Raw genomic sequence first — 143,660 nt, forward strand, 5'->3', positions numbered from 1 at the left:
TATCCGTACCCTTCCAGGAAGCCCCACCAAACCATGGGCACATCCACAAACCTATTGCCCTTTCACCACACCCCCAAATGTATATGATTGCTTGGAAATCCTGTCAACACTGCAAAAACAATACAAATTTAAATTACTAGATGAGGCAAGCAATGATATGTAAAAATTTCAAGTGCTATCAGTTCTCATGCAAATTACTGCACCTTGTGGTGGCTTTTGGAGGAGTCTTTTAAAACGCAAGAAAACTTCTACAATACAAGTTTGAAATGCCTGGCCTGTAGAGAAAAGAACAGATCAAAACTAGTGTGGAGAAAAATGTTGCAGTAGCAGCTCCAAAACTCATCTCACTGAAACAAATGTAGATGCTTCAGGCAGCAACGATGCAAAACAGTTGTGAGAACGTTAGGGAATTTAAAAGGTGAATTTCCAATGCGGTGATAGAAAGTCGCAAACTGCCAGTGTAAAAACACCCATCAACATTTTGTGTGGTTTTTTAAAAAGGCAGCCACAATATCAATATAAGCATGCGCAAAATATAAAAAAGAAGGGGGTTGCTGTGGTGCCACGGATGATGACGGTTCACAGCACCCTCCCTTGAAAATCCTCATTACTTAAGGCATATGTGGAAGGAAATAAACTGACTCCACAACTATAAAAATGGACAGGGAGGGCAAATGTGTGAAACAACTGTTGTCAAACCAGTTCCAGTGCTTGTAGATCGACTCCAAAGAAAACCAGAAGCTGAGTGAGACAGAAATACCCTCACTTCTTTTGAAATTTATCCACCTCCTTTGGATTGCTTTTCTTTAGGCCCCTTTCATTTTATCTCATCTGGAGAAACAGAAACCTAAAACAGAATGAAAATAAAAATTACATGTGGATAGAGGAGGCCCAGGAATTCTTATTTGCCACAGTGATGTTAATGACAATGGCATGTTTGTGTCTGTGAGTGTTTCATTTTGCAGATCATACAGGTTGTTTTAGAAGACAAAGTTTCTGAAAGGTCTGTCAGGGTGAATCTTGCCATTGGGCAGGAAGTGCTTGTTACTCTGGACGATGGACAGAAATTTATCATCCACACTTCTGATCCTCCGCATAACTGCAGCAGTGTTTAAGGAAATGGGGCACATTTGGAAGACTGCTTGACAAGTATTGGCAGGAAATGTATATAGTTAATGTGATTTAGCACTATGTATATACTTTGGAATTAAGTAGTTTGGGATGCAAATTTTTAAATTCTTTTTTTTTTTAAGAAATGATATATTTCAGCTCTATAGCTGGCATACTTAGTGTTTATTTTTCTCTTAAGCTTTCTTATAGTTTGAAATTAGAAATGAAGCCAAAGCAGTAAAGAAGTTTGATTGGAGCTTTGGGGATGCTTAGTGGTGTTCCTGTGTGTGAATGGTTTAGCTGGCATTTCCACTTCCTTTCTAATAATAAAGAGTATTATTCCAGAGATCGTTAAGTCCCATAACCCAACCTTTCTATTTTATTTTGGTGCTGCGCGAACTCCACTGGCTACCCCTGGAGTACCAGATCCTTTTAAGATGTTGGTCCTTACCTTTAAGGCCTGGGGCCTGCATATCTTCGGGACCACCTCTCCACATATGAGCCTCTCCCCGGGCTCTGAGGTCAGCTGCACAACATCTTTTTGTGATCCCTGGTCCTAAGGACGCTCAACTGGCTTCAACAAGGTCCAGGGCCTTTTTGGGCTGGGCCCCCACATGGTAGAATGAGCTCCCGCTGGAGATACAGGCCCTGCAGGACTTATCCAAGTTTCACAGGGCCTGCAAGACAGAGCTCTTCCGCCAGGCTTTTAATAGATCCAGCGGGTGTCCCCTGAAGTCATTGCTTCCCCCAGCACCTTATTAGCACCTTACCATCTAGGTGCTTAAGTTATGTTGAATACTACTTTGATAATTCTGTAATCATGATATTGTCTAGTCTGGATGTGGTTTGTTTAATGTTTCTGTAAGGTTTTAATGTTGTAAGCTGCCCAGAGCCCGCTTGCGGGATAGGGCAGGGTATAGATCGAAAAATTAAATTAAATTAAATTTGGTGAAAGAAAGACCACCTTCAACACACTATAAAGTATAAGCAAAAAGAGACAGCAGCTACAGTGAGACAGCCAGGGTGAGATAGTGGTTACAGTGTTAGCCTATGATCTCGGAGATCCAGGTGCGAGTCTCCACTCTACAGTGGAAGCTTGCTGGGTGACCTTGAGTCAGTCACTCTCTCAGCCCAACCTATCTCACAAGGTTTTTGTGAGGTTAATATGGAAGAGAGGCCAAGAATGAGGTCATAAGATGTTTTAACTCACTGGGTCAAGCAGCAGGGCAAACATCTAAATATGAACATGTTTGGCCAAGGTCAAACTGGTCTTCCTCTTACCATGGTGTTTCTCCTATTTCTCCTCATTCTTCTGCCTAGTGACAGAAGCCAGAGTGTTCTTTGCTTTCCCCAATCCCAAGGCAAATGGCACGTAAACTGGTGCCCACCCATCTGTGCAATCCTAAGAACACTTCCCTGGGAGTAAGACTCATCGAGAAGACTTGAATAGGATTCTGAGCAGATCTGCTTAGGTTGATGCTGCATATGATTGCACGTGTTGGTGCCACAATTTGTGCCTATGCAATAGCTCTTTTTGAGCCCCTTTTCAATTGTTAAGGGTTTGCAATAATAAGACAAACAAACAAGAAGCCTAGTGCTGATCCTAACTCTGACCCCTGTGGTTAACTTCATACTGATCTACCAAAGTACGCTGCCCTCTTTTTTTGTTTCCTGTTTGGACTTTTCTGCCTTTACCAATGGTACACAAGGAAGACATTCAACAGACCTCTCTGTGCAAAAAGCAGCTGAACCCAATGAATTTTGGCCTGCTATGCAGCTGTTGATGACATAGGCACCATACCCTGTACAGGTGGCAACCTCATTAAGCACTCAGCTGCTGTACAGAGAAGTCACCCTGTCCAAATGCTCTGGTTCATATATAAGTCAAAAGAATGCCCTGAAACTATCTATAGCCTAGGTTTAAAAATTATTATTTATTTATATTCCACCCATTCCTTCCTTTGGGGTACAATCTAAATTGTACTGTGGTTAGACAACTGTATATGCCTTGGACAACGAATGTCTTTGTTCTGCTTTTGCTAAGGATACATATAGTCTTACTTGGACACCCAAGACATTACACATTGCATTCTAAATATTTAACATGCATTGTTTCAATAATTGTTACTAGAGTTCTTTAAGGATGGCCAGAATCTCATAGAAAACAGACAGACAAATTAGGACTATCTTTTATACATAATTCCATATGGGGTAGTTCTGTGGGGTTGCAGCCTCCAGGTGACAACCTCCAGGTAAAATACATGATACAGGTGTATGTATTTTAGTAATTTTGGTCACAGTAATCTTTGGGTTTATGTTGTTGGTTAGCCTCCAGGTGATGGCTGGAGATCTCCTGGGATTACAACTGATCTCCAGGTGACAGGAATCTGTTCATCTGGAGAAAATGGCTGATTTGGAAGATGGACTCTGTTATTATATCCTGTTGGAGTCCCTCCCCTTCCCAAACCCCTAACCCTCCTCAGGCTCCACCCCCAAAATCTCCATGTATTTCCCAACTCAGAGCTGGCAACCCTAGTAGTTGTGTGAGTCCCTATGCTTGACTAGATCACACTTCAATATTAAAATTGAAAACAGCACCATGGTACAAATTAATTAAACTGGACCACTCAAGATCTCCATACTTAGTTAACAGTTCTAATCATGTTCTTAGAGCAGGGGTGGCCAACGGTAGCTCGCCAGATGTTTTTTGCCTACAACTCCCATCAGCCCCAGCCATTGGCCATGCTGGCTGGGGCTGATGGGAGTTGTAGGCAAAAACATCTGGAGAGCTACTGTTGGCCGCCCCTGTCTTAGAGCAAACTTTACCTCCTTTTGATTGCAGTCAATGCCAACAGCAGTCGTGGAAGGTCATTTTAATCAAACTCCAGTGGCCCAACATTTATGCATTTGCAGTTCTCATGAAATTGAGGACTTACTTCACTATTTACTTTTTCGTCCGCTTTATTCTAGTCCAAGGGCCAAATGCTTAGATGGAATTGTCAGGCCTAAGTACTTATTCAGAGGAACAAATAGTATTTCTTTTATCTGACATTGATGCCTACATCTCCCAGAAAGTTTCAATCTTTGCCCTTGCAGCAAAGAAAATACGTGGCAAGGTGGCAATGTGAAGGGATGATTTGTAATGTGTATATCTCTATTGCTATCGTATTGCATTTGTTGTTATACGCTTTGGTTTACATGATACTTTGTATGTTCATTAACTTCTAGTTCACTTTGCTTTTCCTTGAGATTCTTGCAGACTTGTAACAGCCAATGGCTAATTACAATAAACGAACTGAACTGAGTCCCTAACAGCAAAATAAAGCCATTCTGGAATTTATTCCAGCATAATATCTCGTAAATCAGAGCTCACTTCATCAGATCTAAGAACCTAAAAACATAAGAGAAGCCATGTTGGATCAAACCAATGGCCTATGCAGTCCAACACTCTCTCACACAGTGGCCAAAAAAACCAGGTGCCATCAGGAGGTCCACTAGTGGGACCAGGACACTAGAAGCCCTCCCACTGTTGCCCCCCCCCCCCCCAAACACCAAGAATACAGTGCATCATTGGCCCAGACCGAGAGTTCCATCTAAACTTTGTGGCTAATATCCACTGATGGATCTCTGTTCCTTATGTTTATTCAATCTGCACTCCAGTGCATTTGACAAGTGAGCTCTGAGTCACAAGAGCTTGCACTGTAATAGATTTTGATTATCTTAAAGGTACCGCGAGGCTACTCCCACAGCCCCCCCCCCTTTACTGTTTGTTGGGCGTGTGGAGATCAGATGCGCGCCATGTGCACGCGTGCCACTTTTCGCCACAGGAGGGCGCCGCTCTCTCAGCAAACCTTCCGGCTTGTTTGTGTTCAGTTGTCCGGCTCAGTGTGGCTGGCGGCGTCGGAGGCTTGGCTCCAAAATGCCCGGGCGCTGCTGTCAAGCTCAGGTGAGGCAAACCGTGGGCTGCGTCCCCTGGCTTTCCTGGGCCCTTTGGTGCAGTCTGGTCCTGGCTCCGGCGTGGGGCTACGTGATCGTGAATTCGGTGTCGTGGTCCGTCACCAATGAGGTGGAAGAAGAGATGGACAGTTCCTCCAACGAGGAGGTTCTCCCTGCGCTTCTGGAAGACACGACGAGCATCTGGAAGCAAAGCTACCCGGCCTCGGTTTACAAAGAAGAGGAGGAACTGAGGTCCAGGCCGGGCCCGGGGAAATCCAAGCAGATCTCTTCTCCTTCCCGGATGTTTTCCTACAGGCGAGAGAGCGCCAAGGAAACAGACAGCTTAGCGCCTCAAGAGCAAGCGGCCAGGACTGCCCGCTTCCTCGTCCATTATAACAACTGGGGCTTCTTGGCGACAAAATCTACCCAAGAAAAGGTAGCGTGTGAGCAGCAGCAGCAACATCTCTGCCAGGAACAGAGGAGCTGTTTGCGTTTTTCCTTCTTTTGAATGTATATGACCTTGCTTGTTCTCAAGATCTATAGCATTTCACAGATTTATTTCCTCTGCAGTTTTGCTCTTTGTAAAAGCTGAAGGTGGAAAATAATACAGTAGTGATTCATCCTGTTTGGGACAAGCCGTTACCACCCCCGAAGCAGCATTTGGGTATTGCTGTAGAAGGTTATTCTTATATATAGATAAATCAACTAGTTACTGAGCCCCACCCCCCAATTGCCAATGTGTTGTGTAAATGGTGCAGCTGAATTAACATTATTCCCCTAGCCTAGAGGATAGTGGGTTCATACCTCCGATAGCGTTTATATTTTGACTTCCTTAATAAGTGGCTTTAAAAAACAGTTTACATGTTAGAGATTTGCCTAAAGAAGTTTGGTTTCATGGCTCTAAAGTCACTACAGTTGTGAGGGATATATCTCTTTTGCTCACGGTACTGTATGCTTTTTAATGAAAGGAGGGAGTGTATGAAAAACTGAAATCAAATTCCTGAAAGATGTAGGACTGCTATGCTGACACCCAACTAATTTGATTGAGTTGGTATTTCTGTTTGTTTCATTATCAGATGTCCCAGATTTTTCCACCCACAGAAGATAGAAGTGACATTTCCTGTAATATGGCAATTTAATTCTGGTTACTCTAAATAAGAATGCATCAAGCTGATGCTTGTTTATCAAATTTGGCAGTAAAACAGGTGAAGTGTTGGGACTGTTTGCCTCACAATACTATAATAAGTGACTTCCAGTGCCCCAATCAAGCATTCTTGTATAAAACAGGCATTCTCAAGGCTTGAGGAAGAGTGTTCCAGGTAGATAACAAACATCTACTGACAGCCAAATATGACTGGGGACAAAAGCAGTTCTGAAAGACAAGCTCTCCAGTGTTGATCACATAGTATTCTTGTTTCTCATATCCAACTTCTTCTATAACAATCACTCCAATTTTGGAAAAAAAAATAAAGCCAGTACAGTTTCAAAGTAAAGCCAGTACTGATCAGTCTGATAAGAACCACTAAGAAAGCAGCTGAAGTGGTACCATCTTCTCCTTCCAGGCCATGGAGAAAGAGGTACCGGTAAAAAATATAAATTACTTTAATCTCTGATTAAAGACATGATACATGTGAATGTCATAGAGTTCTTCCCTATCCTTCCAGATAGGGTAGGCTTTAAGATAGCCAAATCCATGCAGTGAGTTTCTTGAGTGACTAAGAATTTTAATCCATTGAACAGACACACACACCAATTTGGACTGCTTTTTTCACCACAAAGCACTTCTTCATAGTTTTATGTTACATTGTCCACAAAATCCACTCTGGAGCCTCCTGGGGTACCCATATCCATCTGACAGGGGCATGGGTTTTCTGTTATTTATTGTCACCATCTGTTGTTTTATAGATTTTATATTATAACCTGCGCTGAGCCCATTTGTGGGATAGGATGGGTGTATAAATTAAATAAATAGATACTCATGGTAACCCACCAAGCATCCTTTGGGGGGGGTGTCCTGATGTTGATCAACATCATTATCATAATCACCACTACTTATTATTTATAAAAAGGACCTAAAATATGCAAGCCCCTGTACAGAAATAAAATTAAACAAGTCCTTATTCACTGACTCACAATTTAAAACATAATTTGAGTAGGAAGTCATTTGGGTAGCTACTTGTTAGATTAGCACTTTACATTTTGTATAGCACTTTCAATGCCTCCCCCCTACATTATCTTGGTGTAACCCTTACAACAGCTTTGGAAGGAAGTGTAATTATTCCCATATCACTGATGGTGGCTTTGAGGTTAAAAGGCAGCGGTTTGACTAGGGTTACCAAACTGAATTCAAAATAGAGGTAAAATTTGAACCAGGGACTTGAGAGCTGTAGCTCAGTCTTTTAGTCCCTATGCTATACTGGCTAGTCTTCATTAGTTTAAATTTGATCATTAGTTTAAGTAGGCAAATAGCATGAATGTAGGGGTTCCATATTCAGAACTGATAACTTGGAATATCTGAATATCTTAGCTACCTACATTTATTTCAACTGTCTTGGCATAGTAGCATGGTACCAAAAAAAGCAGATTGTCATCAATATGGTGTTTAGCATTTGTAAATTCCATTGATTACAGTGGCAGTTCTTACAGAGTACAGGAGTTTAATGCTGCAGTTCTGTGAACTAAGGGGGGGAAGCGAGGAGTGGACCTCAGCAGGTGATAGAAAATTATTAGATTAATTGAGCTTAGCATTTTCCAGGTCAATACATGGATAAATGTACTGCCAATAATAATTGTCCCTAGTTAAAATTTAACAGTGCTATCTGAAATAGAGTTACAGGCTGTTAATATTAATTAGCCTAGAAGGGTATAACACTATTTAGGATGGTACTGTTAACCCTTAATTAGAGACATACATACATTAATTATTTAATTATAGCACTTTAATTGTAATGGTTTTAATTAATTTATTATTAATGTATTTTAATGTATTTTACTATATAATGTATTAACTGTAATCATGGCACTTTCCATGTCTGTGAGCCACCCTGAGCCTGCCTCAGCGGGGAGGGCGGGATATAAATAAAAATTATTATTATTATTATTAATTGGTATCAATATTGAAATATGTACAAAGATTACAACAGACTACCATAGTTTATCTCTGAGGAAGGAAATAAATTTACATAGATTATTTGTGACATTTTCGCCAATTTTTATAGCCAAAGTGCATTGGGATCACTCTTGTTTCTTATTAATTTTTGAGGGCCCCTCTTTATATTTCCCCTTCTTTCTGTTTATTTAAGCACTGCTGAATTCCATTGAGTATGGTAGAGAGAAGCGATTAAGTTTCCAATAGAAATCAGTGGGATGTATGATAGTTTTGGAGGGTTGCCATGTTGGTATGTAGTAGAAGAGCTAGATTCAAGCCCAGTAATACCTTCGAGACCAACAGGATTTTCAGGATACAAGCTTTCAAGAGTCAAAGCAAAAGTTGCCAGGCCCCCGCTGAGGGGCAGGGGATTTCCCACACTGGGGACCCTCCCCCCAGTGCCAATTGGCTGGCCAGCAGGAGATTTAGAGGCAAGAAAACTAGGAATAGGCCTGCATTGCTGACAGTGTGGCAATGCCATTTCCATTGTGCACCAGAAGTGACAGCAACGCAGGGACGCTCCAATATTTGGGCCAAAACTCTATAATGAAAATGATTTCTGCCATAGGGATTTTACCCAAATAGAAGAGTTTCCCCAAGTGATGTTATTTCCTGTGCATGCCTGAAGAGATGTTGCTACATGGCCAGCAACACAGGTCTAGGCCAAGTTTTCCTGCTGATAAGTGTCCCCATTTCCACCCCTCGTCAGTTCCCAGGATTATCTGACAACCCTGGTCAAAGCTTGGTTTGTAGAATGTGTAAGTAGTTTATGTTTTGAAAATGTTTGAAGAGCTCTAGAAAAACACTGTTAAAGGCAAGCACTCCTTTGCATCTGTCAGATCCAAAGGGTTACTGGTTGATAACAAGTCATTAATAAAATATCCCCTGCTGTACAGTAGAAGTCTGTAATTCCACCTCAGGTTTTTAGTAACATGAAGGAAGATTCATTGTATGTGTTTTTGCAAGATCCTTTGATAAAAATGCTACCTGATGGATTATCAGCAGTTTGTCTGTAATTACAATATGTAGGCCTAATTCTAAATGATTGCACAAGTTTGTAATACCCACTGGAGCTTTGTGTTTATCAGAATAGTTGTTCCCCTTACTTCCTAACTATAATGAGGTTCGGCCATGGCCTAGTGGTAGAACATTTGCTTTGCACACGGAAGGTTTCAGGTTCAGTTGCTGACATCTCCAGTTTAAAGGATCAGGTAGTAGGCTACATGGTAGTAATTTACTGTGAATAGGCAAAGGCTGTTATAGTTAGTACCTGATATGAAAGCTCTCTATCTCACACCCGGAGGTTGGATCCAGACTAAACATTTCCACGGGCACATTTCTGCCCATGGGGTATGATTCCCCACCTCTCATAGCAGCCCAAGTATCCACTAAAGTTCTGTACTTGGGGGTCCCCTCACCCTCAAGATGTTTATGTTTAATTTGATTTATACCTCGCCCTCCCCGCCAAGGCGGGCTCAGGGTGGCTTACATCAAAGTCATAGTGTACTATGATCATAGTCATAAAACAATAAAACCACTTAAATATATAAGTTAAAACACATAGATTAAAACAATATACAGCTTGGTGCTAACATATTAGATGTTTCTCAGAGTTCCAGGATGGCGGTTATTCCAGAATTCTCCTATGGTAGATTGAAGGCCTGCCAGAAGAGAACGGTCTTACAGGCCTTGCGGAACTGGGCAAGGTCCCGCAAGGCCCTAACCTCTTCCGGCAGTTGATTTCACCAGGACAGGGCTGCCACTGAAAAGGCCCAATCCCTGGTGGTCACTAATCTTGCCTCCCTCAGCCCGGAAATCATTAGGAGATGTTGGGATCCAGATCTTAGTACCCTCTGGGGAACGTGTGGGGACAGACAGATAAGGATTTCAGGGGGCATTTTGTGATGCTGTGGGAGGAGGGGAAAGGAAAGCAGGAAAATGGTGCTTTGTAGACAGAAATCCTTGCATTCGTGGAGAAGTGCTAGTCAGAGCAGAAAAACTTAACTTGATTGACAAGTAGGCCACTTCATGTGATCCTCTTTTGAAACCAAGGAAAGTTTCCAAACAATTCAATTTGTGGCATAGGATTCTGTTGATCAAAGAATAATAAGTTATATTTTCAACTGTGCATGCTTAAGTAGTTTTTTGGAACATGTATATACATAATACAAAAATATGATTTGTCATCACATTTTCAAGTTGTTGATTAGTGTATTTACTGTGAATGGCAAAGTTATTGTTTTAATGGACAATTTAAGATTTTTTTTTTTTTTAAATCAAAGGTATGCTGGTTAGCTATTAAATCTGCCGCTGATTGTTATAGCTTTGCAAATTTCCCAATTTATTTGAGTTCAAACTGAGCTCAGATTGAGGTTTTTACTGCTAGCGCAACACTAACCGTTAATGAACATTTCATCATCTTTGCTTCCATAGAAAATAGTCACAATATGTAAGAAAAGGCTTATTGGTGTTTTTCTTAAATATACTTTGGTACATCCTGTGGTGAAAAAAACAAAAGTGGTCTTTTATTTACACTTATGCTGTGAATTGCAGAAAGGCATATATTTAGGAAATCATGGTTTTTTTGACAAGTTTTTGATTATTTGCATTTTTTTCAGATGCAAGGAACCCCATTTGGAAATTGTTTATCTCTCAGTGACGGCCCTACAGACAATAGCACTGGAACCCCTTTCTTTTATGTGACTCCAAAGGATAACACTGTAGCAGATCTGATGAGAAACTCCATTGCTTCACTGACACTGCCAGAGGCAGAAGGGGATTTCTGCAGGTATTATCAATGAAACAACATTCATTTGGGTTACATATGCAGCAGTTCTTCCTGCCAGTTCATTTCCTTTCCTCAAGTGGCTGTTGTTGTTTTGCTGTGGGACCATAGCTTGGATACCAAGCCTTGTTTCTCCTTGTGCTGAAGCCTTTTCTGTGACAGAAGTGGCCCTCCACTATGGAACAGATTCCTCCAGCGCTTAGAGTTCCATTCATGCATGTCCAGCATCTTCCAGTGCCCATGGTAACTTTGCAGGGCCTTTTTTGTAGATAAAACCCAGCATGAACTCATTTGCATATTAGGCCACACACCCCGGCACCAAGCCAGCCGGAACTGTGTTCCTATGAGTTCCTGCTCAAAAAAAGCTCTGCATGTAACATGTTATGTTTGCATGCCATAGTTCTAAACTCAGATAGACACATGGTCACCAATGTTACCTCTAAGGTGTAGAGTCTGTGAGCAGCAATTCTACTTTGTGAGCTACTAGCATTAAAGTTTGAACTACTGCATAAATCAGTTTGCTCTGGGGCCATTTTTTTGTGAGCTAAAACAAAAAATGTGTGAGCCAGAGGCTAAAAAACTGAGCTAGCTCACACTAACTCAGCTTAGAGGGAACACTGATGGTCACTGTGGGTGATTTTTGATAGCACTGCACAGAATAGAATCCAGATTCCATTCCCACCCCTGTGGGCAATGGGGGATTAACGTTGTCAAATAACTACAAGTTTGAAGGGTCTGCATGACCATATCCTGGCATGTAACAATCAACATTGTGTCTTCTAGAGCCATGATATAAAATACTCAGAGAACTTCAGATGAGGCAAGTAACTTTTGAATATGAGCAAAAATGTCAAGGCTGTTGTCACCCAAACAGGCTATTGGGCAATGCACTACACTAGGGCATTCAGCCAAATTCAGCAATCACAATTTTTTGGAGGGGAGGAAGCTATTGATATTTTAACTCGAAGCTCTGAACTAGAAAAGTGAGAGAGAACTCTTTATGTCAGAAGCAGCAGCAAGGAGGTCAACAACACCCTGCAGCCTAAAGCCAAAGAGTAAGAGGAGCTTTTCAGATTATGAATTCTCCTTTCCACTGAGATTTCCTTTGACGTACCATGCAGATTAGTAATGCTAATACAAGCTTACTAGCTCATTCCTTGAGGGGTAGATTAGAAACCAGAGATGATACGCAGGAGACATATAACTTTTTTTTTTTTCAAAATACAGAATGAAAATGATGTGAATTCCAAATCATGATCTTGATGACAAACATTGCTTTCTATGCTATTTGGGGGAGGGGGGGCAGAAAACCTAGTGGATCATGAATAAAACCAGTTTCCCATCTTTGAAAACCGAGAGCAGTGCTTGCTATTGTTTGTTTGTATGTGTTATCTCATTTGCAGTGGTCATTGTTTTGTGAAGCTGAACCAAGATAGTAGTAAACAGGAGCAAAAGAAGTGGTAGAATGGTTTAGCCCACAGTCAATCACCCATTCCTCTATCAAATGTTATAGACCAGAATATGGATTTCCTCAGTTTGCCAGTTTGGTGTAGTGGTTAAGTGCGCGTGGACTCTTATCCGGGAGAACCGGGTTTGATTCCTCACTCCTCCACTTGCAGCTGCTAGAATGGCCTTGGGTCAGCCATAGCTCTCACAGAGCTGTCCTGTTAAAGTTTCAAAGCAGTTTATGTCTTGGCATGCATGGCTGCAAAGAGGCAGGAAGCACGGCATCTTTGCTCTCTATACGGCAGATCCTTTCAAAAAGGGAGAAAAACACAGCCTTCCCAGAATGGCTCTGCTACTGTGGGCTGAAGACCACTGGCTTAAGAGGAGTAAAAGATAACTACAGGAAGTTAATGAACAACGTTTGAATCCAGTGGTACCTTTAAGACCAAACAAGTGTTATTCTCAGTATAAGGTTTTGTGTGCATGCACATTTCTTCAGATAAGTTATTGCTAACTTAAAGCATTTGTTATAAATAGGTAAAACATCTGAACTTTAAAATAATATTTTTGATTTAATTTATATGTTTCTGAAATTGTATTAACCATTCGTAGACTTTAAATGCACACCGACAGTCAGGCTAAGAGACATAGTTACAGAAGTGAGTCATGAAGCAAACCTGGTAGCCTCCCTCAGCTACAGATTTCTCAGGTGGGAAGGAAGTAGCAGAGTTTTCTATCCAATGATGATATTGGATTGGCCCTCAACATAAGCTAACTAACTAGATTCTGGACTAATATGTGAGTGGACCGAGATCAAACAGCTTCACAGGCCCTTCTCCAATAGCATCTGTAGGGGCAAAGAAGCATTTAGCAAAGAAGCCTGTAGCATTTGATGTCCTTTTCAAGACTGAGGGGCAGGAGTCATGTGGTGGGAGGCAGCAGCAACAGAGCTTAGATGTTGTTCCAGCAAAGTCTGAGGGTGAACTGAGGCCTTCAGTACTCCTTCAAGGTGCTAGTTCTTTAAAAGTGCCATACCTGTTTACAGCATAATAAAGTTATAACAATCCATCCGTCGGGGAGGGACGGTGGCTCAGTGGTAGAGCATCTGCTTGGGAAGCAGAAGGTCCCAGGTTCAATCCCTGGCATCTCCAAAAAAGGGTCCAGGCAAATAGGTGTGAAAAACCTCAGCTTGAGACCCTGGAGAGCCGCTGCCAGTCTGAGAAGACAATACTGACTTTGATGGACCAAGGGTCTGATTCAGTATAAGGCAGCTTCATATGTTCATATGTTCATCCATCAGGTTCACTTTCATTTTTAAAAAATAGTTAGTCCCATTCCTCACTAACAGTTGATCTGCCTCTGGGCTTCTGCTTTCCCCAGCTCAAGCGATCAATTCCTCACCAGTTGCTGCACAGGCACATTTCCCCGACGGCTTCTTGGTCTGGTTTTTTTAGAGATCCGGAAGCTGTGAGAGAAATTGGAGGTAGCTGTGGGGCAAAATACGCCTGCGCAACAAGTGGTGGGGAATCGTTTGCTTGAGCCAGGGAAAGCCCGGGGGTGAAACAACTGCTAGTGAGGAAATGGTCTTAGTATCTAATCCAACATTATAACGTCAAAACAATATGTCAATTGACAATTGTTAAAAAGCTCTCTGGTGAAAGAGAGGAAATGGCTTCCATGGAGAATCAGGGCAAGGAAAAATGGCACCAATGGTGGGGTTGATAGGAAAGATCTGGACTTTCCTATCCACGTGGATGCCACTTTGGCTTTGCTGCGATCTTTCCCAAAACATCACATCAAAGCAGATGGGGGAAACTCAGGAGATGCATGAAAGCAACGCAAGTCTGTAAGGAAGCAGGTGGAAAAGCCCACTTCCCAGAAGCATTCAGGCAGGGTCAAACAACCCATGCAGAAGTGACAGCAGTTGTAAAAAGTTGCAATCCCTGGTCCTTGCATAAAATTACAGTTCCCAGAGTTCTTCGGTTGGAAGACATAACAATTGAACTAACTTGAAATTTGTCATGAGCACACATAGTCTATGGCAGGGGTGGCCAACGGTAGCTCTCCAGAAGTTTTTTTTGCCTACAACTCCCATCAGCCCCAGCCATTGGCCATGCTGGCTGGGGCTGATGGGAGTTGTAGGCAAAAAAACATCTGGAGAGCTATCGTTGGCCACGCCTGGTCTATGGTTCTAGCTCACATGTGCAAAAGAAAGAGGTGATAAATTGCTGCAGTTGTAGAATGGGCTGCAGCAGTTCAGACCGTAGGTGGGAGATTCCATCTATCTGCCTAGCAGAAAACCAACAAGAAACAAGTACAGCAAGAAGGAATGCTCCTCCTCTTTGCTTAGGGTGCTGGATTTCTATTGAATTTGTAATATACAGAGGAGCTTTCTAAAACGTGATCCTCCATGATCCTCTCCACCTGCAGCCTCACTCTCTGGCGCATGTAAACCAGGTCTTAGTGGAGAAGAAGAGATTCAGAGGCTGAGAACAGACGGGCACTTAAAGCTGCCCGGGGCCGGGAGGCAGGCGGACCAAAAAAATGCTTCCATACACGCACATCTGCATCCCGCCCCTGTCCCGCCCCCGGCTTGCTGGGAGCTGGCTCGAAAAGGGACCACTTTGAAAGTGGTGCCTTTTTGCTGGGGCACCTCCGAGGCGCCTCCTCAGCCATCTGGAAGGCCGGGAAGCACCGGGAGTGCCCAGGGAGCCACGGATGGGACGCATGAGCATTCCAGATGCTCCCTGGGCATCCACAGCCCATCCCTTTTCCAAGAGCCATCTGGAAGCTCCGGGGTGCTCTATTTCAGGTTGGCTCTCTTTGGGGCAGCTTCAAGGCACCCCAAACCAGCCATCTGCTATCAGTCACAGAGCACTTAAACAGGTCTATTCCCATACGGAAGTACATTATTCTACATGATCTTAAATTGCTCACTGGCAGCTATGACTGATCCAGTAGACACCAGATAAAATGTTCAATGAAACCCCAGTAGGCAACTGTAGATATAATACTGCGTCATCCTTGTGGAGGCACATGCTTTAATAAGCAGGTTGCCAGTCTCTTGTTTTGAGTCATTCCAGGAAATTCATGGTTGTGAAAGAGGAAAAGAATGGAGTAGGTGGGGAAGATGTAGTAGGCTGATCAGTATGAGCTTCTCCTAGAATTGCCCCATGGGATATGTGGGTTTATTTTATTTTTTTTTGTAATATACTGTGTACATATTTTAAAGTGTGTGTGTGCTTAATGTACATAGATACATACATAATATTTGTAAATTTTTAATCAATGCTTACAGTTGTGGAGAGTTTCTGGTATGCACTGCTTACAATAAAGAAGGCAGCTCTGTAATGTTAGCATCAACTAGGGCCTCCTTGGACTCTCCCCTTCTGCTACAATAGAAACCAGAGAGGGTGTAGCAAAGAACCTCCAACCCAGGACTTTTTTTGTAGCAGGAACTCCTTTGCATATTAGGCCACACACCCCTGATGTAGCTAATCCTCCAAGAGCTTACAGAACTTTTAGTACAGGGCCTACTGTAAGCTCCAGGAGGATTGGCTATATCAGGGGGTGTGGCCTAATATGCAAAGGAGTTCCTGCTACAAAAAAAGCTGTGCTCCAACCAATGCATATGTTGCTCCTATGGCCAGTCGATGATGATCCTACCAGTGACTGCGCTAAGTGCTGCTCCATATCAAAGCTGCTGCATGGTGCAGATTCTTGTTGGAATACAAGCTATGTACATTCCAGCCATTATATAGTTAACTGTTTGTTTACATGATAGAGGAAGTGATGTATTGTGACCTAAACTCAATTGTGGGATGGTTCTTACTTTGCCTGAGAAAGATGTAAACACAACATTGGTCAGAGAGGATGTTAGGTGTGAAATGCTTTGATCTTGTATGTAAGTTTTATTGCTCTTCTTCCTGGTGAAATACGTTTTGGGGAGAAGAACAGTTGAGACATAGAACGTAGCCATGTAGTAAAACATAGATAAGACTAGCTGGTAAGCTAGATTGTTTTTCTGTTTTATCCCAAGTACCCTATCCTGATGTTTTCTAGTAAACTTGATTTCTTTTGCTAAGCTTAAGCCTCATCTCCAATTACTGCCACTCCAAACCTCTGAATTTAACATGTATTTCCTAACATTTTGGTAGCAGATGGTGAATGGTTCCAACAATTCTACTTGAGGATAATTGTTCGTGGGAGCATTACCTGTTCCATATGTCTTTTTCAGGGTCTGATTCAAGGACTCACAGTTAGAACTCAGTTCCCAAGCAACACACAGCCCAGTCACAGTTTGGGACTGTGGCATATGCAGAGAAGGGCCTTTGGCCATTTTCCTGACTCAGCACAGCCCTGGGAAGGAGAAGCTGTGGGCCTGTTGGGAAAACCTGAGTTGTAGGAGCTGTTAGGTCAGGAATTGATTTCTCAGAGGGGGGGGACTTGTAGCTGATGTTTTACTGAGAGTCCTTGGGGCAGGCCCAGGGAAGACATGTGGAAAAGGTAAGTATAGTTTGTCTGGCCACAACCTTCCAGTGGGCATGCCAAATCTACTTGTCAGACACCTAGAAAAAACGTTAGTGACATTGGACTGAATCTTTTTGTTTTTGTGCAGCTTTTTGTTGCTGTGTCCCTTTCTGTAGTTATTCAGCCGTTGACATCACATTTTAGGGGCCATGTAATGAAAACAAGAGATCAAAATTAAAAAATGCAAAAAAAAATATCTATAAGCTCTCCCCTTATAGTGAATTAGCCTTTTCTGGCAGGATGCAATGTTTTGTTAAGTTTATATCAAGCAGGTTATTTGGTATGCAAAATGCCACTGATTCCCTCTGCATCTGTTTAATTGACGGTATTGGCTCAATGGCCTTTGATAGCTACACTAATTCCTCTGGAATTTGTGCAACACCCAAATTGTTGGGGGCAGGTCTGGAAAGCAGTAGTTTTGAAGTCCAGACTTAGAGAAAGAAGCTTGAGTTTTGCATCTAATTGTCATATGAAGAAACAGTACTTGAAGTTGAATGTTATTGCATTTTGAGGACTGCTGCTATTTTGCATACATTTTCTTCCTCTCCCTTATCTTCCTTATTTATACCCAATAGTGAAGTGGTCTTCAGCCCATGGGTCAGGAGTTCTAGGGATGCCAGCCTCCAGGTGGGACCTGAGAATCCCCCCGAATCATACTGTCCTCATCTCAGACTACAGAAATCAGTTCCTATGCAGAAAATGAATGCTTTGGAAGGTGGAATCTATGGCATTGTACCCCATTGAGGTCTCCCTGAGGTCCTCCCCAGGCTCCACCCCAAATCTCCAAGAATTTCCCAACCTGGAGTTGGCAACCCTCCCCCCACTGGTGGCCAGGGGGACCTGGTACCCTTAATCAGGACCTTCAGGTGTATCATGGAGCCTCCTTCTGCAGTCATGAGATTCTAGAGAGCTATCTCTCTCTTTCTTATTTGTGTGTGTATGTGCATCTGGAAGTCATGTTGACCTCTGGTGACTGACCCCTACTGGGGGCCTGGAGAATGTTCACTGAGGTGGCTGAACAAGCCTGCCCCTGCCTCTTGACTGGGTATTTCAAGGACAGTCTCCCATTCAAGTACTAACCACAGTCAACCCTGCTTATCATCTGAGATATGACAAGATTGGGCTTGTTTGAGCTATCCAGGTCAGGGTGAGAGCTATCTTTTATTTTTATTTCATTTTTTGTTGTACAGAAAACAAGGGTGCCATACCTCCTGCCTCTCTTTGCTTGCTTGCAAGCTTCAAAGAGCGGTGGGGTGGCGGCATTCACTGGTGTAGAAAATTAATCAATGGCTCCAGCCTCTGGCTTGTTCCTCATGATGGTGCACCTACTGATGCTTGGCTTGTGTTCCCTATCTTTTTTGGTCTCTTGCCCATTGTCTTTGACATTAGTGATGTAATAACTCTGGCTCCTCCTCTTTCTGTCATCTGACTCTGCTGTCAAGTGACTCCCAGTCAATGTCTGCAGTTTAATCTTATGCAAAGCAGATCCTGGATCTCAAAAAAACTGAAAGACACTGGCCTACTTTTTGTCCTTATAGAACATGTTCTGGAATCTACCTTCTGGTGGGGGGAAAAAGAGCACAAAGAAACTTCTGAAATTTCTTAGGGAACCAGCATAGTACTAAGTCTTTGCACCAAGCCATAACTGAATTTTTTTAGAAATAGTTAAGAAGACATAGCTTGAGGCTGTACTATCTTTATGGGGACACAGTGTTATAATAACTAACTGTAATGTGGACATTAGTTTGTGTATGGTTTTGTAGATATCAGTGATTTCTAAAATTACTTTTAGGAAAAACAGTAATGTTTAGCCTACTGTCTAAAGATCTGAGACAAAATGTAGATCCCTTGCCTCTGACACCCCTATCTTACTGTCGCCCAAACATCTAAAACACTTAACCTGACACAGGACTTTTTTTCTGGAAAAGAGGTGCCAGAACTCTCAAGAGGGAGATGAAGGAGAAAAATACGGGTGCCCCTCATGAACTTTTAAACATTATTTGAGAATTTTGTTTTCACCAAGAGGTTCCAGAACTCCATCTCACCATGTTCCCCCAGAAAAAAAAGCCAACCTGACATCTAATAACACATAACCTTCTCCTGATCAACGTTCTGAGAACTGTTGGTGTGTTTACTTACGTCTCAAATAAACAAGAGCCAGAACTGCCATTATCAGGATCCTCCTAATCATATTTAAGTTAGTTTATAAATTAATTTGCAGCTCTAGGAAGCTATTTTGAATATTAGGAAGGGTAATTGGAAAACAGGAATATTTAACCCCTTCCTTCCATGTCCCTTCAATGATTTAAATAGCATCTCTGAAGTTGTTGTAACTAGTTCTTGGGGGGGGGGGGAGGTTTAATACAATTACAAGCACTTGAATTGTCTTTTTCCATCCACAGAACTAACTGTAGCTTCAGAGTATGTGTTTAAAAGTTCTGTTCTAAGAAGAGCTACACCCCTCTAAGATTTGCACTGCAAATTGTAAATGGGGGCTCACAAGCTTAATAAGGTGCTATATTCCCTATAAAACCATCTCCGTCAGCAAGATCCCTCTATATGTCTTTGGAAATAAATTCAGCACAGGTTCTGTTTCTCTCTGCACTTTCCCTAATTGCTTCCTGTTTTCTTGGGGCTTGCTGGTTTCCTTGTTAATAAGAGTTTGTTTAGCAGCTCTTGGGGAGAGGGGGCTTATGTACTTACCGTACTTTACTTTGTAACTAGCAAAGGCCACTGCTTATTTTTGTTGTTTTGGTTAAAACACTATTACAAAATGACAGTTGTTTAAAATTAGAGGCAGGGAAAGATTTATGCTTCTAAATAAGACTTAGACAAGCTCCCACAGAGACCTTTCCATAATATCGAAACTGCTGCCTGGGGCTGCTAATTAGCTTTTAAAACACCATAGAAGATCCTAATTATGGGCTGTTTGTGTCTCATAGTGAATACGTGTAGTTCTGATGCAGAAATCAACAGTAACATGAAACAAACCTTTGTTTTTGCTTGCAGGAAAACTGTTGTCGATCCTGATGATCCACGATGTGCCAGGCTCATTTTGACAGGACAGATGGTTACAGTACCACTGGAAGAAATAGAATTTGCCAAACAAGCATTGTTTTCTAGGTCTGTATGAATCTGTTCTAAGGGGGTGAGGTGGGAATTTAAAAAACCAAGTTGTTGTAACTGAGAATGGAAGAAATACGCTTACAACAAGTCAGACTTTTGGTTCCTTTTGTTCAGCAATGCCAGCTGTAATAGGAAAAAGCTCTCTGGGGACTCAGGCAGGGACACGCTGACATAATACCTGAGATCCTTTTGATTCAAGATGCCAGGGACTGGACCCAAGATATCGGTGTGCAAAGCACACTTGATTGTAGTGTTTAAGTGTTGTTTGTCCTTGTGACACATGTTGGGTTTGGAATGTATTTGGAAGAGCAGAATGAGGTTGGGGATGGTGCCACAATCAATAGGGTGGTGCTGGGAAATACAGTAGTGGGAGAACATGCCAGGAAAGGGAAAGAGACAATGGAATTTTGCAGGCTGTTGCCTTGTCTGGTTCGTCTTCCAGCCAGGGTGATGCTGGTGGCCATATCAGTGTCTTGCTGCATTATCATATTTTGCTTTCAATTCTAAATCAATTACAGGCAAAATGGCAGCCATTCAGAATTTAATTCTGGATGAGAGGACTCACCTGGTATGCTTCAGTGAGATCTGGTTGGAGGAGGGGGGAGAAGTTAATCTTTACCGATTATGTTCTCCAGGGTACTCAGTGATTCATCATCGTGGGCCTGATGGGTGGGGAAATGATATTGCTGTGGTCTATTGAGATGCTGTCTCCCAAGTTAGATGCTCCATCCAGGACTGACAGTTTGGAGAGTGTATTTCCAGTGCTGAGGGCATAAGACTGGATTGGGATCTTGTTGGTGTAGCACCCTACCCTCCTGCCCAACCATATCTGTAACTTAAGCTGGTGGAATTGATCTGGGAGGTAACTTGAAAAATCCTAGAACGATTGTCCTGAGGTACTTCAACATTTATTTATTTATTTAATTTGTTTCCTACCCTCCCCACAAGTGGGCTCAGGGCGGCTTACAACCAATGTTCCCTCTAAGCTGCAGAGTCTTGTGAGCAAAAATTCTACTTTGTGAGCTACCGGCATTTAAGTTGTGAGTTACTGGCATTAAAGTTGTGAGCTACTGCATAAATTAGCATGCTCTGGGGTCATCCTTCCTAAGCTAAGAAGCTGGAAGCTAAAAAGTGGTGAGCTAGCTCATGCCAACTCAGCTTAGAGGTAACACTGCTAACAACATAGATGTTTGTAACAGATAGCCAGTTTTAAAATCAAAAACAGCACTTTTAAAACCACAGTTTACAATATTAAGATAGCTTTCTGAAAAAGTATAATGTCCTGGCTCTGTTTTGATTTTAAAAGAGGCCTGATCCATGGGTTCCCAGGCCATACAGACCCTTGCCAACAACAGTCCCACAGGACAGTTTGGCAGGCAATTTGAGCAGGCTTAACATGCTTGCTAAAGCTACCTTGTAGGAAGCAGCTCAGGATTTCATGGTCTCCATGACAACCATGGGCCTTTCTCAGGAAATAACAGATCCTCCACACTGTGGAAGTCACGCTCTTGATCTGGTGTTCTGTTCTGGGCAGGAAGGTGACCTGAAGATTGGGAGGGACTGAACATGGTCCCCTTGTAAAGAACGGGTTACTACTTGCTGAGGTTTAGATTTACAGGGATACCAGGAATGCAGGAATGAGGGATCAGGATCACCCACCCCTGTTTATCCATGGTTCTCAGATGAGATTATGGGTTTTTTTTTCCTGCTCATATCATCAGTGCTTCTATAGATGCCCTCTGGAATGAGGAAATGACCTGAACAACTGCCATGATTGATCCTAAGTGTCCTCTCTCAGGCCTAAGAACTCAGGCAGCCCCATCTTTTACTGAGGAGCTGAGGATGATGAAAAGACAAGGGAGGCATTGAGAGTGACAGTGGAGAGAGACTGGGAATGAAATTGAAAAGGCACAGGCTTGAGTTCATTTTAAAGCATACTCCATGGCACTGTTGGTAGCACAGAAAGAATATTTCTTGGCTGCCTTTGCATCTGTACATTGTGGACCTGTGAAACTCAGGTTTTTGTAGAAAAGCCCAGCAGAAACTCCTTTGCATATTAGGCCACACTGCCTGACATCACCATTGTTCCACTCAGGGCTTTCTTGTAGAAAAAGCCCAGCAGGAATTCATTTGCATATTTGGCCACACACCCTGACACCAAGCCAGCCGGAACTGCTTTCCTGTGCGTTCCTGCTCAAAAAAGAAAAAAAAACCCTGATGAAACTGTTCTGGGTGGGCAGGGGCCTGTTGGGTTCTGGCCTTCAGAAGGAAGTGGTCTGCTCTGCATTCTGCTGTGATCATTTTGTTCAATACTTTGCAGATAAAAACTCTCACATCCACTTGTCCTTGGACTCTACTTCAGCAGGGATAGGATCAGATGGTCCCAGGGTGCTGATTTGTCTAGTTGTATGGGATACCTTTCAGCTTGTGCAGTCTGAAGATGTGGACAGGATTCTTGGAAGTTTGAGACCTACAACTTGTTTGTACAACACTTGCCCTTCCTGGCTCCTTAAAACTGTTGAAGGAGACTGGTATACTGAGTTTGGGAGACAGTAAATGAGAGAGGAAGTGGTTGTTCCTTCTTTGAAGCAGGCAGTGGTTCATTTACTCCTAAAGAAACCTACTCTGAACCCAGAAAAGATTAATAACCGTTGTCCATTCTCCATGTATCATCCTTAAGTAAGGTGATTGAACAAATAGTGAGCAACTCTGAGAACTCCTGAATGAAGCACATTTTTCAGATCCAATCCAGTCTGATTTCAGTTTCCTCATGGGACTGAAATGGCCTTGGTCCCCCTGGTGGATTACCTGTATCAAGAGATGGATGGGGGAGTACAGCCCTGGATTTAACTGGATGTCTTAGCAGCTTTTGATCTAATTGATCGTGGTATCCTTCTGGACCAACTTTTGGAATTTGGACTGAGAGCCACTATACTGAGATGGTTTCAGTCGTACTTTGAGATTAGGTTTCAGAATGTGGTGGTGGGGGATACTGTTTCACCTCTTGTCCTCTGGCAGTTTCCCACAAGATTCCATCTTGTCCCTCATGCTTTTTGAGATCTATGCAAAGCCGCTGGGAGCAGTCATTCAGAGATTTGGGGTGAGCTGTCACCAATATGTAGATGACACTCAGCTCTTACTCAGGCTTTTAAGAGATCCCTGGGAGGCTGTGGAAACTGAAAACTGGTGCCTGAAGGCAGCTGGACATGGAGAGGGCTAACAAACTGAAACTTAATCCCAGTGAAATGGAGGTGCTACTGGTGGAGGAAAGTTTTGATGTAGGAATATCACCTGTTCTGGATGGGGCTGTACTCTCCTTAAAGGAGAAGATTTGTAGCTTGGGGGTGTTGCTGGACCTGCTTGATAAACACATGGCAGCAGTGGCCAGGGATGCCTTTCACTACCTTTGGTTGGTGAGCCAGCTGTGGCCCTTCCTGCATGGGGAAGATCTTGTCACTGTAGTGCATGGCCAGGTAACATCTAGATTAGTTTACTGCAGTGCACTGTATGCAGGGCTGCCCTTGAAGACTGTCCAGAAGCTACAGTTGGTACAGAGTGCAGCAGCCAAAACGTTAACTGGAGTTGGTCATAGGAACTAAGTCATTCCAATTTTGTTCTGTTTATGCTGGCTCCCAATTTGCTTCTGATCTCAATTCAAGGTGCTAGTATTGAGCTTTGAAGCCATACATGGCTTGGGGCCAGCATACCTTAAGGACTGCCTTCCGCCATATGAACCTGCCTGTTCAGTCTTCTTTGGAGGCCCTGCTTCAGTTGTTCCTGCCATCTGTGGCTTGACAGATGGGAACCCAAGAAAAGGCCTTCTTGGTCATGGTGTCAGTGCTTTGCAACCCTTCTCTCAAGAGATTCATCTGTCTCCCTCTGTTGTGGTCTTTTGCCAGTGGCTGAAGCCTTTGTTGTTTTATTTGTTGTGCTCCCAGTAATTGTTATTGGCCCCCCTCCCTGGTTGTGCTGCCGTTTGTGTTTGTATTTGTATATATTTTACTGCATTATTTAAGTATTTTATATATATATGTGTGTGTGTGTGTGTGTGTGTGTGTATGTATATATATACACACATTATTTTAAATACTGGTTTAATAAAATGTTTTAATTTTGAAATGTTTTCATGTTTGTTATTCTTTGCATTGGTGACCCTATTTTGGTAGAAAGGCAGCACAGAACTGTTGCAAATAAAATAAAATAAATAATAGTTGGCTTCACTATGGGGATATAAAGGCATTCTCTCTCTGGAATAGTCTGCTTATAAGAGTTAATCATTAATTGAAAAATTGAAAAATAGTTGTTCAGCCAATAAGACCATTTTAAAATCCCTCTAGTCAGTGACTGAAAATGGTAGGATTTAAACCTGCTTTTAAAATGGCACGTAGCACACAGCTAGAAGAGCCCCATGGCACAGAGTGGTAAAGCTGCAGTACTGCGGTCCTAAGCTCTGCTCACAACCTGAGTTCAATTCCAGCGGAACCTGGGTTCAGGTAGCTGGCTTGAGGTTGACTCAGCCTTCCATCCTTCTGAGGTCGGTAAAATGAGTACTCACCTTGCTGGGGAGAAAGTGTAGATGACTGGGGAAGGCAGTGGCAAACCACCCCATAAAAAGTTTGCTGTGAAAACGTTGTGAAAGCAATGTCACCCCAGAGTCGGAAACGACTGGTGCTTGCACTGGGGACTACCTTTACCTTTTTAAAGACTGAATATTTGAGTATGATTGTACCAAACCTTCTGTGTTGCAGTCTTTTTTGGAATTCCCAATTATTCCAGAACTAGTCTTTATATTATTTATTTTCATTCTTGTATGACTAGGATAGTTTTGGAGGTTTCCCCCCCCTCTTTTCTTCTCAGAACTAAAAATACCTGACCTGACCTGAATTAAAAATATGGACAAGCAGTTGCACACATACTCAGTCTTAAAATTTGTTTTTGTAAGTGGAGAGACTTGCTTTCCAGTAGTTGCCACATGTACTGGAGAATAATCAGCAGTCATCCTGGAAAATACCTGGAGATTTTGGGGGTAGAGCCTGAGGAAGGCAAGGTTTGGAGAGGGCAGGACTTCAACAAGGTATAATGCCATAGAGTCCACCTTCCAAAGCAGCTGTTTTCTCCAGGGGAACTTATCTCTATGGCCTGGAAATCAGTTGTAATCCCAGGAGATCTCCAGCCACCTCCTGGAAGTTGGCAACCCGCTTGTTGCTGCGCATCCTCAAACTATAAGCTGGAAGAAACCTTGTGTAGATTGACATTATTGTAAATCTTTTTGGTTATCTTGTCTCTGTTCTTTCAGGCACCCTGTCATGAGAAAATGGCCTCGCAGTTATGAATGGTTCTTTATGAAAATGAACATAGATCACATCTGGCTTCAGAATTGGTATGGAGGAATTAATGCCATTGCACCAGAGGAATATTTCAAAGTAGTTCAAAGTAAAGCTTGATTGAACTTCCAAATACAACAATTCAGTGTTTTCGCAGTTACTTCAGAAACAAACTATTTTATATAAAATGTCACTAAGTGTGTGTTGAACAAAATGTTGTTTGGGATTTGTTTTTGCACAGTATTCAAAATGGCTCCATCTTTCTTGATTGGAACAGGATATTTTTAATTGAATATGAACACCAACCTCTTGCCATTTAAGGCTGAAAATGGATTGTACTAAATATGTCTTTAGGTGTTTGAACTCTTTTATACTCATGTTCCCACATGATAATCACAATATAAGCTAATTACAATTTTTAAAACTGGAAAAAATGCATTGTAAGATGAAATGGCTGGAATGTATATTCTGGATGTATTACTGCATGGAGGTGGTGCTTTTGAAACAACAATCTGAAACTTAAAAGGAATGTTTTAAATATATACAATATTTTAATTGTTAACATTATAGACTCCATCTTTTCCTAAGCATATGTTTTTTTTCAGTTAGCTCACAGTATGTTTGGTTGCATAGGGCTTTTGCTGTGATTTAAAATACGGTAATCTCTATGCCCTAACAAGATTCTTTGGAAGAACAGGAAAAGTCACGTGTTTACTGTGCTTTAACCACTCAGATAGTGGGAACAAAAGCCAAAGCTCCTCTAATATAAATTATCTTGTGATTGCTGTCTAGAACTGACCTTTTAGAAAGTCAAGGGATAATCAGTATTATTTCCAGTCCAGTGAGTAAATAAATGTACTTAAATTCATTTTTAACCAGGTATTGGAATAAAGAGACAGTGATTTTGGCACTTTTAAGGAATAGACTACTGTTAGGTATATCTGGTTGTTTTCCTTCCTACAAAAGTATTACAATATAGATGAGTGTTAAAGTGCTCCATCACATTACATCAAAGTTGAGAGGTCAATTAATGTTGTCACTGGTGGAAAAAACAAGTCCAAATCAGAAGGGTGTGTGTGTGCTGCTTAAGGTTCCCAAGATAGTTTCAACAAAAACACTGGACACATTTGATAAAAAAATTTCAACCATGCAGGCACCAAGCAGGATGGAGAGAAAGAGGCAGGCCCCAAACTGCTCCTGTTGATGCTATGTGCCCTTCATGCCATGCCAGTGCTGGCCTGGCAGTTCAGTGATTCTGGGACTCTAGGCAAAAGTCAAGAATGGGGCCGGACACTTAATTTATTCTGACCTAAATCACTGATTTCAACCTATCTCAGAGTTATTGTGAAGATTAAATGGATGTGGGGTGACTGTTATATGCTGCTTTGGATCCCCATTAGGGAGAAAACTGAATATAAATGAAGTAAAAAAACATATACACTATCAAAAAAAACTAAACTTAAAGCACCTCCACCCCATCCCATCCTCATTGCCTTTGGAGTCAGGGTGGCAGAGGCTTCAGGGAAAAGTTACTGAAGCTGATCATCAAGGGAGAGAGGGAGGAAGAAGAGGAAAGATAGAAACAAGACAACTCCAGTGTGGAAATTCCCTTGGAAGTGATTTTGGGAACTTCTGCACTGATTTTGGAACAGTGACTATTTCTCCCACCCACCCACCCACCTCCAATCAACTAGGAATGTCACCTTGGTTGTGATTATGGTTATAAGGCAAGATGGGGATTTAAGTTCTTTATCATGCCTGCTCTCAGAATTTGCTTGGACTCTGCCCTCCTGCTGCTGCTGCTGTATGTGTGAGAGTGTTTTACAGCTGCCTTACACCAAGACAGAGAAAGAAAAATCAAGATGGGTAGCCACATAAGTCTGTCTGTAGCAGTAGAAAAGAGCAAGAGTCCAGTAGCACCTTAAAAACTAACAAAAATGTGTGGTAGGGTAGGAGTTTTTGTGAATCACTGTCTGCTTCTTCAGCTGCAGCTAGAATGTGAGTCCATCTGTCCTTATAATTGGAGAATAGAATGATTTCAGATGCCAAATGACAATAGAAAGTGAATGACAATAGCAGGCGTGATTGGATTAGGTGTGATATGCAGAGTGGTAGTAAGTATGGACAAATCTGTGTTCACACAGAACCAAAAAAGTTGTGCAAGCCATATGGCAAAGAAAAAGTGGGAAATTTCATTCATATTTATGTAGAACAATCTATTCTGATTACCTTATTTTTTCAACAATTCATAGCGATGTCCATATAGGTTTGTGGCGATGAGTCCTTGGCTATCACATACTAACTAAGGACTGTAACAGATTGTACAGTGCTTTCTTTATGGTATTACATCTTCTTTGTTTGCTGTCATGTCACAGCTGACTTATGGTGACTGTAGGGTTTTCAAGGTAAGAGCCATTCAGAGGTGGTTTGCCATTGCCTGACTGTGCATCATGACCCTGGTATTCCTTGGAGGAATCCCATCTAGATACTAAGCAGGACTGACCCTGCTTAGTTTCCAAGAGCTGATGAGATCAGGCTAGGCTGGGCTATCCAGGTCAGGGCTATTACATCTTACTTCGTGTAAATAAGGCCCATAATAGAATATTTCAATTTAAAAAAAAAAAAAAAACAGCATCAAGATTCCTTTAAAGAAGTTGGGAGAGGGGTTAGAGATCAAAGAAGTTAATGCTAAAATTATTCTAAAACTTCTGGCATGTCCACAAGAAAGACAGATCCTAAATGGTAAGTGTAACATGGCTTTTGATGACAAAGGAATGCTGGGTTTATTGTAGGCTATGGTGAGTTTATCATTGGTTGTGCAAATTGTAAAAATGTTTATAATAGACTACAAACAACAAAAGTTTTTTTTTCTGAAAATGGAATCTTATCATTTGGCACAGGAGGGAAACCTCTTCAGTCAGGCCTGACGCAGCCCTTCACAATCTGCTTTCACCTTTGCAGCTCTGTTTCTGGAATGAAGTCAGTCAGAGACTGGTGCTATCAGACCAAATGCAGCAGATGCTGCTTTACAGTATGGTGGGTGCCTTTATGGCTGCAAATATGGAGCATGCCTCAAAGGCTTCTGTACTGATGCAGAAGCATTTAAGTGTTCTCCGATAATGCACCAAGAAAAGGGCACTTGCCAAGTTATTCAGCCACAAGAGCTTGATCTTCCTGTTTCAGTTTGCAGTATTTATTTCACAAGCAGCTAAATCGGTGAGAGATTATCTCTAGGGATGGGCATGAACTGGGAAAATGTGGTTTGGTTCATGGCTCTTGGCATGCCTGGTTCACGAACTATAACCCATCATGAAATTTTAGGGGCAAACAAACTGCTTTGGTTCATGAGGGTTGTGACCAGTAGAAACCCTCCTTGGCATGCTAGTGTCACCAAACTTGCAGAGGGCCTCTGACTGACTCTCTTCTACATGACTTCCATATTTGATGAGGATTGGATTTATGGGGTCTGAGTTATTGCCCCCCAAAGAAGGTGCCCTAGGAAAGGGGGGGGGGGGAAATGACCACCTGAACTGCCTGTGCCTGTCAAAATGACTGCCTGGTCAGGAGTGTATAGAATGGATCCTGTGCAAGCTAAGGACAACAAAGTCACAGGGGACCTCTCCTGGATGCTCCTTTACATGCCCCACAAGTTCTGCCCCTTGTTGCTTTGAAGTTATGTAAACGTTTAGATTGAATGGAGACAGTCTGCCTGGGAATGTATTCATTCATAGACCAGCATTAACCTAAGCAAACAGCTTGAAAGTTTGTAGGTACTTCATGCCTGTTGACCTGCCACAAACTTCACTTCATGAACCACAAACTAGTCAAAACTCATCACGAGCTTTAGTTTATGAGCCGGTTTGTGCCCATCCCTAACCATCTCCTACTGCCCAACCTGAATAAGTTTGCCATCACTGCAGTATAGAACTAGGCATCCACTGAAATAAATTGGCTAAAGCAGGGATGTCGAACTCATTTGTTATGAGGGCTGGATCTGACATAAATGAGACTTTGTTGGGCCGAGCCATGTTGGGTTGGGCCAGACCATGTGTGTGCCTATTTAAGATTAGGTAGCAGAGATATAACCTTTATAAAGGACACAAACACAATTATTATTTTTTAAAAACTTAAAACATGCTTAAAACATTAGCACTCACTCTTAAAAGTACTTTCTTTGTATTTCTCCTATGGGATTCAGGGAACTGGGCAAAGGAAGTTCTGGCTCTTTCCTTCCTTCCCCAGGGGACCAGGAGGGGGAAGAACCTCAGCCAACAAAAGGGAGAGAGGCTTAGCTCAGTAGCTTTGCTGTGAGATTGAGCCTGGAAAAACAAGCCCTGCCAATGGAGAAAATAGAGGTTTTGCTCTGTAGCTCCTGTGCAATTGAGCAAGCCTTGCAAAGTAAGGAAGCAAAAGAGAAGGAAAAGGAAGCAGATGACAGCCAGTTGCTCAGGAGCCTGATAGGAGACCTCCAGGGACCTGATTTGGCCCCCAGGCCCAAGCCCAGGCCCAGATCTTCATGTTTTTTGATGGGGGGGGGCAACATTAAAAAAAATGGTGCCCCCTTATGGGCCATTCTATCTTATGGTCCCATAGAATATAATGAATTCCATACCCAATTTGGCACCTCCCTCCGTTGGCACCCAGGACAAGCACCCCACTCTGCCCCCCCCCCCTAGATCTGGCCCTGTCCAGGCCACATGTTTGATACCCCTGGGCTAAAGCGTGCCTAATTCTGCAGTAAACTGTAGTCAGATGCTCTGCATCTGTAACATTATAAGAAGAAACCAAGACTTGCTTTTGAAAATTTTAAAAAAAGAAAACCAACATGTAGAACTTTACCTGGCATGGAGATTCCATGATGGTGAAAACTCTGTTTATTTTTGGCTGCCAGGCAGCTCCTAAAAACAAAGCTTCTGCCCATACAGCTACTGAACCCCTAATCGAGATTTTAATCTTTGCATCTTGATGTATAATATTTTAATACCATGGGATACTTGTAAGGTACACGTTTGTTAAGGACTTTTTTTAGCCATAAAAAGCTACCTTTGTAATAATTATGGGGAAATTTTCCACATTCCAGTATATTTGCTAAGAAAATTGGTTATTTAAAGCTGTGAATTTGCATGAACAGCGATATGTTTTGTTAAATTGCATAATATAATGCTTGTATAACAACTAAGCACAGCTGGCTTTAACAGCTGCTGTTATTTAACCAAAGAAATAACAGTTTATAAAATTACTTTTTTCTCATTATATAAAAATTATTTATCCCATCCCCACTATGCATTTTAATTTGTAGTGTATATTGACTAATGACAGAAATGAATGTTGTAAGAAAGTTGTTTATCAAAAATTACATGTAAATAAAATGAAATATGGGACATCGCAGCTGGGATGTTTTGGTGAATGATGTTTAAGTAAGAACAGCAAAATAAATTAGATCACGGCACTTTCAAAATTTAAATCTAAAAAAATGAATTGATAAGTGAGGTTCAAGACTAATATAAAGACAAAAAGGGAAAAGTAAACTAAGTAAAGCTGCATACTAGATCTTAAGAAACTAACAATGCCATTTTCAACAGAGCTACACTCCAAGTCCATTGAGGTCAACAAACTTAGAAGAGTACAACTCTGTCTAGGGGGGCACTGTAATACAGTAGTGTCAATGGTTTCTAAACCAGTTCTTTTAATATTATAAATTGTTTATAGGTTTCCTAAATATAGAACCATAGAATCAGAGTTGGATGGGATCTCCAGAGTCATCTAGTCCAACCCTCTGCACAGTGTTGGAAATTCACAAATATCTTCCCCATAGTGACTCCTGCTCCATGCCTAGAAGATGGCAAAAAATCTCCAGGGTCCCTGGCCAAGCTGTCATGGAGAAAATTGCTTCCTGGCCCTAAACTGACAATCAGTATTTCCATGGGCATGTAAAAAGAAAACAGCCATCATGTAAGGAACTTTGTCACCATGTGGGGAAGACCAGCCAGTATCTTGCCCCTTTTCCTTTTGCTGCCACCATCCTGGGTAAAAATTTAGCCCCTCTCTCTCATGGGTTGCCCAAGGCTGACACCACAAGGGTATATACTGAGAGACCAAGGCACATGGGTAAGGAAGTGTGCAGACTCTGCTTATCTCTGCTTTTTTAAAAAAAAGCTTATTTATACAACGAACAAACTCAGGGTACGGAAGACAGGTCTAGGTACACTAAGCAAAACAAACAAAAGGAAAGTTATTAACTAGGTACTTACAATCCATGGAATGTCTTTTTGCTTTCATTATGCCCCCCTAGGTACATGATGCCACCCAGGTGCACCAAATATCTTTAGCATCACTCCCCTCTGTAGTCCTTCATGGCACACCAACAACTTCAAACAAAGAATCAGCTCTCCTTTTCAGACTGCTCCCCTAATTGTACTCCTGGGCCATAACCAATCTGGATGCCAGGTCCTGGGGTTCAAGCCCACCTGAACATGGACCATTTAATCAAGAGGTGTTAATACATGAAACAGCTGGCATGTTTTCTCTGTCAGTTGTAAAATATGCTAACTGGAGAACACCTTTCCCATATTTTCCCAGTCACAGAGATGCCAGTGTACCCTTCCATTGCTGTAACTGTCACAGATTCCCAACCCAGAGCTGGTAACCCTAATTGAAGGGCCAGCAAGGTTGCTTCATCCAGTGCCTCTTGTGCCAGCCAGATAAAACTTAAAATGTCCTTTAAACTCCCTCTTCCTCAGTGTATATCATGGCTAAGGTTGGGCTAAAGGAGGGTAGCCAGGTCTGTGTTGGAAAATATTTGCAGACTGTGGGGGTGGATCTGGGAGAAAGTGGGGTTTGTGGAAGGGAGGGGCCTCAGCAGGGTAGAATGCCATAGAGTCCACCCTTCAAAGCAGCCATTTTCTCCAGCGGAGGTGATCTCTGCCAACTGGAGATCAGTTGTAAAAGCGGGAGATTTCCAGGCCCTGCCTGGAAGCTGTGTAATCACTTATCTCAGCATTCTTGGTTTAAGACCTGTAGAAGAAAGAGGTACTACAATACTGTAGGAGAACCAAACATACCTCAGACTAGAAACACTGGCTTTATTTACATACAAAAACTCCACACAAAGAAAACCACAGAGCAAGAAGACAGCTTTACCCTCTTTTTAGCTTGCTGTGGTGGTTTCTAGTTGCAGAGAGCCTTTTTAAATAATGGCGCATACCAAAATGCAATCTTCTGTGATACTACACTTGTAGTCTGATTCTGCCTGATCACCTTATTTCCATTTAATTGTACTCTGTGCTCTCCGACCAGTGGTGAATTAAACCCTGTGGAGGCCCTTAGGCAGTCAAAATCTTGGGGCCCACTCACAAATTATCTCAAAGTTGGAGTGCCCGCCCAGCCACCCACAGCCCCCGCTGCAGCCTGCAGGTACCTTCTCAAAAGCTGCTTTGACAAAGCTGCAGGGAAGAGGCAGAGAGAGGCAAACTTGGCAACAACGCCAGCAGCAGCTGCACCAGGCACATAGGGCAAAGAACAGCTCAGTTGTTGGTTGCATGTGCAGGCTAGGAGGGCTGTAAACAGGGAGGAAAACGGGTAGGGGAGCTGGCCCGGGGCCCCTAAATGCATGGGGGCCCATGGGCCAGTGCCTACTTGGCCTAATTGTTAATCCGGCCCTGTCTCCTACTATGCCATACTGAGCCTCCAACTGATTTAGGCTTTGGGAAGATGAAGATATTGGATTTATATCCCACCTTATACTCTGAATCTCAGCGGTCACAATTTCCTTTACCTTCCCACCCCCCCCACAACAGACACCCTTGAGGTAGGTGGGCCTGAGAGAGCTCTTACAGCAGCTGTCCTTTCATGGACAACTACGAAAGCTATGGCTGACCCAAGGCCATTCCAACAGCTGCAAGTGGAGGAGTGGAGAATCAAACCGGGTTCTTCCAGATAAGACTCCACACACTTAACCGCCACACCAAAATGGCTTCTCCTTTGCTGCTTGGTTTGGAACAACCCTTCCCATTTCTACGTTGTTTGAAATCAAAATATTTTAAACATGATGTTGTGAAACACAATACGAATTTCTGCAAAAATGGCTGCGGTTTTGGGTTGTTGTTTTTTTTAAACAATTGCTCAAAAAACTGCCTACACGAACTAAGAAAGGTTTCCATATCAGAGTACTTCAGTTTAATATTTCGCTCAGTCCAGCTTTCAGAGGTTTGGCTTGCTTCCCAAAGTCGGTAGCTGAAATGGAAAAAGGAAAAGCTCTCTATCAACAGCTCTCCTAGCAAATCTCAGGAGGACGGGGGATGATTAAGAAGTCTTTTGAGTGGTTGCAGAAAATGGCTGAGATGCACACAACAGAGGGTGTCGATTAGGGTTGTCCAGGAACCGGGTCTATGTCAGAAACTCCCCAGACTAACAGTTTGTCCACTCCATTGTAAAACTGATATTTCTCTTCCTGTGGAAAAAACCGCGGGGGCGTGGGCGGGGGGAGGAGACACTACACGTGCGCGCCAATTCCTTTGGGGGAGGGGGGCGGCCTATACTTTCCGGTCTTGGGCGGGACGAAGGAAGCCGGCTTTGGGCGGTTGAGGGAGGAGCAAAAGGCGCGCCACAGCAGCTTCTGCCTTCTCCCCTCCCATTTCTAGTCAGTCAGTTCGGGGGAAAGGGGGCGGGAGACCGATGCTGATTATCTGAGCCGCTGAAGCGGCATCTTTCCCTGTGTCAGCAGCAGCGCTGGAGTGAGCCGGCGGGCGGGCCACGTCGTGTGGCCGGGAGACCATGTTACTGGTGCGGCGCGTGGCGCTGCCGTTGCTGCTGCTGTTGCTGGCGGCCGCGGGGTGCCCGCGAGTGGCCTGGTCGCTGGTGTGGTACTCGGCTTGGGTGACCACGGTGTACACCGAGCCCGGCACCAACCGCACGGTACGGGGGAGCGCCGAGAGCGGCCGCTACGGGGACACCTCGCCCAAGGAGGGCGCGCAGGGCCTGGTGGGCATCCCCCGAGGCGTGGGTAGCCGCCACATGGAAGGCTGTGCCCCAGACGTCGAGTATGAGGTGCCCATGCCTCCCGGCGCCAACCGTGGGTCTCCTCCTCCTCCCGCCTGGATCGCTCTGGTGTCCCATGGCGGATGCAGACTGAAGGACAAAATCGCCAACGCAGCGAGGAAGAGGGCGGCCGCCGTGGTGGTCTATAACGAGCCCCATTTCGGCAACTCTACCCTGACCATGCCGCACCTCGGTGAGTGAAAGAGGGTTTTTAGGGGCGGGGAGGGCGCTAGAGACCCCTGTGAAGGAAAAGCAGAACTGGTTGTGGTGCAGGACCCCAAGAGAAGGCTTGAAACGGTAGGCTCCTGCAAAAGTATTTTCCTTCCAGAGGGTGTGATAAAGATCATCTCCCTTCTCCCACAGTCATTGTTTTCTTAGAATTTGGAAGGATGAAGAGAGAGATATGTATTCATCCCCAAAAGGGTGGTCAAAAATAGATGACAGGATCTGTGCAAAATTTGCACATGCTGATTTAAATGCATCGATGAAGAATTGAAGTAAAGGAAAATTCTCCTCTTGATCATCTGCCCAAGCTAGTCTAAAAGAAAAATCTCCTAAATAAATAATAAGAGCCCTGCTAGATCCAGCATCCTGTGTTCTACAGTGGCCAAAAAAGTACCTCCTGGAAGGCCACAAACAGGTCACCGAATTAGCAGCCTTTCCTCTGTTGCTACTCATCTCCATGCTCCAGCAATTGGTTTTTAGAAGTGTCTTTGAACATGAAACATAGAATTACTGATAGACCCCCAATTTTTTTTATTTTTTTTTAAAGTAATCTGAACTAGAGAAAGCCATCACATCCTGTAAATTATTGTGTGAACATGTTCTTTCTTGAAATGGTAGGCAAGGACTTTTGCAAAAATGGTAGGTATGTGTGAAAGGATGTATGTACTTAGCAGTGGATGCTCAGAAATCAGGAGTTGAAGAATGAGCTAGGAAGTAAACCACAGTGGGCAGTGGTGTCTGTGAAATCTGCTGGGCAGGGGCAGCTGTTGCCCCCCCCCCCTTATGAAAGGATGATGCTGTGAGTTGTTTAAGAAAACAAGTGGGTGAGTTGGTTGCTTAAAGGTGCTTCTGTATGAACCACAGCAGAATTAACCTAACAACCTGTTTAAATTGCGTAGACGAGCATGCAATTATCTGTCTTACAAGCATTTCTGTAATACCTGTTGGCTTGGCTTGGCAGTTTGTCATAAATGTGCAGTAATCATATCTGTTCAAGGGGAGGGAGTAGGCAGCAGTTAAAAAATAATATGCATACTTCAGTGGGAGAGCAGCAGTACAAAGAAAATGCTATATCCTTTGACTGGCTTGTGTAAAGAGTTCCTAAATTATTTTGACATAGACTTAACACTTCCCTACAAGTGTACATGCACATGAAATGTTATACCCAGAATAAAGCTTATACGCAGAATAAAACTTTGTTGGTCTTAAAGGTACCACTTGACTTAAAGTTTGTTCTTCCCTACAATGTTTAGTATAGCAACAGATGTGAAAGAGGTGGCCAAGAGATGGGTGCTTCTAGAAGTTCTAGAAGAATGTGGAAATCATGGGTATGACAAATTGTGATGAGCTGGAGAATATTTCAGTAGCCAAGACTTCATGTTAAAGTATAAACCTGGCTGAAAGTACATGGATGAGACAGACAATAACAAGACTGCATCCTAATTGAGTGGAGTGCATGTTATAAGAGGACGGAAAATAGCAACATAATGGGTGCATTGAGTGTACATTGCCTTTGAGAGAAGATGTTTGAAAATAAGATTGAGAACCCCTGATAGAGGCATCATGTGAACTGCTGCCAGCTTCCTAAAGCATCTGAAAAGGCGTTTTAATTGATGAACATTTCCAAAGGCTCTAATGCCTTTCAAATTCACATGGTACACCTACCAATTTTCTGCAGCAGCAGGTGTTTCTATATTAAAAGCTCTGTCTTGCTTTGTGGACCAAAAATTAGGAACTTCCTAATTTGTGTCAAATTAAACGTGGCATTGGTTATATTTTTATGGTGGCTTTTATTCTCTGTTCTGTCTCAGACTATGGGTATTCCAAATGTATTTGTAACGTACAAGACCATATAACTGGAAATTTCTGGGCCACCGGACTGTCATGCAGTTTTTGAGATGCTGATGTATGTCTTGCCCTGACCTGGGTGGCCCTGGCTAGCCTGATCTCTTCAGTCTCAGAAGCTAAGCAGGATTGGTCAGCTCTGGTTAGTTGTTTGGAAGAGAGACCAGCAAGGTAAACTACGGTCACTGTGCAGAGGCAGGTAATAGCAAACTACATCTGCACATGTCTTGCATTGAAAATCCTATGGGGTCGCCATAAGTCAACTGCAGCTTGACAGCACTTTCCACCACAAATGAATGTCTTAGACCTCTGGGGTATCTTGGAGTATCAGCTGCCATCTGTACCACCTCTGTGTGTAGCAGGGCCTTTTTGATGGTGGTTCTGCAGATGTGCAATATCTGTGAGATTTGTTTTGTCTCCTCCTTTAGCGATTTCCAAAGACCGGGGAAAAATGTTTTGTTCAGAATGTGGTGTCATTCTGTTTGTTAATGTGGCAGAATGGCACTTATTTGGTAAATGAGGAGTGATCTTCCTTGTATCCTCACTTTCACTGCAAATTCCCACTTTGCCCTCTAGGTTGTTTCTAAAGGTCTCTGGGGCCCCTGTGATCAGAATTTGAGGAGGTTCTGCCGGCTGAGGCAAGAGTGAGAAGTCTCATTCTTCCATCTTTATTTCATTGGTGGTACTTTGGATTCAGCCTGCTATCTCTTTAGTAATGATTTTCAGTCATTTTTGTGACTGGTGTTGTAGTTTTTTATGGTTTGTATTTGAATGCCATTTGAAGTAGTTGAAAACAAATAAAATTCAACTGTGGGTTTTAAGTAGTCACTTAAATAAGTTTGGAGCCATATAAGTGCCTGTTGTAATGACGGGAATTTCGAACAGGACAAATACGCATTTTGCTTTTTCCTTTCGGTCTTCAAATAATCATCCTGCTCCTTTAGTTATCTTTTTGTTTTTCAGATTTGGGAATTTAAAGCAGGTTGTAAAGTATTGTGTTGAGTCTCAAGTCAGAGTTGCTTCATAAATGAAGCCTAATCTAATGTTGCGATTTAGTGACCAAGGTTATATGAATTGGTTTGCTTTTTAGAACTGCTGCTAACTCACTAGATGGCTTTAAGCAAGCCACTCTCAGCTCCCATCTACAATATGAAAGTGATAATACTTGCCATCTACAATATGAAAGTGATAATACTTGCTTACAGGATTGCTATAGGGACTAAAACAAGATAAAATAAAGTGCTTTTAATAATGAAAGTGCAATATAAATTCTAAAGAATGTTATGATATGAGAACAGAACTAATCCAATGACTGAGTAAGGAACTGTTGGGGAAATCCATGGGTTCTTCATTGGCTGTTTCCTCTTCACTTATACAGATGCATTCAGCATCTCTGGGTGGAAACTCCATTGAAGTGCAGTCCTTTCAACAACTATGATGATCATCAGAGCATGCAGATAAGTACGACAACAAAACATAAAACCATACCTTCTAAGCAGGTCAGAGGAACTTTGATTTTTGAATTTCTTGATATTTTCATAATTTATATTCTTTGCACGCTTAAAGGCACACCCATTTCACAAGAATAAAGTATAGTTATTTGATTTCTAGTTCCTGCATTTGTGCAGGCTGTCATAAAATGAATCAATGTAAACTTGAAATCTAGAACCTTTAAGCTGTTCACACAGAAGAATGGCTTTTTTGTTTATCTTTTGTAAGATCACATTCTTCACCTTTTTAAGACAACGTTTGATTCACTCAAAATATATACCTTGAAGATTTTTATGGAATATAATCGATTGCATAAGAGAATGAGAATTCCTCGGTACACTGTAGACATAAAACATTTTCAAGAATATGTTTATTGTTTAAACATTACTGATTTTGTCCACAGTCAGTATTCTGTTTGATTATGTGTGTGATTATGATACACCATTGAAGAATTCAGTGTTAGAAGTTTAACTCAATGTCAACATATGCCTATTGTGCATATACAAGACTTTTTCTGTCCAAATAATACATTGAATTGATGAGAGAGGAGGTCCTACAACTGATGGGTAAATTAAAAACTGACAAACACCAGGCTCAGATTGCATACATCCAAGAGTTCTAAAAGAACTCAAATGTGAACTTGTGGATCTCCTGAAAACAATATGCAATCTATCACTAAAATCTGCCTCCATTCCTGAGGATTGGAAAGTAGCTAATGTAACCCCCATCTTTTTAAAAAGTTCCAGAGGAGATCCAAGAAATTACTGGCCAGTTAGTCTAACATTGATAATGGGTAAGTTGGGTGGAATCTGTTATTAAAGATAGAAATAGTAGGCACAGATCTTACATAAATGGGATTTTGTGGGGCCTGAATTTCTTGACATTTTCATAATTTATATTCTTTGCAAGCTTAAAGGCACACCCATTTCACAAGAATAAAGTATAGTTATTTGATTTCTAGTTCCTGCATTTGTGCAGGCTGTCATAAAAAGAATCAATTTAATCTTGAGATCTAGAACCTTTAAGCTGTTCACACAGAAGAATGGCTTTTATTTTATATGCATATAAAGTGTAATGCCAGTAGTGGAGATATAAACTTTTTAAGAGATACAGAGAAACACAATTAAAGATATTATTTTTTACTTAAAATGCAAACACGCTTAAAAGTCTTGCAATGTTTTGTTTAAAATGAAACGGTGAGGGAATAGTGGGATTTGGCAATGCAATTTTAAAAATAAAGCATCAAAAAAAATCCACAAGGATCACAGCAGAAACTAAAAATATAAACCAGAAATATAAAATGCTCTGGGTTTAGGAAAACATGAAATGGCTGAGCATTGCAAGCTTCTGCCCCTGCCCCCATGTCTGCTCAGATTGGCAATGGCTCTTCAATTTGGCTGTAGGTTCCTAGGCTAGAATACTCACTAGGCACCAGTTCTAAGGTCCATTCAGCAGACGTGCTTGTTAAAGCATCCACCCTTTATTTGCAAGGTCACACAACTCTAGCAAGGAACAGCTTCTAACTGGCCATATAAACGCTGAAAAGTGAAACTGAGCTCCACTCCATTAAAGTACAGACAACGCTGCAAGGAAAACAAGGAACGGACGTTCCACTAACGTCTCTGTGCCCAGATAGTCTGTCTGGGCACAGAGGCCTTAATGGAAAGTCCATTATGTTTTTTTCTTTGCAAGCCCAAAATTACTTCCTGCTTCAGCCTGCAAAGACAAGGAAGAAGGAGCTGGGAACTTTGGCTAGTTCAGTACTTCAAAGGGGGGATGGGAGGGGGGAGAAAAGAGCCCCACAAGCCTGATTAAAACTCTGGGCAGGCTGGTTCTGGCCCACGGGATGGACATTTGACATCCCTGCAGTAGATATTGTTTACCTAAACTTCCAGAAAGCTTTTGATAAAGTTCCCCATCAAAGTAAACTCAGCAGTCATGGGATAAGAGAACAAGTTCTCTTGTGGATTAAAAACTGGTTGATTTACAGGAAACAGAGAGTGAGTATAAATGGGCAGTTTTTACAGTGGAAGGTGGTAAGCAGTGGGTATCATAGGGCTTGGTACATGGTACTAAGTTTGCGAATGACACTAAGTTTTTCAGAGCAGTGATAACCAGAGATGACTGTGAAGCACTCCAGAGGGATCTGTCAAGGCTGGCCAAGTGGGTGTCAGTGTGGCAAATAAGATTCAACCTGGGCAAGTGCAAAGTAATGCATATTGGAGCCAAAAATCCTAGCTATAAATATATACTGATATTTTTAGATGATGCAGTCCAAACTGGCAGTAACTGACCAGGGGAAAAATCTTGGAGTCATGGTAGATAACTCACTGAAGATGTCGACTTAGTGTGCAACTGCAATAAAAAAAGACAAATGTTATGCTGGGATTTAATAGAAAGGGGATTAAAAACAAATCAACCAGTATTGTAATGTCCTGTATAAATCTATGATGTGACCTCATTTGAAATACTGTATATAGTTCTGGTCACTGCACCTCAAAAAAGATATTATACCATTGGAAAAGGTACAGGAAAAGGCAACTAAAATGATTAAGGGGGTGAAACACCTAGATTAACCCTGCAAAAATCTATCCAAGAGTTGGAAGCTTTACATAAACGTACTTGTGCCAAGAAGGCCTACAAAAAATTATTACTTGAACGCAAAAAATTGGAGCTATTAGAATCCAGCACTATTAAGAAAAACCTCCTGTTCACCAAACAAAAATATTGGTTCAGCCACCCCAGATCCTTAAAGATCCTCTCATGGAAACTCAGAACAGAACTAGCAGATCGACAAATCCACCTAATTAGAGATGCAACAGGGAAAACCCACTCTTCCCCTCCCAAAATCAGACAAATTTTCCAGGAATTTTTTCAAAAACTATATACCTCTAAAAACCCAGACCCAGGTCTTATAAAAAACTTTCTCAATAAACCCGAAATCCTCCAAAAATTGGACTCAGATCATCAAAGCTGCATGGACTCTCCAATTACACCATTGGAAGTCCAATCAGCAATTAAAAACGCCAAAATCAACAAGACTCCAGGGAGGGATGGCTTCCAGTCTGAGTTCTATAAGAAATTCTCTCAAAATATTCTCAAACCTTACACAGAAATCTGCAACCATGTCCTGGACTCCGGAACAATCCCCGAAAGCTGGAAACTAGCAAAAATAATTTTAATACCTAAAAAGGAAAGGGATCTACTAGACCCAAAAGCGTTCCGCCCAATTTCTCTCCTCAACACCGACTATAAATTTCTAACTTCTATTCTAACCGCCCGTCTAAACTCCTTCATTGGCCAATACATTCATGAGGACCAGACAGGCTTTATCCCAAAACGTCAAATCACAGATAACATTCGCCAAACCATTAACATCATCCAATATGGCAAATTCCAACCCTACGAGTCGTGTATTCTGGCTTTGGATATTGAGAAAGCCTTTGATAGTGTGGAACCCACATACTTACTCTTAGTTTTGAAAACAATGGGGTTCGGTCCTAAATTTCTATCAACTATAGAGTCTCTTTACTCTTCCCCGAAAGCCCTGCTGAATATCAATGGGGTTTCAACCCCAGACTTTTCCCTCTCTAGGGGGACCCGCCAAGGGTGCCCTCTTTCCCCACTGTTGTTCGCTATAGCAATTGAACCACTAGCAAACTACATAAGGCAATCCTCCTCCATCCACAGCATCAGCATTAACAACGCTAACTATAAAATTAGCTTATTTGCAGACGACATGGCCCTTTACCTAAAAAACCCTTTGGAATCTTTGGCGATACTGTCTCCCTTCCTCCTGGAGTTTGGAAGGTACTCAGGGTTATCTACTAACTTATCTAAATCCCTTATTTTCCCAATAAATATCTCCTCAGATACCCAATCATCAATTAAAGCCTTGTACCCTTACCAATGGGTTAACTCATCCTGGTCATATTTAGGAGTAAAGATCCCGGTCGACCTTAAAGACCTTCTCAAATTAAACTACTCAGCAGTATACCAACAAACAACAACAGCTCTACAATCATGGAACCCCTTAGCTCTGTCGTGGATAGAACGGATTAACACAATTAAGTCATTTATTTTTCCAAAATACCTCTACTTATTTCGAGCCCTCCCCATTAACATTCCAGCAACACTATTTAAGAAATGGCAGGCCCTACTGACAAACTTTATATGGGGTGATAAACCTCCCAGAACCCGCTTTACCACAATCAGAAGGCCCAAAAATAAAGGAGGAATAGCTTTCCCTGATCTGTACCTTTACTATAAAGCCTCTGTAGTATCTTCCATGGTCAACATACTATACATAAGACCGGGCCCAGCATGGGTCTACATAGAAGAGACCCACATATCCCCCTACAAATACCATGAATTTCTATGGCTAAAGAAAAAAGACCGCCCTTCTTGGACTATACTCAATACTTTAAGTCAGGCTTTAATCACAATTTGGGACCAGGTCCGGAAGGACCTGGCCCCGGATCTATCTATTCTCTCCTCATTTCTAAAACAGCCCTGGTTCCCCCCAGCTCTCCAGTTTCCCTCATTCTGCTCTTGGGAAACTGCTTCAACGGTCTTTCTATTCCAACTCTTCAGCAAAAACAGAATTAAAACGAAGGCTCAGTTAGAGGAATCCACAACCGTTAAGATCCCCTGGTTTGAATACTTACAAATCTGCCACTTCCTTAACAGCTCTTTCTCAAAATTGGCTACCACTAGGCCCAAAACGGACTTTGAATATCTGATTTCTCAACCCTCTTTAAACACCAAGGGCCTCATCTCTAAAATCTATCGCATTCTACTACAGCAGGCCTGTAGCAGTCTACCATCCTACTGCGAAAAATGGCACAAAGAATGCAAACTCACACTTACCAACACACAATGGGAAGCCATATGGGAATCAGAAGTCTGCAAGACCAAATCAATAGCAATTTTTCAACAGAACTACAAAATTATGTCAAGATGGTTCCGCACTCCCTTGCACTTCGCCAGTATCGACAATAACTATTCCCCACTTTGTTGGCGTAATTGTGGCATGCAAGCCTCATCACTACACTGTTGGTGGGACTGTCCGATTGTCAACTCTTTTTGGCAAAAGGTTATTACCCAGGTAGAAAACATTTCCGGAACTACAATCCCAAGACAAGTTGAGACCATCATTCTAAATGATTGGCACTCTGTAAAGGCTACAAGTTCTAAACTATCCCTTATTATCTCGCTTATAACTGCAGCCAAAAACATAATAGCCCTGAACTGGAAATCTAAGCTCAATCTGTCCATAGATAATTGGATCCTCAAAATTTGGGACTTCATCACGATGGAAAAAATCACAGCCGGCATAGACACCATAGATCCGATAAAGGCAGCTAACGATTTCTATGCAAAGTGGTATCCAATTCTGGATAGGATAGAGGTTGACACCACTCTTTCTTCTTCACTTAACCAACGGGTTACCCACAAGAGTATTCTTTTCTCGTGATCACTCTATAGCTGTATAACTTTATTTTATATAACGGTATGTATGTGGAATGAAAATCAAGGCATTACTGTAACAATGTTATTCTCTGTTTACAAACATTATATTCAAAATAAAAATTGTTTGAAAAAAAAAAGGGGGGGGTGAAACACCTTCACGATGAAGAAGAGTTAAAGAGGTTAGGGCTCTTTAGCTTGGAGGAACAATGATTGAGTGACATGATAGAAGTTTAAAAAATTGTGCATGGAAAAGGAATGCAGAGAAAGGTGCTTTTCTCCTTTCTCACAATACAAGAACTCATGGGCACTCAATGGAATTAGTGAGCTTAGAACAGATAAAAGGAAGTACTTCTTCACCCAAATGATGATTAACACGTGGAATTCACTGCCACAGGAGGTGGCAGTGGCTACAAGCATTGATAGCTTCAAGATGGGATTGGATAATCATATGGAGCAGAGGTCCATCAGTGGCTATTAGCCACAATGTATAGATGGTACACCATGGCTGGGTAGTGATGCTCTGTATTCTTGGTGCTTGGGAGGCAGCATTGAGAGGGCTTCTGGAGTTCTGGCTCTGCTGGTGGACCTTCTGATGGCACTTGGTTTTGTGGCCGCTGTGTGACACAAAGTGTTGGACTCAGAGAGCTGGTGCATGGGAGTCAGCGACGGCAAGGGGTGCCAGCTCCCACAGGGGTGCGTGCCGGGGGGGGGTAGGCTCTGAATTTACTTGATCAATTCTGGACCACATGGCATACAAAAAAACACTGAATGCTATAGGTATGCTCTTGATTAAGACATAAGGCTATAGAACAAGAGGCCTCAAGAATATCTCTAAGCCTTTGTCACTTCACTGTAAGTAATTAATTCTAAATATTATCCTTAAATAGCACGAAAAAATATTTTTACAAATTTATAATTTTTCTCTTTTATATTACAGAAATTTCCTTGTGGTCCAGCATTGTTCTATTGTTTTATTCTGTTCGGTATTATGAGCCAATATGTGTACTTACCTTTCTGACCTCTGAAGAAGACCAATTTAGGTTGAAACGCGTTAGGTCAAGTTGAGTGGGTTCCCATTGAGGTTTTATGATTTTGCATAGGATAAAGGCTTATGATGGGCCCTTAAATAGTTGTAGCTTTCAACAATAAATACATGTATGTTGATTGATTTTTTTACACCTTATTTTATCTAGCACAAAATATTATGTTTTCCTGTTCCTCAAATGGGAAAAATACTTATCGTATATATGCTAACGTGGCATAGGTTGCAGCGAATGGTCCCTCTAAGCTGAAGCATCTTGTGAGCAGAAATTATACTTTGTGAGCTACTGGCATTAAAGTTGTAAGCAAGTGATTTGGCTGCTGGATAAATAAGTTTGCTGTGGGGCCATTTTTCCTGAGCTAAGACAAAAATGTGTGAGCTGGAGACTAAAAAACTGAGCTAGCTCACACTGACTCAGCTTAGAGGGAGCTCTGGTTGCAGAAGTTTTCAGCTCCTTTTCTCTCTAGAATAAGGCATATTTGTAATTTTACTTGTAAACAAGACCTTTTGTAAATATGCTAAGTAGTTCAGTTGCATATGCTAAGCTGTCAATAATGCATTTTTTCTTGTTAATGCAATAAAATAAGTTTAGGGTTCATAAGTAGTTATTGCATATGTTTTCTGCAAAAATGCTCCCTGATGGCTTCGTATTTTCCAGAACTTCTACACCTCTTGTTTCAAGTTCCAATACTCTTAAATTATAATATTTTTCTCACTCTGATTTTTGTTTCGCTTGCATGAGCCAAAGTGATAGTTCTAGGTATAAGCTTGAATCCTTAGTAGGTGTTTCAAAGGGTACAAGGATTTCCACCCATGGAATGTGATTTCATCCCCTCCAGCAGTGCTCTCTCTCTCTCCCAGGAACAGAATTTCAGGGGCATTTCAGGTTGACACTAGAGACAGGAAAATTGGATTCCATTGAAGGAATCCCTGCACCCATGGAGGCACAGTCTAGATCCATCCCATGCTGTCCTTGTTTTTCTCTCTCTAAGATCTTTTAGGCCCAGCATGTGACTAGGAAAGAATTCAGGAGGAGACAATTGTGATGCTGGCTTTGAGTGATCTGCAGAGACATCAGGTTGTGGGGAAAAGCAGCAAGCTAGTTGGAGTCTGGTGAGATGGCAGGAAGGAAAAAGCCATGATTACTTTGGGAACTCAGTCAGAGGCCACGGCTTTTGGTCAGATGACCACTTTTGCATTTGTTTCCAAGGCTGAGGGATTTTGGTTACCCTACTGGTTTGTGGTTATGGATGTTGAATGAGAATTTATTGCTACCTAATTTAGCAATTAATTATGACAAAGTAGTTCCATCTGATTATCTAATGGGCCTAGATTTCATTCAATTGATAAAAAGTGATAAGAAAGTACACTTGATTCCTATTTTTCTTTCCCCTCAACAGGTACTGGCAATACAGTGGTAATTATGGTTGGGTATCCAAAAGGAATGGAGATCTTGGAGCCAGTGCGAAGAGGGATTCCTGTGAAAATGACTATTGATGTTGGAAATCGGCACATACAAGAATATATCAGCGGACAATCAGTTGTTTTTGTAGCTATTGCGTTCATCACCATGATGATTATCTCTTTAGCATGGCTTATATTTTTTTATATACAGCGTTTCCTCTATACTGGAACACATTTTGGAAACCAGGTAATTATTAGTGGTGATGGTGACTTATTCTTTGCTGCCTCTTTTAAAAAGCTTTTGCCTAATGATAGGCAAGTGTTGAAAACTTACTTGAAAGGATGTGTGGTAACTTCTTAACTTCCTACTTCATCTATGAATGCTGCTTAACTTGAACAAGTTTCTTCATACCAGTTTCTATATTGCCTGTTAATGTTTGTTGCGGCAACTTATTTTTTAGAGTTGGACATACTTGCACTGTATCTGGCACTCAACAAACTGATTTTTAAAATTGTTATTGTAACTGGACAACAGATCTTTCGTTCTTCCACTTTTTCATAACTGGTGATCAATGAAACTGCCATAAACATCTGGCAGGGAACTTGCTTCTCTGAGTTTTTTGAGATAAACTGAGGAATAACTAACAGTTGAGTGGTCAGATCAAATGAATTAAACAATTAGTGGGACTTAATTGCTTTAAATAAGAAAGCAGGGCTTTTTGTAGCAAAAACTCCTTTGCATATTAGGCTACACCTGCCTGATGTAGCCAGTCTTCCAAGAGCTTACAGTAGGCCCTGTAAGAAGAGTCTTGTAAGCTGTTGAAATTGGCTACATCGAGGGGGGCTAGCCTAATATACAAAGGAGTTTTTGCTACAAAAAAAAGCCCTGAATAGCTGAGAAAGGTATATATTGTGTCCAGAATTAAATCCTTGTCCTTAAGACAACCTTCTATTTTGAGGAGTCAAGTACTGAAGTTTCTGCTAAGGTTTTGTAGTTCCTTTGAGGGCAATATTGTATCTCACTTGAAACTCCCTGTTTGCATTAAAATTTTTGTAGCAAAAACTCCTTTGTATATTAGGCTAGCGCCCCCCCCTCGATGTAGCCAATCTGTGTGAATAACAACTAGAAAAGTATCAGATTGTTCTTTATATATACCAGCACAACAGAACTGATCATGATCAAATTATTTTCTTAAACTTGAGGGCTGCTTAATGGGCTGCAAATAAACTGGGGGGCATATTTCCTAACTGCCTTGCTGAAGTATGTTATAGAAACTAAGGTGGCTTACCATTGCTAACTTTGTTTCAGGAAGAAAATTAATGAGCGTTGAACTATTCTTTACAAGTAGAAATGATCTGAATAATTCTTCCAGATAGCTACTTAAAGTGACGTTTCTTCTTGTAGCTGCTGTACTTACAATAGTATAGAGAGGAGTATCAATCAGACATTTTGATAGGCACCTACAGTTTGACAACGTCATATATGGATAGTCCCTTTCAGATGTTATATTCGTACAGAATTGTGGTTCTCGTTAGAAAGTGAACTTAAAATATTTACCCGGTGGTGGCGATAGATAAAAAACTCATAAAACTTCTGATAAAACCTTTGGCTGCAGAATACATAATCCTTTATAAGATGATGCCACTGGAATTTGGTTATTAACTTGAATTATTTTTAAGGGGCACAGAAAAGAGATCAAGAAAGTAATTGGCCAGCTGCAGCTCCATATTGTGAAGCATGAGGATAAGGTAATTTTGATCACACTAATGTATAATGAAAGCTTTCTTTGATTATAGTTTCATTAAAATTATATTGATGGGACTCCTGTATGTAGAACTAGTTGGATGATTGGTTTTAACTAGAACTTTATAAAATTAACAGCACTGTTCAAAGATACTTTGGGCTTTTGTTTTGTGATAAGTGATAATACGGTATTTACTCACAGGTATGCCGTCAAAAAAAGAGGGGGTTATCTTATGGTGTATGTATAGCAATTTTAAGGGGTAATTTAGTGTGATCTTCCATTTATTAATATCATCTTCCTTTCAAATAAATATGTTACAATTGAGCTCTCTATCTGGATACTTTCTGTTTTCTCATGTTCAGAACCAGCCAAATGTTGATTTGCTAATTGTTCAGAGCTCAGGACAGGGTTTAGAAATGGAATGAGAGCCTTTACTCTTATTACTTTTCTAGAGTGTTAAAGAACTATTAAAAAAAGTTCATCATCAAAGCATATTCATTATGTTGTAGACCTTGGCTAAGAAAGAGATTTTATAAAATTATTTGCTTTTGGCTATATATGCCATTAAATACATATGCTACTAGGTGACCGATTTTTTTCCAGTGATACACTCTTGCACAGTGGAAGCTGGCATTTGGCCTGATACCCCTTCCTGGTTGCAGCCCCTTTGTTGCTTGGCATATAAATATAATTGAAGTTATCAGTCTTAACAGCTGACAGTTTCAGCTTCTCATTGTTTTCATAGGCCTCAACAGTTATTAGAATATTTGTTGAAGTCTCTTTCATTGTGTAGGAAAAAAGTACATCTTAGCCACTAGCTTTAATTAAAAACCATGGATTTTAATTATAATTTGCTTTGAGAACAAACTCAGTTGAACAGCCAGTTATAAAAACATTAAATAATATAAAATTAGCACTAAAGCTAGCTAAGCTTGCAGTTTTCCAAGTCAAGCTAGTTTTCTTTTTCCTTTTGAAGACTGACACAAATTTATTCTATCTACAGTATTCTAAGACTTCCGATAATTCAGTAGTTCTTTTATGAACAAACAAAACTTTAATTGAAATAGTTAAGCTATCTAAAAGTTGCAAAATGCTTAAACCACTCTCTTTCTCCATCTGTTTTGTTTTTTTTTTCTTCCAGGGGCTGGATGTTGATGCTGAAAATTGTGCTGTGTGCATAGAAAACTATAAACCAAAAGACACAGTTCGAATTTTGCCTTGCAAGTAAGCTTGTTAATTTCAATAAGCTTGCTGAAGAGGTGCTGTTTTTTAGAAATATTTTGATTAACCTATACAAATAAATAGAGATTGTCATGAACCTAATTTTGTGACAAACATTGCTTGCTTTGTGGTTCATGCTGGAGGGTTGTGTGATCACATTCACAACAAACTGCCAATGAACCTTCATTTTTTTGTGTGCCAGCAGTTCATGTGCAAGTGAAGTCCATCAATGAGTTCACACACTTTCAGGTGAACTCTCTGCTTGGACTTCAGTTGTGCACAGCGCAGCTTACACGAGTCATTTAAAGGGAATGTGCTGGACTTTGGCAAGCTGCATGCCAATGAAGTCCAAGCAGAGAGTTCACTTGCTTCAGAGTGAACTCGCTGCTTGGACTTCACTCATGCACTGCGTGTCTTGCAAAAGCCATTTAAAGCAGGGGTCCCCAACCACCAGGCTGTGGACTGGTACCGGTCCATGGTCTGCTAGCAACTGGGCCATGGTGCGGGGCAGAGGCGCCACACCACCCCCACCTGCCCAGGACCCTGGCAGACAAAAGAGGCAGCATGGCCTTGCTCCAAGGCAGGGAGGCAGCCTCAGAGCGAGGCAGAGCAGCCCCACAGCCCCTTCTGCCTGCCCAGGACTCGATCAGCTGACTGGTGGGGGTCTTTAAATAAGAGGGGGAGACAGATTGGCCTTCTGCCTCCTGGCCCCACCTAGCAGGAGAAATAGCCCCAGTCTTCCCCCCATTTAAAGACCCTCATGGGGGGGCAGGGATGGAGTGTGAGCAGGGGGCAGCCTTGGGTAGCAAAAACCCCAGTCCGCCCTCCCCGCCAGTCCATGGAAAAATTGTATTCCATTAAACTGGTCCCTGGTGCCAAAAACGTTGGGAGCCACTGATTTAAAGGGAATGTCCCCTTTAAATGACTTTTGCAAGGTCTCTCTCCCCTCCCCCTCCTTTCTGCTGTTCTTGGGGAACCGCCTCAGCAGATGGGGAAATTTCAGATCTCCCCCCCTACTGCATCACAAAATGAACAGGTTCAGTAAGTGGGAGGCTTGTGATGGTTATTGTGACCCTCACAAACCACAACAAACCTCCATTTTCCCAATTCATGCACATCTGTATAAATAAAAGCTTTCTGTGGTATGCTGAATGGTGAAGATACATATAGCTGCTAATGCTGGGCATAGTAAAAAAAAATTAAAAAATCTGACATGAGTTTCTGTGTTTTGTGTTCTTGTTGGGAAACTGCTTTATGCATGAGAATACTCTGAATTAAAAGGCAGAAATGATGGGACAATATGGGTCTTTTATAGCTTTTCTGTTATTAAAAGCACAGTTTGGTTGTCTGTAGGTATTTTATAGCAGTTATTATGTTTACTAAATCTTCCATTTTTAAAAGTTCCATCAGGAGTGTTCTTATATTAGTTTTAAAGATGCTGCCCTCTGTTTTTCAGACATGTATTTCATAAAACATGCATTGATCCTTGGCTGTTGGACCACAGAACATGTCCAATGTGCAAACTAGATGTTATCAAAGCTCTAGGATGTTGGGTATGTATATAGAATCTTTGAGGTGGCACTGACTACAAGATTGTCTTATATATGGCTCAGCAGTGTGTGTTTCTCCCTTTTCTTCATGTCACGACTTCTGTTAGAGCAGATAGGTTGTATGCAGTAGGTTCCATATTTAGTCCGCAACATCTCAAAAGTACAAGGATTTTGGTATGATTAGCTCTGCCTGAGATTTTAGACAGCCACTGCCAGTGACAGTAGATAGCATTGGGCTGAATGGTCCAGTTGTCATACAAGGGATAAGGCAGCTTCTTGTATTCATGTATGTGCTTTTCCTCTGCCTTCCCATTCACAAAACCTGACTATTGCTGCTTTACTTCTTTATTTTAACCCTTCCTGCTCTGTTTACTGCAATCTCTATCACTAGTCACTTCCTCAAGCTGAGGAAAGGAAATAAAGTATGCATGGAATTAGCATGATTGTTCCATCAGAAGAGCCCCGTGGCATCGAGGGTTAAGGCTGCAGCACTGCAGTCTTAAATTCTGCTCACAACCTGAGTTCAATCCCCGGTGAAAGCTGGGTTTTCAGGTAGCCGGCTCAAGGTTGACTCATCCTTCCGAGGTCGGTAAAATGAGTACCCAGCTTGCTGTGGGGAAAGCGTAGATGACTGGGGAAGGCAATGGCAAACCATCCCATAAAAATTCTGCCGTGAAAACGTGAAAGCAACGTCACCCCAGAGTCAGAAACGACTGGTGCTTGCACAGGGGACCTTTCCTTCCTTTCCTCAATCCATACAATTGCCAAATCAGTATTTATATTGTTACTTCTATGTAGCCTCTATGTTAAGGATGTATCCGATTTAGATATTTTATACTGGGCATACATGGGTTTGATACTGAGGATACACTTGATAGTCTTAAAGAAAACTCACTTCCTGATAACATCTGACTTGAACACTAGAAGCAGTCAATCACACTTTATAGATTATGTGTAATATATTGCGTACACATGGAAACCATAACACATGAAGCTGTCCTTAGAACAGTAAGCACACATTCAGTAAAATCACATGGTTTACCATGTCATAATAGATGACTAAAAGAAGTAGGAGAGCCCCATGGGCAGCATGGATTTGTGAGACATACTGTGCAGCGGCGTTCCCTCTGAGTTAGAGTGAGCTAGTTCACAGATTTTTAGCCTACAGCTCACACATTTTTTGTCTTTGCGCAGGAAAAATGGCCCCAAAGCACAGTAATTTATGCAGTAGCTCACAACTTTAATGCCAGTAGCTCACAAAGTAGAGTTTTTGCTCACAAGACTCTGCACCTTAGAGGGAACACTGCTGTGCAGCCCTGCCTCCATGAAAGTTTGGGCCCTCAATGCTGGGAGGCAGGTTTCTGTTTCGTGGAGAGATCAGGTTTTCCTCCTCCTGAAAAGTTTTACTCATTGCAACCCAACAAAATTTCCTTTTAGGAATTTAGTGGGAGCCATTCAAAACCAAGCCTTCTATTCTGTGTATAATCAGCACCACTCTTACATTTTTGAAGACAGTATTAACAGAAGTTAGAGACACTGGCTTAGAGAATTGATAGGATTGCATTTTAGTTCTATTTAAATAAACATTTCTCCCCCACTCTTGTACTCTTTTTGCTGATCAGTATAATTTTTTATTTAAATTTAAAGGGAGAACCTAAAGATTTACTTGAACTTGCAGTACCTGAATCAATAAGTGGTAGTATATCAGCTGAAAGCTGGAGTATTACTGTACAAGAAGACAGAAATGACCTAAGTGAGATATCAGCATCCTCTACTCATGAATCTACATTAAACTGTAGCAGATTAAAAGAAGATGTAGGTGAAACAACAGCATTACTTGGTAGGTAACAACTATGCTGTATGTTTAAATCTTTCACATTCTAAAAAGGGAAAATTTTGCCCACAAAATTCCAAACATACTCATCTGTTCTGAAAATGAACTTTAGTGTAGGTAGTAGATCCACTTAACAAACACAGAATCATCCCATTCTTCTTAAATAGATCATATGAGTTTCTGTGTTGTCCTTAACAGTGTTGTTTACTGAACCCAAACCTGAAGCAATAACTTGTTTTACTCACTTTGTCTGTATCTGCTCCTGTAGAATGAAAAATTCACCCATCTTTAATTATACAAACAGTACTTAATAGGGTATATTATCCTTATAGAGAATGGGGGCTTAAACACAACTGAGGAGGAGTGAAAGGATGGAGAGGGTCTATGTGGAACTAAGAACATTAAGAAAATTCTCCTTGTAATATTGAACAGCTTTTCCCTATTCCATTACCTGCTAGAGACTTTTGAAATAAATCATTTATCTTAAATAGGTTTCCTGTGTTATCTTGACTAGGAATGGGCATGAACCAGGAAGATAGAGGTTTGTTTCCGTTTATGAGGTTACCTGAACCACAAGCCTTCATGAGCCTCCCTTTTTACTGAACCAGTTTGTTTTGTGAGGTTTGTTACCAGTGAATGTGCTGCCCCAGCTGATCCTCTCTTACAGCTCCTCCTCTTCCATATCTGCTGGCCTTGGGAGAGCCACCACCAGCAAAAAGGAAGGAGAGAAAATCTCAGATCTCCCTCCTATTATGTTGGCCTCAGGGAGCTGCCACCAGCAGAAAGGAGGAAGATTGGCTGGCCCAAAGGAGCCAATCCTGCAGGGAGAATTCTTCCTGCAGGGTGGGCTGGACCATTAACACAATTCAAAGGAGGGAGAACAAAATAGAGGGCAGCCATTTAAACAGAAAAGCTGATGGGCAGACCCTTTCAGCTGGTAGGTTTAAATTCTTGTAAGCCATTAAACCCCCTGGTTTGCTCCCCCTGCTTTGAAGGGGGGCGTGGTAAGAGAGATTGCTGAAATGGCTTGCATCTGTTTCAGTCTGAGGTGATAGGCACACCAGCCCTGCTGTTAGGCCGAAATTGATGCAAGCCATTTTAGCGATTCCTCTTGATTCCCCCCGTCCCCAAGCTGCACAGACCTCCTGATAACCACATGGAGGGTTGTGGGAAGGGTTGTTAACAGGGATGGGCATGAACCTTGGTTTGTGAACTGCGACTCAAGACAGTTTTTGTGATGAAATTAGGGTTGTGGGGAGATTCATGGCCATTCCTAATCTTGATTTAGTCAAAAACCAAATTAGGATGATCTTGTTAATGACAATCTTTTTGGGTCTCTCAGATCTTAAATGTTTTGATGCAATGTAAATAGAAAATGTGTTACTTATTCTTTCTACAATTTAGACATCAGAGCTAGCTAATGTTACTACTTCCATCTTTATTTTGCAGAAATGGATGGCAGAGGCAATCAGCCTGAAGAATTCCTGTCCAGTGGAAACTCTCAGTGAAAGCTTTAAACTTAAACTGAGAGCTAAAAACTAATTTATTTTTATTTAAATAGTATGGACATAATTTTTATTTCAAAAGGGCTAATACAATTAAATTTTGTATGAGAATATTTTTTAGGAAAACTCTAGTCCTATAGAAAAAGAGTTATACTGATGTTACTTTTGTCTAGAAATAAGAGTTGTTGCAATTGACAGGGACAAAACCAGCCTGGGTTTTGGCTATGGGTGTGATAGAAAAACTGGGAGGAGGGTCAGATGCCTTAGAGTTGATCTTTTCCAAGCATGTTGAAAAACAGCTTCCTTTCTTTCAATTGATTTCTGTACCATCATTCATAGGAACAGAGTATAAGGGAAAGAATAGTACTGATTCTTACAGATGCTACAAAGGAAAATTCCCTTTGATAAAGAACAAGCTTAAAATGTATCACATAACTTGTTTTTAGGCCAGAAAACTCTTACAGTGATCAAGCCTGGAAGGAATATACAGGCTAACAGACAATAGTGGGTTACTGTATTACATGTAGCATGCATTTATCAAACCTAACAAGTTTTTAAACTTTTTTGTTTAAAAGATTACCTAGTTAATATATAATACAGACTTGGGAAACACCATACTATTTAAGTGGTTAGCCATATACTTGCTGAGAAACACTTGGTTGTGCTACTCAGTTAAGTTCATTGGTTGAAATTATTTCTTTTGTATTGCCTTGGGAACATAGATCAACTCATACGTCGTGTATGAAGTTATTTAATACTCATGCAAGTTAACCTCAACCCTTACATGAGTAAAACTGAAGTAGAGCGTTCATGTTTGGAAGTTATTTATTCTATTTATAAATCCTCATTGATTCAGATATATATGCATCTTTTCCTGTTACTTCTACTTGAGCTTCCTTTGCATTTTCTGTATCTGAACTCAGTATTAGGATCCTTGTGAAGACCTCCTATACAAATATACAATTTTTTTTGTTTGAGGTAGCCATTCTATTTTTGTTCTGTTGCTAAATTAGCAGCATTGTGCCTTGTATATAATGGGAAGCATTAAACTTGAAGTCTACAAAACTAAGAAATACCAGTTACTTAATTTCCCCTCCCGATTAAGTAATGCTATATAAGCTCAGAGGAAAACAGCAGTTGTGTGTGTAGATAAAAATGCTGAAAACACATTCAGAATTTTAGTATTACCATTAATGAATGTATGTTGTAAAGTTTATACCTTGCTTTAAACTGCCCAAAGTAGACATTCAGTTAAGGTGCTTACTGGATATGTATTTTAAAATGGGTATTTTCTAAAGCTTTAATATTTAATGTTATGATGTTCCAAGAAGAAAAGTATTTCAAATGTGGGAGAGAAGAGAAGTTTGTTTTTAAGCCTCCGGGACAAGGGAGTTGCTGTAAACATGCATGTCCAAAACTCCCTGAACAGCTTGCCACCACTTCTTGCGGGAGAGCAACTCTGCCACATGCTGACTGTTGAATTCACTTTTTACATGACCTGTATCCTGCTGTGAGCATTTATTGGAATGGACTGCTATCAATGTCAGTATTGATGGTTGCTTTCAGAAAGGAACTACCTTCAAGCTGTTCAGTAATTTCTCAGCACAAAGCATTAACTACCATTTTTAAAAAGATTACAACTTCAGTTTAACATACAGGAGCTGAAAGGAAGCTGATGCACTGGAAGCCTCAGTATTTACAATTCAGAGCTGCTGTTGGGAAATACAGTGCAGTGAGTATGAATTTATTTTTCATATAAGTGGTATTGGTACTTTATATGCTTAAAGTACACTTTTCCCATTTTAGAAATCCTGTAACAACCACATGTAAAATCTGGTATCACTTGTTTTATCTAATAAACTCTCATATGGAGAAGATTCTGATTATTGGCTGTAATTGTCGGTGTAGACATACATTTCTGTGTAGCTTGAGCATTGCTGAGGAGTGATGACAGTGAAAGGCCGAATTGCAGTGCCTGCAAACAGTTTTCTCTCTAAAGGCATGATGACAAATCTCCTGAAGCGACTATTTTGTCTGACCTCAGCAATACTGCATGAAGTTAAAAAAATAATCTCCTCCCTTGGCTGCTAAATAAATCACAATTGGCCACATAAACTTGATATTTTGGTAACATGGACCATAGTTTTGACAATGCAATTGAATGACTCAACTAGTTTTCTCCTATGAACTAGCTCTGTTAGGTCAATTCACATATGATAGTTCCAGCTTTCTACTTCTTTAAATGTCATTCTTTTAACATAGTACGTTCTTTTTTAAAATGACTGTAAAAATAATATTCTTTTCTCTGTATAGTTTTAAAGCAGTTGAGCCAGAATCTTCAAACCTTTACTCTGTATAGATTCCTAGAGGTTTAAAGCACACTAAATAACAAAGCATACATGACTATTTCTTTTCTCACACAGGTGTTCTGGAACTCATTCAGGCAAGCCCAGTTGAAATATTCAGACTGATCTGTAAATCAGAATTACTGAAGTGTTATGCCAATAAAGGTTCTGTGACTGTGAATTACTGAAGTTGTATGCATACGTGCTGGATAGAAAAAAAAAATGTTCATGGATCCAAGTCAAAGTTAAAAATAATTTTGTGTAAGGCCAAGATCACTTTTCTTCCTGGTGTTATATTCTGTGTAAAATTTTATGATACTGCTGCATACTGTTACTATCTTCAGGAAGTATTTTCTCTTTTGAAGCACCTGAGACTCCTGTGGTCTCCCAGCCACACATAAGTGTAGCAATAGTAGAAATACAGCTTAATAAGCACAGCTCACTTACTGAGCTACAGAAAGTATTCCTTTAATTGGTTTTGGTTCTTTTTAAAAATGCCTAGCCTAATGCAGAAAATCAAAATTACTACTTTAAATTAGTCATTTAATGAACAGAGCTTGTACCATGTGACTGTCCACCTTTGTAAGATATGATCTAGTTTCTTTAATGCATTGTACAAAGCAATCAACTTAATGTTTGGAAGCAAGGCATTTCTCTAAAAAATCCTTTTATCAGGACAAAATTAAGGTCCATTTTGCACTTTTACAGGGTATGTTGATGTTTTATGTTGAAGTCCAGAAATTAAAAATTTGATGTTATGACATGTCTCACAAGTAAGCTACAGGGGCTGTTACTGAAGTATCTGCACTAAGTTGTATATTTAAACAAATTATAAAAACTTTTGTAAAAGTTGGTGTTCGTCTGTTGTATAAAAGCTGTTTATTTATGGCCTGTCAGCATAACTATGTAGGTTTATTCAATTGAAATGACAAATTGTATCCTGAAAATGGGAAAAGAGGGAGAAGAGTCTCCTTATGCCCACTTAGGGTGGCCATAATGTCTGAAGGCCAGCCAGGGACACCTTGGGGGGGGGGAAGGCAGGAGTGCGCGCGAAGCGCGCGCGCCGCCGGAAACAGGAAGTGACGTCACTTCCGGCGACGTCATACCACCGCCGGAAACAGGAAGTGACATCACTTCCTGTGACATCATTTCCCCCGCGCCACCTGCCGGAAACGGGAAGTGACATCACTTCCTGTGACATCATTCCCCCCGCGCCACCTGCCGGAAGCAGGAAGTGACATCACTTCCTGTGACATCATTTCCCCCAAATGCCACTGCCGGAAACAGGAAGTGACTTCACAGCACTTCCTGTGACGTCCCCAAAAATCCCCCAAATATCACCGCCGGAAACAATTTTGTTCTCAAATCCTGTATATACTTCATCAGTATATGGGATAAGGCACTTTCTCAACTGTGCTGCATAATGCAGCCTATTTATTTTGTCCTGTTGGCTCTGTTGGCTCTATCTGCGCCACCTTCATCACTTTCGGGGTGTGGATCCCCCAGTGGGGTGGGCTCCCGACTCCCTCCGCCGGCTGTTTCTGATAGCCCTGCGCCCCCTCTTTCATTTGATATGTGTCCCGTGCGGGTGCCACCCTCCTGCCGGGAGATGCCGCAAAATGAGCCCCCTTGAGGCTTATGGCGGCAGGGCTCGGGGGAAGCAAGCTAGACTGCTGTTCTTTTGAGGGGTTATAGAGTGTTTCGAGCCCCTCCCTGTGGCATTGGTCCCATCGTCGTGGGACCCAGGGGGCCGGCGCAGCAGCCTGCCGAAGCAGCCTGTCACTAATAACACAGGTCGAGATGCGGAAGTGACTGACAGGCTGCTTCAGCGGGCCGCTGCGCCGGCCCCCTGGGTCCCACAACGATGGGACCGATGCCACAGGGAGGGGCTCGAAACACTCTATAACCCCTCAAAAGAACAGCAGTCTAGCTTGCTTCCCCCGAGCCCTGCCGCCATAAGCCTCAAGGGGGCTCATTTTGCGGCATCTCCCGGCAGGAGGGTGGCACCCGCACGGGACACATATCAAATGAAAGAGGGGGCGCAGGGCTATCAGAAACAGCCGGCAGAGGGAGTCGGGAGCCCACCCCACTGGGGGATCCACACCCCGAAAGTGATGAAGGTGGCGCAGATAGAGCCAACAGAGCCAACAGGACAAAATAAATAGGCTGCATTATGCAGCACAGTTGAGAAAGTGCCTTATCCCATATACTGATGAAGTAAATACAGGATCTGAGAACAAAATTGCACCAGAAGACACAAACACAAAGCTCCCTTACACTGAATCAGTGCTTGGGTCCACCAAAGTCAGTATTGTCCACTCCAGTCACAAACACAAAGCTCCCTTACACTGAATCAGTGCTTGGGTCCACCAAAGTCAGTATTGTCACATAAGAACATAACAGAAGCCCTGTTGGATCAGGCCAGTGGCCCATCCAGTCCAAAACTCTGTGTCACATAAGAGAAGCCCTGTTGCATCAGTCCAACACTCTGCGCCACATAAGAACATAAGGAGGGAAGGAAGGGAGGAGGGAAGGGAATGGAAGGGAAGGGAGAAGGGAAGGGAAGGAAGAAAGGAAGGAAGGGAGGGGAGGAGGGAGGGAAGGAAGGGAGGAGGGAAGGAAGGGAGGAGGGAGGGAAGGAAGGGAGGAAGAAAGGAAAGAAGGGAAGAGGGAGGGAAGAAAGGAAGGCCGCCCCCCCCCCCCCCGCTTTCGGCCCCCTTACCTGCGGTGGCGGGCGGCGGCGAGTCGGGCGGCGGCGGCGGGTCGGGCGGCGGCGAGGCCAGGGAGGCGTCGGAGAGGCCTTCCTTGGCCGGCGCTGGCCCGGGAAGGCCTTCCAGAGGCTCTGGAAGGCCTTCCCGGACCAGCGCCGGGTGCTCCGCGGCCTCCGCTGGTCGCTGGGGGCCTTCCAGACACTCTGGAAGGCCCCCAGCGACCAGCGGAGGCCGCGGGGAGGCCTTCGCTGGCCGGCGCTGGCCCGGGAAGGCCTTCCAGAGGCTCTGGAAGGCCTTCCCGGACCAGCGCCGGGTGCTCCGCGGCCTCCCCGCGGCCTCCGCTGGTCGCCTTCCAGAGTGTCTGGAAGGCCCCCAGCGACCAGCGGAGGCCGCGGGGAGGCCTTCGCTGGCCCGGGAAGGCCTTCCCGGACCAGCGCCGGGTGCTCCGCGGCCTCCGCTGGTCGCTGGGGGCCTTCCAGACACTCTGGAAGGCCCCCAGCGACCAGCGGAGGCCGCGGGGAGGCCTTCGCTGGCCGGCGCTGGCCCGGGAAGGCCTTCCAGAGGCTCTGGAAGGCCTTCCCGGACCAGCGCCGGGTGCTCCGCGGCCTCCCCGCGGCCTCCGCTGGTCGCTGGGGGCCTTCCAGACACTCTGGAAGGCCCCCAGCGACCAGCGGAGGCCGCGGAGAGGCCTCCCCCACCGCTGCCGGCCCCGCGCGCGGGCAAGGCGGGGAGTGAGGGAGGGAGCGTCCCTGCGCAGGTGCAGGGACGCTCCCTCCCTCACTCCCCGCCTTCCCCGCCGGCGCCCGCGGCCCACCGGCTCCGGGGCTGGCTAAACCGGGACCTTTAATGGTCCCGGTATAGGCAGCCCGGGAGCCGGGATTGGGTGGCCAGAACCGGGAATGTCCCGGGAGACCGGGACGGTCTGGCCACCCTATGCCCACTGGATCATAGGACTCACTTTGGTAAAAGCCAGAGAGGTCAGGGAAAAAAAGGAATTAAGAATCTATTATTCAGTCTCTCCCAAGTGTTTTCTAGAGTTTGATTTCCTTTAATTGCTTGTTATTTTTCCTAATTCTTGAAACGTTAGGCCAAAATCAATCACTCCCAAGCACTGTTAATATGTCTGAAGTTGCATTATCTTTGAATTTCTCACGGCAACACTTACAGTCTAAAAGTTATGCTGTATTTATAGATATCACAACTGGATTTTTTTCTCCGCTATGACTATATATAGAAAGATATATTAAGTCAGCTTGATCATAAAAACTCCTTAGCTGTTCATATTGTTATGCAATCATGTATAGGTTCATATCCACAATTACAATGAAGCATGTAAACAGAAATGTATATAACTCCTTTTACAAAGGCAAAACCTCTCATTTTTATATTCCCAGGGTTGGGGTGAATGCACCAAAGGCTAGAAGAAGGGGGCTGACTTCAAACCACTAGTCAGCCCAGCTTTCCAACTACTACCTGATCTCTCCTTTGGAGACTATCTGTAGAAGATTTGTATTAGAACTGTTCATTTTACAGAATTACAAAAAATACATTTAAAAAATAGTTGAGCCATAGTCTGCTATACTATATTCAGAAGATTTTACATTAGAATACTCTGGGGAAAGTGCCTCAACACTGTTTCAGAGAAACTGTTCAGGAACATTTGGCAGTTTCAGCTTTTACATGTAAATTAAAAGGATTAATAGTAGAAAGCCTGTACCTTAAATACTACATGGGCTTGAATTTCAGATATAAGAAATATTTCCAAAAGTAGCAACTTCTCCCCACGTTTGTAGTCCCATAAGCAAGTATCCCCGCAGAAGTTCCAATACAAACTAACAACCAAAGGCAATGTCAAACAGAAGCTTATAGTACAGTGCCAGACTCAGACTCCTTTAACACCAGAAAAAGTATTTAATACAGCACAAATAGCATCTTAATTGCAAGCAATAATGCAATCAACTATACAAGTCAAACAGTCCAAAGTACAGTCTTTCAAGTCTTATTTTGACGTCTTTGTTTCTGAAGGGCTTTCACCAGTGTCAAGCGTTTTGAGCAATCTGAACAGGCCAGCTGCTTCTCTTATCCGACTGAATTCAATACAAAAGGCCTGCACCTCTATAAATAAGTCCTGTACATTAATGATTTTATTCCGGATCAATGATTGTAGAAAGACGCAAACAAGACGTACCAACCGGTTCTGGAAGGGGGGGAGAAACCGAAAAACTGTTGTAAACAAGATTATAATCTCATTTAATAAGTACATAAAGAATTAAATTTGATTTTATTAGCTAAGCACTATATTTACTTCATACAATTCAGTAAATCTTGCAGCAATTCTACATTTTAATCCAGCAACAAATGGATACTTTACTACCATATATTCTGTAGTTGCTGGTATACCTATTTCGCTCTTCTAGCTGAAACAGAACAACCTTCAATAGAATGTAGTGTGTTTTGTGCCATCAAGTGGCTTCCAACTTTATGGCTACCCTATCATTAACACCCTTGACCAGGCTAATTTAACAGAACAGGTTTAAAGATGCCCCACCCTCAAATTCAGACTCCTAGAAGCAAAAATTGTACATCTTCAAACCCCAGATGACGTTTCCTTCTGTACTACGGCAGGGCTGTCAAACATGTGGCCCAGGGGCCAAATCAGGCCCCTGGAGGTCTCCTATCAGGCCCCTGAGCAACTGGCTGTCATCTGCTTCCTTCTTCCTCTCTCTTAGCTTCCTTCTGCGTAACAGCTTGCTTTGCAAGGCTTGCTCAACTGCACAGGAGCTGCAGAGCAAAACCTATTTGCTCCATTGGTTGAGGCTCCTCCCTTGGGGAGGAAGGAGGGAAGTGAGAGCTTGCTTTGCCAGGCTATCTCAATTAAGTAGAGCTACTGAGCCAAGCCTCTCTTCCTTCTACTGGCTGGGGCTCCTCCTCCAGGTCCCCTGGGGAAGGAAGGAAAGAGCCAGAGCTTCCTTTGCCCAGTTCCCTGGATCCCATGGGAGAAATACAAAAGTGCTTTAAGATCAATGAGTGCTAATGTTTTGAGTATGGTTTATTTATTTATTTTTTTAAAAAAAATCTTTGTGTTTGTGTACTTTATAAAATTTGTATCTCTGCTATCTAATTTTAGATAGGTACACACATGGCCCGACCTGACACGGCCTAGCCCGATGTCTCATTTATGTCAGATGCGGCCCTCGTAACAAATGAGTTTGACACCCCTGATCTATGGCCTAGTTTTTCTTCAGTAGCTGGGATGCAATGATTTCTCTTTTTAGTAAACTCACGAACATTACCTGCATGTACTTGTCCTTAATCTGCTCACAAGTAGAAATACAATTGGAAATATAAAGGTGAATAAATTCTGGAGGAAGATCAACTGCTGTTGTAAGCCTGTTGAATATATAGTAGTTTATTATCCTTGGCAATCATTGAATTCACCCCAAATCTGAACAAATCATCCCAGTCCTGTCCATGGGCAAAGCCAAAATCCTGGGCATATTGGTTGGAATTAACATCCTTTCACAAGTACACATAAACAGACAGCTCAACAATTAGCCTTCCATGTGTGGAATGCAAAAATAAAAAATACAGCAGAATGCAAGTGAAAAAGGAATAACTCTAAATTTCTGTTCTGTGTAGATGCTTTATCTCTGCTACCCATGTGGAAGGGTTTTCCACACTGCACTGTTGTTCACAAGTGCAATAATTCACTTATATGGGAGAAAGCAAAGAGGACCAAAGCTACCTTTTGTGACCCCAGTCCCTGTTACTGAAAGTAGGTTTTGCCTCTCTAGATCATATCTCAGGTTGCAGCCTGCTTTGTCCTGTAGTTCTATGAGGCAGTCTATTTCCATCTGCATATATATTCACCCCAGGTTTTATTTCTTGGAATGACAGATGTGATAGAATCCTAGAAATTGGCTTTCTATATATTAAAATTAAGCTCTTTTTAAAATTGTTTCAAGTAGACAAGTACTTACCGATTTACAACTTCCATTGAATGGAGAGACATGTCCATGTTGACCAACACTGAGAAATACTCTGTTATCTGACTTGACTGCATTAGTTTAAGCAGCATTTCTATAGCAACTAAAGGATTGTTTTCCACTAAGTCAGGCAGTTTGGCAGGAGTGAGGCCAATATGGTAAACAAGTTTGGGGTCTTTCTCCAACTCCCCAAGGAGCTGAAAAAAACAAAACAAAAACCTTTATGAATTAAAAGGTACACACATACACCGCTCTTAAGTGTCATTCTGTCTTAATCACTCCAAAAAACACTGATTCTATAACATTCCACATGTAGCCTGCAAAAGCACTATGTACCTTCTCTGCTAGAATCAGGAGACTGGTAGCTGAGATACTTATGCTGTCCTTCCCTTGTCATGCCTACCTGGCATGCATGCAAGGCCTTGTTTAAGAACAAAGTTGGAATCCAGTAGCACCTTTAAGACCAACAAAGTTTTATTCAGAATGTAAGCTTTCATGTGCATGCACACTTCGTCAGACAATGAAATGGGATACAGTGAGCAGTGCTACATATGGCTGGTGGGCAGCGGTTAAGCATGCAAAATAGTACAAAGAATCCCAATGGAAAAATAGTGAAATTAACAAACTGAAAGAACAATAAGTTTGGTCTGACCCAACATGCTGCCCACCTGAATCTATCTACATGGAAGGTTACAAAATTTGACCAGACTACTCTGCTCCTTTGTAGCGGCTCCTGGAGCAGATCTTATGTACTTGTCCAAAGTCACTTCAGCAGCATTTGAATGAGCCACAAAGCCAAATCCTATGCATGTTTACCTGCAGTTATTCCATGGAGTACAAAAAGGTATGCATTTCAAGTAAGTGATATTTTAGAAGATGGATTTTAAACAGCACTGAGAGGGCTAAATTTAAGTCCAGTAGCTAGGTTTTAATCAGAAGGGAATTTCTGAAGTAATCTGGATCCTTTCAACTTTGCTGTAGCAGCCAAGACAAATCTGGTACAACTAGATCCAGATCAAATGTAAGTTTGATCAATCAAAAGGCTACAAATTAGGTTTTAACCAGCTCAGAAAAACTTTATTTTCAAGGCAAAGTAGTTCTCCCTGAAGGGCCCCATCTGAATCCTTTAATCACTACCTGTTGTTCAATCACCATCCTTGCTGATTCCCACACCCTGTTTTATTAGCTATGACCCAAGGTGATTATAATAGGGTGGAGATTTTACCATTCCTATATATTTAGGGCTAGCTTGCAAGACAGCCAGAACTCTGAGAAAAAAACGTAGTAAGAAAGGCGGAAAAAAGGATAAAAGGCAAGTGAATTCAGTAACAAGGAAGCCAGACATTAGTCTCTGTTCCTCTCAGTACAGACTTTGCTTAAGTTAAAATGCATTAAAGTACAAAACAAGTCATGAAAGGAGAAAATGGAGGGGGGAAGAGATAGAAGTTATCCAGTATAGTACAGTGTTCTGTGTATAACTATCTCCCTACTGGGCAAGTCTACTCACTTGCAGGGAGTGGGGTTTGTATCATTGAGGCTGCTCACCTGAGAATTTGAACCAGATGTTAGGATATGATATAGATAACACACTGCAACTAATATACATACCTGTGTTTGCTGTGGTGATGACAAAGGGCTTTTGAAAGCTTTGGCCATAATGCGCTTGATCTCTACTCCAGCACTGTTTTTCACACACATTGATTTGTCCCACTGAATTGCATGATCAGGCTCTATAGGGTTGAGCCAAGCTAGTTCATCCTCACAAATATGGAGTGGAGGTGGTGGCCGGATAAATTCAGGCCGAAAGTGACCTGAAAAATATCCATAACCGTAAATGCACAAAGGAAAGCACAAAAAAGATTTCATCAAATCCACCATGCTATGAGTCTATGCAGCATATCCTGGTTCTAGCTATTTTAGAGCACTGGGTACAGGACACTGATCATCTCCACGCTACCATTCACGACATATAACAAAATCCTGAATCTATTTCCAGTTATCAGTTTCAGGTAAAGCAACCTGTTTTTTCCAATACCTTTTCAAGCTAATGGATAAAACACAAAAAGACGTTTTTACATGTTCAACAGAATGCTCATCTTGAAACGAGGTCACAACCTAAAACTGTGGGGAGGATCTGGTGGAGGAAGAAAGACGACAATCTGCTCTCCCCATTTGCCTGGATTTTTTCCCATTGTAAGCCATGTTTTGAGTCTCCACTGGGGAGACAAGCAGGATATAATTACGCAGTGCAAATTATTTTTGTTGTTACAGGAAATGAAATAAAACTAATGAACACACACCTCTGATCATAAGAAATATATATATATATATATAGTGGTCTGTGGCACCACATCCTTCAGTGGGCATTCATAAAGGACATCAACTACAAACTTTGCCACCAAGTGATTCCTATAAATAGTTCTATTAAATGCATCTATGAAGTGTGATGCAACTTACAAAAACTTGTATCTAGGACAAGGATTAGTTTGATAGCACCGCCTGGTTCATTGTGTTCTCAGAATCAAATGCTATCGTTCTTGCAGCTTCTTTTGCATTATTTACTAGGTTAGTGTTGCTAATAAAAAGTCCATAAGTTTAAGCATCCTTACTAGATTTAATGGTGTGTACTTCCCAATAAACAAGTTTAGGATTTGTCTGAAGCGTTTGCATTCTCTTATGATGCTGACTGTTTTGCCAAGAATATCTATAAACGACACCTCAGATTTGAGTTGTGTTTTAATCTGAAAGGGGTATCTATTTGAAGTCCCACTGTCAAACACAATGTGTGCTTCATTTCAAAGAACTCTATAACCTTCAACTTTTAGAAATAAAAATGATCAAACCAAAAAAAACAGTGCTGTTTGGAAGAGTTTCTGACATTGCAGCCTAATTTAATAATTACGTATGTCAAGTTTTTACATATTTGTGCACTGTTTTTATTATCATAGTAACCCATTTCAGAGAAATGTGGGCCAAAATGCACTAAATAAATTTTTATAACATGACAGTTTAGCAGCCCACAAGCTTCTAGACAAGAACAGAAGACATCAGTCAAAACTACTAATCCTAATACTGCTCTGAACAAAGCAATATAGCTCCTGTCTTGCAATCAAAGTAGCTTTTAGTGTAATACTAACTATATTAATATAAGGGGACACACAACTGATTATATGGATATTAAGTTCTAACTGATTAACGATCATAGAAAAATAATGCATACTTTCAATAGGTGGTTTTGGTCCACTCACTAGAGCTTCAGTGATCTGGGAGGCAACAGAGCTGTCAAAACCAGAATTGGAAGAATCCGGGTCAGGGTCACTTAGAATACTTGGGAAACTAGCTTTACTCTGTGTTGGCAGTTCAGATTGACGCTCTGGAGAGAAAAAAATGATCCAATTCAATTTCAATGAACACAAAACCCTGAGAAAAATTAAAAGCAGTCACACAAACCAGATTTAACATTATTTAGTAATCCACCCCGTGCCAAACTGTAGGAAACGACCAGGGAAATTGGGATGCCCACTGCAAGGGCAAGATCAACAAGTTTCTTTCCTGCTTTTAGTCTTGAGGGGGAAGGGATTTTCCACTTGTTAACTGCTATAGTATCAGGACCAGTGTTCCCTCTAAGCTGAGTTAGTGTGAGCTAGCTCACAGATTTTTAGCTTCCAGCTCACACATTTTTGTCTTAGCTCAGGAAAGATGACCCCAGAGCACACTAATTTATTCAGTAGCTCACAACTTTAACGCCAGTAGCTCACAACTTTATTGCCAGTAGCTCACAAAGTAGAATTTTTGCTCACAAGAGCAAAGTAGAATTTTTGCTCTGCATCTTAGAGGAAACGTTGATTGTGACCTCTCCTCCCTCTTTAAAAACAGACTTAAAACTATTAAAGACAGTTAAACAGGCTTATTCAACATGGATGAAGTCATGGCTCACTCTTTGGAGATTTGTATGAAACAGATACTATTAAATTTTGGTAAAAGACTCTTATCACCTTGAGCTAAATTAAGTTACTAAGAAGCACTTTCCATTTATTTCAGTGGAACACACTTCTAGGTTGTGCAGTCAGGATGAGATAGAATGAAGACACATGATGGTTTGCTTGTTGCTGTGCTCATGCAGCCACCTTCCACCTCCCCATCTTATCACTCATGGAATGGCACTGAAGGCTTCATGTTTGGGAATCCTGAGTCATGCTCCAAGTTGCACGACTTCCTAATGCAGGCGCCAAGACAAACTGGTGCTTCCTCCCTTCTGGAAAAACACACACACTCCACACTGACAAAATACTGGTTTAGAAGCCTGGAGGGAAAGGAGAAAAACCTCCAATTCACCCAGGTGCCTGCCTCCCAACATCAAGCAACCTGACACCTGATTCAAGATTTTCCAAACTCAGAATCAATTGTGCCCCAAGTGGGAGAGGACTACAGTAGCACAGTAACAAGCTTTGTTAACACCCATCATGGACAAACCTTGGTTTGTCAAGACATCTGAATGCAGCCTCCAGCTTTTGCTGGCACAGCTTATCCTTGTCTGTAATTCTGGAGAAGTACATGAAAGCAGACAACATAAGGTCACATTTAGAGTGATCCTCTACAAAGGACATTAGGAGGCCAAAACTGTACACAAGCTGAAACCCAAACAATGAGCTACAAGCTTTATCAATTCATTTGTTTACAAATTACAAGTAATTTCAAATATTTACAGTTTAGAAAAGCCCTAATCTTCCCAACTTTTTCAACACAGAGAAAAGAAATATGACAGATTCAACATCTCCCTTTTACTTAAGTGCTTCAATTGTCCCAAGCAGCATTTCCCAAACTGTAGATGGGGGGGTTCATGAGGATACTTCAGCAGTTTTCAGATTCTTCGTAAAAATGGAGTGCAGGACATTCTTGTATGCATTCAGCTAATGTAAAAATGCACCCAACCCCCAGTTTTCTAGTACTGGAGGCAGGAACTCTTCAAGGTAAGGCAAAGGGCAACCACCCCCTTTCATTCAATGGGCAGTAATTTATAACAGCTACTGCTGCCTGCATTCACCAGGTTCACAGCCTGAACCAGAAAACATGCAGAATGGACACTGAGAACCAACAATAGCCCTAGGAACCCTAACTGACTGAATGGTACAATCCTAATATAGTTATAGCTACCACCAGTATAAAATTGAATTGGGTTTTGTTCATTTTCATTTTCAGTTTCAGCATACAGATAAACATACTCTTCGCAGAAGATAACCACCTGTGGTTTTCAACTGAATACCTGAAGTTTATACTTAGGTCTTTATTTCTATCAGCAGCTCTGAAAAGTTCATCCAGGACTCTTCCTGCTCTTCTGGCTAGAAGTTATTACCCAATCAGGATGCTGCTCCTGGGGCATAGTCTCTTCCAATCAAGGAGTCAAATTAGGACTTCCATCAGAGCTTTCTAGTTGCGGCCATATAAAATCAGCTGTCATCTGAGACCCAGCCTTGTTCTCTGCTTTCAGACAATATAAACATTTTATTTAAACTTTTTGTTAAGGAGAGCTAATGTGTTTCTCACTGGTGGCACTTCTTGTTTTGAGAACATCAGGGGATGGAGGCTTCCATGGGACATTCATGACTTCTTGGGCACACATAAGGGGGCCAGAACAAGGTAGAGGGCCTGGTGGAGTTCCTGGTTGCGAAAGTTTGAGAGTCACATCCATATTTAATTATCCAATTAAGTATTTCAAAAACTCAGTATTTGGATTTTTACAAAGAATGAGACAGTATTGTGTCAAAGTTGATTTTAGGAAGGTCAGGCATTTTCCTAGAGTAAGCATGTTTCCAAATAACATGGCCTACATATCTTGCTATGCTGACAAACCATCTCAACAGTGTACTGGATTTTAATAGGATTACACTAAATTAAAAGCATTGCTCGGGATAAAATGAGATCATAACTCACAAATACACACGTCAGCATCTCTCAATCAGGCAAGTAAAGCTCAGGGTGACCTCAATTATACTCCAAAAAGCTCCATCATAATGATAAAATTATTCTTAACCCTTCCTAAATTAAGAAACAATAGTGGGAGCCCAAGCTGTTATCTAAAGAAATATATAAACAATATGAGAGGTGGGATTCTTTGGATATTGACTGCACCTGTGCCAAGAGACCAACAGGCAAAAAAAAATGTAAAAATGTTTGGGTCTTCAGCATTGTTCTTAATTGTAGCAGACATTTCATAATTCCATTTCTAGATTTCTCATCTGAGCAAACATACACCTTTGTAATTTGTGGTTTTGATGCAGAAGCAGAAACATTTCTTAAAAGCAGAAAAATACAGTGAGAGGGAAAAAGCTCCATGCTATTCAAAAGAAAACAACTGGAGATGCTTTGTGGAGCAAAATTTTCCCCACATTTGTCAATTCCAGGAAGTCTCCTTTGATTACAGAGGGAGTGTTCTAAAAAACAGGGATTCAACTACAGGTCAGTCATGCTTAATCACAGTAATCTTGTATCAGATAAACAGTTGGAGCTTACAAAATCTTTGCCAGAATACTTTTCCTTTTTCCATAAGCAGATGACACAAAATTGGCAGACAAGCTTTAAAATGAAAAACTGCAAAACACTCCATCTCAACTCTTATAAGAATACAGGCTCTAAGAATACTGCACAAAAGATTACTAACATGTTAATCCCAATATGTTTACTCAGGACTAAGTCCTACAACCTGACTTGGATAGCCCACACTACCCTGATCTCATTAGAACTCAGAAGCTAAGCAGAGTCAGTCCTGTTTAGTATTTGGATGGGAAACCACCAAGGAACACCAGGGCCTTAATGCTGAGGCAGGCAATGGCAAGCCACCTGAATGTATCTTGCCTTGAAAATCCTACAGGCTTACCATTAAGTTAGCTGTGACTCAGTGGGATATGCCTGCGCGTATTTAAGGCCTACAAAACTCACTGGAACTATGTGACCTTGTTTACGATTGCTGTGCAGTATTTCTCAAAAATTATATTCAGAGAGATTTGAATTCTCATAAAAGCCGATCTATTCTTATAGCATGAAAGATCAGATGAACTGACAATTTAATTCAAAGATAATTTTTATAAGGGAAGAAAACTAAAAAATACATAAAAGTTCAGCACAATGTACCTCAATGGAGTAAGTATCCTACAATTATACACAAATACTGATCAGGTGCATTCTATTCCACCTTTCTTTCTTACATGTCTCCTCCATTTTGATGTCAATTAAAGCTATGGGCCATCTGTGCTATTAAATAAGGTTCAGTTTCATTATCCAATATTATGTTTGTTCTGGAAAAAATTCAACCTCATTTCTGAAGCTCACTGTACTGATGCCCAAAACAGAATAATTTTAAAAGCTCAAACCATCAATATAACTCATTGTGTCACATGTACATATTCTAGGAGTTTTTATATGAGCACCTACACTACCAGATACTTTCGATTTTGTATGCGATCTAAGCTATTACCCCAAATTCAGCCTTGGAAAGTTGCTAAAAGTTCTCATATTACAGCATAAATGACCCCAAGAATCATTCTGTAAGTACAGAGAAAAAGGACACTGTCACTGTTCTACTCTCATACAAACCAGTCTAAAATTATGTAGGAGTTGAGCCACAGCAGCATTTGCTGGAAGGCACTTTTAAAGGATGAGGTGTTTTGAATCACCTTCTCAAAATTATCTCAGAATCAGAGATGATGGGATTGAAACCTGGGACCCTAGGCTTGCCAAGCAGATACTCTAACACTGAGCCATGGACCTATGCCTGTGTAAGAGACAGGAAATGGGGAGCAGTGGAGCATCAAACCCAGTTCTTCAGATTAGCATCCACCACTCTTAACCAGTATACCAAACTGGCTCTCAGAATGGCTGCTGCAGGGGAGGCAGAGCCAACCAAAAAATCTCAGTGATTGAGACAATATATAATTCTAATAGTAACTATTCAACATTTCAGGCAGAAGCTCTGTTTAACAGGACGTCCTTTAATCTACACTACCAATCAGAAGTACTGCTTAACAAAAGCCCCACCTACAGTGTAAAAACATTCAGCAGGTGCCAGGAAAAGTGTTCGGGGCACCATGATGCTCACAGGCACTAAATTGCGAGTCTATGCTGTAGAACAAATGCCCAATATTAATATGTTTTAAAAACATTTATTTAACGTTTATATTTTTTTCAGTCTCTTCATCTCAGACTCTGCCTAGCCTGTCACTAGAATATACCAAACTATCAGTGTGCAAATAAAGAACGTAAAAATTAAAAAGTGTGCTTTACACTTACACATAAGTAGCAACAGAAACAATTCAACAGACTAGTGTATTTTTAAAAGAGATATTTAGTGGTTCTTCACTATGGAATCCCAGTACCAAAACATTCAAACAGGGCTCCCAACCCACATAAGGCAAGATACACTACAATTCATGTTATCAGCATAAGATATTGCCTAACTCTGGAGGGGAGACTGTAGTCATATTGTACTGGAACTTAAAAGTGTGACTGGGATACTGGTTTTGCTCATGCAAAAAGCTTCCAGATTTCCCTGCGTTCAATTATGTGGTAAATTGGATTTACAGATGCTTTAGGAGGAGGTGAATTTTTGTGATTTGCTCCCTAGATATTCAAAGTCATAACTCTGCTTCAAATGGAAAAATATCTCCACAAGAGCTCAGTCCTAGAAACAAGGGTCAAAAGATTAAAATCATTATTTATACACAAAGTATAATAATTCTTCTTGAGTTTCATAGAAGTTAAAAGAAAGGGCCAACTGTCCATGCAGTCATTAAAAATGAAGACTGCAGTGATGTGAGTTTTCTGGAAAAATATAAACCAGGAAATGTTCTGGAAAATGTCATTATGCACTAAAAGTATAATTTGATTCAGTATATTCATATAGATGTATTTAGTAAACGTTTTTTTAAAAAAATTAAATTTTATGTTTATTTTTATATCTTAACAACAACAAATACTTGAATATATGATTAGGAAAAATACAAATCAAGTGCAATTTAAAATGTTATATTCAAACAAACAGACAAAGTTTTGCTGGAATAATACTTGCAAGAATATAAAGACAACATAGCATATACTTCCTCTATATTGTTTATCTTTAAGAAAAAAAATAAAATGCACCAAAATGGTTCACCCAATAACAGAATTAATCTAGGAGTTCAACAGAAACTCTTTATAGTATTGCAGTAAAATTTTAGCATATCCAAATGTATGTTAGGTGCTCCTAGCGAATAAAGAACTGTTGCTGCTACCCATTTACCCTTCTGGCATTACTCCTTTTTTCACATTCAGAACAAGGAAATTGTCTATTTTCCTTCCTTTCCCCCCCCCCCCTCCAGCAGCAGCTGCTGTTATCTGCAGTCAGCAAGTAAGAGAACAGAGAAAAAAGCAGCTATGAATTCACACCTACAACATATGAAGCTGCCTTATACTGAATCAGACCTTTGGTCCATCAAAGTCAGTATTGTCTTCTCAGACTGGCAGCGGCTCTCCAGGGTCTCAAGCTGAGGTTTTTCACACCTATTTGCCTGGACCCTTTTTTGGAGATGCCAGGGATTGAACCTGGGACCTTCTGCTTCCCAAGCAGATGCTCTACCACTGAGCCACCGACCCTCCCCAATTGAAGAAAGAATTAGTATTAAACCCTCTAAGATTCCAAGAACTGTCTCCTACAAGCAATAAAAAGGGGATACAGTTCATAAGATATCACAGAAGCTCAATATGCTTAGATTCAAGCATATTCTGTAAACACATACTGAAAAGTACATGTTAGCTAGTAGGTAAACAGAAACAAAGCAAACAAATGCCATATTTCATTCTGGAACATTCAGATCTCAGGATTTCTTACCTGCTAAAGCTAGCTGAAGACCACTTATATCCACTGATTGGCCCATATTTCCTACATCCATTGAGGCAATCTGTCTTGGAGTCTTTTTAAAGAGCTCTCTAGGTGGGGCCAACATCAGCTGAGAAAGGAAGAACTTTTCTGGTGGTGTTATAGGTGGCAGAAAACCTAGGTAAGGAAATTTGATACTTAGATGGGTTCAGCATTTTACGTTGTAAATATACACACACACACGAAAGTGTAAGTATGAAGTTAATGTAACAAGTTAGCACAGGCACTGCACTAATCAGCAACACAAAGAAAGAAGTTTCAGAAGATAGCTGTGTTGGTCTCCAGCAGAATAGGTAGATTTGAGTCCAATAGCACCTTAGACAGCAACAAGATTTTTTGGAGCATAAACTTTTGAAAGTCAGAGCTCCCTTTGTCAGGTAAGTTGTTCTCACTTTATATTAAGCAAAGAGGACTGGTAAGAACTGAGCAGTCAGCAGCAAGGAAGTTGCTGTTTTAAAAAACCCTGAACACTTCCTACCATTACCCCAATTTTTAAGGGACATTATAAAGCCTGTTCCTGGCACTGTTAACATTAAGAACATTTGTGATCCTTCTTATATTGATTCTCACAATTCTGTAATGACATTTTTCAAATGGTGTAACTCCAAACAGAGCTCACTATATAAGTTTCTCCTGAAACTCCCAGAGAATTCATACTGCAGTATTCCTTAAAGTTATTTCACACTGCTGATGGTAATCACATAAGTGGAATTGGTACAGCTATAACATTATCCATTGGGCTGTTGTAAACTTACTTATGGCTTGGAGGCTTTATGATCTCAATTAGGCTCACATATAAAAGCTGCAGATTCTTCTGGGTTTTGATCTATACAGCCATCATGCAATCAGCTCACAAACCTTCCCATACCCTGCAAACACTAATTGGTTTCTCTGAAGTGTACTTAACCTTAAAAACATACACAAAGTACTAGATTATCAATACTTTAAGAAATGCACTCTAGCACCTTTCAGAATGTGTTTTACTTGACAAGGCCATAGACAGTGAGGATAAATACTAGCTAACATATGGCATGAGAGATAGGATCAAGCCTTTGTTTAAAAAAAAACCAAGTCAAAGCCCACATCTTATATCATATATCCTTTCCACTACAAAACAAATATATCAAGCTCAGGTTAGTCACATGCAAAATGGCTTAGTTTTCAACTTCATGGTATAAGACGGGTGTCAAACATGCAGTTTGGGGGCTGAATCAGGCCCCCAGAGGACTCCTTGGCAGGGCGGGTGGGGTATAAATCAAATTAAACTTGAAACTATCAGGCGCCCCCCCCCCCCAGCAACTGACTGTGATCTGCTTCCTTCTCTGTTTCGTTCTGCATAACAGTTTGCTTTGCAAGGCTTGCTTAATCGCACAGGAGCTACAGAGCAAAACCTCTGTTTTCTCTGTTGGCTGAGGTTCCTCCCTTGGGGAAGAACGGGGAAGGAATAGCTTGCTTGGCCAGCCTCTCTCAATTGCACAGTGGAGCTACTGAGCCAAGCCTCTCTTCCTTCTATTGGCTGAGGCTCGTCCCTCCCCCTAGTCCCCTGAGGAAGGAAGGAAAGAGCCAGAGCTTCTTTGCCCAGTTCCCAGGATCCCATAGGAGAAATACAAAGAAAGCATCTTTAAGACCAATAAGTGCTAACAGTTTAAGCATTTTTTAAAAATATATTTGTGTTTGTCTGCGTTCTTTGTATCTCTGCTACCTAATCTTAAATAGGCCCGGCTCCTCAAGGTCTCATTTATGTCAGATCCGGCCCTCATAACAAATGAGTTCAACATCCCGGATATAAGAGACTTAGAATGGTACAGGCTATGAAAGAAAAAGAACTGGTTTTTATACCCTTCTTGTGTCTACTCTGAGGGGTCTCAAAGCAGCTTACAATTTCCTTTCTCTCCTCACAACAGGCCCCTTGTAAGGTAGGTGGGGGCTGAGAGAGCTCTAAGAGAACTGTGACTGGCCCAAGATCACCCAGAAAGCTTGTGGAGGAGTGTGAATTGATCCCAGTTCTCCAGTTTAGAATTGGCAGCTCTTAACCACTACACCACACTGGCTTTCCTAGTTTCTAAATACACTCATAAAATAGATACTGTTCTATTACAACTGGATAAAAATCAGCATGCACTAAAGGGCAAGATGCACCTTAATGCTGATTATTATTAATCATCAGGGTCCACACTGTAATAACAGAAGGGAACAAAAGTCTTAAACCACACTTTACTGAAAGGTCTTAAACCACACGACTGATCACCAGAGCTGGGAAATTAAGAGAAACTGTTCCAGATTCCTCAGTGAAGGCTACAAGATCCATCCATAAAACATGTAACATGTGAGAAAGATGGGGCATCAAAGTTATAACAAAGGATACAGTTAGCATTGCTTAAAATGGCTGTATTATAAAGGGGCATCCATGCATGGTTTTAAAAAATGCAGGGGGAAAGAGAGAAGATAATGGATTTATATCCTGCCCTGTACTCTGAACCTCAGAGGGGTCACAATCTCCTTTACACCTTCCTCCCCCCACAACAGACACCCTGTGAGGTAAGTGGGGCTGAGAGAGCTCTTATAGCTGCTGCCCTTTCAAGGACAGCTCTGCGAGAGCTATGGCTAACCCAAGGCCTTTCCAGCAGCTGCAAGTGAAGGAGTGGGGAATCAAATCCGGTTCTCCCAGATAAGAGGCCGCTTACACCACTACACCAAACATGGCCATAAACAAGGTCATCTCTAAAAGATGCTTTAACGGAGAAGCCAGTTCCCGAGGCGGAGTACCTGAGAGCGGGGGTCTCTCGCCGTCGTCCCCTCCTCCGCCAGCGGGGCCAGGGCCGGCGTTTGAGGAGGAGGAGGCGCGCTCGGGGGGCGCGGGGTTGAGGAGGTGGGCGAAGATGGCGGCGAAGGGGTTGGCGGCCAGGGGCTCGGTGCGGTACATCTCCCACAGCAGGTAGAGGGCGGTGAGGCGCTGCGGGGGGCTGGGCAAGAGGTCGGGCTGCTGAAGGAGCAGCACCAGGACGGAGCCCACGCGGAAGTGCTCGGCCTTGCCGAAGTAGTGGTGGAAGGCGGTGGAGAGGCCCTCGAAGGTGCTGCCTCCGGCCTCCTCCGACACGATGCTCAGCAGGCTCGACAGCTCCTTCGGCGAAAGACTCATCTTCTCCCCCGCCGGCGGCGGCGACACCGCCTCGCTGCTTCTACTAGGGCTGCTGGGGCAGCTGCTAGAGCCGCCGCCGCCCGGAATCGAACCTGCACTCGCCGCTGCGCTGCCAGCCTCGGAACTGATGCCAGCCTCACCCCCGGGCATTCAGCGCCTCCCCGCCCGCTGCCTCACTTGCGCGTCCGCGCGCGCACCTGCTCAATTACCGCCGCAGCTACTTCTACGGCCGCCACCGACGCGGCCTCATGGCTTCATCCTTCCGCGCGCGCATGCTTCAGTAACGTGTCCCCATTTGCGCATGCGCGCTACCATCTTCTTCCCTCCCTCCCTGTAGCTACTGCTAAAGATCCCTGTTCCAAGCGGGCTTTCTTTCCCCCCGCCCATCATTGTCGTAAAGCCATGGGGAGGGGCCGGGAGGGAAAGACGGCGGTTTCTATGGGAAGACTAGGAGTTCGCGGGTTCCCCCGCAAAGAGATTGGTCCTTTCTTTTCACACGGGAAGGAGGGATTGGCTGCTAAAAAGCAGGAAAAGATTGACTATTGGTTCCCTCGGGATAGGGAGCCACGGGTTGCTATGCTGCAGTGCTCAACGATTTGAAAGCATTTGCAAAGGGGGGTTAAGGTCGAAGCAGAGCGCTGCTAAGCCGGCCTACTCGGAATTCTGCAAGGGGGCATACCCCCAAGAAAGTGTCCGTAGGATTGCACTGTAAGCGACCCAGCCGGGTGTTCAGAACAGCCTGCGAAAGTAGGCGAATTCCAGGACAGGCAGTATGGGTTAATAGTTCCGAGTATGTCGGCTTATTTATTTAGTAGTACATTTCTATCCTTTTTTTTTCTGTTATTTTTTTTAAACTTGCTTCTTACTGTCAGATGAAGGTTAATTGTATGAAAAACATTAAATATGTTCAGCTGGGTGATTTGTTTAGTATTATCCCCATTCTGTCGATTGTTACTCTGGCGTTTCTCAAAAAAGCTGAAGGTCGTATACATCAAACCCCCTCTCCCATTTTTAGCTTCACATTTCTGTGAGGATAAACTCTGATTTGGTTCGAGTGCGTGATCGGCCCTGGATCATAAAGCAAACGTCACAGCAAAGGAGGGATTCAAAACTGCGTCTCCGGATTTACAACCCGTGTAGTTCAGTTGAAAATTTATGGACATCTATTTTTTGTATAGGACTGCTGGTTGAATTTATAGTTTATCCTAACATTAGTTTCAAAATAATGATGGCTTAACATAGGACATATACACTTTAACTGATTTAGAGAGTCATCGTAAGTTGGTCTACTCTGAATTCTACCAGGGTCTATTCAGTGGGGCTTACTTTCAGGCAGGACCATAGTCAGGATTTTTCATTTAGTTAGTGGGGCACATTTAGAGCAAGAGAGAAACAAAAAAAGACAAAAACAGAAAGAAAGGAAGAGATGAAAAGAGAGAGAAAGCAGTGAAAGACAAAAAGAGAGAAAGAGGGGCTCCCTCCCCTGGCAGCAGGAGGTCCACAGAAAAGCCTCTGGTGCTTTCTTTTTCAGCAGCCCAAAAGCGAGCCCAGGGTCATCTTTGCCTCCAGAAGCAAGGCACTGGGCTGGAGGAGAAAGCCACTAGTTGATGGTGCTGGCAGCGGGAGGCCATGGAGGGGCGCCAGTCCCCGTTGCTGGCCCAAGGCTCAGCTCCTTCTGACTTCCATCCCACCCCCCCTTCTCAGCTGCATTCTCCTAACTTACATAGGGTGAACACTGGTGGAAAGCAGTGGGGCCATGGCCCTGGTCTTGGTGGTGAAGGGGTGGGACAGATACTGGGGCCCCCACTGTAGCTGCAGACCTGCTCCCTGGAAAATGCTCTTAGGATTGCATAGTTACTTGAATGTGTCTTCCATGTATGCATTTGATTATGTGTCAGATTTATAAGCTTCTCTTTTCTGTGGTTTGGGGTGGGAGGAACAGACAGCAATTATCTTTATCTGAAAAAGGACCATATCCTTACTGTATCTGTCTTGAGAAAACAAATTAGGTCAAACTGCATGTGTGTAAAATGCTTTCTAGTCACAGCTAATTTATGGAGAACCCAGCAAGGGTCCTTCAAGATAAGTGAGAAGCAGAGGTGGTTTGCCATTTCTGTCCTTGGCAGAGTCTTCCTTGGTGGTCTCCTTTCCATGAATCAATCCTGCTTAGCTTCTGAGATCTGACAAGATCAGGCTATGCATTACTGCTTTCTCTGAAATCAAACTACATATAATAAATTCTTTCCACGCCTTCCCCATTTTCTAGTTGCTGTTATATTACTTGTGCCAAAATAAAGCTCTGTCTTGCCCACTTTGTACTAGTTCTGTTCACACTTGTTCCAACTCTGACCAGTTACACCACTAAAAAGAAAAATAGTAAGATCTCTACTTCCTACAGTTTCAAAGTTATTTTAAATGGATCCTCTGTTGTTTGTCTTGCATTAATATTGGCAGAAACAGGTTAGCACCACAGAACTAATGTAAACTAGTGTTGGACTAGATCTGATGGGCTCAACAAGTCCCTGAACAGAATTCCCAGCATTCTTTTTTAGCTGAGGTATCTGGGGACTCAAATTCAGAGCAGGTATCTGAGGAAGGGGGCTTAAGAATCTACCCCATGTGATTTCCTCAACCTCAGACAGCCTTAGGGAGTCACTGTTCCACTGGGACACAGATACAGGTCCTTGTATTAGTTTAGGTGATGAGGATGGAGAATGAGCAAAAAATTCAGCCCCATGTTCTGCTAAAGCTGCTTGTGTTGGTGCAAAAGCAAGTTGGAGCAAACAGCATCAGCTTTAATCAAGTTTCAAGGATTGCTAGAGGAAGGGAGAGGCAGGAAAGTCTGCCTCGACAAATGCCTTTTGTGCAGGCTCCCTTCCATCCAACCCTTAGCCTGCCCTGTTGGAACAAGATGGAACAATAGAGTTGCCATTGACCTTTGTAGCCAACTGCTGTATCACCAGACATAATGTCTCATAAAATCAAATTTACAAGAGGAATCTGTTGCTATTGTTAACAGTTCGTTCCTGACCTGGTAGTTCTCATATTCCTTAGAACAGCAGAAGAAAAGGGAGGGGAGTGGGGGGACCCCCACAGTGTCCAGCTGCCCAAGAATCTCAGTTTTTATTTCAAAGTCTTTGAATTACAGATATATGCTTGTGGCCCACATTTGGTAAAATCCCCAAAGCCAGAGGAATTAGCTTGCCAACCCACCCCAAAGTTCATTGCCCCTTCCCTACACTAGCAGAAACAGAATGCAAAATAGTAAAGAGTAAAGAATAGATTATGCAGCTAATTGAAAATGTGGCAAATCGCTTTTATCGGTGTAATACATATAATTACAAAATTAAATGGAGAAGAATTATGTAAGGCTCTTTGGGTCCCCCTAGAAAGGGAGGGAAAGAAAGAAAAAGGAAGAAAGAATCTGGATTACCTTAATGCAAAAAATTGAATGTGAGTGTATGTGCATGAGTGATACACAGAGTATACTACAGCTGATTGTATGACTTGTTAAAAATGATGTGGCCAATTCATCAGCTAAATATTAGCAAATATTTTTAAAGCATTAACTTTATTAGAATAGGTTACTTTATCAATTAGTATGATATTAGTTACAAAAACTAATCAGTAAACTATTATTGAAAAATGAACTTTAAAATGTGGTTATGAATGCTTACAACTTTTAACAAAATGAAATTTGAGTCCAGTAGCATATTTAAGACCAACAAAGTTTTATTCTCAGCATAAGCTTTTGTGTGCAAACATACTTCATCAGATTCAGTGGAACAGAACCTCCTCAGTTGTTACTTTTAGGGAGTGGGGTTGTTGTTAGGAAAGGCCATTTAGAGTCAAGTTGCATAAGTACTGGGTGATTGTAGTTGAGACAGGATGTAAGAAAGATCTCCATTCCACTTAATTAAGTGTGCAGGGACATGAAAGCTTACATCATGAATAAAAACTTCATTGGTCTTAAAGGTGCCACTGGACTCAAACTTTGTTCTGCCGCTTCAGACCAACACGGCTATCCCACCTGAACTTTTAACAAGTTCTGTAACTTATTAAGCTCTGAATTAAATGGGAATCCTGTAGCACCTTCAAGACTAACAAAATAGGTGTCATAAGTCAGAGTTCCCAAAAGCTTATGCTAAAATAAATTCTCTTAGTCTGTAAGGTGCCACTACACTCCTATTTATTTTGCTGCTAATACAGCTATCCATTTCAAATTGTTAAGATCCTGTAAGTCTATCAATCATATTGTTAGTTCTCATCCGAAGGATTCTTTCTCCCCATTCTCCTAGTGCATAGGATTCTTTCTCTCTTCTCCTCTTTGGCTTTCTCATGGAATACAAGATCATCTGTAATTTTAATTTTTAAAAAATGAAATAACCACCAAGGGGCGGGAGAGGTCAGTTAAAGTAGCCTTAAATAAGCAGCAAATTGATTCTTCCTGCTTAGAGATGCCTAGAGTTATTGCATGTGGCCAGTAGGAGGAGCATTGTTATGTTGCAAGGTCTGCCCCTGATTCTCCTGGGCTCTTGGGAAAGTAGCTCGCACTCTTGCCCTTGCCTAACGGATGCCACCATAATTCATTTTTAAAAAATTAGCTGCTATGCTCAGCACTCTTGGCGTCATCGAATAATAAACAATATCTGAACACAGCATTTGACAGGCATGCCATTGCTGACCTTAACTTTGCAGTCAGTAAGGCTGGCTCCAACCCAATACATACATACTCGGCAGGCAGTAAGTCTCAGTTACATACCTAGGATAAGAAGGCGTGCCGATAGGAAGGGATTCCCTCTCCCCCTAAGGTCCACCATGACAACTTTGCCCATGTCAAAAGGATTTGATGGATGCCAACCCTCAAATGGACTCACATCCTATGGACTGAGCCTGCCTGAGGTCAGGAAAACTCCTGGCTTTCCACAAACTATGCAAGACTAAATTATTAAAGAGGACCTTCCTGCATAGATAATGCACAAAATTGTTCATAGATTTATTTGGATTGTTTGGATTAGTGACTGGGGCTATGGTGTAATCAGGCCTCGTTTGGGCAGGAGCTCAGAGGAACGGAGCTCCAGAACCTCTAAATTTTATTGACTCAGCCTTCCATTCTTCCGAGGTTGGTAAAATGTGTACCCAGCTTGCTGGGGGGAAAGCGTAGATGACTGAGGAAGGCAATGGCCAACCACCCCGTAAAAAGTCTGCCCTGAAAACGTGAAAGCAATGTCACCCCAGAGTTGGAAACGACTGGTGCTTGCACAGGGGACCTTTCCTTTCCTTCTTTCATACCCCTCTTCCCCAATACTTGCTTCTGGGCACAATTGTTCAAACTTCCTGGGAGTATTTGGCTGAACGCTTAAGATTTGACAAACTTTCTAATATTTTCCCCCACAAAAAAGGGAAAAATAACCAAAACATATAAAGCAGTCAGATGGAAATCTTTATCATGCCACTGTGGCCACATAGGAGAGAGTAATTGAAAAAGTATGATGGGAGGAAGGTTTTATGATGACAGTTATAATTCAAGAAGCATTATAAGGTAGATGCTGAGCTGCTATAATTTAGTACACCTGGTGATGTCACGGGTGTATGACCTATGCAAATGAGTTATACAAATGAGTTGTGTTAATGAGCTCCGGCACCTTTTTTTTCTACGAAATGACCCCTGGGTGTAATGCTTACTGCATGTAGAATCCTCTTTTGTAATTTGTGCATATCATGTTAATACTTAAACTATGCTTCAGTTCTTTCTGGTGGTTACAGACTTCTAATATTCTTAGGCATTGGTTATTGAATGTCCCATTTTGTTGACTGTATTGACTATGCATAATCTGCCTTGAGTCTCTGTGAGAAAGGTGGATTATAAATAATGTAAATAAATAAATCTGAGCAAAGGTGTATTTAAGAGGCCTTCATAGGTCTTTCTTATCTTTGCCATTTGCTGTTGGCATTCTGGGAACTGGGGCCATTGGCACAGCAGCCAGAGCTGCAGACAGGGTAGGGACATGCAGCCCCTTGGGAGGTGGTCGGGACTCTATACCGCTCTCCAGTTTCCAAGAGCTTCAAACATGCAGAGAACAAAAACTCTTCCAACTCTCAGTCAACAGTTCTTTATTTGTATCATTCTTACAAGCCATTTTCCATTTCCTGTGGTTGAGGGCAGTTCTTGTCACTCCCTCCCGCTGGGTGGACATTATTTGTTCTGTTCCTTCTCTGTCCTCTTCAAGTTCTGCCTCACTATGGCCTTTAAAGCTTCACTGAGCATGATCCATGCTCCAGCCCTATCACCTTTTCTGTCTTCAGGCCCTACATAATCTCAAAGGCAGTCCCTTGCTTCCCACTCATGGTCACAACCAGCCATCCTCACCTCCCAAGTAAGTTCCCAGCCACATCCTGCCTACTGGCTTGTCCAGAGGTCTACCTGCCTCCCCTGTCCCAGGAGAGGGTTTTGGCTGACTCTTTGCTGAATTGTTTCAGACACTGACTAAGGCTCAAATGGAATGTAATGCAGAAGTCTGAGCCTCCAAACATCATATGGCTTCTTTAGCCCAAGTTCTGGTGGGTGCTTTAATAGAGCCCTTAGTGAACCATTCTCTGTCAAAGAAACATCCACACCAGTTAAGGAACATTAATATTATTTTGTTCTATAACCTAGTTCAAGTCCCCTTGGGTCAAATCCATAAAAATGATCAACTTGAAACATCTTTGAAATAAGCTGAGCCTGTCAAAACTAGTTTGGAATGCTTTTAACCTAGTTCTTTTGCAAGTGGCAGAGGTAAGTGAACAGAGACTATGACTCACATTGGCTCTTTTCCCTCATGGGGAATCTCAAGGGGAAGCACAACAATTAGACCTCTTGGTCACCCTAGCAAATCTAGATTATATGGTTTTGGTGGTGTAAATTTACAGGATGCTGAAATGAAGTCTCAGTTCTTCATTTGGGCTGCATCTACATATGAGGGTAAGAACTGCAAACCAGGAACTAGGAACCAGCCTTACCTTCTGAAACTGAAGGCTTAATAGGACCCTCTCTAACTGTGATAAGATACTTAAGTTAAAGAAGTCACCTTAGGCTCATAGATCTCTGTGCGAACATCATCTGGTCCTCTTCTTCCAGTTATATCAGAAACAGGAGAAGCAGAAGCAGGGGTTGCATGGGCTTCCCCACTTCCTGCTTTTTATATCCATGTCTGCTTCACTTCTTACTTCTAAGTAAATGCATGTTGGCTTGAGATGCCAATGTGGTTATTCTCTGAAACAAAGTAAAATGTTGATGGTATATTGGGATACATTATTTATCATTATAGAGCATGGATATTTATAGATTAAGCAATGGAACATGTAGTGCTTAGATAAATGAATCTTTAAAAAATGTTTTATTGCTTTGTTTCTTTATTGCTGGACTTACCTCCACTGACCTGTTTCTGCCTCTTATTGATCTTTTTCCAAGAGTCAAGTACAACTTTGTAGGTGACCCTTTCTAATTCAGCACAGAGTTCCAGATTCAGTTGTTTACTGCTTTTAAACTATGAGGTACCTCTTCAATGCTTTGTTCTTTCCATTTTACCTTAATGCTAAAAGCTTTTATACATACTTTTAATGACTAATTGCAGCAATACAATACAGTTAATTGGGGGTGGAAATATTGACTTCCTTTTGTAGCTCCTATTTTGAACCCTGCAATGTTCATATCAAAAATAAAGCAACAACCAACCAGGTACAACCAAGTTTTTACATGTAAAGAAAAAGTAAGCAATGTGAGTGAGCTAAGAAAGACCATGTATTGGATCTGATTAACTTTTCTACTGGCACAAAATGTCTGAAAACATACAGGAAGTTAATGTGGTTTTTTCAGTATTAATTTAATGTGATACCACTTTTGAAAAACGAGAAAAAAGTCCAATGGTGACATTTTACACAAGAAGTTTCTGTGAGGGAAGCCTCACATAGTGGGCATTACAGTAGTCGACTCTAGAGGTCATTGGCATGGAATACAGTAGTAGGAACATGATCTTCCAGCAGAGGAAACAACTGCTGGATCAATGGAAGCTGGGAAAAAAAGTACCCTGGGTCATCGCCAATACCTGGAAGACCTCCTGTATGTCATTTTGCTTTCTTTGAAATATCAGGATTGTGCTTGGAAATGCTCTTGCACTCTGTTTTGCTTGTTGCCCTAAAGTATTTCTAAGTGCAATCCTGATCTTTCAAAGAAAGCATGACCCCCTCCACCATGTAGGAGGGCTTTTCATCTGAGCCAGATCTTTCACATATCTCCATATCTCCCACAATTGAGGTTGCCAACATCCATGTAGGATGTGAGGACATCATGGAATTACAACTGATCTGTAGATAGGGTTGCTGCCTCCCTACTCCAGCAGCGGTGGAGGATGTGGGAATAGGGTTGCCAGATCCACGTTGGAAAACTCCTAGAGATTTGGGAATGGAGCCTGGGAAGGATAAGGACCTCAGTGGGGTACTATGCCATCAAGTCAGGTATCTAAAACATCCATTTTCTCCAGGGGAACTGATCTCTATAGTCTGGAGATGAGTTGTAATTCCAGGGGATTCCCAAGTCCCACCTGGAGGCTAGCATCCCTATCTCCAGACAACAGAGATCCCTTTCGCTGAAGAAAATGGCTGCTCCACAGAGATCCCTCCCCCTACCCAAACTGAACCCTGTCCAGGCTCCACATACCAAATCTCCAGGCATTTCCCAACCTAGGGTTAGCAACAGTGCCTACTACTGTGACTTCCAGTTTGTCTGGATTGAGCCTGAATGAGACCTTCATGCAGTCTATTGCTAGCTTAAAGAGAAAAGTAATTTTCATAAATTCATCCTGGTGGGCAGGGGAGAAACCTTAGATATATTGCTTAAGGAAAGTAAATGCTATACTTCATGAAGTCAATGCTGTAAACCTTCTGGAGGCAGATTTTGTAGACAGGACATGTTACTTGAGCAAACATATTTTCAAACCTGGAGCTGTTGAGATAAAATGAATAGAGGTGGGCATTTGCAGGAAAAGATCTGTAGGAGGGAGGTACACTGAAATTCTCCTGTACCCACTGACTGCAGATGTTTCCCCTCCCTGTTTGTAGCATAGGTGGTCTTACTTTCAATTTCAGAGCCAAGGGACAGTGAGGAACTCAAAACACCCCCAAACTGTACATCTGATCTTTCAGAGGATGTCTATAATGGGGTGTGAACTTTGTTTCACTGCACCCTTTTCTTATAAATTGCACTTCAGCTTGTTTGCCCTCCTCCAGTCCTTGACTGTCTCAAGATACTAGTTCAGCACCACCACTGACTCCCTAGACTTAAGACAGAAAGGAGTGATGTGTGTATGTAAAGGGCTGTCAAATCACAGCTGACTTATGGCAACCCCAGCCAGGAGCTTTCAAGGCAAGTGAGAAGCACAGGTGGTCTGCCGTTGCCTTCCTCGCAGAGCCCTTCTTGGTGGTCTCCCAAGTATTGATCCTGCTTATCTTCTGAGATCTGATGAAACTTGACTTTCCAAATTCCTTACAATGAGACTGGGCTAGAATGAAAGGAGAGAGCTGTGCATTATCGGTATATTGATAACATTTCATTCCAAATCAGGCATTTCCCAGCTTGCAGATGTTAAGTAGCATGGAGAACAAGGCAGAAACTTGTGGTATAGCATAGATCAGTGGCCAAGCAGCAGATGTCTCCCAGACCTTTGGTAATCTATCCTCTAAAAAGCAACAGAGCCAAAACAAATGAGCATAGTAGACTTTATCCTGTGAAAATCAACAGCTGAATTTATGAGACTAAGTTAATATAGTGTAACTGGTAATTTTCTGTTTAAATGAAGTAGTGAGACTTCAGTGACAACAGAATATTATGGGTTTTTCCCCCATTGTTTTTAGCATTTTCTGCTGGTGCAGTTTTGAGATCCCTAGGCAAGATGTTTGAAATGTAAAAGAACATACTTCTAACTAGCAGAGTTACAGAACAGATGGCATATACTTTCCAAATTGTGGTCAGTGATAATGACATTAATGTAAACCAGATGAATGATGACATTGTTCAGATTTCAAAGACTTCAGTGTATGCTGTTATTGTTTGACTGCTGTTCAGAGACTTCTATCTGTTGCACAGCTGTCAAAAGGACAGCCAGAATGGAATATAATGGAGATAAATAAAATTATTGTGAGGATTTATGAGCACTCAAACAGTTTCACTGTGGCAAAAAAAGAAGAGGAAGGAAATTTTATTAAGATTGTTTTATTCCAAGGAAAACAGTATTAGAACATTCTTTACATATCTGTGTGGGAAGACATAATCTTGAGTAGGTGAACATTATTATCCATTGAACCCAGTATCTTACTTCTTAGTTTCAAAACACTCTTGAGTGATCCTGTATTCATAAGCTGCATATGGTTAGATGGAAATCATAAAAGACGGCTGAGGAGACGGATAAACCATGACCATCTTGTCCCTCTTGCTCTCAGTTTTTTTCCAGACTAAATGCAGTCCCTACAAATGTGCTTAAGTATCAGATGAATCTCTCTGAGATGGACACCACAGTGTATGTGCCTACATTGGTGGAGACAAATTGGTGGCATTCTAACAATGCAAGCCTAAGAAAGTATACTCAAAAATAAACCCCATTCATGTAAATACCATAAAAACTGTAGATACCCACCAGTCATAGAGCCCAAACACACACCTTGTAGAAAGTACCAGTCATGAAAAAGCATAAATGCAGGTCTAATATTGATTAACACATTCTCCTTCTGTCCTTTCCTCCCCACACAATGTAGTCAGAGATTTGCAGGAAGAGACAACTCTTTATCATTCTGCTTTTTCATAGCCGAGCCCAGTATTTAGAAGACTGAATGCAACTGTAGGAAGCCCTGTCCTTAGGAGAGAGGCTGAAATCATTATTGATGTCTCTTTAAAGCTAATTGTGTTTCTACAATACACAGCTGATGTGTATGGAGATATGTAACAAAGAAATAAATGTTTTGCAACAAAAGAGCATGGTGACAAGAAAGCACATCAGCTACAAGGCAAATTAAGTCTGGTCCCAGGCTGGATCTATGTGGAAACAAGGAAGGCAATGGAAATAGAAAATGAAGGTATGAATCCCTCTCCTGGGAGATATAATCTTCCCCTCCAGTGATGTATCTCAGACAAAATGAAACTTGCCATATGAGTATTGTCCTCTAGAGGACAATTATTTTAAATGGGAACAGTCTGGTGCATCAAGAAAAGGTGGTCAAATCCTCAAGTACTGAGACTTGATCCATATCCCTTATTCCAGGGAGTACTAATTATTGTTATTGTCATATCGCAGTGTGTGTAGAATAGCCAGGAGATCCTAAGATTGTTTGGCAGCTAACAGTTCTAGTGTTTTTAGCATTATGCACCACTAGGTGGTAAGCTAACTTGTTTTTAAGGCAAAAGACACTCCACAGGTGGCTTTCCATTGCCTGCCACTGCAGTACGCCCCTAGTATTCCTTGGTGGTCGTTCATTTCAGAGAGTGATTCCATTACCATGACCCCCACACTTTCATACTGGAATCCTTGTCATTTCCTAGAGACTTTGACTGACACAGCATCATCCCTGGCTTCTATCTAAGATTCTTGCATGGGATCTAGGTACACTGGTCATAATACCTGCAACAGAAAAGTCATAGGTAATTCATAGCTCAGTGTTAGCATCCAGGGCTTTCATAGCAAGAAGTTCCAGTCTGGGTTATTATTTGTTTTATAAATCTAATACAGACTTTTAATCTGAGGTGGCACTCCCACACACAAAGCTCATGTTAGAGTAACAAGGTGCCACAAGACTCCAGTTTATTTTTACAAAATAGAATAATGTATTAACTCTACTATTTAACAGTCTCAAGTTAAATGGGTGCCTGCTAAACACAGGCAGATTGGCCATTTAACTTACAGGGAAATTTCCCAGGGGCCATTGTCCTAGAGGACCACTGGTTTGGCAGCTAACAGTTGTAGCACTTTTAGCATTATGCACCACTAAGCTGCAGAGTCTTGTGAGCAAAAATTCTACTTTGTGAGGTACTGCATAAATTGGTGTATTCTGGGGTCATCCTTCCTGAGCTAAGACAAAAATGTGTGAGCTGGAGGCTAAAAGTCTGTGAGCTAGCTCACGCTAACTCAGCTTAGAGGGAACACTGATAGCCAGGTGTATGCACGGCCAACAACTCTGCCAGCTCCTTGAGGCTACATGGCTCAGATTATTAGTATCAACTGGTGTCAGGTTAGCTATTGTGTCCTGTACTGGATGAGCTAACGTCCATTACTGGAAGCCCAGGGCTTAGTGGCCACTGCAGCCCTGGTGTGCAGGACACAAGGGCTATTCAGTTTGGCTTGTTCAGGGGCATTTTAACTTCTCAGTCTACTCCCAGCTAAGCAGTCAGGTAGCCTTATGACTTCTCTCTGGAAGCTGATAGGAAGTCATTTGAAGTCTCCTAAGGTGCCATGGGAGATCAATCGCTGAGAGTGGACTCAGCATATTCGATCATATGGCAAGAACTTCAGCCAGACACAACCACAAATTTCCCATCTCCTGCCCCTCCCCCCCTTCCCCACGTGTTGATCTTGTGCACTCTCTGTTCGGTCAGTTCAGCAACAGAGATAGTCATGCACGCTAACTTAAAAGTGCTTTTCTCCATTCTGTTGCTATTTGTTTGCATGTGTGAATATTGTGAGAAATGCATTCTAGGTGATCTGAGTTTTACATTCAGGTAAATGTGTGCTACTTTTCTACAATTATTTACTTCGTTTCCCAAATCCACAGGTTGCAGAGTCTGAAAGCCACGTCTTCTCTAACCAGGAAGCACCACCCCCTTCTCAGCCTTAGGTACGGGGTGTGGCAGCAACGTGATTACCCGGTGACAACAGGGAAGCCTCGCATTCTGCACATGCTCAGAACTACTCTTACTTCTCTACAGCATAACATTGTTTTGCTTACCCACTTGGTTTCTTTCTCCCCGTGGCGAAATTCTAGCCAAGCCTGGCCGGGGCGAGGGAGTGGTGGTCCCTGTCACGCCCGCTTTCCTGCGCTGGAGCAGGGCGGGCCCGTGGACTGGGGCGAGAGTCCAGGCGGGCTGTGCAGAGACGAAGGGGGTTTCCTTTCCCCGTCTCTTCACACTCCCTCGCAGTGACTGAAGCAGGTTTCTTTTGCTCGCTGGCGGTCGGAGACGGAACTCCTGCGCCGAAGAGTCTGAAGTGGTTCCAGGGGAAGCCGCGGGGCCAGAGCGCCGGCCGCCTCCCCTCGTCGGCTGAGGAAATCTGAGCCGCTTCTCCAGAGCAGAAGGCTCGGCACGGCACGGCAGCTCCTCCCCTGGCGGCTGAGAGCGACCCGCTCTCTCGCCCTGCTGCTGGCTGGCTGGCTGGCTGACTACACTGGGTCCAGCGGCTACTGCGTTGAGCGACCTCTGGGCGATGTGAACCTGCCAGCGGGCTGGCGGGCGAGCCGGCGGCTCGGCGGGAAGATGTGGCTGAAGCCCGAGGAGGTGTTGCTGAAGAACGCCCTCAAACTGTGGGTCACCCAGAAGAGCAGCGGCTACTTCGTGCTCCAGCGCCGGCGGGGACACGGCGACAGCGGCGGCCGCTGCTTCACGGGTACCTGGACGACTGGGAGGGCGGGCGGAGGAGGAAAGGCCGCCGACTCTAAACGGGCGGGGTTGGGCTTGTAGGGGAGCAAGGAGGGCCCTGGTGGGGGAGCCGTGGCTGAGGGATGGGCATGGGAACCCAAGCAGCGCTTTTACCCTCCACTTGGGAGTGAGAGAGAGTGGATGGAGTGCGGCCTATAATTGGACCCGGAAAGACCCTTGCCCCGCTCGTCGCCCTTAAGGAAAAGACCCGCTATCTCCCCGCCTCCCCCGGTATCCCGGCTTCATGTTTGGGGCTGAGAAAGAGGCAGCCTCTTTCGGACGAGGGAAAACCTCTTGCCTTGCTTGTGGGGCGTGAGAGGCTGTTGTGCCCCGAGGTGGGGAAAAGAGATAGAAACAAGGCTCTTTGTCCGGCCTGAGGGTAGAGGAGGCCCCTGCACGAAGAGTAGGGAACTTGAATACTCCCCCCCCCCCTTTGGGTTTGGTTGTGAACCACAAATAGAAACTGTATATGTTGTGCTTTCCCTCCGGCTGAAAAGTGGAGTGAGGAGAAGGGGGGGTGGGAATAGTTGATATCTATGCCTTGCGTTAGAAGCTCACTCAAACCAATGGTTTCCCCCCCCTTCTAAATTCTTTCTGGCATCTGATAAAAGGTTCACATTTTGTAGAAACTCCATTATTCCAAGGCAGCCTGTTTTAAAATGTCTAGGACTTCTTGTTCTGGGGACTGAGGCAGCTGATAAGGAAACGGTTTTTTTGGAAGGAGAGAGAAAATAAATGAACAAAAAGATAGGAACAACACGATTCAAAAAGTGTTGAAAGTTAAATAGGTTCTTAATACATTATAAGAAGGTAGTGAGAGGCTATATTTAAGCCAGGCTATGAAGTGAAAAACAAAAAAGTGACATTTGTAACTAGCATTGCTTTTGGGAAACTTTATATAGAACTGCATGGCTGTGAACACATTGCAGAGAAAACACTTTCAGTAGCTGTAGGTTTATAGGAATACAGTATTTGAGGTTTATAACTTGTAACAGATACAAGTAAAATATCAATACATTATTAAATACTGTTCTCATTTTTCAAATTTTATGGTTTCCAAATCTAAAAGGTATGCTGTTAAACAAAAGCACTTCTAAGGTGTTTCTTTGGGGTGTGTGTGTCCCACGTGTGAGAGGGAACTGAGTGCCAAACCAATGGTGATCAGTGTTCGAGATTAATATTAAGGGTGTTGCTGTTTGACTTGTGATGGATTTGGGATTTATGGTGTAACTATCCAGGCTAGTAGCAGAACTAAATCAGCCCTTTTTTGATAATGTAGACTTTCCTTTTAACTTAAAGGTATTTTGAAAAATAATAGTTTAAATGGCTGTCTGCGCTGGTGAGACCGGTGTTGCTTTTCTTAAGATTTCCTTCTCTTTAAACTATTGAGCAACCACAGGTGCTCCTTTATAGCCTGTCAGTGATTGCACACATATTAAGCAAAAGTGGAAAAAATATTTCTATTTGTTATGTGTCAGGTTATTACACTGCTGGGTTTAAATCAACTGTGTAATAATTAATAGCCATATACATGTAGTAAGCATGGGCAGCTGGTGCCTCCAGAAATGAAAGTTAGGTATCCCATCCAAACTATCTTTTGGTTTGCCTCAGAATCTGTCCTTGGAAGGCCCTTCCCTCAGTCATTATAGCTTTAAAAAATCTTCATGTTCTAGATGCTGGTGACAGAGAAGGGTTGTTGCTATTATGCATTGCTTATAAGCTTTCCAGTGACAGTTGGCTAGCCATTTTTGGAAACAGTGTTGGGTTTTATGGAGATGTTACTTGCCAAGGATCACAAACTGAAGACAAGGCAGAAGGGGAGACTAATCTCCAACTGGAAATCCCCTCCCCTAATCATTTCCCCTTTCACAAATTACCCATTCTGACCCAAGATTTGCTGCAGTGCCATGGTCTTGATCTGAATGTCTCCTCCGTTTCTCAGCCCTTCTCAGTTTCTGCAAACATCAGAGGTCAAAAGGAAAAACAAATTCAGTTTCACTAACAAGTAATGCACAGTTGCTTCTTTGGATGATTTTACTTGATTTACTTATGGAATTCAGTCCTGCAAAGAACAATAGTACTACCTTTCATATACCTAAAAGAGATAAATTAATGGAATGTAGATCTATCAGCACTATTACTAATAAATAAATGGAACCTCCATGTTCAGAGGGCATTATACTTCTGAATACTAGATACTGTGGACAAACAGGGAAGGGCACCAGCAGTTTTCATATTTTATTTGGCCGAGATCCTCTTTTCTCCTTTAAAATTCACTTTTGCCTGCAGTCCAGTTCCCCATTTCAATTGCTCAGTTCTTGATTCTTCCGTCTTGATTCTTCTGGAGAGCCAGTATGGTGTAGTGGTTAAGTGTGCGGACTCTTATCTGGGAGAACCGGGTTTGATTCCCCACTCCTCCACTTGAACCTGCTGGAATGGCCTTGGGTCAACCATAGCTCTGGCAGAGGTTGTCCTTGAAAGGGCAGCTGCAGTGAGAGCCCTCTCCAGCCCCACCCACCTCACAGGGTGTCTGTTGTGGGGGAGGAAGGTAAAGGAGATTGTGAGCCACTCTGAGACTCTTTGGAGTGGAGGGCGGGATATAAATCCAATATCATCATCATCTTCTTCCAAAATAAACAAATCTTCATTTATTTGGAGTGATTTTAGAATCACTTGCCAGGTGGAGCTCTCATTCATTGTTCTCTCATGCAGACAGCCCAAAACCAAACACCTTTGTGTTTCCAGGTCTTGTGATGGATGGGAGAGCAAAGGCACAGAATTTAGAAGGAACAGTTGCTTACCAATATGCAACCATTTGCCAATGCATTCTAATCTTCCTGTCTCCACCACTGTTATGAAATAGATGTTGTTCAGACACAACTTTATGAGTTGATGTATGTTGTACTGCTTGCGTGGATCAAAGTACTCCATCAACATAGTTAATATTTTCTAACACTGGGTCACCAGAGCTTGATGTAAATTTATGGGTAGAACTTTTTCCATGTTGCTGTGCTAAGGGTATTATTGTCCTTAGTAGAACCGTCTACATTGGTGCACTGGAGACATCCCATTTAAGGGGTATGCAGCATGGACTGGTCTAGTTTATCAACCTGATATGGTTACATGTGTCTTCATAACTTTTGTGACAAGTTTTTAGCGTTCGCCTGTTGAAGTGAATGTGAAAAGATTACACAAAAATGCCACAGTTAGACTCTCAGGTGATTGCGAAGTGAATATTGTGTCCTGTATGATTTTATTAAGGGTTCATTGTTATGACAAGGAGCTTAGAAAGTTCAGCCACATATAAAGCTGTCATGTATTGAATCAGACCTTTGGTCTTTCAAGGTCAATATTGTCTATTCAGATTGGCAGTGGATGTCCAGGATGTCAGGTCAAGGTCTTTCATATCACTTACTACCTGATCCTTTTAAATTGATTGAACCTTGGACCTTCTGCATTTCAAGATGTTCTTCCACTGCCCTGTAGTCCCTCCCCAAACCAGATAACTATATGATGTAGTCCATACATTACTTGGTTCAAAATTTGTCCTGCAAATTAAAATTAATCTAAATTAAGCCAAAATATGAGGGAGGATAATTTGAGAAATTACAATGGAAAAAGCACAGTCAGATAGTAATCTTAAAGCTTTCTAAAGTTTGTGATGTTAAACAACAAATTGCATCAGGTCTTCTGAAGCCTTTATTTTTCTGTTGGAGTGAATGTGAAAAGATTATACAGAAATCATAGTTTAAAAGTTTGTTTTATATTCTTGCAGTAGTTACCTTTAACATATAAGCAATATTGAATACATTTGCTGTAGTTTATTTTTAATTTTCTGGTTAAGAAGCTGATTCTTGGGTACCTACACATGTTGATTTTATGGCTGTCCAGAGTTTTCTGCTGCACTAGTGTACCATGATTGTGGTAAAGTACTGTATTGCCTATTAAAATATTTGTGCTGAATTTGTACTTTTATCATGCCAGAGCATTAGAGCTGTACGCTCTGATAAAAAGGTAAGGTAGTCCCCTGTGTAGGCATCAGTCATTTCCGACTCTGGGGTGACGTCGCATCATGACGTTTTCATGGCAGACTTTTTATGGTGTGGTTTGCCATTGCCTTCCCCAGTCATTTACACTTCCCTCCCAGCAAGCTGGGTACTCATTTTACCGACTTTGGAAGGATGGAAGACTGAGTCAGCCTTGAGACGGCTACCTGAACCCAGCTTCTGATGGGATCGAACTCAGGTTGTGAGCAGAGCTTGGACTGCAATACTGCAGTTTACCACTCTGTGCCACGGGGCTGATAACTTTGTTTTATTTCAGTGGAGAAATAAAGTATGTACTTAATCCCTGCCATTTTATAAATGTTAATAATTTTAGTTGGATCATGCCCTTGGTTTTTACTTTTGGAACTTGGAACTCAGGCAGAAAAACATTCATGAGCAATTTGCATGGGATTATTGTTTCAATTAAAAAGGTGTTGCCTTCATACTTTAGGTCATTAGTGTATGCTGTGGTTTTGATATCATGTCACTTGATTTGCTATTGAACCAGTGAGACTGAAGAGATGCATGAACTAGATTCTGTACATTTAACTGTTCATATGTGCCAAAGCAGGTAAAGCTAAAAGATAGCAGAGTCAGAAACTTGTTGGGTTAATTTTGAGACCTAAAAATAGTTTGCTTCTACAGCTGCTAGAGTTGGTCTTGACCAATAGCATCTTATAGATGACGTTCCAAATTAAGACTGTAATGCTGAGCCCTTATGAAGTGTGCACTTGAAAAATGGTTTCTCTAGTGCTAAGAACACAGTGTCCTTTAAATACAGAAACTAAATAAAGGCTGAGTTAGGACAATACTCACAGGCTTTAGATGCCTCCCTTCATACTGCCTTGTTTTTATTTATTTGCAGTCTGATAGAAAACATAAACTAGTTAAATGCAAAACAATGGAATTTTTGTGACATTTGAATGAGCTTGTCCAACAAAATAAACTTTAAGTAATCTATGTAAGACTCTAAAAGCATAAGAGAAGCCATTCTGGATCAGACCAATGATCCATCTGGCCCAACACTCTTGTTTAACCCAGTGGCTAAAACGCAGGTGCCTTCCAGTAGAATTTATATCCAGGAATCACTGTAGCCAACTGATTATCCTCATCTCACCAAGTTTTTGAAATGCCCACAGTGTCTATGTTCTCCTCTGACACTAAGCGTCCAGCTCCCCCATTTTAGCTCAGAGATGTCTAGCATTTGTATTATATTGGAACTTTAGTTTGACTTCTAGCACTCAGCAGAAAACCATTCATAAGGAATTTTCATGGGATCATTGTTTCAATGAAAAATGTGTTGTCTTCACACTTTAGGTCTTTAGTGTATGCTTTGGTTTTGATACCATGGCACGGGGTTTACTACTGAACCAGTGAGGGTGGTCCGTACACATCTATAATTTCCCAGACATGTTAGGTCTGCAACCTTCCTCCTGTGGCCTTTACCTTGTTTGTCAGTCAGAATTGTTTGTCACCCTCTCAGTGGCCAGTCTTAATCCATTTCCCTCTAAAACGGTAACAGCTACCCTTTCGTCTCTTACAGATTAGCCATCCTGAACAAGAGACATTACATCTCCTGTTGGCTCCCCGCCCCCCAAATTTAGTTTAAAAACGAAAGAGTCTGATGTTCACACTGAAATGAGAAGCTTAATGCTGTGATTAAAGAATGTAGAACAGGGTTCCTAAATAATTAAGCCGTCAGACTGAAGAAAGAATTGAAACGTCATCAAAATCTAGAGAGACGTCTTTTTAAGAAAGCGGCTGTGTTGAAGCTACACTCCTCAGGAGCACCCACCTTGTGAATTTCAGTTGCACTGTTTCCAAGTTTGGATTTATATCTTTTCATCTGGTGTCAGGAAACTGAGAGACACCTAAGTGTTTGTGTACTCAATGTCTGTATGCTTATAAGTGTTTCAGGATTTGCACCAGCAGTGTGTCAAAGCTAATAGGCACTTAAGTAGTCACCGGTGGAGACGAACTGAATACACCTGTGAAGTCAGCCCCCAAGTGAATAGATTGTTTAGATCTAGCCTTGACAGGTTAGAATTTAGAGTCAAGGCTAGATGACAGCTTTTAAATTAGATCTTGTCAGCAATTGGCTGACCAGTCAGCCAGCCTAGATAAAATCAGGCCAGATGCCCACAAAAGGAGGAGGTTCTACTTTTCCATGCCAGAAGCCAGGAGTCTTCTCCAGGAGATCTAGGAGAAGGTAACAACACAACCAGGTGAATGAGGATGGGACTTTGGAAGATGTCTCTCTGGTGTTGTGGGCCCGACAGCAGAAAAGCGTCAGTATTAGACTGAGGAATTAGCCAACTACTACACAGTTCAGTGTAGGGAGATAGGCAAATTGCCTTGAGGTTTTGTTTAAGTGTTCCTTTGTGCACAGTATGTTTATTAGTTTTTATCATCCCATTTTGTGTTTCCCCTTCCATTTTATCTTGTTAATAAAGTTTATATATTTTTCCGTGTTTGCCTTTTACTTGGTGGACGTGGGACCTGGTAACACCCTGACCAAAAGGAACCTATGTAACATTTTATTAAGTTTATTATTATAAATCAGCAGCGGGGCATTTTAATAACAATAATAACAGCTGCTGTGAGAGGGTTCCCCCTCTTGTGTGTGTCTTGACATCTGGAGATGGGTTTTTTTGGCCCCTTGGGATTTTATGTTACTTTAAAAGGCTGTAGCACCGCTGGCCTCTATCATTGCATTTTTTATTATGTGTTGTACACAATCCTTATAATATATTTTTGCAAACTAAAATACGGTGTAATACTTGGTGGCTTTGATCAGTTGACTGTGATATGGGCAGCACTTCTGAGAAGGCTACCTTGGAGGTCCTGGCTTTGAGTTTCCCACCTAGCAGCCTAATTTTTCCTTCATACAGCTACATTTCCCTACTTTATTGGCGCCAACATGTACGACGACCACTGACTCCTCCCCAGCACTGGCTGACTCTGCCAGCCTATCTAGACCACGCATAATGTCTGCTAGCTTTGCATCACACAAGCAAGTCACCATGCAGGTTTAATCCCCTAATCTCCAGGAGTTTTTCAAGATGGATCTGTCCATCCTTACCCCCTGTTGGCCAGGGTGGGACTTGCCAACTCTAAGCTGGGCAGAAGATAAGCCAGCACAGAGAGGGGTACTTAGCCTTCCCCCCTTTCCTGTCCTTTGGTCCCCACCATTTACTCATATCGAGCAGCTGCCTATTATTGGAGAGAAATTTATAGACTTTATTTAATTTCCTGTAACCAGTACTTTGATAATTGATTAGAAAAGATGAAATGATTTTGATAAAGCAATATTTCCAGTATGTCATTATTCAGACAGCTTTACAAATCTGTAGCTGAATAGTGGCTAAGTTCTAATTAGGAGAAAGTGAAATTTACAAAAAATGGTGGTGGTAGGGAGGACAATAATGGTTTCTAACAGAAGTGCTCTGAGGAATGTGTATGCTGTATTGAAGTTAGTAGTTCAAATTGGTTTAAGTCCATGCTCTTGACTTTCTGTAGTAGACTGTCATAAAAGGAAAGGTAAGTGTGCTGGGCAGGAAAATTCTAATTTTCTCATGTATTCTTGTTTGAAATAATAGTGGCCAGGCCCTGCCACTTGAAGTAGCAGTAGAAGAAAAAAGAATTAGAAATGGCTGTTAGGCAGGGGACAGTGATGTCATTTACAGGGAAGACCCAGAAGTGATGTCAGTTCCTTCCAGGAATTTCCAGAAATGGCTGTTAGGCAGGTGGCAGTGATGTCATTTACAGGGAAGACACAGAAGTTATGTCAGTTCCTTCTAGGAATTTCCAGAAGCACTATGGTTTACCAGAAAGTTTCTACTGATTCCTGAAGAGGCTGTCACTTCCAGGTTTCCCCCAGAAGTGGCATCACTGCTGGCTGCCCCTTATGCCCCCTGTTTGTTCTCCCACTGGTTGCCTGGCAACTCTGTTTGTAATATTGGTTAAGTTGTGAATTAGTGATCCATCCAAGACCATCCAGTGAGCCACTAGGTCTGGAAAGGTTGAAGACCATTGCTGTGGAACACAGATAGCAACCTGTAGCACGCACAGTGTTCATATGCATGCATAGGCAGCAGGAGGTTGTGGCATATGTTTATTGGAGTGGAATGGCCTGCAACCTGATGGTGACATGGTGTTAGTCAGACTTTCTCTCTCACTTGTTTCTCCTGTACCAGGGGTGGCCAAACTTGCTTAGCATAGGAGCTACATAGAATAAACATCAGATGTTTGAGAGCCACAAGACAGGATGGAAGGAAGGAATGTGCATACTTTGGGGAGAGGTGGAAAGGAAGAACTTTAAATGCATTCTCCAAGCCGCTGGCTGGCTTGGCTTGTAGAAGTAATTTAGAGATAAATGCTTTCTCCAAGCCGGCTGACAGGGCAGTGAAGGCTTCAAGAGCCACAATATATGTGAAAGAGCCACATGTAGCTCCCGAGCCACAGTTTGGCCACCTCTGTCCTGTCCTGTATTGCACACAGGCTCAACAAAATGTTGACTCCCTGGGCGACTCAAGTTATTGAAGGCTCAGTAGAGCAATGTCCATTTTAACTATTGCTCACTCTGTTCTTTACCATTCTATATCCTGAAAAATGGGACTGGGAAGTCTTATTGCCTGATTCAGTGAATCAAAACTGATTTTCACTTGGGTGTTTGGTGAATTCTAGGATATTTGTGGGATCTCTTAGGTAGCATATATTATAGACTTCACTCTGTAATTTTCATTTTTCCCTCCTACGATGAGGCATCTGATACTGTATACTTAAAAAATAAAATTGCTTGATAGTATTTCAGTGCAAACAAAAAAAGGCAAAAGTGTGTTCAGTTCTACCATCAGATAAGAAGTTTCATTGCACTAGTGATAGGGAAGCCATGGTACAAGTTTTGTTGCTAAAAATGGACTGTTATATTCTCTGTTAGCAATGCAGTAGTACATAGTGTGTTGTCTAGGGTTTGAATTTCAGCTATGTGGGGTTCCACTGCAGTTTCCCCCAACAGAATGCATTTAGCACAATTGAGCAAGCAGTGGAAATAGTGGTTTGAACAGTTTGTCTCTTGCACGTAAGTCTTTAAGTGTTTTCTTGTATTAAATCGGATTTTAGAGGTGAGACTGTCTGCTTGTAATGTTTCAGCATGTCTAATAAATGGGATTTACTAAGATTTTTCCTAAACATTAGGGTTTTATTTTCAGTGCTTTAACTGTGCTCCCATGGCACTCTGTATTTATTTATTTTATTTAAAGCATTTATTATTATATCTTCCTGAAGGCAGCCTACAAACATATATAAACATCAAATAAAATATTAAAAATATAATCATAATCTTAAAAACTGCTTCTAAAGTTAATCCAACACAGTCCTAAATAAAGCTATCTTCAACTGCCTCCTAAAGATCAAAAGTGAGAGGGCCAGATACACCAGCCTGGGCAGGCTGCTCCTGGGAAAGCCACCACCAAAAAGGCCCTCTCTGGCATACCTACGAGTTGAGCTCTTTTGATTGATGGGACAGTCAGGAAGGCCTCCCCCTGTGACCTTAATCCCAAGGCTGGAAGAAAGGGAGAAGATGGTCCATCACGTACCCAGTTGCAAGCAATGTGGTACACATTATTATAGTGTTAGCAGCACTGAATGTTTTAGGATCCATGTTTCTGCCTCAAACTTTGTTGCAAGAGTAGCAATGGATGTTATTATAAAGCGGAGCATTTAAAAAAAAGCTAAAGTAAAGGTAGTCCCCTCTGCAAGCACTAGTCGTTTCTTACTCTGGGGTGATATCGCATCATGACGTTTTCATGGCAGACTTTTTACAGGCTGATTTGCCATTGCCTTCCCCAGTCGTCTACACTTTCCGCCCAGCAAGCTGGGTACTCATTTTACGAACCTCGGAAGGATGGAAGGCTGAGTCAACCTTGAGCCGGCTACTTGAACCCAGCTTCCATCGGGATTGAACTCAGGTCATGAGCAGAGCTTGGACTGCAATACTATAGTCTACCACTCTGTGCCATGGGGCTCCTGAGCATTTTTAAATATGGTTATTAAAAATGTGGCTGAGTGTTCAGTGTACACCTATGATGGCACTGTGAACAACTTATTTTGTACATTTTTATTTCATCCTTCATCCAGGGAGCTCACAGCAGCATACTTTGGCCTCACTTCTGTCATTCTACCCTCACAGCAACTCTATGAGGTAGTTTAGGCTGAGAGAGTGGCCGTCTCCAGTAGGGGTCAGTCACCAGAAGTTGCCATGACTTCCAGATGCGCGCGCACACATAATACAAAAATACAAACACCCCCCCCCCCCCCCCATGTTTGGCTGTGTATGTGTTCCCTTCCCATCCTCCCCCCCACTGGTATAACTTTCCAGTACTGCAGGTAAAACATAAACAGATCTAATCCAGGAATTATGTACCATATCAGGTTACACACGTATCCCTGTAAAGTCAAAGCAGCCTTTGGACTTATGAAACTGGAAAATAGTCCTCAGTCTCCTTCTGATTTTTGTTTGGAATGTTTTGAAAGCACACATTTTGAATTGGAAAGAAAGCAGCTATATTGCACCAATTTAATAGGTTTAAATTGGAGTTACTCTCTATAGAATTACTCTATTAGAGGGCTAGTCCTATTCAGACATCTTTCTATGCGACTGTAACATCTCAGTGTTTCTGATGGGATGCAGGGTCAATTTTTTTTAAAGGCCATATGTCAAAATAATGCCCCACATGTAAAACATGGCACATTCAAAACAAAGTACTGGGAGAAATGGCAAATATGCTGGGCTGGGTTCTATGTAGTGCCAGTATAAGAAGCTGCAGAAATGCTTTCCACTTCAAGAGCCAAACACTTCTGACTCTTGAAAAGGCAGTGGCAAGAAGACTTGCATAAATATGGCACACAACATATAAGTGGCTGGCTGCACTGAAGATGGAAATGTAAGCAAAATCATCTTTTTCCTACTCATCCGTCAGCAGACCTCATAAAGGGCACTTCCTGACAGCTTTTTATATTGTTGCTATATAATGCAGCACACTTAAATTTAGGTTTTTCTAAATCTTTTTTAAAGCTTCCTTTACACTCAGTTGCAGCTTCAAGTCTTATGTGTGTTAAGTGAATGTGATAGAAAAGTCCATCCAAAGTGGGGGGAAAATGAGGAACTGGATGATAACATCAGTCGTTTAGGAGAAGAGAGTAATTAAATATGAGAAGAAACAAAGAAGTGTACTTACGTGACATGGTTTGGTGGATTCACTTTTGATTTTTGTACGCAAGTCATAAGGTTATATAGGACAAGTTCCTCATTGATTGTACCCACACTGCATGTTGTTTGGCGGTGGCTATCTGGCACAATATCTAACATTATAGGATTGTATAATATGTTGAGAAGGAATAAAGAACACTTGTTTTGATTAGTGCTTTTGATACCTATTTTATCAGTAAATAGTTGGTTCGTTATATTATTTATATTATGTTCTTTTTTTTGAAGGATAGTATTCATCCTTCTGCCAGAGTGGATTTTACTTTTCCTCCCTAGGCTAGTACTAGGTATTTCATATTTGTATACCTTACACCTTTATCTTTGGCTAAAGTCTTCCAGGCACTTGCTTGGAAATAATTCCAGTTGAGACTAAAGTCTTCTCTAGTGCTGTTTCTTGAACGATATCACTGAACCAGAAGTAGCAGAATATGACACTGAAAGAGGTGCCCTGGTTCATGGAGTTCTGTGGAATGCTGTTTTTCAGCTATGTTGACATTGTGAAATTTTTTGCTGTATGAACATATGGCTTGAGTGGATGTGTTATTGCTGAATCATAGCAGAAATGTTGTTGTAAACACGCTACAATGCAGCTTACTCTTGAACATATAAAAAGAAAATTACAGCATTATCCTTTGTCATTAATTTGATGAATCTGCAATACTGTATTGACTGTTCTTTCTCAAGAGCCAGTCTTGATGAGAATTCAATGCCTTCAACAAGAGTAAAAATAGGAAACTGAGGTCTAAGGGTCCTGACTTCAGTACAACATGGATTTCAGATCTTTATCAAACTTTGACTAACACTGCAACCTGTCTAAAACAGGGGTGACCAAAATTGCATAATGTAAGAGCCACATAGAATAAATGTCAGATGTTTGAGAGCTGCAAGACACAAACATCAGATATTTGAGAGAGGGAGGGTGGAAAGAAAGCAAATGGCAGGAGGGGGAGGGAGAAAGGGAGGGAGATGTATAAAGAAAGCAAATTTAACTTTATATACATTCTCCAAGCTACTGGCTGGCTTGGTTTGGAAAAGTGATTTAAAGAGGTCAGTGCGTTCTCCAAGCCAGCCGATGGGGCAGTGGGGGCTTCAAGAGCCATACAATATGTGTGAAAGAGCAACATGTGGCTCCTGGGCTGCCGTTTGGCCACCCTTGGTCTAAAACAGAGGTTCCCAAACTTATTTGGCCTAACGCCACCTTTTCAGAAAAAAAATTACTCAGTGCCTCCCTGGAATTCGACTTTCAAGAATTGGACTAAAAGATGCAGTGACATATTTGTACATAGGATAAACAAGGATGTTGTAAACAAGACACTTTGAAGCTTGAAATTCTAAAATTCTTTTATAAAATCAACCACAGTAACATTTGCATACACAGAGATTTTTTGAAATTTCTTTATAATTATTATCCCACCCTCCTTGCAAGTGGGCTCAGAGCAAGTAACAACAAATGAAATACAGTATACAATGCATCACTTCCATCATACAGAACAATGCAACAAAACCAATGAAGATAAAATATGCATGTAGCAGTAACAAGGAAAAGCAACAGGCAGTCTGAGTTCAATTCACCAATTAGTTCTGGCTTGCAAACCGTTGTGGTCAGTTAAGTCCTATTTCTCAGTCTTGTGAATGCACTTCTCTTTCAAATAGATTCAGTTCCAACAAACTGGCAGCCCTGAAGTCTTCAACCTGAAAGATATTCACACAGAAAATTAAGATAAAGGATAATATTAAAATAAAAATAGGGTATAATGGAGAATTGATCCATGGGTATCTGGGACTCTGGGAGGGCTGTTTTTTGAGGTAGAGGCACCAAATGTTCAGCTTAGCATCCAGTGCCGCTACTCAAAACACCAAGTCTCAAAACAGTTGGACCAGGGGGTCCATTTCTATGAGGCCCCAAAGAAGGATCCCCTATCCTTCATTGTTTCAAATGGAAGGGAGGCGTTTAAACAATGTGCAGTCCCTTTAAATGTGATTGCCAGAACTCCCTTCAGTGTTCAATTGTGCTTGTCACAGCCTTGCTCCTGGCTCCACCCCAAGGTTTCCTGGCTCTACCCCCAAAATCTCCAGATATTTATTGAGTCAGACTTGGGAACTCTACCCCCACATGAATAGTTGGGGAAAAGCCACCTTTGCAATTTCTTTAATTTTGAAATCATTACTTATCATCAGCAGTACAGAGATTAGAGTAGTATTTGAAGCAGCAGCTGTTTATCTCAGTCAGCTCCGTGGGAAGTAAGGTCAGAGCATGGGAAACATGAAGTAATGCAGGGGTCCCCAACCCCCGGGCCGGGGACTGGTAACGGGCCACAGCCTATTTGAAACGGGCCATGCAGCCTCACCCCCCCCCCCGCAGCCTCACCACCGCTGCCCCCCCGCAGCACCTCCTCTTTCCCCCCATTTTCACCATTTTAAGGCTGGGAAGAGAAGGAGGCAAGATGTTTGATGGGGGGGGAGGTCAGCTGATCAGGGGGGGGTCAGCCTGGGAGGTCCTTCATGGCCCCTTCCCAGGCCTTAAAATGGTGAAAACGGGGGTGGGGAGAGGAGACGGTGGTGATACTGTGGAGGGGGCAGCAAAGGAGGCAAGAGGAAATGGGGGAGGAGGCAGTGAGGCTGCATGGGGGCGGCAAAAGAGGGAGAAGGAAACGGGGGGAGGAAAATAGGGGGGAGCAGGTGGCGAGGCTGCGGGGAAGTCGGAGGAGGAAACGGGAGGGGAGAAAAATGGGAGGAGGAGGCTACGAGACTGTGGGGGAGCTGTGAGGCTGCATGGGGAGCAAAGGAGGGAGGAGAAAACACCGTGTGGGGGTGGGGGAAACTGAATTGCAGGTCGGTCCTGGGGCTAGTCCCCAGGGCCAAAAAGGTTTGGGACCACTGAAGTAATGAAGCAGGCAGCCAGCAGTGGGCTCCTGGCTTCAGGCAATTCAGGAAGCACTTAACGGCTTCCAGAATGACATGAAAGAATAAGGCAATATCTTTGAAGAGGCTTTACTACTATGGAGATAGAGAAAGGCTTCTTTGATATAATGCCAGTTGGTCATTGCTTAGTTTTTTTATGACTGTGTCATAGCTACAGGATTGGGGTTGGGAGGGCAGACTAGACTGCCATGGTGCTCCATCCACAAGTCGCAGAAGCCTCCTGTCAAGAAATTGAGCGTTTCATCAAGTGTAAGTGTTTGTCTGCATCATTACCTGGAAAATGACACTACCCAAGTTCTAAGTGTTTGTGTGGGTTGCTATCAGCTTAAGTAAGCCTAGAGACCATGTCTTTAATGGCAAACACTTGTAAAATAGTAAACACCTGTGAACTGTCAATTCCAACTGACAGGAGGCCATCTAGTTTGACAGAAGAGCTAGATGGGCCCAGCTAAATTGGTTGTTCTGTACCAATGATTGGTTGCACAATTCTAGTACTTTGACAGCCAGTCAGGAATATAAGTGGATTAGTAAAATATCAAAACTCAAGAAGAGGAGCAGAAGATCAGTGCTGGCACTAAAGGTTCTGCTGCCCTAGGCATGTCTCCCCGTGTGCTCCTAAGGGGGGGGATATTTTTCATGCACCGGTGATGACATCATCGTGCCAGCCAGCAGGCAAGCCGAGAATCCCGGGCCTTACACACAAATGCTGCCGCACCACCACTTTTCTTCACAGGGCAAACATTGTCTGTGCTTCTCAGAGGCTTCAAAAGAAGCCTCTGAGGAGCATTCCGCTTTACTGTTTAAAAGTGGTTGGGCTTGTGGCAGCTTTCCATTGCGCACATCAGCTCTGACTAGTGCAATGGGAAGGTGCTACCGCCCAGTCGCTTTCAACCCGAAAGCAGCAGGCAGCGGAAAAATGGTGATCTCTTTGGAGGCTTCCTTGGAAGCTTCTGACAAGTACAGGCAACGTTTGCCCTGCGAAGAAAAGCGGCAGCGCCACCCGGGGCTCTCAGTTTGCCTGATGGCTGGCGAGATTGTGCCTACCTTGCCTACTCCCATGTGCTGCCCCTGCAGAAGACACTCTTGTGTCTGGGGCATTGCAGTTGACTGAAGTCAACAAAAGCAACCAAATGGTAACCAAAGGACTGTAAGAAGCTTGATGCTCTGCAGAAAACCTTGTGAGGAGAAAGCTGCAGGTTGGAACTCTTCAGAGAAGTTTGTGCAATTGCCTCAGTGCTTCCACTGTCCTGATTTGAATTGTATTGTTGAGGGAGAAACTGCAAGCAACCCTGAGAAGCTGCTAGCTGTAGCAAGTATTGGCTAAGATAGGCTTGCAAAGTTTTTTGTTTCTATGGTTCTTGTTTGTACACCTCAATTTTTTTTCTGTCTTGTAAATAAACTGCATCCTTCTTATATTTTAAGTGGAAGGAGTTCTGGTCCACATTACTAGTCTAATTGGGTGAATTTGCACTAAGTAGCAGACAAAAAGGAACACTATCTTCGTTAATGGAAATTCTTCTCTACATTAGAAATTCTAGATACCTCCCAGAAACATGATGTTTTGACACCTACCACCCTCTCCTCTCCTTCCTTTATGCTTCCACCGCCCCCTTATTTTTATTCACCCCAATCGCACCCTAGTCTACTACCGCCCCCTGGATCATTCCAGCGCCCCTCAGGGGGCAATATCGCCCACTTTGGGAAACACTGATCTAAAAGGATGGTGCCCATCCTTTGTCTTATTGGTTCCCGTCATTTTCTGAGTACCTATTTCTGATGAGCAAGTCAGTTTTAGAGGACACTTGTGTAACCTGCTAAACCAAAAATTGCTATGAGAATTTATAGCCTTGTGTTTAAAAATATTTTTTCTTTATATTTGTTCAGGTCGTTTGGTAGGTGCTCTGGATACTGTGCTCGATTCTAATGCCCGTGTTGCTCCATTTCGAATTTTACTCCAAGTGCCAGGATCACCTGTTTATTCTGCCATAGCATGTGGTGAGTTATTGAATGGATCCGAAGTTTACTGGGCCTTAGCCATTGGTGAGTTGCATACCAGACAAGAATAATGTCTGAGCATGCTATGATCTGCATGTCAGAGAAGCTGAAGGTAACCTGAATTAATAACATTGCTTTGTGCTTAAGGGCTAATTTAACAACCAAAATGTAACTTGTAACTTTTCCAGATACAGGAAATTAGTTACATGCCATTAAAAGCACCTGGGAGTGCAGTCGTTTTCCTGCTTGATTGGAAGTTAGAACAATTGAACTTTATCAGTTGGCCCTCTGTACAAGCATGATCTTCATGGCACCCACTTTGGGGGAAGTGTATAATAGTGTTGTTGAAGGGCGCCCCTCTTTCCATTTTGCCCCATTTTGTGTTCCTGCTTCCTATAAAGCTGTGGTTCCCTGATGTTTTGCCTCCTGTCCTGACCAGCCTTTCTCTGCAATGGTGCTTAATAGTGAGGAATGTTTACTAGAAGAGGGCATTGTAAAATAAACTCCTCTAAACAACAGAAAGATAATTATCATCAGTGTTGCATTGAGCAGCAGTGTACAACCAAAGCACTTTGGTGTCTATATAAAGACAGGTTCAAAAATGGTGAAGAAACAGCATAAATTATTTAAATTTGTTTGCCAAAGAATGTTGTTATCAGCAGCACTGAAACCGTCTTACTAGGATTGATTGGAGTCAGGAAAAACAACAGGTGGGCTCTCTCTCTCTCTCTCTGATTTTTGCATACTACTTCTTTGACCTTCTTGCAGAAAAAGAAGGACTAAATTGCTAAGATTGTTCTTTCTGCTCACAGCAAGTAACTACAGACAGACATGAGCGGAGGAATGTGGTTGAGAATACACATTTAAGATTCCTACGTTTTTCTCTCTGGTATTGTCCTTAAAATACACATAAGTGGCCAGCTGGAAAGGTTATTCCTTTGCTCATATATTTGAGGCATTTCTACATAGGAATTTTCTGTGTATTTAAGATTGTGTGTTCTGGTGTTTGTATTAAAAAAGAATTATAATGGGCAACATAAAAATTGACTTATTAATAATGTTTAAGTGTCTGTTGCCTGTCATGTTCACCTGTGAGGCTTCTTCCACTTCCTTCATCTTCCTAGTGCTCTTCAGTGAACTTGTACTCATCTGTTCTGTCCCCTCCTTAATCTGCCTTGATTACTTTCTCTGTCCACGGCATTACTGTCACAAGGATACACAGGTGTTAATAAGGTGGTGTTTGATATGATTGTGTCAGATGGTGTTTGATATAATTGGCTAATAGTTTTGCATTTATACAGCATGAAAATGTTTAAAGCACTGAAATGCTCCAGAGTCATATTTGTTGTGGTTCCACAGTATCCCTGCTGTTCATTTCACTGTCTGGTTATGACATGGTCGAAGACTGTAATGTTAATTTCTAACTGTCAGTTTGCCTGGTATGTAATATCACTACATTAATAGGACTAATGCAGAAGGGTTGTTGAATGATAACGGTAATTGCACATGGAAATAAATTTAAAGAAAGCAGAATAAAAATCTAGTCAAGAGAAGTACGTAATTCAAATTGCATCTCATGAAAGAAGTGAGAAGAGAATTGACTGTAGCACAGGTAGTCTACTCTCTGGCATTATTTATAGACTGCATTTATAATATGTTTGTATGTATTTATAGAAGCTTGTGAATCAGGACAGTGCTTCTATCAGAGAGGACCAGACTGCTGCTGTTGGCCTCAGAATCATTAGTGCTGCATAAGAGGAACAAAAATCCAGACTACAAAATTATGGGGGTATCCTGCTTCATTTGCAAGCTCTTTATTTAATTTTAATTTCAACATACCTCCTGTCCCACAGAAAGCATAGTCCTAAAGCAAACCGTAAACTGAATTTTAAAACTCATAGTTATATGAAATATGTAGATGAAATATGCATGTTTTTTTCATGGCTGTTTAATTGTAATGATATGACTAACTCTCTCTTGGGCCTAAAGGCAGGGCGTCTCCTTCAGATTCACACATCCCCCTCACTCTTGAAGCCTTGTCATGTGTTTGCCCCACAGGGCGCTTTTTAAAAAGTCAGAGGACACCCTTTCCCATCCACTGTGGGGTTTGCTGCTTCTCAGAAACTTCCTCAGGTAGGGGCAAAATCTGGAGGCTCTGAAAGTGGCCAAGTCAAGGCAGCCAACCCCAAAACTTTGGAGTCCAGAAGGGACTGCACTTTGCGTGCAAGCAGGGGGGTTTCCTTCCACCTCCATCTCCTCCACCCTGGCACTTTGAAGCCAGCAGCTCCATCTGTTCCCCCCTCCTTGGCCCATTCCACATAGCTTCCTTCGCTTCCTTCTCCTGTACCTCCCTCCTCTTCACCTGCTTTTGGTAGCTCAATTATGGCAAAAAATTAAAAAGCAGTCTGTCTGTCCCCCCCAGAGGCTCAGGGGGCCCTGCCTGGAAGTTGGGACAGTGCCCCACAGACCCCCCTGTGGCTATGGGCTTGTTGCCCCACCATTGCTTTATAATTCAACTTACTTTCCTTATCCTTAACTCATCTCCTCTCCACTTGTTTTTCAAATTAAAAATATTCAGTATTCCTTAATCTGCAGCTCTGTCAGCACAAGTATAAGTATTGTAACAGTGTAAACTTGGTTCTTCCTTGTGGTCTCCTGTCTTTCTAGAGAGCACCTTCTCATGGGGCATCATACATAGCAGTTCTATTTTATGCTGTTATTTTGCCCTTTGTCTGTAAAAGCAGCTGTGGGCAGCTGTAGCTATACAACGTTTGGTAATTGTATGAAGTCTTCCATTTTATTAAAAAGCAAAGGTCGTTTTAATGTTGGTGTTTTCAGTGTGTACATGTATTTGAGCAAGAGTTACCTTGATGGATGGTGTTTATCAAGAGCCATCATTGTAAGGCCTTCCTGTTGAGGAAATTAAATCTTGGAAAGGTTCCCTGGCAAATGGCACTTTCTGTGGGAAACTTGACAGAGGAAAGTGGAAAATATTTAGCAATATTTATCATCTCTTTTTTTGAGACTCTATACAGTATCTTTAATGGTCACAGAGCACAGGTTAGATTCTGAGATTTTCTTGATCCCCTACTATTCTCATTTACAGATTTCATTTGCTGCTGGCTCTGTTTATAAGACTTGGAGAGTGCTTCTTACAGTGTTGTAGCCAGCCTTAGTTATTACCTTTTCTCACTATGATGACAAAAATAGTCATGTTTAAGAGCTTGAAGAGACAAGAATAAAAGTTATATCTTTCAGATCTTAGTAACAAAGCAGGGAGCCTGGTTTAGAATAATGAAACCAGGCGGAAGTTAAAAGGTTTTGAATAATGAAACCAGGTGGAAGTTATTAAGCCTCTTTTTCCTTCTTTTCGTGCCCCATAAGCATGAACCTGCAATTTGTGAAATATTCCCAGTATCCCAAACCCTGAAAGTCATGGGGCAAGATATTATGATGTCATATTTTCACAACTTGGGTGGGTTAGTTCTAATTAAGGTAATTTCTGGCCCATTGTGAATTGTGTGCTCTTGCATTTGATGTTAATACTTTTGCCTGTTTTCTGCACCAAATGCAAATTATGCTGCCATGTGGTCTTCCTGTAAAAAAAGAACCAAGCTTGTTTCTACTTCACAAAGCAGGGACATATATACTACTGTATATAGTTTGCTGTAAGTTGGCTCCTACCATGTAATTTTGTATTATTTAACTTGTCATGTTAACACTTATGCTTTGCTTCAGCTTTGTTTAGGGTTTTTTTTAGATTTGTGGTTGGTTTTGTAACCCAAATCCTATTTCATTGTTTATTGAATATCCCATCCTGTTGATTGTATCGATTCACTCTGTGTAATGCGCCTTGAGTTCCAATGAGAAAGGCAGACTATAAATAACATAAATAAAATGCCTTTTATTGTGTGTAAACAATGTATAAAAAAGGTAAATGTAGTCCCCTGTGCAAGCACTGGTCATTTTTGACTCTGGGGTAACATTTTCACAACGTTTTCCCAACAGACTTTTTACGGGATGGTTTGCCATTGCCTTCCCCAGTCATCTACACTTTCCCCCCAGCAAACAATGTATACAGTTGAATCAAGACAAACAGTATTCCTGCTGATAAGTAATATCACAATACAAAATGAATAAAAAATGTAATAAAGGTCTATATCATTACTTTCTTTGTATATATGTTTAGAAGACTTTATTGTTTTTGAACAAGGAGTATTAAAACATAAAAAATAGAAATGTGATTTGGGCTAAATACTGTGTATCTGTTTGAATTCTTTGTGCCATAACCTTGTTGCATCTTTCAAATTTGACAGCTTTCCCCACAATGGTACCTTATTCCATTTGTTTTCTGTTTCTTGTCCTAGGTGCAACAGATGAGGAAATAAATCAGCACTGGGAGTGGCTGGAACAAAACTTACTCCACACCTTGTCTGTTTTTGATAATAAAGAAGATATTGTTAGTTTTGTCAAAGGAAAAATAAAGGTATGAGAATGGCCTGTTTCCATCTCTTTCACAGACAAAATTGGTAAAGAAGGCTCTTATGGAATAATGTTTTTCTTTTCTCTTTAAGTATCTGTAGGAGCAAAAACATTCTAGCCAGGTTGATAATCACTTAAACTTTCTGTTCTTGCAGCTTGAGAGATTGTAGCTGTATACTTTTGAACTTGTTTCCATTTTTCTGTATTGATTTTTCTAAGACTTGAAGCTAGTTCATCATTCATAGGTGAGAAATTAGTGCCTTTGCCTTGTATTTGGAAATGAAGAGACTAGATTTCTGCTATCTCCAATTCTGCATTTAATATTTTTCTTTCTGACCTTTGTCTGGTCCCTGGGTTTAGCATGTATCTCTGCTTGGAAAATTCAGGAAGGATACATCTGTGTTCGGTAGTACCTGAAGCAATTTATCTTGCTTCAGGTCACCATGGCAGAGGAAAAATTCGAACTAGATACTTCCTGCTTCAAAGCTTAGTCTTGGAACCACTATTTACTTTGGCTGTCCTTGTCTTAATTTTTTTTGTCAGTAGTGAAGATGTGTATCATATTGTAGTATTTGCCTTCTGACCTTAGTTTATTTATTTAGTTAAGAGCTTGTTGCAAGTTCTAGCGCCTTACATAAATATATATAGGAAATGTTAGATTTATAACTTCTCATTTTACTGACCAACCGAAAAATATATGCCCAGGGGTCTAATACAGCCAGGGAAGGTGCCCAGCTGATTCAATATTAGGAAGGTTTACTACCTGAAGACACTATGGAAGTTGCTAATTACAGTGGCTTTAGTCAGATGGAGAGCCATTTAGCATTTATTTATTCCAAACCTTGATCTCATCAGTATGCCTTGAGGGAGCTTCCAGAGAACAGTTAACTGTACAAATGTATTTGCTTGAATATGTGCCTACAGAGATATGGCAGGTGGATTGTAGGTGATTGGGTCAGCCTGGCTTTTGCTTGAGCAGCTCTCCCTCTTTACCTCATCCAGCCCAATCAAAAGTGATGGCAGCCACAAGCAGTTGTGATGAAGAACGCAGCCAGAAGGGGATTATCCTCACCTGTTTGTGTTTTAGTCCTTCAAGCAGTTGCCACTGCTGTTTTTGATTTTTCTGCCAGTATGCAAGAAAGGAAAGAGCTTGAGAGCAGTAAAGCTGGTAACACTGTTTGCATAGCGGTGGCAATGGAGGTTTGTCTTTGGGATGAAAGGCTGCAAGAAGAGAAGCTTGTCAGTCAAGCCACTTAAAATGCATAACACTAAGGTACTTTTCAATAGGCTCCTTTGTGCATTTATTCTCCTTTTGCTCCTCATTCAATTATCCTTGATGAGTTTACTATATTATTAGTTAATTGCTATTGCCATTTCATGCTGGATATTTTATCTTTAAAATTGCAAGGAGAATAGAAACAAAATTTAATTTGCTGGTACATTCACTGGAATTAGAGAAACTGGATTATATAGAATTGTGAGCTAACAGTGGCTATGAGACTGAACTTTGAATCAGGAAGTACATAGTTTGAATCTTTCCTCTGCCATGGATTCACTAGGTGTCTTTAGGCAAGTCACTTGTCAGGCAACATCTGCAATATGGGGAGAATGCTGACCTGCCTTTCAGGATTGCTGTGAGGATTACAGGATCGCCTATGAAATAATTTGCTGTTTTATATATATGATGGTTTTGTTGTTGATAATGGGTACTTAACAGTAACATTTGTAAATGATATGATTGATATAATTGGTTAGTTGGATATGAACAGTTCATGTTTGGCTGTAACACGTTAATTTGTCATTGACTTAGGCATTAATTGCAGAAGAAACGAGCAGTAAACTAGCTGAGCAAGAGGAAAATCCTGAGAAGTTCAGAGACGCACTAGTGAAATTTGAGACCAGATTTAACTTTCCTGAAGCAGAGAAACTGATTACCTATTACTCATGTTGCTGTTGGAAGGGCAGAGTTCCTCGACAGGGATGGCTTTACCTGAGCATCAACCATCTCTGTTTTTATTCCTTCTTTCTGGGCAAAGAATGTAAGTATAAACAGATAGCTATAACTAGTCCTTGAATTTAGTTTTCATGCCACAGATTTCCCTCGATAAAGCACAAGAGAATTGTGTTTCTCCTGGTAAAACTCATCCTTTGGCTGAATCAGTATCTGATATGGCCAGCTTCACTTGTGTCAGGCTGGCACATTCCAGTAAGAGACCATGCAGCTTTTCCTGAGTACTTGTTTATTTGGATTTATAACTTTGTCCTGCAGGCTGATGATGTTTACCAAGCATGTTAAAGCAGTTATTGAAATGACTGTTGTAACTAAAGGAGTGTAAGAACCAGATCTAAAGATTCCGTTCTGCTAACAGTGTAGCCTTCATCCAATGCAAGGATACTTCTATTAGTGCAAGAGTTTGTTTCTCAGTGCAAATGGAATAATAGAATGGGTTGTTCATCCTATCCACATACAGAAGCAGGGCCAAATCTTCTTAAACCTTTTGGATTTTTTTTGCGGGGAGGGAGCAGTTCCCAGTTCCAGTTCTACATCTATTAGCTTGTCCATGCCTTCTGGCTTTTTCCTTAAGCACTCTGCATCTAGTAAACATTCTTAGGAGAATGAAGGCTCATGATGAATACCAGCATTCATTTTCCACTAGTGGAACATGCACCTCACACTGGTAGAAGACTTTCTATATAAAATGAAAGCGCCACAAAATAGAACTTTTGGATCCTACCCCAAATGCTTTTTTCATCAGTAGATATGCACGTGCATCTTGTCGCCATTGTAAATTATGCTGGGTTTCCTCCGCCTGTTTAACAACTGTTAAATTGACTTCTTATTTGATGGGGTGATAGCAGGTGACGAAATAAAATGTTATTCTGTTATTCAATATGGTTTGTTATCTATTCCAGAACTATTTTTGGGCTAATAATTGTGAGATTTTTGCTTAAACTATATCCTGTTCAATACAAAATCCATAATATCTTGACTGTACTACATGGGCACTTATTGAACAATATTAAGCAAGGTAAATTCTTATAACCAAAGGGGAGAACCTTTTATCCAGACAACTTTCCCATAACACATGAACTGGAAGCATAGTGTACAGGAGGGACTGTTATAGTATAGGAGAGCATGGACATGGTAAGAGATTTTTGAACAGCCTTGCTTTTAGATTAACAGACACATTTTTTGGTCAGGAGAAAGCAGTTGCTAGCTCTCTGCCCATATTCCAGAGTTCATATTAGTCTTCTCTCACTTGTTTGTGCACTTGCAAGAGGAATTTGACTGAATGAAACAGGGTGTCTTCTGGAACTAAAATAAACCCATCTTTTTCTCAACAGTGTTTTGTGGTTTAAAGTGAGCAGAGAGCCAGTTAGGGACTGTGTGTGTGTGCTGATCTGGACAGATGTCAGAAGATAAGCAGGGTTGGCCCTGGCTAGTATTTGGATGTGAAACCTCTAAGGAATAGCAGGGTCATGCTGCAGAGGCAGACAGGCAGTGGCTGAACACCTCTGTCCTTGAAAATCCCATGGGGTCCTCTCCTCATAAGTCAGCTGTGACTTGATGGCAAAACAAACAAAAGGAGTGTGTGTATTTTCTGCTTATTCACTTAAAATAAAAATGCAGATCTTTTGATTTCTGTTTTCTAACACAAGCCTCTGAATACAAAGAAACCTAAAAGTCCAAATAAATGAAGTTTGACTTCTTTTCATTGACTTAAAAGAAATACCTCTGAGAGCTCTTTAATTTCTGCTTTACACTGGTTAGATAAAAGATTTGAAAACTGAATAGGGAGTTGCCCTAGATTTTGTCCAGAGCCACTTTTGTCAAGTCTCTATAATTGTGCCTTCGGAGTTTTCAGTGCATATGAAACATTACTCGTTATGGTTTGAAAATGATGACTGTGATCCTTCTTTTATCTCATGACCATGTACAAACTGGCAACAAAGGATTCATTATACTTGCTTCTTACATTGAAGGATATTACTTAATATCATAGATCAAGCCTTGGGACTGCAGGAAATCATGTGATTGCACAGTTATTGTCATCTTGATTAAATCTGCTGGGAGGAACAAGTACATCTGAGGTTGCTTGCAGAAGGACAGCAGTTCTTTGTAGATGCTTTAGATTATTTAAAACTCTTAATAAACCCAGGTTGTTGGGGAAAAGGTCTTAACCATGCCTCGTTTATAATAGCTGTTATCAGACTTAGTCTGCTAGTTGCAGCATTGTGGGTGCCACCCTTCCCAGTGACAATTCCAAAATTGATCTGTGCCAAATTGTTAATTCAGTCCTCTCAAGCTGGTCACAAAGGACACTTTAGAACCCTTTTTTAGAACACTAAATGCTTTGAACAGTGCTGTGTGAACTGGCAAAACATGAAAGATTCATTCCATTTCAGGCTAAAAGCCTGGAGGGAGAAGTTTTTTCAGGAATGCATCCCAACACTTTGGATAATAGATTATAGAAACTGCTCTGTAGTTTGTAGAATTAAGTTAATTTGTGGCAGTTAATTGGCTATCTTTTCGCCTGCCTGAACAGCTGTTCCTCCATCTGCAGTGTTAGACTGCCTCAGAGCTCAAAGTGGGATGGGATGCCATCCATCTTCTAAGGGTGTATTAAACCACTCCAGATGAACCCACCCCCAACATGGAGCAGGCTCACACACCAATATTGCAAAAAGCCACTAAGGAATTGTTTCATACTTGTGCTGTATGGGCAAGGCTACCTGAAATAGGTTATGTTGAATTTAGAACTTAATTGCTGGATGGAGATGAAGCTGTCCCTTGACAATGCTGGATGAAAATAGCCTGGGCCTTAATTTAGGATTGTCCTGGACAGAACTTCTGATAGAACTGGGAGAGACAGGTGTTTCGAAAGGCAGTGTGCCTGCCTACCTCCACTCATGTAGCCTGGGGAAGACTATTGGAATAGACTTTGCTGGATTTGCACTGCTTCTGCAGAGGCTGAGGGTGTGTGCATTATGGCTCAGGGACAGAGCATCTGCTATGCATGCAGAAAGTCCCAGTTCAATCTGCAGCATCTCCAGCTAAAAGGATCAGGTGGTATAAATGTATTATGTGATTGGTCAAATGACTGTAATAAAGAATGACTGACTGACCAATCAGGTGGTAGGTGATACGAAAGACCTTAGACCCTGGAGAGCCACAGCTATTTTGAGTAGACAGTACTGACAGTGAAGGACCATGTTGTGCTCAAGTGCACAGCAACAACCTCTAAAAATGTTTTTTGAGGCAGGAGCTGGTTATTACCTTTAAAGCCCTATATGTCCTGGGACCTGCCTACCTGAAGGACCGTCTCTCCCCACATGTTCCCCAGAGAGCACTGAAGTCAGGAACACAAAATCTCCTCACTATCCCCGGGCCAAAAGAAGCCCGCCTGAAAGCCACCAGGGAAAGGGCTTTCTCCGTTATGGCCCCCGTATGGTGGAATCAGCTGCCGGAAGAGGTGAGGGCCCTGCGGGACTTAGCGCAGTTCCGCAGGGCCTGTAAGACGACCCTCTTCCGGCTAGCCTATACCTAGCCTACATTTAGCTAGGATAACAACCTGAGGAAACTGGCCAGCCATCTGTTCATAGGAAACTGAATTACTCTGTTTTAATGTTTTAACTGTTTAAATTATTTAATTGTTTTACATTTGAAATTGTTTATTTTTAAGTTTGATTAATTGTTGGAAGCCGCCCTGAGCCATCCGTGGGAAGGGCGGGATATAAATCCCAAATAAATAAATAAATAAATAAATAAATAAATAAAAATAAAAAAATAGTAGGTCACTATCTTTACAAGGTTTGACTTCATTTATAATAGCTCCATTCTTGGTAATGACTTATAATGGGTACAGTACCAATAGCTTACAGAGCGGTTGTATGTCCAGAGATTGTGAGTGGGCTAAATTAATTGTGTTCTAATTTGAAGGGAAATCATCTAGCTTCCTTTTTTCTTCTGCTCAGAACACTGGCCTACCCAAATCTATAACAGGTTATTCTGCTGTAGTTGAAACATCATTCATCAAAGCCCCAAAAGCATTTCCAATAGTAGTTAGCATTTTAAGCTCATAAAATGCAAGCTTGAACATTATGATGTATTTTTATTCTTGCAACCCCCACTCACACTAAGGCATTAATGGTAGCATACATGGCCCCCTCTACACCAACCCTTTGAAGTAGCTTAGGCAGAGAGAATGCCTAAGAGCATAAGGTCACAGACTGAGCTTCATAGCAGCACTAGCTGCATGTTCAGTCACCCATGAAAAACTTACATGGGGTGTGCTTGGAGTAACTTTGTTTTATTGATCCTTAGAATAAAGAGCAATTATCACAAAGTGCACTTTGGACTAATTTCACACACATGAAAAGCAGGAAGATTTCCCCCACATGAAAAGCAGGAAGCTTCTGGATTAAAGTGGACCATCTACATGGCATTTTTGAGCATCCTCACATTTTCCCTCAGGTTTTAAAAAGGAAAATGTGGGTGGTTCTTTTCTCTATGATTGTACTAAGACCCATCCATGGTCCAGTATCTTCTGTGCACAGCATGGTAGGGAAGGTGAGGGGAAAGGGGGGGTCCTATTCCCAGGCTAGAGAGCACCACTGTTGTACCTACACTACTGCATAGCCGTACTGGGAAGGGGGAAGAGCAGGTGACAGCAACAGCAGCAAGTGATATGGGAATGGGGTGATAGCAGATCTCATTCCTGCTGTTTTCTATGCTGTGTTTTTGTGTCTGTGACTGGAAGCAGCTTGTATGTACTTTTGCTTTCTGTATATCACTATGTATTCACTTATTTGGGAGTGTCCCACTGCATTCCGTAGGACTTACTTTCAGATAAGTATTCAGAGGAATCTGCGTGATATATTAGGGATTTTGATTTCTCTGTACTTGAACATATCCTTTTGTCTTTCTGTAATGACAGTAAAACTTATAATTCCCTGGGTTGATGTCCAGAAACTGGAAAGAACCGCCAACATCTTTATGACTGACATTATTCGCATCACCACTCAAAGTAAAGAACGTGATTTTTCCATGTTCCTTAATATTGATGAGGCATTCAGGATAATGGAACAGCTGGCAGATGTAACTCTCCGAAGACTACTGGATAATGAGATCTTTGAACTGGATCCAGGTCTGCAAGATCCTACTCAGATTACCAAGAGGTACATCATGAAATTGTATTTTTTGAAGGGCTGATAAGTAGCTCTTACAATTTTTATACAGTCCTCCCTTTGCCTCATTGCATTGACTAAATCTAAATAAAGAACAAATTTATCTGGGAAAGGGCAGTGAACAAAAAGCAAAAATAGCTCTTGAATGAGTTCTGTGACCTTTGTACTAATAAATTCAAAACAAATGTTTGATTTTTTTGTTCATGGTCCTTCAAAATGGTCTTTTCACAAGGTCTGTACTGCGTTATGTTGCACATCTGCATCTTTTATGTTCTTGAAGAAACAACATTTTTCTTGTTGTTGTTGATATCATGCCTTGCTGAAGGGGAAGTGAGTGAGAATTTTCCCTGCTTAGAACACAGCCAAATGCAAACTGTCTAATTGTGTGTGTTGTCTTTGGGTCTTAATGTTTTTGTATTGATTAAATATATGAAGTAGATTGCTTCTATTTTACTTGTGGCAAGTATGACTTGTCTTGCCTACCTCCCTTTATCAAGTGTATTGCTGAATGTGGTTTAAGTTTGGATCCAAGGCAGTTTTTCTGTATTTAGTTCTACAGAGTGCTGTTTAATTGGAACAATTGACTGTGCTTAATTCTCAAACTCATTAACATTAAAAAGTTTCTGCTATTACCTTTGACTTCGGCCTAATCCTGTTGAGGTGGGCTGTAGCATGGCAGACTTCAGGAGGCTCTTCCAGTAGAGAAAATCTTTAAAACTCCAGTTATTGGGTCTAAAGTAGACTACCAAGAAGCAGCCTCTTAGAGCCAAAACAGTTCTGTGCTGGGGTTCTTTGTTCCTTTAAAAAAACTCTTCTGGGGAATGGAGGTTTTATTTGGATTAGTACTGTGGCATGTAAGGTTGGGTTTTTGTAAAGCTTGTGACCAACCACACTGTTTTCTCAGCCTGAAATGGTCTTGGGGAACTGTTTTTTGCCCTGTTGGGCTAAATTTACAAATACCTGTATATTTAGCCATGTAGCAAGTGGATGCTCCGTAAGGTCTTTTCAGGTTGGGGGAAATGGTGCAGGGTGAGGCTTATGCCATGGTCCCAATCCAAATTGCCCCCCTCCCATGCCTGAAAGTGTAAGTTTAAAAAAGCACTGGGAATTTGGGATCTTTGAACATAATACTAGCTAAATAAAATAACCTCTACTTGAACTGAACTGGCGGAGAGATCTTGAGGTTGTGGTAGATAACTCACTGAAAAGGTGAGTTTTATTGCACAGGTGCAATAAAAAAAAGCCAACACCATGCTGGGAATTATTAGGAAGGGAATTGAAAACAAATTAGCCAGTATCATAATGCTCCTGTATAAATGAATAGTGCGGCCTCATTTGAAGTACTGTGTACAATTCTGGTCACTGCACCTCAAAAAAGATATTATACCATTGGAAAAAGTCCAGAAAAGGGCAACTAGAATGATTAAAGGGTTGGAACGCTTTCCCGATAAAAAAAGGTCAAAATGCTTGGGGCTCTCTAGCTTGGAGAAATGTCGACTGCGGGGTGACATGATAGAGGTTTACAAGATTATGCATGGGATAGAGAAAGTAGAGAAAGAAGTACTTTTCTCCCTTTCTCACAATACAAGAACTCATGGACATTCAATGAAATTGCTGAGCAGTCGGGTTAGAACTGATAAAAAGAAGTACTTTTTCACCCAAAGGGTGGTTAATACATGGAATTCACTGCCACAGGAAGTGGTGGCGGCTGCAAGCATAGACAGCTTCAAGAGGGGATTGGATAAACATATGGAGCAGAGGTCCATCAGTGGCTATTAGCCACAACTTATTGTTGGAACTCTGTGTCTGGGGTAGTGATGCTCTGTATTCTTGGTGCTTGGGCACAGTGGGAGGGCTTCTAGTGTCCTGACCCCACTGGTGGACCTCCTGATGGCACTTGATTTTTTTTGGCCACTATGTGGCACAGAGTGTTGGACTGGATGGTTCATTGGCCTGATCCAACATGGCTTCTCTTATGTTCTTATTGCAAATAGAACAGACAAGTGGTTGTTTCTGACATGTCTAGAATACCTGAGAACTAGCTATTAGTGGGGAATTGAAAGACACTGGGGGAAGTAATTACTGCCTTTCATCCTGGAGATTCCCCAAACAAAACAGTTGCTTTGTGTGGGTTCCTCATACACATCACAGTCATGGATTTGACTTAAAGTGAAACTTGGTTAGTACTCAGCAAAAGACTCCCAGTAACTTTTTTCTATAGTGAAACGAGTCCTTTAGGTAGCATAAATATACAAAGAAGAATTAAAATACTGTTGACTAATTCTCAAAAGTAGTGAGATGTTGACTCATTACGTATAAAAGCTTATGAAATGCTCCAACATGTTTTGTCCTACACTAGGATATAATACCACACAAACATATCAATGTTTGAAGATGTCCTGCTAGTAATGGATCTTGTGTGGTACTTTTAATCAGGATGTGGAAAGCATGAAACTTATGCAATGTATGGTTCTGGTTCCTGTTCCAGTTTGATACCACAGCTAGAAGAGGTTTTCTGCTTTGGTTGCAAGACTAAGTGGTTCTTAGTCATCATACTCTCTTGTGAATTTTCTTGCTGTTTGAAATTTCATGGAATTTTACATTTGTTGGTTTGCTCCAGACTTTTCAAGTGCTTTAGTGGGAAGAAAGGGCAGGTGAGAAAGAGACATTTCACAAGTAGATCATCACTCATGGACTTAGTTCTCAAGTTCCACTTAAGAAAAGAAAGTAATTTTGGCAGTTTTCCCCTTGTGTTGCTCCCAGGGGTGCCTTGGCCTCCAGGAGCATCAATGGAGAGGGACCATTATGGATTGCAGTGGAAGAGGAGAGGCAAGGGAAGTCCTGTGAAATCCTGCCATCAGCAGATATTTACCACAGGATCTAGTGATAAAGGGAATTTCACCAAATGTAGTGATATTGGAATAGAGCTGTGCATTTTATTTATTTGCTTATAATCAGAGCTTTTTTTTAGCAGGAGTGCACTGAAACCCAGTTCTGGCTGGCTTGGCATCAGGGGATGTGGCCTAATATGCAAATGAGTTCCTGCTGGGCTTTTCCTACCAAAAAAACTCTTCGTGAAACAATGATGACGTCAGGGGGTGTTCCTGCTTATTATAATCCTCCTTTCTTGCTGAAATTCAAGACAGATTAGACAACTAAAATATACACCCAAATAATGGATAGAAAACTAGATTAAAATATTATAGAACAAAGTACATGCAACAAGCAATCCATCATCATAATTGTTCAAGGCCATTGGCCTTCACAATTTAAACAAGTCTAAAACAAAATTACAAGCAACCAAAGTTAAAATTCTAAAACCTTAGCATACAATCAGTACAATAATAGTAAAACAATTCAGTTAGAAGTATTCTTAGAAACAAAGTTCTCTCCAGGTTTTTTTTTGGTAGAAAAAGCCCAGCAGGAACTCATTTGCATATTAGGCCTCACCCCCTGACACCAAGCCAGCCAGAACTGCGTTCCTGCTAAAAAAAAAACCCTGGTTCACTCTAATCGTCATAGCAACCAGGGCAAAAAGAGCTAATCTGTAGGAAACAGAGGGCTCTGCGTCTGAGAGAGTATAAACTAATTTTTCAGGATCTGAAAAGGCTGTAGGTTAGCTAAAATCATGGCCAGGAATTTATTCCTGGGTCCTAGATACAAAGGATAGGTCAGAACATAGTGTGGTAGATCTTCCGCCGAGCTTTTAAATGGACAGATTCTTTGATCAGTTGGAATTTTGGCATACCGGCCTGTTTGTAGCTTGGTTGGCAATGAAGCAGGATTACAGAAATTGGAAGACAAATAAAATAGTATAACAACATACAATAAACAATGCGATGGAAATTGCATACATTTTTCTCAAACATTAAAACTGCAATCCTGTTCCTTTTCTTCAAAGTATATGAACACATGAAACTTCCTTATATTGAATCAGACCACTGGTGTGTCATGGTCAATATCATCTACTCTAACAGTGGCACTCCAGGCCTTAGGTCAGGGTATTTTACATCACCTACTACTTGATCCTTTAAAATGAATTTTGCCAGGGATTGAACTTGGAACCTTCTATGTGCCAAGCAGATATTCAGCCACTGAGCCATGGCTTTTCCTCATAGCCAGTTAAAGTTTTTGAAAGAATGATCATTTTTTATATAATTAGAAGTTAAGCATTTAAATATGATAAAAGCATAAGGATTATACATTTATTTTTATGTATACATTTATTTTAATGTATAGAAAGGAAGGAAAATAACTTTCCGTTGGTTGATATCCCTAATTTTAAAGTATTCCTTTTCTCGTTGGTTATTTGCCCTGGGTTTGATCCCGTTAAGAAATGCCCCCCCCCTTCTCTCAGTATCATGCTACATTGTGCATCTCTGGGGGTTTTCCCATGACTTTTCTCTAATCTTCCAGAAACCTGCTTTGCTGCAGTGTTTTAGGAAAGAGCACAGCAAAGCTTGGATGGCAGCTATGCGAGTCGAGAAATTTGGATTTTCCCAGTCCACCCACATATGGCAGCCATTATCCTTTCTCCTGCCCCTGTGGTAACCATTTCCTTCCATCACCACTGGGGAATTTTTTTAGTTTTTGCTGTTAACAACAGAACAATTCCAGCTTGTACTTTTTTGAAATAGTAAATCTCTAACCCCTTTTGTTATGGAGATATGTGCCCTTGTCTTAAGATTTCAACAGTTAAAACGTTTTAGATATCTACTTTTTTTCCTTAAGTGAAAGCTTGATCGTTATAGAACCTGATAGTTATATTGTTATAAAACATTTTGTAACTGTTTTTTTAATGGAAAAGCCCTGAGGTGGCGGGGAGGGGAGGCCGCTGCTGGGGGATTGTAGCTGGGAAACTACAGAGAAACTTGCTTTGTGGAAGCCCTGCAGCTATACTGGCAACTGCAGCAGCAGGGAAACTACACAAGTCTGTCCTGATGTGGAAAACATCAGTGTTGAATAAATGCATTTTATTTGCACATGTGCAAATCAGAGGCAATGAATTATCTCTTTCTATTAATTTAGTGCCTTTCCATACCTATACATTTGAAGAGTTGCTTTGTAGATAGAACTGTTGATAATTTACCTTCCATTCATATACATCTTATTTTGGCTGAGGCTTCTGCAATACTGGTTGAAGATGCTGTTGCTCATTTTCATCTGTGTTGATGAGAATACAGAAAAATATTTTTGATATTGGATTTATATCCCGCCCTTCACTCCGAAGAGTCTCAGAGCGGCTCACAATCTCCTTTACCTTCCTCCCCCACAACAGACACCCTGTGAGGTGGGTGGGGCTGGAGAGGACTCTCACAGCAGCTGCCCTTTCAAGGACAACCTATGCCAGAGCTATGGCTGACCCAAGGCCATTCCAGCAGCTGTAAGTGGAGGAGTGGGGAATCAAACCCGGTTCTCCCAGATAAGAGTCTGCACACTTAAGCACTACACCAAACTGGCTTGTACTGAACCTTTTAAAAGGCATATCCTGACTCAGCTTAGTAATAATAGCTAATTATTGTCTGTGTTGTTAGTTATCTTCTGATATGAAATTGAATAACTAATAGAATGCATCTGTCTTTTCTGTTGTTTGTTTCAATTAAATTAAGACTTAGCTTTCAGTGCAAAACCTTGCTGAAAAGGTGGATTTGAACACATTAAGCTGCCTAAGTGAATCAGACTATTGGTCCATCAAAGTCAGTATTGCCTAGTTATACTACCAGCAACTCTCTAGGGCCCTCTGAAAGAGGTTTTTGTCTTTTGGGGGATTTTTTTTATTTGTGTGTGTGCACACACATAAGTGTGAGAGTGTTTATGCATCTGGAAGTCATGGCAACCTCTGGGGACTGACCCCTATAGGGGGCATGGAGGATATTCAGAGAGGTGGATGAATAAAACCTGCCTCTGCCCTCCCAGCCCTGGTCCAAGGAGGTCTCCCATCTAAGTACTTGCCAGAATCAACCCTGCTTAGCTTCTGAGATCTGACAAGATCAGGCTTTCCTGGGCTATCCAGGTCAGGGCCAATAGAGGCCCTTCTCATCTCCTACTACCTTTTTTAAAACTAGAGATGCTGAACCTGGGACCTTCTACGTGCTAAGCAGATGCTCTGTCCCTGAACTAGGGCCCCTTTTAGATTATTCAACCTATTTTATATTTTTAAACAACTATAAAATCTTCATTTCTGCTAAGCAGGATTTTACTAAGACTTGCAATATCAGTTGTTCATCATAGATTTTAAAAACTCTCTTAAAAGACTAGAGAAGTCTGTTCCATTTCTGTTTTCAAAGAAAGTATGTGTTGGAAGCCACTCCTTACATTCTTGATCTCATACTTTGAATTCTTCAGTGAAAGAGGGGGAAGCAGGTTGTCCTTAAAGTGAACAGAGTTTGAAGAAAGAAAAAAAAGCATATGAAGAAAATAATACTGGTGCGTTCCTAACTTAATAGTTTTAAGTTCTTATTTAAGTGGGTAAGAGGCCAGTGAGTCCTACAATCTCAGCTGCAGAGCCAGTTAGAATCTGTCAGAGGTGTGTAAAGTACATAACATTAGCCTGATAACATTGATATTCACTGCCAGAGATAAATAACTACAGATCAGAAAAACAGCTTTGTGATATTTCCTAAAGGGATAGAGAACATACAGCCACCTGTACTCTGTTATCTTCAGTTACCCAGTGTAAAAGCAACTTTACTCTGGGACAAAAATTTCTGGACTCAAGTGTTCCTTTCTGTTCTTCTACTGGTACATAATTATTTTAGTTTATTTTATCACAGAAGCCTACAGCATAAGAAACAAACATTAATCTGTTAGTACATAAAAGCAATAGGCTGGATTCCAGTGTTCCTTTGTGCTGGTAGAAGAGCACTGTCACCAGTGGAGGAGGGATTTGTTTATATTTTTATTTATTTATTTTGCTGATTCACTCCTGCTCCTTTTTTAGGCCCAGTGGTGTTTCTAGGAGGAGGTGCATCATTAAGGATGAGGCTGCAGAGCAAGGGAGAGTGTTCTGTCATTCATGTTGTATTAGGAATGCCAGCCTCCAGGTGGGGCTTGGGATCCTCCAGAATTACAGCTCATTTCCAGACTACATAGATCAGTTCCCCTGGAGAAAATGGATGCATTAGAGGGTAGATTCTATGACACTGCGCCCCACTGAGGTCCCTGGCCTTTCCAGGTTCTGCCCCCAAATCTCCAAACATTTCCCAAACTAGAGCTGGTGGCCCTACCATCTGCTAGTGGCCAGGGGGAGGCAGACTTGACAACCATAGTTCTGTTCCCAAAATGGATCCGGCCTAATTTTTAATATTCTCTGTATTGGTTGGGACAGATCATAGGGAACAATCTGGAGTAGAATGGGCATTTAGTGAAAACTGTTGAAGTCCTCCATAGAGTCAACAGAAAACTGTTGAAATCCTCCCTTTGTTCATTGGTATCCAAAGTGGTAGTAACGGCTAATAAGGGATTTGTATTTAAAGGTATTATTTTTACTGTTTTATGTATTTTACAAAATTTATATCCCATCTTTATGCCCTCATAAGGGCCACCAAGTTGGCTAACAAATTAAAACATACATAATAAAAAATCACATAAAACAGTTAAAGCTAACAAAAACACATCTTAAAACCATTAAAACCAGAATTAAAATACAATATTTAAAATTTTAAACATTGAGCAGGAAAGAGAGATAAATGAGGGCATGCCAAATGAAAGAATAAAGTATTTACCTACTGACAGAAGATGACAATGGAAGGGGAAATGGGAGTTTCTGTGGGTGGGTTGTTTTCAGACCGTTGTTGCTCCAACTGAGAAGGCCCTCTCTCTAGTTGTAACCCACCTAATTTCAGAAGGTGGGGGCACCTGCAGCAGGGTCTTGAAAGATGACCACAGCCATCTGTGAGTAGGTTATTGTGTCATCTTAAAAACCTTAACAAATGCTTAGTTATGCAGTTTTATTTTCAGCTGTTTTGGTGAAAAAGCTACAATCTTATGTCAGTTTTAGTCGTGAAACAAAACTACATTGACTCTGTTCTCTTTTTAAAGGGATCTTGAAGCCAGAGCGCAGAATGAGTACTTCAGAGCCTTTTTCAGGCTGCCAAAGAAGGAGAGGCTTCATGAATTTCTAGACTGTTCTCTCTGGACACCCTTTAGCCGCTGTCATACAGCTGGAAGGATGTACACCTCAGACAGCTATGTTTGTTTTGCTAGCAAAGAAGATGGATGCTGTAATGTTGTTATTCCACTATTAGAGGTTAGAGTCTTTTGTTTTGTACTTTACTGTTAAATGTTTGTTTTTAAAATCCATAATTTTTATGACAAATTACCTTGCTGATTAAAATACTGCTTTTGAAAGAAGGCTCTTAAGTAGAAGAGTGTCTGTTTATTGCAAGCCATTAACCAGCATTAACATGCTTCAGATAATGGTAAGCATTAATCCCTAGATCAGAATATGCATATTGGAGTGACTGGTGTGTCTTCACTGAAAGATAATAACCATAAGCATACTGTGTGATCTTCAAGCATTACCAGAAAAGTAATATAAAAATACTGCAGAAATACAATTGTCCCTGGGAGCCAGTGTGTTGTAGTGTTTAGTGTTGGACTAGGATCTAAAAGACCCAGATTGGAATCCCCACTCCACCATGGCAACTTGCTGGGTGACCTTGGGCAAGTCAAACACTATCAGCATAGACCTCCTCACAATGTTATTAGAATAAAATGGAGGAGAATTATATAAGCTGATTTGAGTCCCATTGGTAAATAAGTAAATAAATCAAGCTGCTTCAGCTGGTGTGCCCAGCTCACCAACTGTTCTTCCTGCTCTTCCTGTGGACTATTACTGAGGATGTGGAAATTGTAAAAAATGATTGCAAGCAAATAACTAGGTAATAACAGTGTTTCTTGATTAGTTACCAGCAAGTACAAGAATTCAACCTTGTGTACATAATGGTGGCTGTCATAAAGGGCTGTTGCTTAAGCAGCCTGTAGAGAAACAGATGTGTAAATGCTACTTCCTGCACATCTCACTCATTAACTGTGAATGTAGGTGTGTGTATGCTGCTTTTGATCAATCTGTTAACATTTCTATTTTACAATGCTGATTTACCAGAAAGTCTGTTTGAATGTAGTGATAAACACATTTTCTACATTTCATTTAAACAGGTGGTCACCATTGAGAAGATGGAGGATACCAGCCTGCTTCCAAATCCCATAATTATTAGCATAAAAAGCAAGACAGCATTTCAGTTCATTGAGCTGAAGGACAGGGATACCTTGGTAGCGAATCTACTTCTGAGATTGAAACAAGTAAAGGCTAGCAACCCAGCACTCCGTAACAGCAAAGACAAAGATATGGTATTAAACATTTATGTTTTAATTATACACTGAATATATTTAATTGCTTTAAAATGAAGCAATTTATTTTTATAGTTTGACTATACTGGCTTTTTGGAGAGGAAACCTGAAACCTCTGTTCCCAGATGTGAAATTCATGAAGAAAAGTAGGTGATAAGAGTTTTGAAATGCCACTGTGTTCCCAATATTCCTGTTAGCAAAAAGCTGAAAAGTTGGTCAATTTCCTTTGTCTATTTCTCACTAGAGCTAAGAACGTCATGTCCTCTAATGGCATCAGAAGATAATATTTTGTGGAACTATTTGTGGAATGTGTAGATTTGTTGACAATAGTGTTACGTTGGTCTAAAATTGCAGCAAGGAGAATACTCATATAATGGGAAAAGGCAGTTTGAGAAAATTGTTGTTAAAACTGAAGAATACCATGTACATACATTCTGAAAGATAGCAAGACAATGCTGTATTACAGGAATTCAATGCCTTTTACTTCCTAGTGGCAATATATATATTTGAGACAATTGTTGAGATATTTTGTGCTTTATAGTTTAATTTCCATAAACTGAAAAGCTAGGAAAGATGAGCTGTGTTAATAGTGCTCAGCTGCAGCTAGAGTTTACAGTTTATCTAGAGTTTACAGTTTACAAATTGGTTCTGAAAAATCTTTCTTTGCTTCTGTTACCAGAACTCTCATTCAGCATGTGCTGATTATCAGTTTGGGAGATTGGGAGTAGTACCTTCACAAAGCAATGGGGATGAAAATGATAAAAATGGCAGACCCCTTATGAATGCAGAGGCTCTGAGTTCAACATTTCATCATTGTGGAATGGATGGACTAGACTTTCGGATGGTATGTTGGAAAATTAAAATAAAAACAGATTTAAAAAAAACCCAGCTCCAAGTGTTGGGGAGAACATTCATAAGTGTATCTTAAAAGTACCTGAGAGTTCACAGATATACTTTGTGATATGCTGTTGATGTGAGGTTTGGACAGTAAAGGAATTACAATTTTGGTATCCTGGTGCGATGGCTATGGGTGGGGAGAGGAGACTGAGGCAACTGCCTTCTGCACTGAAGAATGTCTAGCCTTATTCTAGCCTTTCCCATAGATTCTTTGAACCCCAGCTGCTCACAGTCAAATAAAAAGGAGAACACAAGCTTTGATTGAAAGGGTGGTAAATGTGTAAGTTATATGCACCCTAAAGGTTGCTTATTTGGGAACCTGCTAAACCAAGACTGTAATTATTTATGAGATAAGTAAAATTGCTTTTTGATAGATATTTGAATGGAGAGACAAGGTACAAATGGAGATGAACGACAAAGGTTATTTAACAGAAAAAAAGTATTTAACAGGGCAAGAATCTTGTGTGGGAATGTTTCAGTATTTCAAAGTGAACTCTTCTCAGCTTTACCCTCACTAGGTCACAAGTTTCCCGCAATAAGAGTAGCCACTTTATAACTGAGCCTCACTTAATATAAATAAACCCTGATGGGAGATTTGATTTCCTTTCTCCTGACAGGTTACCTCAGCACATTCAAGGATTTTTTTTTTTACCATATAGAGTGCCTGACCACAGAACCCAGGCCTCATTTTGGGCGGTTTGGGCAAGAGCTCACAGGAGCAGAGCTCCAGAACCTATAAATTTTATTGTGCTCTTTATTTCTCTCCCCACTCCCAACCTTAAAAACTTGCTTCTGGGCTCCATTGTTCAACCTCCCTCAGTGATAATTTTGCTGAACTCTTAAGATTTGACAAACTTTCTAATATTTCCCCCCTGGTCTGTATTTGGATTGGAGACCACCAAGGAATACCAGGGGTCATAACATTGAGACAAGCAATGGCAAATCACCTCTGAACATCTCTTGTCTTGAAAACCCTAGCAGGGGTGTCAGATTCGTTCGTTACGAGGGCCAGATTTGACACAAATGGGACTTTGTCGGGCCAATCCGTGCGTATAATAAAATACAATACCTGGTAGCAGAGACATAAATTTATAAAGGATACAAGCAAACACAATTAAAAATATTATTTTAACTTAAATACAAACATGCTTAAAACTCTTGTGATATTTTGTTTAAAATGGAAAGGAAGGGGAATAGTGGAATTTGGCATGCAGTTTTTAAAATAAAACATCAATTAAAAGTACAAGGATCACAGCACAAACTAAAAATATAAAATGCTCTGAGTCTAGGAAAACATAAAATGGCTCGTCATTGCACCCCCCACCCCGGTCTACTCAGATTTACAATGGCTCTCCAGTGTAATATCACCCTTTGGCTGTGGATTCTCAGTTTAGAGTAGACACCCGTTCTCAGGTTCATTCAACAGAGTTATGCTGGCTCAAAGCATAAACCCTTTATTTGCAAGGAGCCATTAACATTGCAAAAGTAAAACTTCTTTAGCTCCACTTCATTGAAATACATTGCAGCACAGACAAAATTGCAAGGACCTACCTACCTGAGGGACCGTCTCTCCCCATATGAGCCCCAGAGAGCGCTGAGGTCAGCTGGAAAAAACCAGCTGAATGTCCCTGGGCCAAGGGAGGCCAGATTGAAGGCCACCCGGGATCGGGCCTTCTCTGTCGCAGCTCCACTGCTGTGGAATCAACTCCCTGAGGAGGTGCGGGCCCTACGATGCTTAGGGTCCGTAGGGTCTGTAAGACCCACCTTTTCAAGATGGCCTTCAACTAATGACAAAGCTAGGAAATGCTGCTGAAAATGCTTTCAGTTACTGAATTCCACTGAAGATCTAATGTTTATAACGCCACATTGTTAAATGTTAATTTTAATAATCTATAATTTTGTTTTAACCATGTTTTTATAAGTATAATTGATGTACAGTGTATTTTATGTTGTGAGCCGCCCTGAGCCTGCTTCGGCGGGGAGGGCGGGATAGAAATAAAAAATTATTATTATTATTATATTATTATTAAATGTAGATTGGATTTTCTATTTAGGTCTATCCCATTTATGGTCTCGTTTCAAGACTTAGTCAAATCACAAAAAGGCTTCTTATATAACATAACTGCTTTTGTTACAGTGGAACTGCTTAATATTGACCAAAGCAGAATTGCCCTCCATGGTTTTTGTTTGATTTTTTTTTTTTTAATCGATAATAGCTTTCTTTAATAAGAAAGATATTGCTTTACATTATAAATAATACAAAAGATAGCTTTAATATGCATATCTTAACTTTCAGTCCAGGGAGCAAATCAAAGAGAGACTATGGAATGACCATTTTTCTGAGTATGGCAGAACGGTCTGCATGTTTCGAACCGAGAAAATCAGGAAACTTGTTGCTATGGGGATCCCAGAATCATTAAGGGGCAAACTATGGCTTCTTTTCTCAGGTAAGAACTCTATAATTTTGCATTTCCTCATTAGAGTTAGCCAGTAATTTCATTATTGTAAGAAGTCAGTAGACTAGGTACGGTTCTTTGCTGACTTACACTTTGAAAGGAGAAAGGAAAATGAGGAAGACGTATAGTCCAGTTCCATGTTCTAGGAATGGAAAGGAATCTGCTTAAGTGATGCAAGGCATAAAAGGCAGGAAAACATTTGCTTCTGCTCAGTACTGCATTTAAGTAATACATTTTTCAATATAACTGTTCAAAGCAATGTAATAGTAATGCTTATTAGAGTGTATAAATATTTGTTACAGATGATTACTGTGTAATAAATTTAGATAATGTCTTGTAAGTTGAGAGCCAGTTTGATATAGTGATTAAGCGTGCAGACTCTAATCTGGGAGGAACTGGGTTTGATTCCCCACTCTTCCACATGCAGCTGTTGGTGTGACCTTGAGTCAGTCACAAGTTCTCTCAGAGAACTCTCTCAGCCCTACCTACCTCACAGGTTGTCTGTTATGGGGAAGGGAAAGGAGATAGTAAACTGCTCTGAGACTGAGTGAAGGGTGGGGTATAAATCCAATCTCTTCTTCTAAAGTGGCAGACATTATCTTGGCACAAAAACTGAAACGAGACGCTTTCGTATCACTACTTTTGTTGCAAGCACAAAGCAGGACTGCTAATATATCAAAGATAATTTATTTTGTTGTTAGAATTAAGATATTCAGCACTGAAGTTGTTAATTTCAGACCTGATCTTCTATTTTGCATTTCTTTCTTCTTTCAGATGCTATAACTGATTTGCATTCTAATCCTGGTTACTATGAAAACTTAGTAGAGGTGTCCATGGGCATGTGTTGTATAGCAACAGAGGAAATAGAACGTGACTTGCATCGCTCATTACCTGAGCACCCTGCCTTCCAGAATGAAACAGGCATAGCTGCACTTAGGAGAGTCTTGACAGCTTATGCACACAGAAACCCCAAAATTGGGTATTGCCAGGTAAAAACCTGTAAGGTTATCAAAAAGTAGATGGAACTCCCTTGGACCTCCTTTGGTTGTGAAGGGGGTGAGATCAGGGTGGATGGTGGATCTGTTCTCTCTGCCAAGAACATCAGTACATTAAGTGCCTTATACCTTTTGTTAATCTATCCCTGTAATATATATCCAGAGGAGTTAGCTGTGTTAGCTTGTTGTTGCAAAGTAGTAGACCGTCCAGTAGCACCTTTAAGACTAACAAATTTTATTATTGCATAAGTTTTTGAGAAACACAGCTCTCTTTGTGAGATGCATGGAGGGTATGTAGAAACTGGCCAGAGATGTATAGATTGTATGGGGAGGGGGAAGTGAATGTAGGAAGTAAGTGCCATGTAAATGTAAAGCAGTTCTGAAAGTCATGAAAAAGGTAGAATGCTCATTCCAGGCTGAGTGTGGCTATTTCCTTCTATTGATGAATTTGAATGGAATACTTAAAAGGGAAAGGCAGTTACTTCTGATAATGAGATAACCATCCAAAATCCCTATTCAGTCCATTTCTGACGGATTACATATTAATTCCAAGCTCAGCGGCTTGCAGAGAACCACATATACATCAACCAAAAGAGTCACATGATTGCTGTTTGCAGTGTGCACCATTCTGCCAAACAACTGTTAATATTAAACAAATGGGGGACCCTCAAGGACTTGTGAGGGCATCTCAGTTCCCCTCCTCCACTATTTCCTCTGTCACTTCTCAGAAATCCCCAACAGCCTCTCTCCTTTTCCTGCTTCTTCCTTTCCTTCTCACCCACCAGTCAGCCTACATTTAACTGTCTTTCATCTTCCACTTTCTCTCCTTCCCTCCCACTGGCAGCCTCTGACTGGGAAAACTATGGCCCAGTTGTGCCTACAAGGACTTGTGGGGTGTGTGGAGAAATGCCATTTTAAGCCTGTATTTAACTGGAGGCAGGCTTTGGGGCCTAGTCTCCTCCTCCTCCCCACTCCCCTCCTGTGTGGAAGCAGCAATTCTGAGGAGGCCTCCTAGAGGGACAGGAAGTCTTTCAGGTTGGTCTCCCAGAAGGCTGCAGGAGGATAAACCAGTTCCTGGGTGGGAACTGCAATTATATTAGAGATTTTGGATGGGAAGCCTTCAGTTTGAGTTCAGTCTTGGAGATCAGTTAGTTGAGAAGATGTGGTCAGGCTTGCAACAGGCCAAGTAAGGTGCCTGCCCTATAGGTCGTCTAGTGAGGGCAAGTAGTATAATGGGAGAGAAGGAGTATTTTTTCTTCCTACTATGATTTGTTGTTTCTGTTCACTTTTTTAAAAATAAATAACTTTTATTGAAACTTTATCATAGATTACAAACCAACAAAGTAAGAAAAACCAAATAAATAAATAAAAATCCTAAGCAGAACATAGTAGTCTTACATTCGAGGTAAACGGTATACAACATAGGCTGTTAACCAATATATCTATCAAAGTAAGTTAATATAATTCAAGTTCAGCATATTTGAGTGGAATTTTACAGCCTTTTGGACAAATAGAATTAACGTATTCAAAAAATACGAACCATTTTTCAACAAAATTATTATCCATCTCAGGATTTTCCATCAGTAATATCTGAGTAGCAAGCCTGTCTTTTATCACTAAGTCCCATACCTTTGAGAACCAAGTTTTAAAACTAGGTGTTTTATTAGATTTCCAAACCTGGGCCAGCACCATTTTCCCAGCAATAATAAATGTTCAGCTTGAAGAGGATGAATCGAATGATCTGGCCAATGATTCAATAAAATTGGAGCTGGAGTAAAAGGAATAATAATTCCTACGATCTCAGTAATTTTGGCAACAAGTGATGACCAAAAAATCTGGACATTAGGGCATTCCCACCAAAGATGAATAAAGGTTCCAATGTGTCCACAAGCCTTCCAACAATCTGGTTTTTGGAGTATTTTACGTTTAAAAAGTTTAGAGTGTGTTAAGTACCATCTAGCAAATAATTTAAAGTGCTGCATGCGAATGCATTGCCTATAAATAGTTGTATGTTGTAAATCGGGAATCCCCAACCCCTGGTCCATGGACTGGTACCGGTCCGTGGCCTGTTAGCGACTGGGCCACAAGTTGTATAATTATTTCATTATATATTACAATGTAGTAGTAATAATAAGACATTGAATTTATATCCTGGCCTCCACTATGAATCTCAGAGTCTCAGAACCACTCACAATCTCCTTTACCTTCCTCCCCCACAACAGACATCCTGTGAGATGGGTAAGGCTGAGAGAGCTCTCCTCATAAGTTGCCCTTTCAAGGACAACTCTATGAGAGCTATGGCTGACCCAAGGCCATTCCAGCATCTGTAAGTGGAGGAGTGGGAAATCAAACCCAGTTCTCCCAGATAAGAGTCCACACACTTAATCACCACACCAAACTAATAGGAATAAAGTGCACAGTTGGTCCGTGGAGACATTGTCTTCCACAAAACCAGTCCCTGGTACCAAAAAGGTTGGGGACCACTGTTGTAAATAAATGTTATGTTTGTTTAAAGTGGAGTCTCTCTGTACTACATAGTTTCCTCAACCGCCTTAGACCACGTTACTGTATGACGGGAGTCCAGGGAAGGGGGAAGGCATTCAGTTGGCAAGGGTGCCAATCCTCCAGGAGTCTCCCAAAGAAGGACTTTGGTTTTTGTGATAACCAGGTGCTGGGTTGGCAGAGGACCTTGAGGCCAGACCTCAGAACTGGCAAGGGGGATTGGGAGTCCTGTTCCTCTTAGTCAGAACCCCCTAAATTGAGCAGGTGGTGGCAGCGTGCCCCAGTGGCAGGGAAAAGATTAGCTTCCTCCAGGAGTTGGCAACCCTAAAGGGAGTTGACGGGACTGGGTCTGAAGGTTGAATCGGGCCAGTTCCATCACAGGGGCACTTCACTTTCACCTACATCCCCCTTCCATTTCCTCTTTCCTTGCTCCTAGTTCCTCACTTTTACCTGTTTCTTTCTCTCCTTCCCTCTCCTTTACCTGTTTCTTTCTCTCTTTCCCATCCACCAACCAACCTACATCTTCAGCTATATTTATAATACTTTGTTTATACCCACTTTTCTCTGCAGTGGAGACTTGAAGCATCTTAAGTCATTCTGCTCCCCTCCATTTTATCCTCACAGCAACTTGGTGAGATAGGTTAGGCTGAGTGAGACTGTGTAGAATTGGCTCAGTCTGATGTAGTGGTTTAGTCTAGGATCTGGGAGACCCAGGTTCAAATTCTCTTGGTTCTGTGGAAGTTCATGGTGACATGAGCAAGTTACACATTCTGCGCTATTGGACCATAGCAAGCAGGTGGTCGTGGAAGGCTTGCCATTTACCTTGCCTCCAGCATTTCAAGATGGGAAGCACCATTTATATAAGTTCAGAGGTAAAAACAAGTCCTCTTCACTGAGCACCTTGGGTTTTGATAGGATAAAAACAACAATTTGGAGTAGATTGTCTTGTCCTTAAATGTACTTGTTCAAATGGGAGAAATAAGTGAGCCCCACAAAATTACAGTTTGATCCTGACACTGTAAAAATGTAGTATTCAAATTTGCAAAAATTCGTATACAAATTGAGAGGAATTCTAGCTGGATGATAATTTGGGGAGAGGCTGTGGTTCATTGGAAGAGCATGTTCTTGGCATGCAGAAGGTCCCAAGTTCAGTTACCAACAGTTAAAGACTGTGTAGTAGGGAATGTGAACGACCTCTGCCTGAAACCCTGGAAAGCTGCTGCCAGTCTGAGTAGACAGTTCTGACCTTGATGGACTAGTGATCTGGTTGAGCAAAAGGCAGCTTCATGTGTTCAGGGGTCTGCAGTAGAATTAATTCAGTAGTTCTTTTAATTAAATATGTATGCACTTTTTAAGCTGCCCCTGGATCTGAGAATGCTGTAGTCTTTTTAAAAACCTTAGAAGTTTCTTTTGAGAGATGTTATTGCAACTAAGTCTTTCTTCTTTGACCTCTTAACAGTCCATGAATATATTAACTTCTGTTTTGTTGCTGTATGCCAAAGAGGAGGAAGCTTTTTGGCTCTTGGTTGCTGTATGCGAGAGGATGCTTCCAGATTATTTTAACCACAGGGTGATAGGTGAGAGTCCCCTCACCCTTCTTCTTCAGTCTTTGTTTTGTCTCTTCGTTCTGGGAAACATTTTCTTTGTTAAAAGCCTTTATATGGATGTCTGAATTCTTCATATTTGGATGATAAAAGAGTAGTTCCATTGCTTATTTTTCATTGTCAAGATGGGCTGGTGTATTATATGTTTGGTGCTTTATTTTTATTGCATAAATGTCGTTTCACTTTGTTTTGACAATTATTTCCAGTAGTACTTAATTTTCATGTGCTTTTTCATGAGTACAGACAATGGGATTTCTTAGTAATTCCTCAAAGGGTGCTGTGCTGTATTTTTTCCCTTTACAGAGTGCAAAAAGCACTGCCATGTAGACAACATTGTGAAATGACCATTAAGAAGGACTGAGGCTTGAATTGACAGACTAAACTATTGGTTGACATGGCAGGCTGCCCTTGTTTTTTGTGCTGTGAATTACATTTGTTTGTCTTATGAAAGCAAGTTATAATTACAACTTTGGCTAACCTGACCTGCTGTGGCTTACAGGTGCTCAGGTAGATCAATCTGTGTTTGAAGAGCTGATAAAAGAGCAGCTTCCAGAATTAGCTGAACATATGAAAGACCTCTCCACGTTGGCTTCTGTGTCCCTGTCATGGTTCCTCACTCTCTTTCTCAGTATCATGCCCTTGGAAAGTGCTGTTAATGTTGTAGACTGCTTCTTCTTTGATGGAATCAAAGCTATTTTCCAGTTTGGCTTGGCTATTTTGGAGGCCAACGCTGTGGAACTGTGTAACAGCAAGGATGATGGGCATGCCTTGATGATCCTTAGCAGGTATTATTCTGACTTTTGTTGCACTAGCTGAGCTACTGCCATACAGAAATAAGTTGGCTGCTTATTAAATAACGGTGATGATAATGTGAAACTAGATATGAATGTTGTACTCCTTAACATCAGCACGAAGTAGTTCAGTTTCCAAAGCCCTTATAAACAAGGGGTATCATATTTTCCTGTTAAAGAAAGTCTGTATCTGTATGCATTCCATCAGTGCTGCTGCTTCTTTTCTAAAGCATAGAGGGGTCATGCTCTTTTAGGAGCAATTTCTGTCTTAGTCTCTGAATGGAACAGGTTCCACAAGGTTCTTTTTAAAACCAAGATGTTATAATTAGCATTCTTTTAAGAAAGCCAGAACGCTTTGCCAGTGTTTTGTATTGCAGTGAATTGTCTTGTTTCCAATAACTGTTTTCTGCCTTTGGAAGGACACTTCTGCCTCTGAGATGATTCCCCCCAGTTTCCTCCTCCTGTTACCAATCCCTGCAATGTAACCAAGCATGTTCCTGAGTGAACCCCTGGGGCATTGTTTCAGGGAGTATGATGAGCCACAGCAGAAGGGAAAGGCTGTGAAATGTTGCTTTTGCAAGCTCTGTTCATTGTGTTGTTGGATTCAAGGTATTAGTTCTATATAAAATGCTCTTTTCAGGTTTTTAGACCATGTTAAGAATGAGGAAAGCCCCTTGCCTCTGATTGGAAATCAGCATGCCTTTTTCAGTGATGATCTGGAACCCTGTCCTGTAACTGAAATAATAGACCTAATTCGGGATTCTTATGAGGTAAATATTAAAGCAGCAAATGAGGTTTCTTTCAAATCTTTGGAGCAGCTTTCCTGTTTGAATTTAAGCACATAGAAATATATCCTGTATTTAAGTGTCTGCACTACAGCAAGAATACATCTTTCAGACTAAAGTAAAAAACTGTTCCTGAATTTTAGAAATTCGGAGATCATTCTGTGGAACAGATTGAGCACATGCGCTACAAACACAGGATTCGTGTTCTGCAGAATCATGAAGAAACCACCAAACAAAATGTGGTGAGAATTCTCAGAATCCAAAATTTCACTCTTGTAGACCATGCTAGAGCTCTGTATAAAGGCTGGCTTCTCTGTTGCTAGCAAATTTAAGTATAATGGCTTTGCTTAGGCTGCATGGAGTCGTGCTGCAACACAAGGGAACCTTTCTCTGGAGAAAGCATCTCAGCTTTCTGAGAGAAACTCAGCACTTCCCTTTTAAGGGCAGAAAGATGGTGTACAAATATCAAAAATAAAAACTAACAGTAAGGTACAGCCCAATGGGCTGCCAGTGCTTTTGCACAATCAGACTGGATCCAGTCTATAAAAATCTAAGCCAACAATTAACTTTTATGGAAAGAGAACAAAATAAGACAGCTGAAGTTTGTTTATTTAGGGATTTCTTTCCTTATTTTTACCTGTTGGGAACCCAGGCAGCTTACAAAATACAATGTAAATGAATAAACAGCAGACTACATCCTGGGTTAACCCTGGATCTACAGAGCCCAGGCTGTGAGCAGTGTGTTGCTTACACCTCCTGCCATACCAGCCTTAAAAGCTTTTACTAAGGGAAACAAAGCAGTTCAGGCCAGATCAAAGGGCAGAGATGTTCCCAAGAATTCCCCTCCTTTCGCTCAGAGCCTTTGGCCATGTTCAGGTCAGCCTATATTAAAATACAAAGCCACCAAGTAAAATGAATGACACAAGCCATAGTTCTCTATTTCTACCACTGTAGAGGGGGAAGTAGGAGGAGAGTTAAATCTCTTGAGATCTGTGACATGCATTTCGTCTTATGTTTCTCATAAAGCTTTACAAACAGAAAAGTTCTTAGCTGTTTGGCAAGTAGGGCACTGGAAAGAAATTTTTGACTGTAGGTGGAAGGACCAACTCTGCATGTAGCAGGCCAGCAGAGGAAATCTTTCTTTAAGATGCTAGGATATCTTAATGCTGGAGTGTAATACGAGAATGTAAATGTTTTGGCCAGGAGAAATGTCAGTTTTCTGCTGAGTTCACCCTGTTTCTCTTAAGCTCAGAGTGGTCATCCCAGATGTTTCTATTCTTCCAGAAGACTTGGAAGAGCTTTATGACTTATTTAAGGTATGCACATCTCTAATTAAATTTGGAAGGGAATCATGTGGTTTCTGAAGATAGATGTATTGGTATGCAATCAAAGGATGCTGCTTTGCAACTAGTGTTTAATCATGTTGTTCCTTTCTCGGCTCTGGTTAATTTTCACACTTAAAAAAATCATTGCAGGCTTGTTCCACTCCAAAGTCCTCTATCTGTCTAACAAGCATGGGATAAATTGCATGTTCTACTCTTGTAGAAATAATATGAATTCTTAGCCTTTTTGAATCTCACAGCTTGACCTCTGTATAGGCATTATGGAACCATATTCCACTATTTTATAATAAAAATTCTAAAGAGACATCAAGCTTGATATGTCCTCAGATGTGACAACAGAATCGAAAGAGAGTATTGCAGTAGCAAAGACAGCTGTGTAATAGTCATACAAAGGTGCCACCTAATCAAAACCTGAACCAAAGAACATCCCTTTATTATAGCTTATCTAAACCGTAAAATTAAAAATACGTGATAGTCTTCAGCTTGCTGCCCAGCTTAAATGTCAAGATTGTCAGAAGACGGGAGAACAGTGACGACAGAGTGACATAACAGATTAAAGTCAGACATGTTCATTGACCAAACAGCAGTTTTATGCAGTTACATGTTTTCCTCAAATAGTGTTTATACTAGTTGCTTGCAGGAGAGGGTTTTGGCTTTATTCCCTCAGATCTCCATAAACTTTTGTATGTGCATGTATGCCCCATATCTACAAAACACTAATCTATGCTTACTTTACAGTAACTATATTTATACTGTTAATCTTGCTTCATCACGGCCCATAGATGGAGCATATGGGAAGGCTGCAATTCTGTTGTGATGTAACATAGATGCAACACCATTTTTAAAAAATGTCACACTGATAATATTACCTCTCTTTCTTTCACCATTATCTTGAGTTTATCATAGATTACTTGTCATGGGTGAACTCACCTGGTTTATTTCAAGTGAGCTTCTTAAGCTAAAATTAGGTTTCAGGTTTGGGCCACAGACCTTGAATTAGATTTTCAATTAATAGGTGCCCAGGGGCAGAGATGCTGGGGAAGGGGAGACAAAGGGGTACCTCTCTATGGTGGCTTCCTTTTTTCAGACATACAAGGGAGAGATCACCATTGGCATAGGGAAGCATGGGAAATGCCATTCCCAGCTCCTCTTATTGGGAACTAACACAGGAACATACCAGCGGAGGAGAGGCTGAGGCTTGTGGTGAGGACCAGTGGTGGGAAGGGCTGATGCCAATTCAAGCCCGTTACACATTGGGTCTAAATCTTGGAATGGTCTGGACCCAATTCATAATTCCCTCCTTTAGAGTTCACCTTTTCCAGTGGATTTGAGTGGTTGCTATTGCTGATACTAACTGCAGTCACATGCTATAAATTATCCCATTCATCTAAATAGGAGATGGGTGTATCTGTTTTTCTGTGCCCAGTAAGTATTGAACAGTTTTAGCAGAATAACCACGCTGGCATAATTCTTTTAACAAGGGTAACGTTCTCCAGTGTATATGGAACTTTGAAGTTTCCCTTCTTCCTTGGTGATAACTTTTAAAAATCTGTTAAGATAAAACATGCTTTCTTTCCCTAATATGCGTATTGTTTTCTTTTTTAATTCTCCTTAGAGAGAACATTTAATCAGCTGCTACTGGGAATGGAACAGCGCAGTTGTGATTCAGCGCCATGACCCAAGCAGACCTTATGCTGAGCAGTACAGAATTGACTCTCAGCAGTTTACTAACCTTTTTAAACTTGTCTCACCGTGGACATGCGGAGAACATACTGAGGTTCTGGCGGAAAGGATGTTCCGGCTTCTGGATGCAAATATGGATAGTCTCATTGAATTCAAAGGGTTTGCTGGCTGTTTAGGTAATTCTTTGAAGATGCACTGTATGTTGAGCAGATCAGCATGTGCTGGAGCATGGATAGGATTTCAAATGTAGAGCAGAAAATAAGGCTGTATGTTTACCTTCTAGTCTGGCTCCTAGAATGTGCTCAGCCTCCAACTATAGCTTTTTAGGGTAAAAGAGCTTCCCTTTGCACAACCCAGGGATCCAGCCCTATGTAACTGTATCATGGAGCTTAATACAGCATGTAAAAAGAAATACTCAAAGGTTTGAGCCAGCTTTCTGACAAGCCTTACACAAGATAGCTTGATTGCCCTCCTCCCCCCACAAAAAAATCAGTGTTTCTCTGCCTGTGGGTCTCTGTATGTTCAGCCCTTCCTAGAGGCAAGGATAGCTGTTCAAAACCTGCAGTGTTGTTTTGTAGTGTGAAGTCTTTCTGCCCCATACCTTTTGTCTTGAGAACCATGAAGAAGGTTCAAAGTTTGGATGGAAATTTAACAGGCCACTCTGTCTTTCCAGTTGTGATACTAGTCTTGGACAATAGGAGTGCTGAATGAACAAATTCCTCTCCATCACCCATTCCTGTAAAGTCGATACTTTCAGAACTACCAACATTTTAAGCAAATGTTCAGGACATACTGAATCTACTGGTTACCCTAATCTTATACTCAGATACTTTAATTCACTGTTTCTTACATTAAAATTATCTTATGCTTGAAGTAGAATGTCAAGACTCTAGTACACTGTCTACTTCTTACAGATATTATGTACAATGGAGAAATGAATGAAAAGATAAAACTGCTATACAAGCTGCACATTCCACCTGGTAAGTGCCTTGGGAGATCTTTACTTTTTTCTTGCCTTTGTGCAGCTTTCATAATAAATATGTAACTTGCTTTCTTAAGAGTACATACATTCTACATTTCATTAACTTCTTTTGGGAAAACCAGCATGTAACTTGACAATTCTGTATGCAGATTATTTTTGATGTCTTGCAATCAACTCTCTTAGGCTGCTGCTCTTTCCTTGTGAACCAAATACATATCTTGTAGCAAGCGCATCTGCACTCCTTTCCTTGAGCAGAGGACCATGCCCTAGCACAACTAGGAAAACTGAGTACAATGAATCCTAAACAGCTAACAGCCTTCGCTTCTAAAATAGGACCACGTGATGGTATTTCTTCTTTTACAGCGCTCACAGAGAATGACAGAGACAGCCAGTCACCATTAAAGGCTCCTTTATTATCAACTTCCAGGCCACTAGTAATTGGAAAATCAAATGGTAGGTGAGCTGGGGTTGCAAATGTTATAACTAGTCTGATACACAGCTGCTTTGCTTCTTATTCAGATTCTTTCCCAAGTGACTTCAAACAAAACAAGAGGAGAGACAAAAAAGCATGGCATCCCTTGCTTGTTGGATTAAAGAGTGGATCAAGGTCTCTTTTCCTCTCAGACTCAATTAACCTGTACATGCAGTTGGGATTTTTTTGTCTCAATGTGCATCACCCTACCACTCATAATTACTAAACTTGATTTATCACAGTTGCCGACTCACCAAATTTGTGATCATCCTGGAGCTCTTCACAGTCAGCCTTCATTTTCACCATCCCATATAATTTTATCATCTGCAAACTTGGCCGCTACACTCCTCACTCCTACTTCCAAAGGCATTTGATACTAATCCTTGTGGGACCCGTTTATCTCCCTCCATTGTGAGGGCTGTCCATTTAATTCCTACCCTTTTATTGCTGTTTAACCAACTTTTAACCCATAAGAAGATCCATCCCCTTATCCCATCACTAAGCTTACTCAGGAGTCTTTGGTGAAGTACCTTGTCAAAAGCTGGTTGGTTAGATATACTGTATCAAAACTTTATTGCATCCTCCTAACCAGGTGACACCATAGATTATCAGAAGCAACTGAAGCAGATGCTTAAGGACATAGCCAAAGAGAAAGAAGCTAAGGCTGAAAAGGAACTACCAAAAATGAGCCAGGTAAGATATGAAAAGACTACAAAACTACAGCACTCTTTGCTTGAGTACCTGGCCTAACCCTGAATCTTTTGCCACCAGCTGCCACATTTGTGTTGTAAGGATTGAACTGCTTTCAACATTAGAAACTCTAAAAATAGCACTGTTAACAGCTGTAAGAAAGATTCTTATTTGGGCTTATATAATACTGAGCCCTGCAATAAAATCTCAATATCTGCAATACTGTACTGCTGAAGGTAAATTGGCAATACAGCAGATGTGACTTTAAACATATTCCAGGACTTGTCTGAATACTCAAGTCTTCGCAGTCTTCTTACAAGCAGTAAAATCCTTGCCTTCCTCATCTGAATCTGTATAAAAGCTTTCCAGTACTGAGAAATGCAAATGTGTGCTGACCTATTCTCCCAGCTGAACAGACCGTCTGTAGACTGGGATCAGCAACACAAATGTACTGAACCTTCCATGTTTTGCTTTCCAGCGTGAGTTCATTCAGTTCTGCAAAACCTTGTACAGCATGTTTCATGAGGATCCAGAGGAGAATGAGTTGTATCAGGCCATTGCCACAGTGACTACTCTGCTACTTCAGATTGGAGAAGTGGGTCAAAGAAGCAGCAGCTCTGGCTCAGATGAATTCACTGAAGATCTGCAGACAGAGCCGTCTACCTCAGATCAGGATGTGGTCTTTACTGACAATGGGAAGTCCCCCCAAAATCTCCAATCCTTACCAATAACTGAAGGGGATTGGATTGTTTCCTTTGAACATATCTTGGCTTCACTATTAACAGAACAGTCACTGGTCAACTTCTTTGAAAAACCCTTAGAGCTGAAACCAAAACTGGAGAATGCAAAGCTGGCTCAGTACAGCTTCAAAACAAATGGTGCAAGTCAACCATCACGAGGTGATCCTGAACATCTAAGTGCACAGTAGCAAATATCCAAGACAGTTAAGTCACTCTACACCAAAGCGTGTTATGTGCAACGTTAAGGCTTTTGTACTACTTTTTGACTTCGTCTGATTTTTCTGCCAGAAAGCTTTAAAGTCAAAACACTTAGGGAGTTTGGCACTGTTTCTCTTCTTGAGAATTTAAAAGAAAACAGATGTGTTAAGACCAGTTTCTGATGAACAATGCAGCTGAACTCTTGGCTTGACAGTTTTGTCTTAGCTACTGATTGCAGGTTTTATGTATGATTGCCTTTTTTGCACTAATACTGAAGACTTGTTTCAATGCTGGTAATTGAAACTATTAATATATTTGATTCAAAATTTGTATGTCTTGCTTAAATGTTCAATGTACATGGGCTTTTTATGTTGGTCCGTAAGCGTGCACTTTTCAATAAAAAGGCTTTTTGTAGTAAACCCACAGTAACTGCTGCTTTTCATCCAACACTGTGAAAATGAAACCCTTGGGCTGTCTGTTTGTAGCAGTACTCCTTTTCTACTCTCTGGCTCTGTGATGCATCTGAAGACTCAGTGACCTTATTAGAGGCCATTTGGAAATAACCTACCCTACCCCCATTTTCTTACATCAATAAACATTAAACTGCTAAGTAATTTATGAACATTAGGTACTGCTGCTTTTAATTAACAAACTTTTGAGCTCAATATTGTACATTTTTATAACTTTATTGTAATGAAAGATTAGTTTTCATCCACATTGACAGTCTGTAGACCTGTAGGGGAAGGAAAAAACC

At 41.5% G+C, this 143,660-nt stretch overlaps 5 protein-coding genes and 1 non-coding gene across 8 annotated transcripts in view; 4 read left to right on the top strand and 2 right to left on the bottom strand.

Annotated features, from left to right (window-relative positions):
- The first annotated feature begins 4,914 nt into the window (after window positions 1-4,914).
- CREG2 (cellular repressor of E1A stimulated genes 2) lies at window positions 4,915-25,967 on the top strand. The gene is made up of 4 exons (XM_060233808.1): window positions 4,915-5,482; window positions 10,813-10,982; window positions 19,965-20,078; window positions 25,378-25,967. The coding sequence occupies exons 1-4, from the start codon at window positions 5,030-5,032 to the stop codon at window positions 25,523-25,525; spliced, it is 885 nt and encodes a 294-aa protein (XP_060089791.1). The 5' UTR covers window positions 4,915-5,029; the 3' UTR covers window positions 25,526-25,967.
- An 8,110-nt stretch (window positions 25,968-34,077) lies between these two features.
- On the top strand, window positions 34,078-53,860 carry RNF149 (ring finger protein 149). Its single transcript, XM_060233818.1, has 7 exons — window positions 34,078-34,634; window positions 45,917-46,167; window positions 47,601-47,669; window positions 48,807-48,889; window positions 50,343-50,439; window positions 52,084-52,276; window positions 53,720-53,860. Exons 1-7 carry the CDS (start codon window positions 34,178-34,180, stop codon window positions 53,776-53,778), a joined length of 1,209 nt encoding a protein of 402 aa, XP_060089801.1. The 5' UTR covers window positions 34,078-34,177; the 3' UTR covers window positions 53,779-53,860.
- A 1,851-nt stretch (window positions 53,861-55,711) lies between these two features.
- LOC132569217 (small nucleolar RNA SNORD89) lies at window positions 55,712-55,820 on the top strand. The gene has a single exon (XR_009555258.1). It is a non-coding gene; the product is annotated as a small nucleolar RNA SNORD89 (small nucleolar RNA).
- A 4,902-nt stretch (window positions 55,821-60,722) lies between these two features.
- CNOT11 (CCR4-NOT transcription complex subunit 11) lies at window positions 60,723-76,208 on the bottom strand. Of its 2 annotated transcripts, XM_060233809.1 has the most exons (7): window positions 75,491-76,208; window positions 72,677-72,841; window positions 66,038-66,190; window positions 64,426-64,628; window positions 62,812-63,014; window positions 62,125-62,221; window positions 60,723-61,028 (listed from the first exon to the last, which is right to left on the bottom strand). In XM_060233809.1, the coding sequence occupies exons 1-7, from the start codon at window positions 76,011-76,013 to the stop codon at window positions 60,831-60,833; spliced, it is 1,542 nt and encodes a 513-aa protein (XP_060089792.1). In that variant the 5' UTR covers window positions 76,014-76,208; the 3' UTR covers window positions 60,723-60,830. The 2 variants fall into 2 exon arrangements, with proteins under 2 accessions (XP_060089792.1, XP_060089793.1); XM_060233810.1 differs by lacking the exon at window positions 62,125-62,221 and having other exon boundaries at window positions 75,491-76,140.
- Window positions 76,209-88,773: 12,565 nt separating this feature from the next.
- TBC1D8 (TBC1 domain family member 8) lies at window positions 88,774-143,325 on the top strand. Of its 2 annotated transcripts, none has more exons than XM_060233813.1 (20): window positions 88,774-89,485; window positions 105,637-105,747; window positions 110,115-110,233; window positions 112,040-112,268; window positions 117,168-117,408; window positions 125,458-125,665; window positions 126,577-126,768; window positions 127,448-127,612; window positions 129,962-130,112; window positions 130,896-131,110; window positions 135,078-135,195; window positions 135,722-136,007; window positions 136,654-136,783; window positions 136,942-137,040; window positions 138,046-138,114; window positions 139,757-140,000; window positions 140,739-140,804; window positions 141,170-141,259; window positions 141,871-141,971; window positions 142,447-143,325. In XM_060233813.1, the coding sequence occupies exons 1-20, from the start codon at window positions 89,356-89,358 to the stop codon at window positions 142,894-142,896; spliced, it is 3,414 nt and encodes a 1,137-aa protein (XP_060089796.1). In that variant the 5' UTR covers window positions 88,774-89,355; the 3' UTR covers window positions 142,897-143,325. The 2 variants fall into 2 exon arrangements, with proteins under 2 accessions (XP_060089796.1, XP_060089794.1); XM_060233811.1 differs by having other exon boundaries at window positions 89,025-89,485; window positions 105,637-105,792.
- Window positions 143,326-143,573: 248 nt separating this feature from the next.
- Window positions 143,574-143,660, bottom strand: part of RPL31 (ribosomal protein L31) — a 3,378-nt gene continuing 3,291 nt past the window's right edge. Inside the window, exon 4 of the mRNA XM_060233814.1 lies at window positions 143,574-143,639. Coding sequence (XP_060089797.1) covers window positions 143,608-143,639 — 32 coding nt within the window. The 3' untranslated portion in view covers window positions 143,574-143,607. The remainder of the gene's footprint in view (window positions 143,640-143,660) is intronic.

This window comes from Heteronotia binoei, chromosome 3, assembly GCF_032191835.1.
Source record: "Heteronotia binoei isolate CCM8104 ecotype False Entrance Well chromosome 3, APGP_CSIRO_Hbin_v1, whole genome shotgun sequence".
NCBI lineage: Eukaryota > Metazoa > Chordata > Lepidosauria > Squamata > Gekkonidae > Heteronotia > Heteronotia binoei.

Excerpts from the sequence above, each read along its gene's own strand:
- CREG2 (XM_060233808.1), top strand. The coding sequence starts at position 5,030 with ATGCCCGGGCGCTGCTGTCAAGCTCAGGTGAGGCAAACCGTGGGCTGC. Across the intron at positions 10,983-19,964 it reads GCAGAAGGGGATTTCTGCAG|GAAAACTGTTGTCGATCCTG; the intron begins GTATTATCAATG and ends TTTTGCTTGCAG. Across the intron at positions 20,079-25,377 it reads AAACAAGCATTGTTTTCTAG|GCACCCTGTCATGAGAAAAT; the intron begins GTCTGTATGAAT and ends CTGTTCTTTCAG.
- RNF149 (XM_060233818.1), top strand. The coding sequence starts at position 34,178 with ATGTTACTGGTGCGGCGCGTGGCGCTGCCGTTGCTGCTGCTGTTGCTG. Across the intron at positions 46,168-47,600 it reads GAACACATTTTGGAAACCAG|GGGCACAGAAAAGAGATCAA; the intron begins GTAATTATTAGT and ends ATTATTTTTAAG. Across the intron at positions 50,440-52,083 it reads TCAAAGCTCTAGGATGTTGG|GGAGAACCTAAAGATTTACT; the intron begins GTATGTATATAG and ends TTAAATTTAAAG.
- CNOT11 (XM_060233809.1), bottom strand. The coding sequence starts at position 76,013 with ATGCCCGGGGGTGAGGCTGGCATCAGTTCCGAGGCTGGCAGCGCAGCG. Across the intron at positions 66,191-72,676 it reads TCTTCAGCTAGCTTTAGCAG|AGCGTCAATCTGAACTGCCA; the intron begins GTAAGAAATCCT and ends TTTTCTCTCCAG. Across the intron at positions 64,629-66,037 it reads ACCAAAACCACCTATTGAAA|GTCACTTTCGGCCTGAATTT; the intron begins GTATGCATTATT and ends GATATTTTTCAG.
- TBC1D8 (XM_060233811.1), top strand. The coding sequence starts at position 89,356 with ATGTGGCTGAAGCCCGAGGAGGTGTTGCTGAAGAACGCCCTCAAACTG. Across the intron at positions 130,113-130,895 it reads ACTATGGCTTCTTTTCTCAG|ATGCTATAACTGATTTGCAT; the intron begins GTAAGAACTCTA and ends TTCTTCTTTCAG. Across the intron at positions 141,260-141,870 it reads AGTAATTGGAAAATCAAATG|GTGACACCATAGATTATCAG; the intron begins GTAGGTGAGCTG and ends CCTCCTAACCAG.